The sequence below is a fragment of the Peromyscus leucopus genome, chromosome 1 (genome assembly GCF_004664715.2).
Source record: "Peromyscus leucopus breed LL Stock chromosome 1, UCI_PerLeu_2.1, whole genome shotgun sequence".
NCBI classification, from domain to species: Eukaryota; Metazoa; Chordata; class Mammalia; order Rodentia; family Cricetidae; genus Peromyscus; species Peromyscus leucopus.
This window is the reverse complement of record NC_051063.1, coordinates 124,867,916-125,007,767: the sequence shown is the minus strand read 5'-3', so window position 1 is coordinate 125,007,767 and position 139,852 is coordinate 124,867,916. Positions and strand designations below refer to the sequence as shown.

At 49.0% G+C, this 139,852-nt stretch overlaps 6 protein-coding genes across 13 annotated transcripts in view; 2 read left to right on the top strand and 4 right to left on the bottom strand.

Moving 5' to 3' along the window:
- The window catches only part of Ticrr (TOPBP1 interacting checkpoint and replication regulator), a 43,961-nt gene extending 14,293 nt beyond the window's left edge, over positions 1-29,668 (top strand). Inside the window, exons 6-22 of the mRNA XM_028873723.2 lie at positions 2,735-2,874; positions 4,083-4,301; positions 6,495-6,646; positions 8,394-8,494; positions 9,106-9,199; positions 9,287-9,366; positions 9,533-9,760; positions 10,430-10,526; positions 14,566-14,623; positions 15,964-16,125; positions 19,514-19,604; positions 21,180-21,238; positions 22,319-22,450; positions 23,331-23,488; positions 25,228-27,349; positions 27,474-27,599; positions 28,282-29,668. Of these exons, the coding sequence (XP_028729556.1) occupies positions 2,735-2,874; positions 4,083-4,301; positions 6,495-6,646; positions 8,394-8,494; positions 9,106-9,199; positions 9,287-9,366; positions 9,533-9,760; positions 10,430-10,526; positions 14,566-14,623; positions 15,964-16,125; positions 19,514-19,604; positions 21,180-21,238; positions 22,319-22,450; positions 23,331-23,488; positions 25,228-27,349; positions 27,474-27,599; positions 28,282-28,391 (4,129 nt within the window). The 3' untranslated portion in view covers positions 28,392-29,668. The remainder of the gene's footprint in view (positions 1-2,734; positions 2,875-4,082; positions 4,302-6,494; positions 6,647-8,393; positions 8,495-9,105; positions 9,200-9,286; positions 9,367-9,532; positions 9,761-10,429; positions 10,527-14,565; positions 14,624-15,963; positions 16,126-19,513; positions 19,605-21,179; positions 21,239-22,318; positions 22,451-23,330; positions 23,489-25,227; positions 27,350-27,473; positions 27,600-28,281) is intronic.
- An 84-nt stretch (positions 29,669-29,752) lies between these two features.
- On the bottom strand, positions 29,753-47,555 carry Kif7 (kinesin family member 7). 4 transcript variants are annotated; one of them, XM_037198137.1, is made up of 19 exons: positions 47,441-47,555; positions 45,639-45,990; positions 43,342-43,542; positions 42,657-43,050; positions 41,993-42,515; positions 41,298-41,414; positions 40,552-40,770; positions 39,619-39,791; positions 39,096-39,205; positions 38,820-38,972; positions 36,610-36,812; positions 34,365-34,562; positions 34,043-34,168; positions 33,686-33,892; positions 32,560-32,775; positions 31,786-31,992; positions 31,024-31,222; positions 30,797-30,943; positions 29,753-30,545 (listed from the first exon to the last, which is right to left on the bottom strand). In XM_037198137.1, exons 2-19 carry the CDS (start codon positions 45,964-45,966, stop codon positions 30,178-30,180), a joined length of 4,089 nt encoding a protein of 1,362 aa, XP_037054032.1. In that variant the 5' UTR covers positions 45,967-45,990; positions 47,441-47,555; the 3' UTR covers positions 29,753-30,177. The 4 variants fall into 4 exon arrangements, with proteins under 4 accessions (XP_037054032.1, XP_037054039.1, XP_037054034.1 ...); XM_037198144.1 differs by having other exon boundaries at positions 38,820-38,969; XM_037198139.1 differs by having other exon boundaries at positions 39,619-39,788; positions 47,441-47,554.
- Positions 47,556-52,720: 5,165 nt separating this feature from the next.
- On the bottom strand, positions 52,721-67,017 carry Plin1 (perilipin 1). 3 transcript variants are annotated; one of them, XM_028873709.2, is made up of 9 exons: positions 66,847-67,017; positions 65,898-65,956; positions 62,293-62,497; positions 60,406-60,488; positions 58,881-59,133; positions 58,178-58,350; positions 55,679-55,879; positions 54,789-55,034; positions 52,721-54,075 (listed from the first exon to the last, which is right to left on the bottom strand). In XM_028873709.2, exons 2-9 carry the CDS (start codon positions 65,940-65,942, stop codon positions 53,737-53,739), a joined length of 1,545 nt encoding a protein of 514 aa, XP_028729542.1. In that variant the 5' UTR covers positions 65,943-65,956; positions 66,847-67,017; the 3' UTR covers positions 52,721-53,736. The 3 variants fall into 3 exon arrangements, with proteins under 3 accessions (XP_028729542.1, XP_037054028.1, XP_037054022.1); XM_037198133.1 differs by lacking the exon at positions 66,847-67,017 and adding an exon at positions 66,704-66,840; XM_037198127.1 differs by lacking the exon at positions 66,847-67,017 and adding an exon at positions 66,614-66,701.
- A 3,822-nt stretch (positions 67,018-70,839) lies between these two features.
- Pex11a (peroxisomal biogenesis factor 11 alpha) lies at positions 70,840-76,445 on the bottom strand. The gene is made up of 3 exons (XM_028873726.2): positions 76,262-76,445; positions 73,831-73,946; positions 70,840-71,626 (listed from the first exon to the last, which is right to left on the bottom strand). Exons 1-3 carry the CDS (start codon positions 76,315-76,317, stop codon positions 71,058-71,060), a joined length of 741 nt encoding a protein of 246 aa, XP_028729559.1. The 5' UTR covers positions 76,318-76,445; the 3' UTR covers positions 70,840-71,057.
- A 49-nt stretch (positions 76,446-76,494) lies between these two features.
- Positions 76,495-128,761, top strand: Wdr93 (WD repeat domain 93). 3 transcript variants are annotated; one of them, XM_037198112.1, is made up of 18 exons: positions 76,495-76,598; positions 84,048-84,371; positions 84,924-85,116; positions 87,615-87,679; positions 93,704-93,803; positions 96,976-97,091; positions 99,369-99,407; positions 103,712-103,747; positions 104,881-104,965; positions 109,012-109,183; positions 111,248-111,315; positions 111,827-111,913; positions 113,063-113,182; positions 114,107-114,320; positions 115,875-115,938; positions 117,053-117,209; positions 117,551-117,755; positions 128,458-128,761. In XM_037198112.1, exons 2-18 carry the CDS (start codon positions 84,072-84,074, stop codon positions 128,555-128,557), a joined length of 2,121 nt encoding a protein of 706 aa, XP_037054007.1. In that variant the 5' UTR covers positions 76,495-76,598; positions 84,048-84,071; the 3' UTR covers positions 128,558-128,761. The 3 variants fall into 3 exon arrangements, with proteins under 3 accessions (XP_037054007.1, XP_037054009.1, XP_037054005.1); XM_037198114.1 differs by having other exon boundaries at positions 76,496-76,655; positions 117,631-117,755; XM_037198110.1 differs by having other exon boundaries at positions 76,497-76,655.
- Positions 128,762-133,659: 4,898 nt separating this feature from the next.
- On the bottom strand, positions 133,660-134,963 carry Mesp1 (mesoderm posterior bHLH transcription factor 1). Its single transcript, XM_028873711.2, has 2 exons — positions 134,289-134,963; positions 133,660-133,985 (listed from the first exon to the last, which is right to left on the bottom strand). The coding sequence occupies exons 1-2, from the start codon at positions 134,961-134,963 to the stop codon at positions 133,920-133,922; spliced, it is 741 nt and encodes a 246-aa protein (XP_028729544.1). The 3' UTR covers positions 133,660-133,919.
- Positions 134,964-139,852: the final 4,889 nt, after the last annotated feature.

The following is a 139,852-nucleotide window of genomic DNA, read 5'->3' as shown; positions in this document are numbered from 1 at the left end:
ATAGACCTTGTGTTTGAGTTTGCTCCTGGGAACCTGTGGAAAGGTGGAAGGAGAACTGACCCCACAAGTTGTAATCTGACCTCCACACTAATCATGCATCCATAACTGTGTACATGCACAAAGTAAATAAAAAAGAAAGAAAAGTCAAGTCAGCCTTAAGACTAGGCAGTTGAGCACTGGCTGCTCTTCCAGAGGTCCTGAGTTCAATTCCCAGCAACCACATGGTGGCTCACAGCCATTTATAATAAGATCATTGGTGACCTCTTCTGGCATGCAGGCGTACATGCAGACAGAACACTGTACATAATAAATAAATAAATCTTAAAAAAAGATGAGGTAATTGAAAAAGATAAAGGACACAAATACACAGTATTAGAAATGTAGAAGATATAGTAGAGATTCAAATTATTATTAAAAGGTAAAGTTTAGGGTTTTTTCTCTTACATAGTTATCCATTGGTTCCAGTATCATTTGCTAGAAGAATCCTAATTACTTTCCATCAGTTGACCACTGTTGTTCAGAAACCTTTCTAGACAGAACAGTCCAGAAGCTATGATTATACCACATTGTCTAAAATGTTGTACTACAATACCACATACTTTAGCTTTATAGTTTATCTCTCTAACGCAGATAGGGTAAGTATTCTCAACTTTGTTTTGTTTATTTTCTATTTGCTTTGAGTCTAGATTTCTTAACGTCTGTATAAGGTTTAGAGTCTGCCTATTGGGGCTGGGGAAATGGCTCAGTGGGTAAGAACACTTGCTATGAAAGCAAGAGAACCTGAGTTCAACTCCCCAGTACCACATAAAAGCCAGGAATGGCCACACATGAGACCCTGTCTTAAAATATAAGGTGGAGAGCGATAAAGATGCCCAGCATTCTCCTCTGGTCTCCATGTGCATGCATATATATACTCCACCTCTCTCTCTCTCTCTCTCTCTCTCTCTCTCTCTCTCTCTCTCTCTCTCTCTCTCTCTCTCACACACACACACACACACACACACACACACAGAATCTGCCTGTTAATTTCCTCAAAAGAAAAGCCTGTTGGAATTCTGACTGGGTATGTATAGACTCATAGCTAAATTGGGGGAAGAACTGGCATGTTTAGTCTTTGATCTGTAAACTTGGTACATCTATCTGTTTAGATCTTTAATTTCTTCTAGTGTTTTATAGTTTTCAGTTTAGAAATTTACTCTGAATTATTTCTGAAAAGTATCTTTAAGAATTGAATGTAACCGGGCGGTGGTGGCGCACGCCTTTAATCCCAGCACTGGGGAGGCAGAGCCAGGCGGATCTCTGTGAGTTCGAGGCCAGCCTGGTCTACAAAGCGAGTTCCAGGAAAGGCGCAAAGCTACACAGAGAAACCCTGTCTGGAAAAACAAAAACAAAAACAAAAAAAAAAGAATTGAATGTACAGTATCATCATAGAAAAATCCAAAAGATTCTACGGGTAAATGATTAAACTAAGAGAATACAGTGTGTTGCTACATACAAAATCAACGTATAAAGTTAATAGCATGCCTATAACAAACAGAAACTATCATTTATGAACTATAGAGTTGATCCCTTGAGACTATGGTCTTAAAAAGTATAATTTATAAGAAAAGAAAGTTTATGTTAACAAATCATTAAGAGGGCTTAGAGTATAGGTCACAGGTAAAGTACTTGCCCTGCCTTGGTTTTGACTCTTAACACTGGAAAACAATTAAGGTACTTAGGAATAAATGTAAGAGAGGATGGATAAAAATAAAAGTCTAATGCTGAGTGGTAGTGGCTCACGCCTTTAATCCCAGTATTTGGGAGGCAGAGGCAGGCGTATCTCTGTGAGTTTGAGGCCAGCCTGGTCTACAAAGCAAGTTCCAGGACAGCCAGGGCTACAAAGAAACCCTGTCACAACAAACAAACAAACAAACAAATGTAAGGTGAGAATAGAAGTTCCTCTTCTTGTGACATGCAGATTTTCTATAAAGCTACAGTACAGGCGGAATAATATTGGCTAGCCAAAAGATATAAATCAGATTTTAATTACTCAGAATATATAATAAATCTCTAGGAGATTAAAAAATAGGAGAAGCACTTTAGCCAGGCGGTGGTGGCGCACGCCTTTAATCCCAGCACTCGGGAGGCAGACGGATCTCTGAGTTCGAGGCCAGCCTGGTCTACAGAGTGAGTTCCAGGAAAGGTGCAAAGCTACACAGAGAAACCCTGTCTTAAAAAAGAAAACAAAAGAAAAGAAAATAAGAAGTCGTGTGTGTGTGTGTGTGTGTGTGTGTGTGTGTGTGTGTGTGCGTGTGCGCGCGCGTGCGTGTGCACATAAGATGCAAACAAACTTAAAAATACAGTAGTTGAGAAGATGGAGTGGAACTTTAACTATGTCAGCAATGCTTAATTTCTTTTAATAGTCTGCAGCAGCTATAAAATTATGTATTAAGATAAATATAAAATTATATACTAAGAATTTAATCTCTAACCTTGATGCTAGGTACACTCTTACCTTTTTATATTATATTCTCTGCTTTTCTGGTTGAAAAGTTTGTATGTTCAAATTAACAGCAAATATTTAAAAAGGGAAAAAGGGTGGGACAAACCTTCCCTACCATCCAGCTCTCATGGGACAGTCAGTCTGCTGAAGACTAGCATGCATGTATGCAGAAGACAGCCTGCACCTGTTCTGATTCTGGTGGTCTGGAAAGTTCGAATTTGGCCTTATACGATGCATCTTGTCTTATAGGTTATTACATGCTGCCTCACCTGATAATGAAGAGTCCTCTAAAACCGAAAGTGAGCTAACGCGCTGCCTCTCTGAACTCTACCAGAGAACATCTCATGAAGAATCTACTGTAGTTAATCAAGAACGCAGCAGAAAGAAACGTATGCACATAGAAAACCTGCTTCTTGAGGCAGTTTCTCTTTCCTTTTGAGATTACATTTTAAAACACTGTTACTCTTTCTAAAAATGAAAAAGGTTGATTAAGACTGAAACTGTAACTAAAGACAATTTTTATATTTCAAATTTGGAAATATTGTATTAGTTCAATATGGATTAAATCACTGATGTTCTTCCTAATGAATTGAACATCCTCATTTTGATTATAATAGAAATATCAGTACAGCTTTTTTTCCCTATTTATAAATATTTGCTCATTAGTTACTTTGCCTCCCCGAACCCCATGCTGGGAACTGAACCCAGGGCATCAGGCATGCTAGGCAGTGCTTTCCCCTAGAGCTACATCCCTGGCCAACTTTGCCTTTTTAATCTTTCTGCTTCACTCATGTTGTTGAACATGGAGATTGTTTTCAGTTTCTATCATTACAAATAATACTCTAGTATAGATCATGCATAAACTCTGAGATATTTCCTTAGCAGTTTCCAGAAATGAGTAAACTGTGTTTAAAGAGTATGAAAATTGGCTTTTGATGCAGATTGCTTAATTGTGTTTCAGAAAAGCCATGGACTTGCGTAGCATGCATGACCTATGGGCTCTATCCTTAGCACTGCCAAAAAGAAAAGTCTTATTACCACTGTCTCTTGGGCAACACCAAATTGAAGCGTGCTTGATATTTGCTTTGGGTAAAATCATTGAGATGGGTCTGGAGAGAGAGAGCAGTTAAGAGCACTTTTTCCTTTTGCAGAGGACCCAGGATTAGTCTCCAGCACTCTGTGGCAGCTCACAAACATCTGTAACTCCAGTTCCAGGGTATCCAGTACCCTCTTCTGATCTCCCTGGATACCAGACATGCACACGATACATTCACACACACACACACACACACACACACACACACACACACACACAGGCAAAAAAAAAGAATCATATACACATATGCAGGTAAAAACACTCATGCATGAAAATAATAATCATCATCATCTTAAAAAAATGATTGTTGCGATATTTAGTTCCTAAACTTCACTAAAAGGAGCCTGTTTATACTGTAGGTAGAAGCAGATAAAAGAACTCCCTGGTTCAGATAATTTCTGAAGGGAGATATTTCTTTCCAGTATTCTTTTTGACATAATACAGTTCTTGATTCCATAGAAGTGAAAGTTGACTTTTCTTCCCACGCTGATGTTTTGGCAGGTGGTATCCCCCGAACTCCAGTGAGACAGAAGATGAATACCATGTCCCGCTCCTTGAAGATGTTGAATGTGGCGAGGCTAAATGTAAAGGCTCAGAAGTTATATCCGGATGGTAGTCCGGACATGGCTGTGGAGAAGGGCCTCCCAAAAACAGCTGTCAGCAGAACAGGAGATAAATCAGAAGACAGAGGAAGAACATTAAGAAGTTCTAAACTTAAAGGTAGCCATTCGTTCTAGAGCGTTTGGTGTCTGTGTTGTTATATAGAGAGCTGGAGGCTGAGGAGTCCAGTCCAGCTGATAGAGTGCTTGCCTAGCATTCATGGAATCTTTGGGTTTGATTCCCCATATAAAACTGAGCATCATGGTGCACACATATAATCTCAGCACTGGGAGATAGAGGCTGGAGGATCAGAAGTTCGGTGTCCTCTCCATTCACCATGAGTTTGATCCTAGAGATCAACTCAGGTCATCAGGCTCGGCAGCAGGCCCGTTTTTTATTGAGTTTTAAGAGGTCTTTGCCTGTTTTAAATAATGAGCCTTTATCAGATGTCCTATGCAGATATTTTCTTCAAATCTATGGCTTACCTTTTACACTCTCATCAGTATGATGGTAGAACATTTAATTTATTTTTAGTTGATTGGCTTTTTATCTCTGTAGCCCAGGCTAAGCTCAAGCCTACTATGTGACAGCGTTTTGCCTTGAACTTCTGTTTCTTTTTCCTCCTAGATATCTAGATTTTATTTGTTATTTTCTAGCAATCTTAGACCTTTTATTTTCATATTGTGACTGACTCATTTTGAGTTAATCTTTGTGGAGGATAAAAGATTGTGTCTGCCGGGCGGTGGTGGCGCACGCCTTTAATCCCAGCACTCGGGAGGCAGAGGCAGGCGGATCTCTGTGAGTTCAAGGCCAGCCTGGGCTACCAAGTGAGTTCCAGGAAAGGCGCAAAGCTACGCAGAGAAACCCTGTCTCGAAAAACCAAAAAAAAAAAAAAAAAAAAAAAAAAAAGATTGTGTCTGAACTTAATCGTTCCCATTTGGATGTTCAGCTGTTTTACACCATTTATTGATCTTGCATCATTGTATCACTTTTGTTCTTTGTCACAGGTCAGTTGACTGTACTAATACTGAACTCTATTCTGTTCTATTGATCTTTTTGTATTTTGTTTTTCTGATACCACACATATAGTAAGTCTTAAAGTTGGGTGGTTTTTAGTCCTCTGCTTTTATCTCTTAGCATTGTATTGGCTTTTAGTCTCTGTATGAACTTTAAAATCAGATTGACTTGTTGAGGTCGTCAGTGGGTTGCATTGAATTTACATCTTGACAATGCAAAGCCTGCCTGTTTATGGACATAGGGATACTTCCACTTATTTGGTTCTTTGATTTCTTCCATGGTTTTATAGTTTTCCTCATATAGGTCTAACACATATTTTGTTAGATTTAATTTCTGAGTACTTCATTTTTTTTTGCATGTTAAAATAACTAATGAAGCCGGGCAGTGGTGGTGCACGCCTTTAATCCCAGCACTCAGGAGGCAGAGCCGGGCTGATCTCTGTGAGTTTGAGGCCAGCCTGGTCTACAGAGCGAGATCCAGAACAGGAACCAAAACTACACAGAGAAACCCTGTCTCGAAAAACAAAACAAACAGAAAAAACCTAATGGTGTGTGTGTGTGTGAGTTTAAAAAGATTAATTTATATTTTATGTTTATGTGTTAACCTGCATTTATGTATTTGTACCACACGTGTACCTGGTATCTACAGAGGTCAGAAGAGGGTGTCACATCCCCTAGAACTGAAGTTACAGGCAGTTGTGAACCACTGTGTGGGTGCTGGGCACCAAACCCAGGTCCTCTTCAAGAGCAGCAAGTGCTCTTAACCACTGAGCCTTATCTAGTCCCTGCTAATGTGGTTTTAGTTTCAAATCCACTTGTAAATTGCTAGTATTTACAGGTTTTTGTAGGTTAACTTTGTTTCATACAGCCTTCTGATAATCCCTCATTAATTCCAGGAGCTTTCTTGTTAGTTATTTCAATTTGCTACGTAGAAAATCTTGTCATCAATGAACAAAGACACTTTTAAAAATTTTTTTCTTGATCTTAAATTTTAATTTGTATATTTACAAAGCCTTAGAAATAGTCACTAATCTCTAGTCTTCCTTGATCTTGGAACTAGTGATATTTTGGATGAGCTATCCTTTTGTGTTGGCCTGTGCTAGACACTGTGGGATGTTTCACATCATTACCAGCCTCTGCACACTATCTAGTAAATAGTGTCTGTCATGGCAATCCAGACGTGGGTAGATTTCTCTTGGAAGACAAAAGTCTCTCTTCCCAATTGACAAACCCTTAAATAACACACAGAGTTGATCAGAATATGGTAACCAAATGTTCTTTTTTTCCCCCCCCACAGACTTTAAAAGTGAAGAGGAGCTACTGTCTTACATACATGAAGAATACCAAAAAACTGTGGCTACAGGAGAAATCACATCGTATTCATGTGCTCAGAATATGGTCTCAACCATTAAAGTGTTCTTAAAGTCGAAGGATGTCAAGGAATTAGAAGTAAGAAAGTCTAGATAATGCTGTCATAGATGTAGTTGATGGTTTAGTGCACATACTTTGAAGAATTTCCATTATGCTGTACATGATGAAAAATTATGAGTTGGCTGGAAAGCTGGCTCAGTGGTTAAGAGCACTGACGGATCTTCCAGAGGATCCAGGTTCAATTCCCAGCTGCTCACATTTGTAACTCCCAATCCAAGGGACCTGATGCCCTCTTCTGGCCTCTTTGGGTGCTGCATGCAGATGGTACATAGATGTATATGCAGTCAAAACGCTCATACATGTAAAATAAAATAAAGATAAATAATTTTTTTTAAATGATGAGTAAAGGATTGTATACAATTCCAGATTTTTGAATGTGAGTGAGCCTGATAAACTGGAAGGCCAGAAATCTAAGGGGACTTCTGTCCTAATGAAAGTGCTATAATTTGTATTAGCTACATGAATTGAACTAATGGTTTTAAACCTAACTGCTTTTCAGAATCACTTTGTTGTTGTTGTTTTGGTTTATTATTATTATTTATCTGTTTGTTTCTATTTTATGTATATGGGTCTTTTGTGTGAATGTATGTCTACATGCCCTGTACATCGGTTCCCTGGAACTGGAGTTACAGATGTTTGTTAGCTCTGTGTAGGTACTGGAAATCAGACCTGGGTTCTCTGGAAGAGCAGCCACTGCTCTTAATTGATGAGCTAGCTTTCCAAGCCTGTTCTATTTTTAATGCTAGTGTCTGGTCCTTCCAGACTAATGGACTAACTCCAGGTCTCTGTGTTGAGACTTGGACATCTATTTGTTTTTGTTTTTAAAAACAACTCCCTACATAACTTTAGCAGTGTTGCAAAGCACTGTTTTAGAATACCTCATTGCCTTTATTCATGTTTAATGGCCAAAGCAGGACTCTTTTCCCATAGCATACAAGAGCTGTTTATGGTACCACTGCTTTGTAGAACCTTCTTTTTTTTAAACTAAGTGTATAAGCCGGGCGGTGGTGGCACACGCCTTTAATCCCAGCACTCGGGAGGCAGAGGCAGGCGGATCTCTGTGAGTTCGAGGCCAGCCTGGTCTACAAAGCGAGTTCCAGGAAAGGCGCAAAGCTACACAGAGAAACCCTGTCTCGAAAAACCAAAAAAACAAACAAACAAACAAAAAAACTAAGTGTATATAGATGGGTGTGGTGGTACACTCCTTTAATTCCTGCATTTGAGAGGTCAGAGGTGAGTTCAAGGCCAGCCTGGTCTATGTGATAAGTTCTAGAACAAACAGGACTACATAGAGAAAACCTCTCAAAAAAGGGCTTGTGTGTGTGTGTGTGTGTGTGTGTGTGTGTATGTGTGTGTAGCAAGGTGTGTATGTAGTATATATGTGTGTGAGTGCAGGTGTGTTCAGAGTCCAGAAGAGGGTGTCAGATCCTCTAGAGCTGGAGTTACAGGTAGTTGTGAGCAGTCCAGCATAGGTGCTAAGAATCCTCTGCAAGAGCAATTTGTGCTCTTAATCCTAACTGTTGAACCATCTCTCCAGCCCAAAGAACCTTCCTTTAACAGTTGAAATCTAAAGGTTTGCTGTGTACTTGGTTACACAAAGTTTTTTTTTTGTTTGTTTGTTTGTTTTTTAAACCCTCGTTCTCTTTAAGACATCAAAGGAAAGCGTTCATTTCAGTGGTTTTCATTCAAATGAAAGAAGAGGGAAGTATATAAGGCATTAGGAATAAGTAACAGTTTCCTCCTACATAATAATTTGTATTTGCAGGTGACTTGCCTGAATCATTTGACCAGTAACCTCTTAAAAACCAGCAAAGTTCTCCGACAGAATCAAGGGGGGAAGCTGGATAAAGAAGACAAAGTCAGAGAGTAAGAAACCACTTTGTTTCATTTTACTACTCAAAAGCAGGGCTCAGGTTAGCTTGGGGCAGTCTAAAGTTGTCAACTGCTTGAGCATGCTTTGTTAGTGACCTTTATGATGTTCTGCGGGGCAGTTTGAGTCATCTGATCCCCTAACAAGCACACCAGTATTCAGAGAAAGCATGGATTCTTATTAGACTCCTTTCCCTCCATCCTGCCCTCCCTTCCTTCCTTTTTTTCTTAGAACCTGGCCTGGCCTCAAACTTGCTTTGTAACTGAGGCTAATCTTGAACTCTTCCTTCTCCCACTTCACCTCAAAAATATTGAGGTTGCAGGTGTACATCATCACACCCAGTTTACGGAGTGAATCAGGTGGAGGCCTCGGGCATGCCAGGCAAGCTCTCCACCAACCAGCTACACCCGGGTCTCCCCGCCCGTGCACTGCTTTTCAGTACTGGAGATGACTCCAGGGCTCTGTATGTGCTAGGCATGTGCTTCAGCACTGAGCTGCCTTCCCAGTTCTTGGTCTTGTTCCTTGTATAGTTAGATCTTTGCTCAGAGAAAGAGTTCTCAGTAAGTGACAGCTGAAGGAGAGGTGACAGAGCCTTTGTTCCCTCAAGGTGCCAGCTTCAGGTGTTTCTTCGTCTGGAGATGTGTCAGCAGTGCCCCTCAATACTGGAAAGTTCAGATGAGGTGGAGCAAGTAGTGGAGGAGGTGAGTCCGTGGCTGCCGCCCTGAGAGCATGCACTCCTGCTTCCACTTCCCGCAGAGACTATGGTGATTTTCTGTGACCTCTTTTAGGTGACAGATTTGCTCCGCATGGTGTGTCTCACTAAGGACTCGGCGTACCTGTCAGAGTTTCTGGAGGAGATTTTGAGATTGTAAGTTTAATGACTACTGGCTTTGTTTAAAATTGTTTTACCAAGGACTGACTACACATGGTGCTGTGTAGAGTTATAAGATTCCAAGGGCATTTTGTTAGGCTGGGTGGAGGGATAGAGAGGATGAGATGGTAACTGTTCCATATCTAACCACTACACTCCACAGGTATATTGACTCCATCCCAGGGACAGTTGGACAACTTTACCACAGCCTGGGGTTAAAGATTCCTCAGAAGCTGGCTGGAGTCCTTCCTACAGAATTTTTTAGTGATGATTCTATGACTCAAGAGAGCAAGTCGCCACCTCCCTCATCAAGTGCTCACAGATCGGTGTCGGGCATCACTGAGTCTGAGCAGCTGGAGGAGCTGCGGACCAGATCAGCCAAGAAGAGAAGGTACTGGAGCAGTTCCCTGGACTGTCGTTAAATTCAAAGAAGGGGCAAATCTGCAGACAGTCTTCTTTTGGCCCATCTAACGTACTGAGGTGGTAGTTGCCCTTGATTCCGAATCACAGACATCAACTCTCAGGAGTGGCATCTGACACTGTAGATTTGTCGCTCAGGGAATATGTTGTATTTGTTTTTTTGTTGTTGTTGTTGTTGTTGTTTTTGGTTTTTCGAGACAGGGTTTCTCTGTGTAGCTTTGCGCCTTTCCTGGGACTCACTCTGTAGCCCAGACTGGCCTCGAACTCACAGAGATTGGCCTGGCTCTGCCTCCCAAGTGCTGGGATTAAAGGCGTGTGCCACCGCCGCCCAGCGATATGTTGTATTTGTTTTGGTTTACAAAGCCCTTGTTTACTGTCTGTAGGGATATCTAAGAACTAGGAACCTCTTGTGAAGTGAGATCAGGGTCTCAGCTTATTTGTGCATTTCCCTTGTGCCTGTCACTCCATTAACTAGCCGAATCTGTAGTAGTTAGTTTTCATAATTCTGGACTTGTTATAAATACAGGCCAACCTCAAGTTAACTAACTAGCACTTACTTAAACAATGAATTTTAGATTCTTGTTTCTTGTAAGCCTCACTACATATTTCTTTTACTTGGTATGTTTTCTGTTTTTAAAAGGAAAAATGCACTAATAAGACACAAAAGCATTGCAGAGATTTCACAGACTCTTCGACAGATTGAAGTTCCCAAAGTGTCCAAGAGAAGTACGAGAAATGTGAGTAATTGCCATTGACAAGAGCTAATGGTTCCTCTGTGGCTGGGGTTGATGGTGAAGAGGAAAGGCAGTCTTTTTCCGGGTGGGAAGTCAGCTTTGGAGGGTCTTTATCTGAAATGATACTTCAGTGTTGGACTTTGGAGTATTTACAATCAAAACATTTTTTTTTTTAATCTTCGGGAGTTAGAGAGATGGCTTAATGGTTGAGTACCGCTGCTCTTCCAAAGGTCCTGAGTTCAATTCCCGGTACCCTCATTGGGCTCACAACCCATTGTAGCTATACTACTCTAGGGTCTGCTGCCCTCTTCTGGTGTGCAGACTTACGTGCAGACAAAACACTCATATACATAAATAAATCTTTTGGAGAGAAAAATCCTAGGATTTTAGCACAGTTCAGAGTTTGGACTTTTGAATTTAGGGATAATCAACTAATATTGACTATTTCTGTGAACATGTATTAAACTATAACCAAAGGAATAAAGAAATATAAGTTTAAAAAAAACAACCAAAACAAAACAAAGGCTAGTTCAGTAAAGTACTTGCAGCCTGAGTTCAGTCCCCACAACTGCTACACGTACACACACACACACACACACACACACACACACACACACACACACACACACACACACACACACACACACACACACACACACACACACACACACACACACACACACACGAGAGTGGGGGGGATAGAAGCTCAGTCCGTAAACTTCTTGCTTTAGCACGAGGAACTGAATTTGAGCTCTAGAACCCATGTTTAAAAAGTCCATCCAGTAGGGACTTAATCAGTGGTTAAGAGCACCGGCCGCTCTTCAAAGGACCCAGGTTCAGTTCCCACCTGGCAGCTCACAATAATCTGTAACTCCAGATCCAGGGGACTCGACGCCCCATGCAGACAAAACAGAGAGTGGGTACACCTTTAATTCCAGCACTCGGCAGGCAGGCCAGCCTGGTCTATAGAGTGAGTCCAAGACAGCCAGGGTTACACAGAGAGACCCTGTCTTGAAAAAAAAAAAAGGAAACAAAAACAGAGCCAGGGATTGGGGGCATGCTCAGTTGGTACAGTGCTTGCCACGCCAACCTGAGAACCTGAGTTAGTTTAGAACCCACCCATAAAATGGTGGCACATACTTGTGATCCACCACTGGGGAGGCAGAGACACAGATCCCTGGGTCTGCTAGACAGCTAGGCTAGGCTACTTGGCAAGTTTCAGGCCGGTCAAGACCCTATCTTTGTGACAAAAATGGAGTTAGTTCCTAAGGAAGGACACCCAGAGTTGTTGTTTGGCTTCCGCGTGTGCACATTCTGTGAACAAACATGAAGACGATGGTAGTTATAGGAGTTGGGGCTGGAGAGCTGGCTCAGTTAGAGCCCTTGCTTCTCTTCCAGAGGACTCGTTTGGTTTTTTCCAACCCACACTGGAGAGGCTCACCAGCACCAGGGCACCCTGTGCCTTAAAACTCCAAGGATACCTGCACATAACTGAAAAATAATAAAAATAGGTCTTAGCCAGGCATGGTAGTGCACGACTTTAATCATAACATTCAGGAGGTTGAGGTAGGTGGATGTCTGAGTTCGAAGCTAGCCTGGTCTACAGGACAGCTAGTTCCAGGACATCCAAGGCTGTTATACAGAGAAACCCTGTCTCAAAAAACTTAAGAATGAATGAATGAATGAACGAATGAATGACTAAATAGATAAACAAATCTTAAAAAAATGTTAGACAAGAATAAAAAAATTAGGCAAGAATAAATTCAAAGTCTTTACATAGCAAAATTTAGGAAACAGTGAAAATGTCATTGAAAAATAATGATAGTAATAGGTGTTTGATTATCTCCCAGAAAAGTCTTTTTCAGTATGTTACATTTCATTTCAATAGCAGTTGGGGGAGGGAGGGAGATGGCCACTGTCATGAAGCCTGGTGGGAACTGGTTTTTCTGTGGCAGCATAGTAAGGCTTTCAGGGAAACAAAGCAGTGTACCTAGTGTGACCTGCTTACTAGGTGGGTGGGCTTACCATCCTGCTGAGGAAGGAAGGAGGAATAAGGTGCAGTGATGCTGTGGAACTGTTTGAGGAGAGGCAAGTCGGTGAGAACTTGCTTCAGAAGCACCTCTACAGTAGTGGCTGTTCATTTCTAAACTGCCGTTTGCATAGGAGGCAGGGTTTCTTTTAGAAGTAAGCAGTATTCACTTTCTTCCCACACCTCTCCTGTGGAGAAGATCCCGGTCCCACAGGTCTTGCAGTCATAACTGAAGGGCAGGAAATCTAAAAGTGGATGGACAGAAGCCGGGAGAGCTCTGTTATCACTATAGACTGTTCAAGACAGCCATGGCTGGGCACGGTGGCTCGCACCTTTAGACTCAGCACTCAGGTGGGTCTAAAGTTCAAGGCTGGTCTGGCCTACATAGTGAGTTCCAGGACAGCCAACATTACAGAGTGTGACTGTTTCCTAAAATAAGCAACAACAAAGAACACCAGAGCAAACTTATGGAGATCAGGATTTGATACTGATTAAAGAATGTATTTCGTGCCAGTTGGTACCAAGATAGTGATAGGTGTTGAACTGAAGGATCAGATATTAAGTTTCTATATAAGAAATTTGAGTTTTTTGAAAGATCAATATAGTTAAGTTAGGAAGCAGTGAATTTGTAATAAAGTGTAGCATACGTTAATTATGTATATACATCACATTAGTGAATATTCATTCCTTTGCATATAATAATTCCTAGAGATTAGAAAGCTTGGGGAAAAAGTTTTTGACCTCACTCTAATACCTCCTTGATACAGTCTTAGTTTTCCCTTTTCCCCCTCATTTTTCTGCTTTAAAGATTTTTTTAAATTTAGTTTTATTATGTAAATATTTTGCCTTGTGTGTATGTAAATGTATCATGTGAATGCCTAGTGCCCATAGAGGCCAGAATAGGACATCAGATACCCTGATCTAGAATCCAGACAGAGCCATGCATTGTTCCAGTTCCAGAGGATCAGAGCCCTTTTTGGACCTCTGTGGCATGTACATAGCACACATACAAATAGGCAGACAAAACTCTCATACACACAAAGTAAAGTATTTAAAAAGAAAGAAATAACAAATGGAAAAATCTTGAAAAAGGATTCCCTTTTTTAGATGCGTCTGGAATTTAGAGTCTTGACTCCTTTACTAGAGTCACAAGCCAATAGAGGTTTGATGCAGAGGTGCTGTAAGAGTCCAGTGTCCTAATCTGTATGGCTTTCCCCTTTTTAGGTTACAGAAGGTGTTCATGGTCATCATTAAAAAGTATCTTTTCTCTATCCATTCTCCAAAAATTGTAATACCAGTTATAGTCTATTGTTTATAATCCTAGACCCTTTTCCGTATATACCTAAAACAGATATCAACAGTTTATGTTTGTTACCCACATATACATGAACCTTAAAAATAATTTCATCCATGGGCTGGAGAGATGGCTCAGTGGTTAAGAGCACTGGCTGGTCTTCCAGAGGACCCGGGTTCAATTCCCAGCACCCACATGGCAGCTCACAACTGTCTGTAACCCCAGTTCCAGGTGATCTGACACCTTCACACCAATGCATATAAAAATAAATTACTAATTAAAAAATCATAATTTCATTCTAGCTGAGCATGTGCACATCCCTGTAAACCTGATGTAAGACGCTGAAGCATGAGTATTGTTATGTAGCTAGACTGAACTGCATAGAGACTCTTGTTTTTAAAGAAACAAAGATTTAAGCTACCATACTGACTATGCTGAATTTAAAAGCCCTCCCCCATCACATATCTCTATGGTGGTATATACTAGTCTCCCATGTGCTCTCAATTCCTCATTGGTTGGGTGTGTGACTTCACTGTTTCAATCTTCATGTGTGTTCACAATGCTTCTTATTTTGGATTACTACTCTGTAGCAAGGATGTACATTAGTGCATTTTACTATTTCTGCTATAGATCTCTCTGAATTGCAAGTTTCAGGTAGAGCTCTTACTTTTTATCTTGAATGAATGCCTGTGTTGATCTTCTTCATTTCTCATTTCCAGGAGAACTCTCACCTTGCTCCTGCACAGCCAACTCTCCCAAGGAAAGACACGGTTCAAGGTGTGTGTGTGTGGGTTTTTCAACACCTATTCACTGGATTGACACATTTATTTTGATTGGATGTATTTAATGTAAGTTACAGCTCCTTACCAACACTGGTTAAAAAAATACATCCAAATTCCTTGTCTTGGGATTCCTTTGTTTGGGAATAAGATAGTTCATATAGCCTTAAATTAAAATATTGCATCATGCAAATTACTGACCTAAAATATTTTAAAATGTCATCATCATGGAATTCAAAATTAGAAAAAAGAAAAGAAAGAGAAAGAGAGAGAGGCAGTGGAACTGTTTAGACAAAAGGAGTTTAAACATGTTGGTCAAAGTGCACTCCATGGTCCTTTGCTATTGTTCCATAAATGTATGTGCAGCACAAACCTAAACATATAAACACACAAACTGCTCCATCTGTTTAGAGTTGCTCATGTGTGTATGATTTCAGGACTGACCACTTGGTATTAGATAACTAATTAGGGGCTCATTCCTGCGGAAGACTATTTCTCTCAAGTTAATGTGTTTTTTTGTTTGTGTTTTTGTTCTAAGACAGACTCTCACTATATAGTTCTGACTGCCTGGCACTTGATATGTAGACCAGCCTGACCCTGGAGCCACAGAGATCTGTCTGCCTCTATTCCCTAGTGCTAACAAATAGAAACACTTACTATATCTATAAGTAAAAATACTAAATTCAGACTGGAGAGATGGCTCAGAGGTTAAGAGCACTGGCTGTTCTTCTAGAGGTCCTGAGTTCAATTCCCAGCAACCACATGGTGGCTCACAACCATCTGTACTGAGATCTGGTGCCCTCTTCTGGCCTGCAGACATAGATGCAGACAGAACACTACGTATAATAAATAAATAAATAAATAAATAAATAAATAAATAAATAAATAAATAAATAAATAAAATCTTTTAAACTAAATTCATTATTAAATACTTCCCACAAAGAAATGTCGAAGATTAGATGATGGCTTCCCTGTTGAATTCTACCCAGCAATTAAAAATAAACACTCTAGCATGTATTATCTCAGTTGATAATTCTAGACAGTACGCTGAGGAATGGATTACCTCGAACAGATGAGGCTGAGATAACTATGTCCATGAGCAAAAGAAGGGTACTGGGCCTCTACCTCATTCAGAATTCTGTATAAGACTTTTGGAACCTGTAAGGTCAGTAGTTTTGGGGTTTCCCCAGAAGTATGCTATCCAGGGGAATCATTTTAATACATAAGGTTTCAGAGTGGCTTCCTTAAGCAGCTCTGTGTTTGGATCTGGCATCCTCAGTTAGTTGACCCACATAATGCCTTTTATCTCCTGTCTCCCTTTTCCCTCAATGCTTTTAGAAGTGACAAAAGTCCGAAGAAATCTCTTCAACCAGGAAATGCTTTCTCCTTCAAAGAGGGGGCTAAAGCGGGGACTGCCTCGAAGCCATTCTGTGTCAGCCTTGGACGGTCAGCACCACAGACAGGACAACTTCAAGAAGACCAAAAGCAGCACGTTTCAAGGTAACCTCAGGAAAAGCTTGTAACAAATTTGTGGTGGCATTGTTCCATTTTTATTCCAAATCGGCAATCTGAGTCTTCCTGCCTTTTTCTTGATGACTTTAGCTAAAAGTTTGCTACTTTTACTGATCTTTTGAAGAAACTTAGACTTTGCTTCATTGACTTTCTAGCCTCATGTTCTTTCCCACCACTTTGGTTTTAGTTTCTTGTTTTTTCTTTTTCTTTTTTTTAAAGTTTTGGTTGTTGGTTTTGTTCTGTAGGGTGTGGGCAATAAGATGTCTCATATGGATCTCTTTGGGTTCATCCTTGGAGTCCATTAAACTTGAGCGGTTAGGTTCGTGTCTTTCATCTGATTGAGGGCGTTTTTAAAATTTTTTCTTCAGAAAGGTTTTCTGCACCTTTGTCTTTTCACTATCTAGAAATCCCATGATGCATATGGTGATATCCATGATGGTACAGCGTACACAGGTGCCTCAGGCTTTCTTAATTTTTTCTTTCTTTTTTCTGGTCAGGCTGTTTAATTTTGGATGCCTTCTTTTTCAGTCACTGATTATTCTGCCTGCTAAGACATGTGGTTGAATCCCTTACAGTTTCCTGTTGCATCTGTATTTTTGTGTTTTGTTGTTGTTGTTGTTTTGTTGTTGTTTGGTTTTTCGAGACAGGGTTTCTCTGTGTAGCTTTGCGCCTTTCCTGGAACTCACTTGGTAGCCCAGGCTGGCCTCGAACTCACAGAGATCCGCCTGCCTCTGCCTCCCGAGTGCTGGGATTAAAGGCGTACATCATTTTTCTCCTCCCTTTCTTCCCTCCAGCTCCTCCCATGTTTCCCCCCCCCACTCCCTTTCAGATTCATGTCTCCTTTTTTATTATACATTATATGTATGTATGTAAGTATGAATGGATATATAAATATATATTCACATAAATATATAGATACAGCTTGCTGGGTCCCTTTAGTGTTGTTTGTTTATATAAGAGTTTATTTTAGTGCCCAACACTTGGTATTAGATAATCAACTCCGGGGCAGCTCCTTGGGGTAGACTCAACTCTCCCTCTCGGCAGTCATCATTGCCGTAGTTCTTTGTCTAGGCCTAGACAAAGGCCTGTGAGATTATGTTAACGTGTCTGTTGATGCCACTGTTCAGGTTTCCTTTAGTCACACATGTTGAAGTATCTTATTTATCTTCCTACCCCCTCTTTAGTGACTTTCCCCAAGCCTTAGGTATGGGATTTGTGTTGCAGATACACTGATTTGGGCAGAGTACCCCGCTATCAGTTGCTCTCAGCATTTTGGCCAGCTGTGGCTTTCTGTATTGGTCTTCATTAGCGTGAAGAGATGCCTCTTTGATAAGAGATGAGTGCTATACTTAGCTGTGGGTATCAAGACAGATGTTTGGAATGCAGGTAGGAATTATACTGGTTTGTAAAATAGTAGCCTCTCCTCTGAGACCCATGATCACACTAGCCCTAGATAATTGGCCAGGTTTCTGTTACCAAGCATGAGTGCCCTTCTGTTGACTGGGACTGGTGTCTAATTAGAGAGCTCTTGGTTACTGCCAAGATAGGTGCTGCTATTGCATCTTTAGGGATATTTTGCCAGGCTGTTCACTGTTTTCGTTTTTGTTTGTTTGTTTGTTTTTTGTTTTTTTGTTTTTGTTTTGTTTTGTTTTGTTTTGGTTTCTCTGTGTAGCTTTGGCACCTTTCCTAGAATTTACTCCATAGCCCAGGCTGGCCTCGAACTCAAAGAGATCCACCTGCCTCTGCTTCCCACGTGCTGGGATTAAAAGCGTGTGCCACCACCGCCCGGCCAGGCTGGTCACAGCTGGATAGGACCATTGATTACCTCCCTCCTTTGGTAGCTTCCATGGCAACTCGAGTGTGATAAAAATCGAGTCCTCAGAGTGGAGGCTTTGGGGTCAGTTCTAAGTCCTATGTCCAAAGTATCTGTCTAAGTGGCACAACTTCATATATATGCATATGTATGCACATACACTAATATTTTATATAATTTTAAGTAAATATAAAATATTATGATTTCTGTGGCTTTTTCAATCATCCTTAATGTTATTTATCCCTCCTCCCCCCTCTCCTGTATTGATCTCTCTCCTTCCCTCTCTCTCCGATTTTTTAATTTCTCTCTTTGTATCAGTTCTGTTGCTCCTGTTTCTCCCTCTAGAGCACTGGAATTGGATTGCTGTGCCGCTGTGCCTGGTTTTGTCTGGTGGTATTCAGTGGTGGTACACGCACTGAGTCCAGGGCCTCCTGTGTACTAGATAGAAACTCTTCCAATTGAGCTAGATCCCCAGCTGTACTTTTTAGCTGCAGAATTCCTTCTGATACTCTCTATTGCTTGCTGATAATTTTATGTTACTTATGTATTATTTCCTGGTTTCCTTAATTTTTGTAACCTGTGGGTTCATAAACTCATTGAGTGCATTGAAGACTCCAGGGTCTAGACTACTTTAGGGGTGGTTTCTGCCAAATTCTTGTTTCCTGTGATTGGGCCTTTACTGTTTCTTTGTACACCTTTTAATTTTTGTTGTTGTTACGAACTAGCTATTCAACAAATTGTAATGTAAAACATTTCTTATTATGTGTAAAACTGAAGTTTCTGTCTTTTATTTGTGTTCAGGCAATGACTTACCAAAGATTTTCATAAATGTCTGGATTGAAAAGGGATTGGGAAAAGCTATACCTTTCCCTTTAATCCACTGAGAGAGGGCTAGAGAGATGGCTCAGTGGTTTATAGCCAGCATTTCCTGCTTTTCCAGAGGACCTACATCCGTGTTGAGTGGCTTACTATCACCTTTAACCCCAGCTCCACAGAGAGCTGATGCCTCTGGCTGCCACCAGCAACTGCACTCACACTCACGCACACGCACACGCACGCACGCACGCACGCACGCACTTAAAATTTAACAAATAAAAATCAATCTATTGATGGATGCTGTGGAAGAAAGCCACTGCTGTTTGAGAGGGCTGTACTGACCCAATGTCTGCAGCTATCCCACAGGATTTGAATCTTACGTTGGCCTGTGTCTTCTTTTTTTTTCCCCTCTCTTTTTTGAAATAGAGTCTCACTGTTGTGTCCTTGGCCAGCCTGGACCTTGCTATGCAGACCAGGCTGGCCTCAAACTCACAAGAGATCCACCTGCCTCTGGCTCCTGAGGGCTGGGGCCAAAGGTCTGTATCAGGCCGGCTTGTGTCATTTTTAATCAGTGCTGATGCACTGCTCTATTCTGTTGAGCCCTGAAAGTATAGGATCTAGCTCAGAGTTTAGCATCCTCTCTAGCTAGGTAATAAGCCACATGTAAGTTCAGAATGCTCCCTTTCAATTGCTGCTGCTGGAGAGGGTTAAGTGAGATTTATAGCTGACACTGTTTTTGCATCTTAGGTTATCACAAACTGCTGACGAAGAGTGTGGCTGAAACCCCAGTCCATAAGCAAATCTCCAGGCGGCTGCTCCACAGACAGATCAAGGGCAGGTGAGTGACAGCCCAGTCCAGACCCTTCATACACCCACGCCACCTTCAGCACCATCTCATAGGCAGCTCTTTGCCTTCTCTTGACTTTCTTGGCTAATTCTTAACCCTATTGCTTATACTTTGCTGACAGTAGAACAATCTACATGATTCTACTCTGGCCTCTTTTGCTGGGTAAACTATTTTGAGATCTGTGCACATTGCTTGTATCAGTTCATCCCTTTTTATTACTAAGTAGTATTCCATTAAATGGATCTTCTGCATTCACCTATTGACATGGGAAAGGTGGGTCCTTTTTCCTGCCAGGCAAGCCTGGAGATCCGAGTTAGCCTGTGCTGACAGGTACAGCTGGGGCTTGTTCTTCTCTGTAGTCACTAGTTGAACTAGGGTAATTACTGCCCCTTTCCAGAAGAGAGGAGCTCTCTCTCGGGAGTAGATTTTGTCTCAGCCTTTTGGTATCTGTTGTCAGCTTCTCTAGCACCCAGTCTGAGATATGAGCAGCAGAAATAAAACCCAGGGAGCTCACTGCCCCTCCTTTTTCAGGTCCCCAGTTGACTGTCTTTCTCTCCACATCTCATTAAGAACAGGGGGAAAATGCATCTACTACATATTGTCACAAATCTGCCTGGACATTGTACAGATTCTCACACTTGTGAAAGTTGCAGGGTGATTGTGAGAAGTGAGAATGATGTCCTCGACAAGCTGACAGGCACTAAAGCTCTTCATAAGCATGCCTACTCTTTACTGTGACTATACAGTGTTTAGCTGAACTTTTTTTTATTCCCCAGAGCTGAGGACTGAACCCAGGGTCTTGCTCTACCACTGAGCTAAATCCCCAACCCCTCTGTACTTTTTTTTAATACATTGATGGAATAAAAACTCTTCTATTTTAAAGCTAATTTTGACATTATCAAAATACAGTAAAAGCATCCTAGGGGCTGGGAGATGTCTCAGTGGTTAAGAGTACATAGTCTGTTACAGAGGAACTAACTTCAATTCCCAGTTCCCAGCAACAATCTGTAACTCCAGCTCCGGGGAATCCAACAACTCCAGTCTCCGTGGACAATGCACACGTGCATAAACAGACAGACATATATATTTTTTAATATCTTAAAAGATTCTAGCCATTTCATTCTCCACAATAATAATTATATATAATAGAGAGAGTGTAGCTGATGGTGGTGTATATTAGCTTATGCAAGATTCATGCTTCAATCCTCAGCTCTCACAGGGATAATAATTGTGAATGAGAGTGCTTACCAATACTAATATTGTTAAACTCCAAGACTTTTGTAACTTTGTTGAGTGTTTTCTCTGTCTTTAATATGTTTTTGTTGTTGCATTCTACTTTAATTGTCTGTGTGTGTGTGTGTGTGTGTGTGTGTACTTGCATGACAGAGTGCATGTGGAGGTTGAGGACAGTTGTTTTTTTAGAGTTGGTCTGTCCTTCCACCGTGTAGTCCTGGGGATAGAACACAGGTTGCTGGGCTTGGCACCAGCCCCTTCCTGAGCAGCTTGCCCACCCTGGTTTTACTGGGTAAATCATGAATGCTGTCGACTGTGCTGTTGCTCTTCCAGGTCTTCTGATCCTGGTCCTGACATTCACGTAGTTGAAGAGTCTCCTGAAAAGCAGGATGGTGAGCTTGCTAGCTACTCTTTTTGCATTCTGTCTAGCTTCTACAAAAGCTTCCGGTAGTTTCCACTCAGCATATCTTCACATAGCTTCCGGAAATCGGGGTGGCTCTGGATCCAGCATACACATATGTGAATGTTACTTTACAGAAAATGTACTCAATTTCTGGGGAAGAAATAATTTTACATAATAGAAGTAGGTCTTGGTGTGAGGATTCAACTTCCATGTTACATGAAGTGCTATGACTTATTTAAAGTGTGTCTTAATAAGGGCAGTATTCAGTGTTCAAAATCTGCTTTCTTTTCTTTTGTTTTTGTTTTGTTTGGGGTAGTTTGTTTGTTGTTTTGTTTTGTTTTCATTTTTTTGCTACACAGGGTTTCTCTGTGTAGCCCTGGCTGTCCTGGAACTTGCTTTGTAGACCAGGCTGGCCTCAAACTCACATGCCTCTTCTGCCTCTCAAGTGCTGGGATTAAAGGTGTGGGCCACCACTGCCAGGCTCAAAGACTTTTCTTAAATTGTTTGATTAACTCATGTTTGTGGCAGAAAAATGGCTTAATAATTCCATCACTCAGAAATACTTTTAACATATTTTAGTGTGTATTCTTCCTAGACAAAAAAATATGTTTTGTACATATAGAAAACCTAGTTAAGCTGGGCATGGTGGTGCAAGCCTTTAATCCCAGCTCCACCGCTCTGTAGGCAGAGGCAGGTGGATCTCTGTGAGTGCAAGGCCATTCACAGAGTCTACATAGAGAGTTCCAGGGCAAGCAGAGGTACATAACAGAGAGACTCTGTCTCAAAAGACAAACAAACCTAGTTTTTGGTTTTGTTTTATGCAAAAGTCACACTATTTATATTTTTGTTCTTTCTGTCATGCTTAGAGGTGACAATTTATGGGACTTGTAAAGGAATAAGCTCATGGGTCAGTGTTTTCTCCTACCTTGGTGGGACCATGTGTCTCAGTCTCTTGTACATTTTTTCAGAGACATTTCAGATGGTGTCACAGAATGATGCCTGCGCAGACTATGGGAGATGCTAAGTCTGAAACCCCTCCTGTTTACCAGCTCTGCTTCTGGTTTTGCAGAAATAGGTTTGAGACGAAGTCCTCGAATCAAACAGTTGTCGTTTAGCAGAACAGATTCTGGTTCCTTCTATTCTGTGTCTCAGCCAAAGTCTCGAAGTGTGCAAAGAATCCACTCGTTCCAGCAGAAGTCAGGTAATGCGGGCACATCTGTCAAGTGAATGTTTTGGGGGAAGGAAGCATACAATTTGACATTTTCTCAATGTTTGAGAAATAACTAAGGTGATGGCTAGACAACGGTCCTTGGCCTGTAACCATTCCTCCCTTGGATTCCTACAGCTGGCCGTCCACACTGCTGTTTAGGTAACTCATTCACTCCTACACACAGTTGTCCAGGTAGAGGGCAGGCAGTATCAGTTTGTCTGTTCATTGTGTTATCCGTTTTTACCTTGGCTAATAGATATGTTTTACAATATATTAATACTTAAGGTAAGTTATTTCCGTTGCTTCCATTTCCTAAAATAAGGTTAAAATCCAGGAAGACAGGGCCTAGAGAGATAGCTTAGTGGTTAAGAACACCGGCTGCTCTTACAGAGGAGGGGGTTCCCAGTATCCACATGTGGCTAACAACTGTAACTCTAGTTCCAGAGGATCCAGTGCCCTCTCTGGCTGCCTTAGGCACTGCACACACCTGGTGCACACTTATATAGGCAAAACCCTATACACACGATAAAATAAAAATAAGTAAAATCTTTTCTTTAATCCAGGAAGGCAGCAATCATTGCGGTTATGCACATTGTCAGCTGGGATTTTGCACCCCAACTGCTCTGAAACGTTGTCTTTCTTGTTTAACAATGTGGGAAGCACCGGGCATGGTGGCGCACGCCTTTAACCCAGCACTGGGAGGCAGAGGCGGGCGGATCTCTGTGAGTTCAGGTTCAGCCTGGGCTACAGAGTGAGTTCTAGGACAGTGAGTGTTACATAGAGAGACCTTGTATGGGCCCCCCACCCCCCAGAACAAACATTGGGAGGGCAAGTCTTGAGGAAGAATCAAATGTTGTTTTTTTACTTGCAGACCAAAGAGAAAATTTTCCAGTCCAAGGTATTCGGTCTCCTAAAACACTCTTTTTTGGGGCACTATCTGAGATAACTGGCTCCTCCAAGAAGGGCTCAGCTGGAGTTAGGAAGTCCTCAAGAAGCATGCTGGATTCTGAGATATCTACAGCTTACCAGGTAGAAAATTTCTTTCAAGTTTAAAATGGTACTGTCTTGGGGAATATAGAGACATTGCTGAAAGAAGCAGGTGTCCAGTAGAAAAAAGAAAACTGGGGCTCTATAGAGAATAAAAGGTATGGGTGGGGTGGGCTGGCACGTGTCTTTAATACCAGCACTTGGGAGGCAGAGACAAGCAGATCTCTGAGTTTGAAGCTAATCTGGTCTGCATAGTGAGTTCCAGGACAACCAGGGCTGTGTAAAGAAACCTGTCTCAAAATAAACAGAAAAGTCTTGGTGGCTGGATTAAGCTGCATGAACGGTTACTGGAACATAGGAGTTTAAAGTAGCAGGTTTGGCTGAGGTCATGGCAGCGAGGAGATAGGGGTGCTGTTGGCTTCTCCTTTGGCTGTGTCTACCATGGTGTGATCACTTCAGAGGCTTTTCTAGGTTCTACCTTCTCCCATCCAGTCCCATTTGACTGCCCATCACTGTTCAAAACCTGGCAGTTGCTCTTCATGTATCTCAGGACGAAACCACTGAGCCAAGTCCTGCCTGTCTTAGTGCAGACATTTATGCTCACCCACCTCTCCTCCATCCTCCACAGTCAGTTCCACCTGGAATATTTTATTAGCCAGCCTCCATTTGGATCAAACTGGTCTTTCTGGAAGGTAGATCTGCCATCTGGCCTTGCTAAAGCAACGTTCCCTACATTTTCCTAAAGCAGAGCCTTGGCATTCAGAAATCATCATTTTGTTTGAAAATCACTGAAACTGCTTCATTGTTAGAGGATGCCACAGAGCTACATGAGCATGGCCAGTCTCCCCAGGGCAGTCTCGCGGGTTCTCGTGGGTACACCATGGGCTAGCCTGAGCCCTCTCCACTTGGTGCTGTTGCTGCTCAGCCTACCTAGAAAGCTACTGGTGTTCATATTTCTGCTTTTGTTTATATTGTTTTCTGTAAATAAAGTCCCCTCTGCCCCACTTTTCCAGTCTCTGCCTTCCCTTGCAGATACCCATTCTTTTTTTTCTATTAGTGTGTGTGTGTGTGTGTGTGTGTGTGTGTGTGTGTGTGTGTGTGTGTAAAGTGGTGTGCATATGCCATAGCACATGTATGAAGGTCAGAGGGAGCTCTGTGGAATTGGTTCTTTGTTCCTACCTTTACGAGGGATCCAGGGATCAAACTTAGGTTGCCAGGCTTGTATGGAAAGCATCTTTACCTACTGAGCCATCCTGTTGGCTCAGGCATCCATTCTTGAATACCTGCTTCCTAAGTCCTTCTTCCTTGTCCCGCAGCTGGGCTACACAGCCTCCTCTGTGCTTTTCTGCATGTCCCTGCCAACTCACTGAACATGGAAACTAGTTAGCCTGGGCTTCCCTTGAGACAGTCCAGTCATGTTATAGAAAGATGGGTATTTGACTGCCTCACCTTGTGGAGTTTTTTGTTTTTGTTAACAAGAAGGAAGGAAAGTTTGGTTTGGGCGTGGCCTCTCTGAGACATCACTGTTGCTATGCCCGTGTGTTTGTCTATTCTGCTGCCCTGCCACCTCCTGGTCCTAGGAAAAGCACACCAGTAAAGTCAGGAATGTCTGGGAGAGGGAGACGGGTCACTGTTTCTAATTTCCGATTTAAGATCATTCTTTTGGCGACTTTAAGTCTCCTCTTTGGTTTTCTAATGGTCTTAGAGATTACTAAGACAGTCTTTAGAGAATATAGATTATAATATTCAAGCTCTGAAATAAACATTTTTTTTCTTTTCAGACTCCCAAAAAGAGTAACCAAAAATCTCCAAGCTTTCCTAAAACTACACCAAGAAGGTTCCCTGGTACAGCACAGACCTCACTATGCACTCCAGAAAGACTACAAAACTCCCCTACAGAAATAACTCTGGCTGAGCAGGCCATTTCTGAGGCCTCCTTAAAAGACTCCTCCTCACATGGTTATAGCTCACCACTGGCATCAAAAGTCACTCCCCTAAAGAGAGCCTCCCCAGCCGAAGAGACCTCTCCTCTCCTCACAAAGCTGCCCAGAACACCCAGAAGACCAGACATCCAACCACCTCGATGCTTGTCAGACTGTGTGAATTCCAGTCCAGAAAGCCCTTATTGTCCAGCATCCCCAACTCCCTTGACTGCTAATTCCCAAAGTCAGTGTCGAAGCCCTGTAAGATACTCCTTCAGAACACCTCCCCGGATGGCCCTTGCTGGCACCCCTGAGCATCAGAAGCACCAACTGCTCCCTCTCCCCAGGGCCTCTCAGGCACAGGAACCTGCACAGAAACTTCAGGAGAGAGCTGTCAAAACCCCAACGAGGCCAGCAGACTCCATTACTTCTTCACCTTGTTCTCCAAAGGAGCACTTTACCTCTCCTGGATGTGACGTCTCCCGGCGTCCGCTTAGGAAATCTTTGTCAGCCTCCCCTCCTCCTGGAGAACTAAGTTGGAAAGCACACCGGACATCACCCAGCACAGCTACATCTTTCTCTTACCCTGTTCCCTCAACTCCTCCTAGAACCCCACGGAGAATGACCTCCCACCCCATACCCCCTTCTCCACCATCTAAGCTTGGGAGACTGTGGAGAAAGACCTCCAGCCCTCAAGACTTCCCAGAGTGCCAGCCGGGACCCTTTGCTGCCCCAGTGCTTGAAGCAGCTCCCAGCCCAGGGCCCATCACAGGCTCTAGAGGACCGCAATCCCAATCTTCTGAAGGGCAGGGCTACCAGGGCACTGGGCTCAGCAATGACTGGCAGGTATCTTCTCCTCTGCTCGTCGCAAGTGACACAGAGCACCTTCCTCTGACTGAAGCCCAACTCCATAGCCTGGAGAGCCATGAGGGGAAGAGTGGCATCTTGCCAGGGGAAGACGGTGAGGGGCCAGAGACCACTGTTGCTGCTGAGCCTCGCTCTGGGTCTGGCCCTGGGATTCCTCCACCCGTCCCTTCCTCTGTGTCCAGCTCCCCCGAGCTGCTGTCCTACCCCTGCCTGGCAGGCCGGAGGCAGGGCAAGGCTGCTGCTGCTCAGCCGGGGAGCATGCAGGCCCCGGAGGGCACTGGCAGCCCTCAGACCTATGAGGTTGAGCTGGAGATGCAAGCTTCCGGCCTTCCCAAGCTCCGAATTAAAAAGGTAGACCCTGGAGCTCTTCTGGAAGCTGAGGCCCTCGGAAAGGACAGCCCTCCAGGAGAGGAGGACACCCTCCCTGCTCTCGGCATGCCCAAGACCAGCAAGTCCTCCAGTAGGGTTGAGCACACCTATCTGTCACCCCCTTGCCTCCGGCCCTCACACAGCACACCTGGTAAGAGTGGGGGGCAAACCTTCATCTGCCAGTCTTGTACTCCCTCCCGCTGCCCACCCAGTACCCCGTCTCCATTTCAGGCAGATGTTGGGGTGTCTTGGACGCCGTCTCCCAAGCAAAGTGGGAAGACCACTCCTGAAAATATCAAAGACTGGCCCCGAAGGAAGAGGGCCGTGGACTGCAGTGCTGGTCCTGCTGGCAGAGGCGAGGCCAGTGCAGACTTCCCTGGGCCTCTGTCACTGCCTGAGCCTGGGCCTGGGCCTGGGCCTGAGGGAAAGGAGCATGGCCTTGAAAGTGGCCTCCCCAAGGTTCTTGTCTTGGAGGATTTTGAACTAGAGGGGGTGTGTCAATTGCCAGACCAGTCACCTCCTAAAGACAGTGTGTCTAAGGCTGAGGAAGCCTTCTCCTGGGGACAGTTTGGATTAGGCTCCAGAAAGAGACTCTTGTCTGCCAAGGAAGAAGCTGAATATGATGTCAAAAGGGTCTGTGATTCCCTCAGCGAAGAGCCCCAAGGCAGCAAGCATAGAGAGTGGTCTCCACCTTGGAATGCACCGCCACTCTGCTCAGTAGGGGAAGACGAGGTGTTTGCTTCTGGTGAGTTTATTTTTCAAGCCAACATGCGGTGTGTCTTCTCTTGGGCAGAGTGGTGAGGAGGTGTTTGGAGCTGTGGGTAGCCTGGAGTCTTGTGGGCCTACACTTACCTGTGGCATCTCCTTAGGCTCCACCCCACCCTCTGGCTGTATGGTACGGAGCTGCCTCTCTGCCAGTGGTCTGCAGGCCCTGACCCAGTCTCCACTGCTGTTCCAGGGAAAAACACCATCCTCTCACAGCAAGGACACCAGAGGTAATCTGCCTGTTACAGGTCCCAGATGCTCACCAGGGCTGAGCACTCCTGTGAGTGATTTGCAGAGTTCTCTTGGAAGTGCAGACTGTGGGTGGGAAGATGATTTTGACAGTGCAGTGTCCTGTGCCCTTCCCAGAGAGGCTTCATGGTAGAACTTGAGGCATCTGAAGAGAAACCTCTACAAAATCTTATCAAACTAATTCAGACGATGGGAGTGGTGTGCATGCCATGACATTGCTGGTCTGTAGTCTTGGGCAGTGAATGGCCCGGGTAGCACAAGTGACAGTGATCGGGGTCAGCCACTTCCTCACATCGGGTTCATGTCCACATTTCCTTTAGTTCACCACGAACAAGTTCTGTCGGCCTCTGCCATCAGGCCCTAGCTTTGCTCATCTTCTGGCCCTTACGTAAAAGCACAGGGTCTGGCTGCTCAGAACACTGGTTAGAAACATAAGCAGCATGGGACTTGGGTGGCTCTCTTCTCACAAAGTAACATAAACCCCCCAATCTGACCCAAAAGAAAGCCTTGTGTGTGGACACACATTCGGGTACTTTGCCTTTCCAGTGGCTTGTCGCTGTCTGCACATATCCCTTATAACAAGGGTAGGTGACACACCTGAGTCCACTCTTGTGAGACCCTCTGTGGTTAGAGCAGGCCTCACTGATCTCTGCTTTTCCCCAGATGAGGATATGGATGTGTTCCCCTCCACTACCGAAGAGTCTCCTTTCAGGCAAGCCTTCTCCCGGAAACGGCCTTTCAGAACCTACACGAGGAAGAAGCTTATTAGCTAGCCCTGGTGGAACACAGCTGGAGGACTCTGGAGGAACACTGCGAGCCTGGCCAGATCCCTTACATTCCTGGGGCGGTACTCCAGAGTAGCTTTCTCTGGATGTGGTAACAGTGCCAGGCTCATACCACCAATCCCAGCAATGTGCCCAGAACAGGAGTGGCCAGAACTTAACGGGACTGAGAAAGTTTACAAGTAAAGATGACGGCAGCTAGGTCCCTGTGGACTTAACGAAGTTGGGGGCTTTGCAGGGTGTGGTACCTGCCTGTGTGTGGTACCTGCCTGTAGTCCAGCACTTGGGAGGTGAGGACAGAGGCCCAGAAGCTTCTGACTGCATCATAGCAAGTACAAGGACGGCCTGGGCTGTGTGAGACCCTCTCCAAACCAACAACAAAAACGATCACGAACCCTGAGCTTTCCCCAGTCATTGTTCAGCCTACCCCTGGGATGCCTCATGGTCTCCCAGCTCCTCTCATGGACTTCACCTGAGGCCAGGCCCTGGCCCTTTTAGGGAAAGTTGGGAATCTGATGGGCAGCATGGTAGCTGGTACTGTGACTCAAGCAAGGATACCATTCCAGTGTCTCCATACCATGACCTTGGTGAAATGGAGACAAGAACCCTTGACGGCTCTTGCCATAGGCTTGAGTTCCATGACACAAGCGGTACTTCATAAACTAAGACCTGTATGTGAAAGACTACAGCAAGAAGCGAGTAACAGTCGGGTCACCCTGGCTACTTGGCGAGTGATTGTGACCGTGGTCCAGAGATCACTGCAGGGTCTGCCCTGAGAGCCGACCACCTCACGGCAGTCTTAGCCTGGTATGTGCTTGGCACCTGTGTCGACCTGTAATCAACTAAACTAAACCAACTCGCTGTGGCGTCTTGGCTGGAGCCTCATGTGCAGGGGGCTGATTTGGTGCCTTCTCAGTCTCCCCAGAAGGTTCAACCCTGTTGTGGCCTCAGGACTCTTTCTTCCTATTGTTGGATTCCAAGTGGAAACTACCATTTCTCCTGTCAAAGGTGTGTTCACTTTGTGTGGTTGACATGAACAACTAAAAACGAAGACAAGGCGGCCCTGGAGTGCCTGCCTGGATCGGTGTCAGTCCCACTGAGGAGTAAAGAAAAGGCTGCAAGTGGGCTCGGGCTCTCAGAGGTCCAAGTTCGTGGATGTCTGTCTGTCTCTGACTGGGGGCCTGTGCGCAAGCAGTGAGGCAACCAGGAAGTGGAGGGAGGGCAGGACTCCAGTGTCCCCTTCAAGGGTGCTTTCCAGTGACCTCCACTAGACCCCAACTCAGGCGCCACTGCCTCAGCTGAGGATCAGCTTTCAGGAGTCCTTGAGGACAGATTTAAGATGTGAACCATTATCAGATTATTCCTGTTTATTATTAAATGATATTTTAAAAAATTCTAAAAATGTTAACAACTTTCCTAGTCCCCCATCCGCATAAGACCGTTAAGCCTAACCCTCTCGCCACTGACCATTTTGTGACAAGCCTTGGAGGAGCTCCAGATTTGTCCCACAAATGAAAGGTGGCTATCAGGTCCTGCAGCTCACAGGAAGGGGAGTGGAAGTTTGCACGTATTTAAAAAATGCACAAGGTCCTGGGTTCCATCCCCTGTACCACAGTGGGAAAGGTCCAGTTCTTTTGGGCTATGGCCCACATTTGCTGACTCCACTTAGTGTAAAGATGGATTTACAGTGTGAGGTAAGAGCTGTCCTTCACAGAAGCAAAACAGGCAGCCTCTCCTCTCAGCAGGACTGAAATCCGAGGCAGGGCCTGACCAAGGCCTACAAGGGGTTTTTCCTGACATCGATCATCCATGGGCTGGTTCTCCGGGCTTCCCACCGGGGCTTAGGCAAGGGTCCAAAGTTCCAGGAGAGGCCCACTTCACCCACGGGTAGCACACGCCCTACTGGGGGTTCAGTTGTTTCCCGGGCCCTCAGCTCCTCCGAGGAGCCCTGCTCACTGCACAAGCTTGAGCGTTTCCATGTCAGGGGTAGTGGGGCATGGACCAAGTCCCGGGTCTCATCCCAGGCACGGGGTGCCCCCTCCAGAAGGGAGGGCTGCCAGGGAGCTTCAGGAGCTGCTGGGTGGAGCCCATCTTCATTCCCAAGGCCTTGTCTGGTCTCTAGGCAGAGGCTTCTCCTCTCTCCACCTGTCAGGGAACAGCATCTTTGTCAGACATGGAGGGAGGCACAGGTGACCCAAACCCAGTTTCCCCGTACCCCTGAACAAGCAACTTGAAAAGAGCCAACAGAAGGACACATGAGACATCTGGGTGGGGCAGAGGCCTGTGGGCCCAGGACCACAGCTCAAGATCATCTTTGGCTTTGTAGCAGTTGGAGGTCAACGTGTTCCTCCCTGACTCCCCCATGGGGCACACTCAAACCGGGCACCAGTGTTTACCCCGGCTCTGGCTGGCCGGATTTCCTGCGCTGAGCTTCTGCTTCAGCTCCTGGTTTATCCACATGTGTCGGCCCAGTTCCTTCTCCAGAGCCTGAATCCGGGCCTCATACTGTCTCTTGCTGTCTGCTAAGCCCTCGCCAAGGTGGTCTGGTGTGGAAAGAGAATCAATTAGTAAGGGGCTGTGGGCAGGGCACCGTGGGCTTGAGGCAGCACCCCCCAGCCCTCACCTCGACCCTGCTGGAGGAGCAGCTGCACATTGTGCTCATGCTCCTTCTGCTGCAGGGTCAGCTGGCGGTCCATCTCCAGGCGCTGCCGCTCCAGCGCCACCTCCAGCCAGTACACCAGCCGCTGCTGCTCCTCCAGCTGCATCTCCAGCTCCGAGAAGGCAATCTGTTGCTGGTGCTGCTCCTCTCGGAGGGTCACGACCTGTCCCGGGACCAGCCAGGCTCAGCCACCACACTTAGCCAGTTCGTAAACGCGGTCACAAGGCCTTTCCTGCCTCTTACACACTGTTCTAGACAGTGAACTCCCAGCAATCAGCTGGCTTTCTAGGTGGAACTTACCACAAACCTTTCCCCACCACACAGTACAGAGCTGCTAGACTGTGTAACTGCACCCAGACCCACATTTCTCAACCAAAGAATGCTAAGGCATTTGGGGCTGGGCAATTCCTGGTGTGGGGCCTGTTTATATTGAAGCATTTGGCAACATCCCTGGCCTCCCCTCGCCCCTAATGGCAACCAAAAATACCTCCAGACATATTCCTAGAGAGAAAAATCCATCAGTCCCTCTTGAAATCTCATTAATACTGGCCAGGACCTTCAGACCAGAAGGGAGAGGAGCCTGAGTCTTAGCTTCACTAAGATAGCTTCAAAAAGACGAGAGCGGAGGTGACCCTGACCCTGTCCCTTCATTTGGGAGCAAGGGACAAACTTCTTGCCCACAGCGAGCTAAAGGGAGCAGAGGCAAGGGCTTGTGTTGGTATCCACCTTGTCAAAATACTTGCACAGCAGGGCCCTGGTCTCCGAGGAGGAGAGGTAGCTGAGCTTGCCCATGAGATTCATCTCGCACTGGGACAGCAGGGAGGCCGAGGCCCGCAGCACCCTCTGGCGGCAGGTGATAGCCTCATTCTTGTACTCAATGGCAGCGTCCAGGGCCTCGATGGCTTCATCCAGCTGGAACAGCGTCCTCTCCTCCTGCAGGAACAGGTGCAGGCATGGAGGATGGGTATCAGACTTCCTGAACAGCAGAGTCCCGGGCAGGTACATAACAGCCAACACACAGACATAACTGGTCAGAGTCCCCTCGACCTGAGACTGTCTCCAACATACCGGAAGTGCCCCTCGCTGCAGCAGCAGCAGGGACACTGCCTGACACCATGAAAGACGCAATGTTCTCAAGGCTGTGTTCTCAAGGGAGTGAGCGCGGGGAGCTCCAGAAAGCTGAGCTGGAGCTGCCCAAGACCCCAGCCAGCCAGGGCTAAGCCTATGCAGTGCAGGCTTCTGCTGTTCAAAGGAAGAGCGCTTTGTATAGAGCACAGCCCAGGTGTCTAGCTCCGAAGTCCCTGGGGTCCCACACCCATCAAGGGGGCCCAAGGGACAATCTCACTCCACCTTGCGAGACTTAACACCCACTAGGGCACTTGTGTGTTAGTACAGAGAGAGGCGGGCAGGGGGCAGAGGGTGGCAGAAGGACAGGTGGACAAGGGAGCCATGAGAGCTGAAGCATGGGGACAGAGCCGGGTGGCCAGCCGGTGGCCATACCTCAGGGGACAGCAGGCTTCCTTGCCTCAGCTTGCTATCGATCTCCAGGCGCTGCTTCAGCAGGGAGTCCTTCTCCTGGCGCAGGGTGTCGATCTCCCCCCGGATCTGCTGCTGGTTCTGAGCGCTGCCTTGCCGCAGCTGCCCGCTCTTCTCAGAGAGCTCCTTCTCCAGGTGTTCGAGGCGGCTGGACACGCGCACGATGTCCTCATTTAGGGCCTGATCAGAGAAGGGGCAGGCGCTGTCCTCACAGAGGACCCAGAAAGGGCCCAGCTGGCTCACTGGATGCTAAGGAGGGTGTGGGTCCTTCCCTGGCCTGCCTGTAACCCACATGTTTGCTCAGGGATCAGGGCCCCTTAAAGGACCAGAACATCTGTGGAGGAGATGGCCCAGAGGATTGTGCAAGCAGAGAAAACAGGCTCTAATGTCAGGAAGCTGGTTTGCGGGAGGCTATCAGTGAGGTGACTTGGCTGGAGGGGATGGGACTATGGGAAACTGGCCCTTCCTAGAGGCTCATGGAAGGAAGCAAGGGTGCCTGTGAGCAGGGATATTATAGATCACCTCATGACCTCTAGGCCTCTCAGATCTCTTGTGTTCCATGATGGGATGACAGGAACCCTGGTCTGAGTGTCCACAACCCTTCAGGAATCTGGCTTTGACCCGAGCACCTGGACTAGAGCAGTCCTGGGTCTGGGTGTGACACAGCCCCACTAAATTCTCTTGGCCACATTCCGATCCCATCTGACAGAACAAGGTGGCTCAGCAGCTGGACTTTCTGGTAAAGAGGAGGTAACCCTGCCAGATGCAGATGGACCCACAGCCTCCCTCCCCCAAAGCTGGAATCTAGTTGGCCATACCACTTCCTACACCTGTTCCTCATTTCGCCCGTGTGGGTCCCAAAGTGGTGTTCGCAAAATGTGAAATGGACTAGGGGATGAGTACCAATGTCCCATACATTAGTTCCGTGTCATAAACAGCCTTGGGGTTCTTGGAAATCCGTAGGCTGCAGCCTAGAGGGCAAAGCTTCCCGGGTCTTACCTGGCAAGAACATCATCTGGAAGAACCTCCCCCAGCTACACCCTGCCCTGCAGGGCCTCACCTGGCCGGGCGTCCCGGGATGGGGCCTCACCTGGCCGGGAGTCCTGGGATGGGGGCTCACCTGGCTGGACCGCAGACGCTTGCTCTCTAGCCCCGTCTTCTCCTGCATCAGGGCCTCCTTCTTGGCCAGGATGACCTCCCGCTTGTGGAGCTCTTGTCCTAACTCCTCCAGCGCCCGCCGCTGCTGCAACACCTTCTCCATCTCCTGGTCCAGCCACTTCTTCTGCTCCTCAATCTTCTGAGGGACCGCGGGGGAGGGAGGGGGGCAGGGATCTCAGTACCCGCCTCGAGCTGGAGCCCCTCCCCGAGGTCCCACAGCACGTCCCCCGTGGACCCGTCACCCAGCCGCCGCCAGTCTCACGGGGCCACGGGCTCAGCCCGGCCGCACCTGCTGCTGCTCCAGGCTGACCACGGAGCCGTTGCTGCCGCTGCGCCTCTTCCTCTGGAAGGCTGCGATCTCTTCCGTCTTGATTTTCAGGATCTTCTGCTGCTGCTGCTGCTTCAGCTCCAGTTCCTGGGGGAGGAAGTCGGGGGCGGGGAGGGAAACGCGGTGGGGAGAAGAACTGGTGGGCGGGGCCGTGGCATGTGCCCCTAGCCTCAAGGTTCCCAGGAGCTCAGAGAACCTCCAGTGACCTGCTTCTCAGATCACGGGGCTGTGAGCCGCAGCGGGAACAAGACAGACCCCCTCACCCGGCCTGCCAGAGCCTAACCATGACCTGATGCTGCCGCTTGGTCATCTCCGTCTCCAGGCGCCGCTTCTGCTCCGTCTCCTCCCGGAGCCGCCTCTGCAGCTGGCCCTGCTGGCGCCGCATGAGCTGCACGTTCCTCTCCAGCTCCTGGAGCCGCATCTCACTTTGAGCCGACAGTGACACCAGCCGCTCCGTGGCCTGCTTCTTCTCCTTCAGTACCTGGGACCCACACAGCAGCCACGGGGTTTATAAGGAGCCTGGCACGCGGCTTGGCACTGGCCAAGGGTGAGCAGGGCCAACAGGTGGGTGGACAGGACACAAGGGAAGGGGCAGAGGGAGGTGGACGGTAGGCTAAGGACAGCAGCTACGACAACTTTTACTGGTCTTTGGGTGAATTGCGCTAGGTGCTCTGTACTAACAAACCCTATGAAAATGTCTGCCTACTGGGGGGGGAGGGGACTGGTTCAGTGAGTGGTGAAAGTGTTTCCTGCCAATGGCTGCCTTCAGCTTGATCCCTGAGACCTACAGAGTAGGAGAGAAACAACTCCCAAAAGGTGTCCTCTGACCTACACACACACACACACACACAGACACACACACACAGACACACACACACAGACACACACCACACACACACACCACACACACACACCACACACACACACACACCACACACACACACCACACACACACTCACACACACACACACACTCACACACACACACACCACACACACACACCACACACACACTCACACACACACACACCACACACACACACCACACACACACACACCACACACACACACACACACACCACACACACTAAGGAAAATGTAATGAAAAAGGTTAATATGACTATTATCCCCCGACTTGATCAATTAGGAGCCAGGCACGGAGAGGTTAGGGAAGTTGATCAAGAACCCACACCCAGGAGCTGGAGAGACGGCGCAGTGGTCAAGTGCATTTGCTGCTCTCTGCAGAGGACCTGGGTTGGGTCCCAGCACCTACATGGGCTCACAACCGTCAATAACTCCACTTCCAAAAGATCCGATGCCTTCTTCTGGCCTCCACAGGTACGTACAAGCACACATGCGTTGCACATACATTCATTCAGGCGAAACACTCATACACATAAAAATAAGTACATCTTAAGGGAAAAAAAAAGCTGGGCGTGGTGGCGCACGCCTTTAATCCCAGCACTCGGGAGGCAGAGCCAGGAGGATCTCTGTGAGTTCAAGGCCAGCCTGGGCTACCAAGTGAGTTCCAGGAAAGGCTCAAAGCTACACAGAGAAACCCTGTCTCAGAAAAAAAAAAAAAAAGGAGGAGGAGGAGGAGGAGGAGGAGAAGAAGAAGAAAAAATCACATTTCAGTACAAATAAAATATCACCATATTGGACAGGGCAACAGGCTGAACTGTCTTCCCGCACACTCTGATGTGACTGCACTCAGAGATGGAGCGCCCTTTAAAGAAGCCACTAAGTGTAGGCTTGAGGGCGACCCTAACCTGGTATACAGGCATCCTATAAAAGAGGGAAGGACAGAAGGCAGGCGCATAGGAAAGGCAGACACACATACACAGAGGACACAGCCATCCACAAGCCTCAGGAGGCCTCGGGGAAAGCCAGATCCATGGAAAAACCTTGACCTTGGCCGCCATCCCCCACTGTGAGGGGCTGCAGGCCTGCTTTGCCCCGCCCCCCTGTGGAACCCTGCTCCAGCAGCCCTGGCAAAGTAATGTGGACCGTGTGACCTGCTGGGGGAGGGGAGGTGTGGGAGATGGGCACCCCCAGGCACACAACAGTCACTTCAGAGAAGGCTAAGCCAGGCCTCAGGGACAGCGCTCAGTCTGGGCACTGTCCTACTATACTCAAGGCCTTAGGTTTCATTCCCAGAACAAAAAAGCAAGCAAGCTAAATTAATGAGGGGTCAAATGGACCCACACACTGATAAACAGGAAAGGAGGTGGGACGGAAGTCGGCGAAGGGCGGGCAGGCTGGGGCGGTGGGTGCATGCATGGAGGAAGGTGCTGTGGGCTGGAGGAGATGTCTTTAGACATCTCCCTTCCTTGGTCGGCAGGTAGCACCCACCTCTGTATTCCTGTTGTGCTGAAAGCTAAGCTGATTCCAGCTTACCTAGGACACCAGCCTAGAGGCCAGGAGGAGTGACTGCCACCAGCCAGGGCTGAACGGGAGGATCTGAGTACACACAGATGCCAGGTCCGCAATCCTGTTCCCAGAGACCCCAGCTAGGGAACCGGCACTGACCTGCACCTGGCTTTGGGCTGCAGCCACTCTCTTGCGGAATTCCTGAAGCCTGGACCGCTCGCTGGCATCCTGGGGTTCCCTGCCCTCCAGTTCACGAAGCTGCCGCTGCCCTTCGTACAGCTCTGCCCGCACACGCTCGGCCTCCTGCTCCAGCTCCTGGATGCGCTGGCTGTGCTGGCGGTTCAGGGCCTGGGCCGCCTTTCCTGGAAGACAGTGGGTCCACAATGGCACAGGCAGACCCCTTTCCCAGAATGTTGTTTTCCAGGCTGGGACACTACATGGGTTTCTTCAAGCCCTCACACCATCATCTTTCCTTGAATCCACTCACTCATTCACCCCCTTTCCTCACCCTGCTTCTAGTTCTGGCTGGCCAGAACTCATGATGTAGACCAGGCTGGCCTTGAACTCAGTTCTGCCTGCTTCTGCCTCCTGAGTGCTGGGATCAAATACGTGCACTACCACCCCCAGCCCCCCCCCCACTCACTTTTTAAATGAGTTTTGCCCACAGGAGCAACTCCAATTAGCAAGTTTTATCTTTACCAAACACATGACAAAAATCAATATATACCCTGAAGCTGCGTATATTTCCAACTTCAATCTGCAAGAGATATGAAGGGCAGAGGGAAAATTCAAACGCCACCGAAGGGAGTGAACGGACAGCCCTGGCAGGATGACTTCAGAGCTGGGAGCAGAGAGACCTCAGAAGCCTAGGATGCCAACTGAGCATGTGCAGGGCCCATGCATGGGAGGCTGACTCAAGCCAATGAGGCTAAACAACGCCGGTGGGTCACTTCGGGACAGGACCTCCGCTCTGGGTACTAAGAATCGGAGTTTCAACCCCGGCATGGGCACAAAACTGAACAAGCCAGGGTGTGCCTGTCATCCCAGCACTGAGGAAGTGGAGACAGGGTCAAGAGTTCGAGGACAGTGTTGGCTACACAGCACCTTTAAGGCCAGCCTGGGTTACATGAAACCATCTCAAAAACAAAAGACAAGACAAGGGCATGGCATGGTGGTTAGGCAGAAAAAGGTCCAAGTTTTTTGTTCTTTTTGTTTTTTAGGTTTTGGGTTTTTTTTGGAGAGGTCATTAGAAGTAGAAAAGTAAGAAGATATAGTAGCTAGGATTTGCTTCAAAATATATCTAGCAAAGAAATGGGCACAGAGATCAAGGTGGGCACGTTCAGAGACTGCTAATTCTGGATAAGGACCTCACACTGTTCTTTCTTCTTAACCGTCTATCCGAAAGTTTGAAGAATGGAGTTATAATAAATTCACAACTATTAAAGACATTCGAAGCCGGGCGGTGGTGGCACACACCTTTAATAAAAGTGTCTGTCACCAAGCCTAATACCCTAAGTTTGCTCCCTGGACCACAGGGTGGAAGGAGAGAATTGACTCCTCTAAGTTATCCTCTGACCTCCACAGGGGCACTGTGGCACATGCGCGCGCGCGCGCGCACACACACACACACAAAGGGGGGGATAAATAAAAATGTATTTAAAAAAAATTTTTTTGAAAAACTATCAAATGGTGCCACGTAGATCCTCAACTCATCACCAGTACCAGATGAGCACAGTCTGGGGATGGGGTTCTCATTTACACTGTGTGCCTAGGACTGAGAGTTACTGGTCCCATCACCTCCAACAGAGCAAGTCAGTAAATAAGAAGCTCTGTTGTGGGAATTCGCTCCGCCAATGACCTTGGGGTATCTAGCCCGATAGAGGAGTGTTTTTTTCTGGGAACGTGACTGCTTAAAACGGGGGAGGGGGAGGGTGTGCGCTCTTTCTCTCTTGGGGCTGTCAGAGACTGAACAGCTGGTTCCGTTCACCCCCGGGGCGGAGGACGGCGGCTGTTTACTTTGTTATGTATCCGTGAGTGTATTTCTCCCCATTTTATATCTTAATAAATCCTTGATGATGACCTTTAACAGACTCTCGTGGGTTCTCTTAACAGCGCTCTGTTTACTGAGGGCTATTCAAAGCAGGCCACCAGGAGGAACACATCTCACCTTCACAGCCATCCTACGCAACAGCTACAAGCATTATTCCCTCCAGACAAGAGAAAACCCAGGGGTTATTACACCTGCTGAAGGCCACGCAGCTAGAAGAGGCCTGTGCTGCTAAGCGGGGCAATGCTGAACCCTCTCCTGAGCGAGCAGGAGACCATGCCGAGGAGGAGCCCACCCCCCCCCAACGCCACCCACCACTCACCTGTGCGGACCAGCTCACCGATGAGCTCCTCCTTCATCCGGATGTTGATGGCCAGTTCCCGGATCTTCTGCTGGGCCTGGGCCAGTCGCCACTCAGAGGCCATGGCAGCTGGGTTCTGGCGGGTCTGAACCGGGACCTTGCTGCCACCAGCTGCTACGACACGCAGACTGTTAGGGTCAGCACCCTGACTGAGAGTGGAGGAGGCGGAGGAGTGGAAGGGCTCCCTGGGGGAGGAAGGAAGGCATGAGGACTCTCTCTGCTCTCCACCCACCTTACCTTGTGGTGCTGGGATGGTTGACTCTTCTGGGCAGACCTCTGGACCCTTCCTGTCAGGTGGGGTCTCCGGACGGACCCCGGCCCTCTGGCTCCCGTTGCTAATCCCATTTCTGGAAGGCAGAATCAGGAGTCAGAACCCTCTCCCGCCCCCTGACCCAGCCTAGCTACCTCTTACGTCTGGGGGGAAGAGAGGCCTCTGGACCCTCCAACCCTCAGGATCAGGATGGAGCAGAAGTCAGAAGCCAGGGCAGAGCTTAGAAGATGTCAAGAGGCTGCGGGTACCAGGGATCACCTAGGAAACTGAGCAGCAGGAGGCCTGGGCACTTCTTATCACAGGCACCCCAGTGAAACCTTGCCAACTAGAGCTCACAGTCCTCCAAGGGCTGGTGAGCATGAGACAGACAAGCGCCTTCTGACCCGTGAGGAGCCTTCACGCTACTGCTAGGAGAATGACCGGAAGTCTCCTACATCCTAAAGTAGTCCTGAGCTGATCCTGTGAGTCTCCACACTGGGTCTCCCTCACCTGCGAAGGTTTAAGGTCCGCCTGGGTGGCGCCTCCTCCTCCTCCTCCTCCTCCTCCTCCTCCTCCTCCTCCTCCTCCTCCTCCTCCTCCTCTGAGGTAGTGGAAGAGCCACTTCCCAGCTTGTCCACTTGGGCCAGCGCCTTTGTCTTGACCTCCCCGCCATTAGTCACCTGCTAGGCGAGCATTAGGGAGGGGCTCGGGATGAGAATATTCGCAGGGCATCCTCCGAGCCACTTCCCTCCCAAGGCTGTTGCTGGGGTGTGCCCTGCCATGCACACCCTCCTCTCCTCAACTTCCTCTACCCCATCTCCACCCTCAGGATCTGCCAAGGGACGCGCTGGCAAGAATTCTCACCCTCAAGGAAGGGTGTGATCCCCCTGGCATCTGGCTCTCCAGGGGTGGCAACCTGCCCTTTCTAGCAGGCAGCTCATGGGAACCTAAGTCCTTTCTCACCATGGACACCCTGCCAGAAGGATGGGTACATGGCACGCTCCCACCCAAGCCGAGCCCTCCGCAACTGCTGAGATGACCTGGAGTTCTGAAGCAGCACTGGACTGAACTTCGTCCAAAATGACCCCAAGCTGCAGAACCTACAGGCTGGGGACCAAGCCTTGGGGGAGACAGAGCAGAGCCTGGGGGAGAGTAAGCCTTACAGAGAGTCTCCCACAAACAGTATGTTAAGAGCTCCATCCTCAGGTGTACAGGGGTGCCACCTCGTCATCGCCAATATCCTCACTCCAAGCAATCTCCAGCCGTCTCAAGATGCTCACTGGCCCTGTCACTTCTAGGCGGCCCCACAGTCTCTCATATTCTGGCCCTTTCTCTAGGGACACTTGAATTGTACAACTCGCAGCTGGCCCCATGGAGGTATGAACAAGGGACACATGTCCCGGTGTGGTCCTGGCCCGGCTCCAAGCCTTGCCACCTCCTCACCTGCTCAGAGCTAACTTCTTCTGCAGGAAGACAAGTGGGGGGCACCATGCCCAGCATGCTAGTGTGGACACCCCCCAGGGGGGCTGTGTGAGGTCGAGGCACAAAGGACCCAGGAGGCAAGCCCTGCAGGAACCCCGGTGCGCCCCAGCCAGGCCGTGCCAGCTCTAGCCGGAGGCGAAGCTCCACCATCTCTTCCTGCTGCTCTCTCAGGCGGTCACTCTGCAAGACACAGTCCAGGCACTGCTGGGGACGTGGATGCCAAGGGATGTGTGCTGACCAGCCTAAGTACGGGAAACTGAAAAACTAATCAGAGCATCTCATCCTCTAGGATGAAACTCAGAAATCTGAGTACCACCGACCCTATCTGGATCTGGCTCAAGCTCTCTTCCTATCCCGTCCAATGCGCGTCACGGTCCCACCACATCTGCATACCACCTCCCACCCCTGAAACCAGAGAGCCCAGCATGATGCTGACCTGATCAGCAGACTCCCAGGTAGCATCCTGTTGCCCTCAGGCGGCAGCTCCCATCTGGCACGCAAGGCCGAGGTGCCAGGCTTGGCTGTCCGTGCACTGACTCCCTTCCCTGTTCTGTCCCTCACCTCCATGCTCCTGTTCATCGTCGGCACCCCACATCTCTTCATATCCCTTCACCAGCCACAACCCTCGCCCCGGTTCTCCATTCAAACGGAAACTCTCCCTCCCTCCTCCACAAAGCCGTCCTGATCTGCAGAAGGGGCCGTCCCACCTGCAGTTTGTACTGCTCCATGGCATCCTCCAAAGCTGCCAGGAAGTCTCGATTCTCCTCCTCCAGCCGCTCCACCTGCTTCTGCAAGCTCAGTAGCTGCTGGGCCCCCTCATCTCCCTACGGGGCAATCGAAAAAGCTTTAGGGGTGAGGCCTGGCAAGGTGCTGGGACACTCCACCTCTTTCTCTGCCCTGCCCCCACCTCACTCCGACCTACTCCCCACTTCGTTCCAAGATCTACCTTGCAATGAATGGGTGCTCCTGGCCTCGTCCAGCCTTAGGCTCTTTCTGCAAGCCATCTGGGCCATCTCCCGCCATTATTAATAACGCTTTAAGTTTTACTTATTATTAATAGTACTTTGGTTTTGAGTTAGGGTATTGCTATGTAGCCCAGGCTAGCCTGGAACTCATGATCATCGCGTTTCCTCCTTCACGGGGTTGGAATTAGAGATGTGGTCACTATTCCCACAGATCACGTTTTTATTAATGCTGTATTAAGAACACCTCGGTTTTTACCTGTGTGCTTAGCACCTATTACACCTTCCGTTCTTATAATATCCTTATTTAACAGATCCAGAGGCTAAACGACGTTAAGGAAGTGACCTTAGTCATCAGAAGCGACAAGGAAGCCCGAATATACTGTCAACAGGCACTGCCTGGCTAAGACCCTCTCCGCTCGATCCCATCCCTGAGCCACCTTTCTTCCGCTGTTTCCCTGCGCGGTCTGGTCTTCGGCCGGAGCGCTCTCGATGCCGCTGTCAGGCCCGGAGGCGGAGCTCAGGGCGCTGCGCTCGCCCTCCACGGCGCACAGCCAGTCCCGCACCTTGCGGGCAGCAGCGCCCGGCAGCCCCGGCTCTGCCTGCAGTTCTCGCAGGAGGCTGTAGGCGGCGCTGGTGCGGGCCCGGCAGCGCGCGCACTCGGCGGCGCCCAGGCCGGCGGCCGCCGCGGTGGAGCCCACGGCGGGGCCGGGCACGCGCCGGCCACGGTGGATGATGCGCGTCTCCGAGCGGTGTCGCGGAGGCCCGCGCGCGCCCGCCGCCTGTTCTTCCGGGGCGCGCTCGGCCTCGGGCCGCCAGTTGACTGTGGCGCGGTTGCGGATGTTCTGGGCGCGGCTGGCGTAGTTGAGGGTGTTGAGGGTTTCATCGAAGTCGGAGGAAGAGGGGCTGACGCAGGCGATCATCACCGTCTTGGCATTCCCTCCCAGGGAGTCTTTGAGGATCCTGCGGGCGAGAGGACGATGAGCGTCGGGGCGCCTTAGCCCTTGTGCAGACTCACCTGGGACCGCGGGGCCAGGTGACAAAGCCAGCCTTCCTGGAGGGCTCCACGACCCCAATCGCGCCCAGAGAGATGGGCCAGCTCACCGGGTGATCTTGGAGTCGCGGTAGGGGATGTGGCTGCCGCGCCGCTGAGGGTCCCCCAGAGCGCTGATGACATTGCCCAGCGCCAGCAGGGTGCTGTTAATCTGGATGCTCTCCTTGAGCCGTTCGCCCGTGCTGCCGGTCTTGAGAACCCTCTCGGAGCCTGCCAGGTCCACGAAGTGGAATTTGGAGACCAGCAGGTGGCCGGCGGCGGGTCGAGGCAAGCGGCTGGGAGCCCGGCCCCGCTGCTCTAGGGTCACAGTGAAGACGGTGTGTGAGCGGCTGGAGAAGCGGTTGAAGTGCGTGGCGCCTGTGTGCCGCGCAGCGTTGCCCATCTCCAGGAGGCTCAGCACCTCATCCAGGCCTTCCACGTCCACTTCTTTCACCCCACACAGCACTGTGGACATAGAAGACTGTGAGCGGCCCCCCTACAGCCAGCCGGAAGCACCCACTCGTGCCCAGGGTCCCAGCTTTCCCACACTTAACCTTAATGCTTCTCACTCTGGATACAGAAGCATATATTCAGCTCACTGGAGACAGGGAAAAAACCATCCAGGGACTGGATGGTTTTTCCCTTGATGGGATGTCTCTCCACACGGGTAAGCCACCCCGACTCTCAGAGTCGCCTGAGGCTTTCCTTGCTACAGGCCTCACTCCCAGGCATTAGAGGATTCCCAGGATTCCTCACCAACATTTCCCCGATCATCTTCCCGAAGCTGGATGTCCCGGCTGGCAGTGCCCACTTCTAGCAGGTCCCGGAACTCTTCCTTGTACACTTCCAGGTAGGACACGTGCACCAGGCAGTCCAGCAGGTCGTTCTCATCGATGAGCTTGAAGGTCTCAGCCATGGCCCTTGGGATGATGCCCTGTTCATCTTCATGCAGGGAGGCTAGGGAGACAGCGCAGCGTCTCCTGCTGCCATGTCCCAGCTAAACCTGGCCCGAGTACCCCACGCCCCACCGTCCGCTTGAGAAGGGGGCTGTAGCATGAAGAAGACAGTAACAGAGGCCAAGGAGAGGCAGCCTCCGCTAGGCAGTGCTCCAGGGTGGCTGAGCAGAATGAGGAATTCAAGCAACCTCTCACGGTCTCATCAACCACCTTCCTGATGCACCCCCTTTACTACATTTCCATAATCAGATACCCTGGGCTTGATTACTCCCTGGGACAGGTAAGTCACTACCATGGCCCACGCACAGCTAATTAAAGAGTCTCTGAATTTGCTTCAAGGAAGTATAGTGTTCATCCTAAGATACCATAGGAAGTTTGCTTAAATATATTCACAGCAGAATGCCAGGAAGTTACTAAATAAAAAGGAGATCGAAAGACTAGGGGTGTAGCTTAGTGGTAGAGCACTTGCCTAACATATGAGACCCTGAGTTCAATATACAGCAACACAGACACACAGGACTGAAGAATAATTAATGATAAATGTTCATCATCATACATATCATACATATGGTCTTTATCACTATCCCCAATTCAAAGCAGATGGTTCCACATCTGCTAAAATAATACTTTATGGCCAGAAAATTCAGATGCTGCCAGGTGTAGTACTTCATAAGCCATGAACATTTATCATTAAATATTCTTCATTTGTGTGGGGGTCCTGTGCGTAAGTGGTGTTGAGGATCAAACTCATGACCTCAAGTATGAGGTCTACCATACTTGAGTAGCTCTGCCAGTGAGGAACACACAACTTCAGCCCTATGGCATATTATAAAGAAAACAAAACAGGATAGAAAAGAGTAAGTATAAATAACATCACGTTTAGCTGAGCATTGTGGTACACGCCTTTGATCCCAACACTTAGAAGGAAGAGGCAGGTGGATCCCTGAGTTCAAGGCCAGCCTGGTCTACAGAGTGAGTTCCAGGGCAGCCAGGACTACACAGAGAAACCCCATATTGAAAGACAAAAACAAACAAAAAGATTTCATGTTTAAAGTATAATCATTTTCACAGAGAAGCTAGAATTCTCTGATTATCAAACATGCTATTTTGTGCATGTATTTTTCTGCATTTTCTTAAATTTCCATAATAAATGATTACACCTTTGTAATTGCTATGGTCTGCTTATGTCTCCCCAAAACTCATGTGTTGAAATCCTTCCCGACTATGATAATATTAGGAAGCAGGGTGACTAACTCATGAGTTGGAGCCCTCATGAATTAAATGAGTGTGTAAAAAATAAAAAAGTATGTGGCGCTGAGAGGTTGCCGAAGGCCATTTACTGCTTTTTCAGAAGACCGGGGTTTGGTTTCCAGCACCCACATAGTGGCTCACAACACCTGTTATTCTAGTTCCAGGGGACCTGATACCCTGTTCTGGCCTCTGAAGACACCAAGCATATGTGTAGTACACATACATACATACAGGCAAAACACTCATACACATAAAAAGAAATCTTAAAAAAAAAACAAAGTCTTGAGCCAGGTATGTAGTACATGTCTATAATTTCCTAGCACTTGAGAAACTGAGGCAAGAAAGTCTGAGGTCCACCTAGACGATGCAGTAAATTCCAGACCAGCCTCAGACACATCAAGACCCTGCCACAAGACAACAGAAAACAGTTCATGGTACTTAAAAGGAGGCAATTCCTTCCATTGGGATTGGCCCAAAGAGTCTTCCCCAGATGCAGAGGCTCCAATCTAACTACTCCAACTGGGACACAGATTCCTAGCCCTTGGCAGCATCCTGAGACAGGCCAACTCGCCTTGGCCTTCCTCTGCTACGATTCCCAAACCCATCTTGTCTCATCTTGAGAAAGCCACAACTGCCCCCCCACCCCCACCCCCACCCCCCACCCCCCCCTTCCTGCCTTTCCCAGCTGGCTGCTGACATGGCTGGACCCACTACGGAGTGCTGATCTAAGAAATCTGCACTCCCTCCTCAGTACCTCACCTTCGGGTGGTGGGTGGGGCAGGCGCAGAAATTCAGGAAGGCCTTGAGGCCCCTCAAAGTGGCAGGGGCACAATACGGGTCACTCACCCACGCTGGCCTCCCCCATGGTATACGTCTTCCCGGAGCCTGTCTGACCATAGGCAAAGACGGTGGCATTGAAGCCCTCGAAGAAAGCTTCCAGAAGGGGCTGGACGCAAGTCTGGTACACGGCCTCCTGTCCGGTGTCCTCTCCCAGTACCACATGGAAGCCAAAGTGGCGGTCACGCCCCAGGGTGACTCGACCGCGCTCCGGCTCCACCTGCAGGCAACTCTGATGACCATGGAGCAGCTCTTTGGGCAGCAGAGGGCGAACACGAAGGGCCACCCTCACTGGGGCTTCCTCAGCTCCCGACAGCCTCTGGGCCTCCAGTCCCATGTTGAAGGAGGGTAGCTCTTGGATCTGCAGAGAAAAGGAAAGGCCCTTGCCATCGGGCCAAACCACACGGCCGTAGACCTTGGGTAGACTCGGGGAGGGGTATTCAGAGTTGAGAGCGTCCACCCAACCTGGTACCCAAATGCCACACAAATCCTGATATCATCTCACACAGTAACTTCTCTCGACATCCTCCACTGGCGGAAAAAAAAAGTCCCCACCACTTCATACCCGGGGGGGATTAGTGTTCCAGTGTGGGCCCCTTTTTAGTGCTGCCCCCTTCCCCTGTGACCTTATCTAGAACCACACGCACAGGGCATCACACCAGGGAACTCTCACCCAGTAGGCCTCACACAGTCTCTGCCATTGTCCATCACTGGAACTGTGTGACGCCTGCCCATTTCTTCAAAGAAGCCAGCAGATCCATCTAGATCAAGTTCCCATCGCTAAATTCTGCCAATCCCATCTCCTAAAGATCTCTCTAGATTACCTGCTACTCCTCATCCTGTCGCCAAAGCCAGTCTTGCTACCGACATCCCGAAGGGATGACTTTTGTCAGCCTTGATTCACAGTCTCCCAGCCCTCTCCAACCCCACAGCCTGGGGCATCTTTCAAAGATGTGTTAGGACAATCTGCTTTTTATACACCCCCCAACAACAACAACAACAACAATAAAGGCAGCTTAGAACAGACACCCCACTGTTCCCATCTCCTGGACACCATGCCTTTCCTCATCTCTCAGGCCAGCAACCTCCGTGTTACCAAAGCATCTTCATCCACCCACGCTTGGGCTGGGCCCACCTTCCGCCCGCGGCCAGGGAAACTGCTCTGCTCCGTGCCCACCACCACCATAGACAGCCCTTTGTGCTGCCCACATCAGGCGGTGACCACGCAGATGCAACTGCCAGATTCACCTTCCAGATGGAAAGCAAGAACCCTCTTTGTCTGTTTTGAACCCTATCGCCAGTACCCAGCACACGGTACAACACTACTCAGTAATCCGTGATGACCCTCCGATCTCCATCCCCCTTCCTCATCACACTCCTCGGTCCCCGGTACCCCACACTGCACGTCTTTGGTTTGGTATTTACTGTGTAGCCTCTCTACACGTGTAACCGGGTCCAGGTTAGGTGCCGGGACCTGGGTACACAGAGGCAACACCGTCTGGCGGCACTCCAAACCCCAGGTAGACTCTGGAGCTTTGTGTAGCCCTGGTTTCTCCATCCCCACAATCAACGCCCCGAGCCTCAAAGGCGTGCTGACAACTCCACCCGCGCGATCGGCCACCGGGAACAGGCCCTCCCGGAAAGTTTGCAAAAGTGATGGCAAACGCGGACCCTCGCAGGCTGCTCCTTCTGGCCAGGCCCGCCCAGTGAGGAGCCTCCGGGCAAGCCGGGGAGCACGGCTAGGGGGCTGCCCAGGAGCCTCCCCGGTGCGCCCCCGCCTCGCCCTCCACCCACCCCTGACCCACACCCACCTGCCAGGGTGCCAGCGAAGTCCCGGGACCTGCAGTCGAGCTCGGCGCCCCGGCGCGGCGCGTTCCGATGCCGTCATCGGGACCCCCGCCCCCCCAAACATCCCTCCCTTCACCCGCAACTCCGCCTGCCCCGGCGCTCGGGGGCGGAGGCGCTTGCTGGGCGCCTCCAAGTCGGCCCGCAGACGGGGCGGGGCGGGCCCTCCGCTGGGGGAGGGGCGGGCCTAGGCCGGAGTGGGAGGGCCTGGGGGGGGGGGCAGCAGCCAGCGGCTGAAGTCTCCGAAATCCACAGCCTTTCTGCTCCCAGCGTCAAACCATCCTCCTCATTCAAAACAAACAAAACAAAACAAGAACAGCAAAAGCCCCCCTTCCTTCAATTCTAAAACTAACTGTCACATTATCGGATTTTTGAGACAAAAATGCATTTTACAGTCAAGGGACACTTTGTCATCGAGAGAGGTGATACAGGTGTGGCCCTCTCGGTGACCTCAGAGGGCTCATTCCCACCGGAAACACCATGCGCTGTTGAATTTTTAATCCGAATCTGGAATCCAAACCGGGATGGGTGGCACATGCCCTGTAATCCCAGCACTCTGCGGGATTCCTAGGGCAGGGGGACAGTGAGGAGTTCAATGCCAGCCTGGGGTACAGAGTGAGACTCTGTCTCAAACAAACACAAAAATAAAAAAATCTGGACACCGGACTTGGGAAGTAATAGGGCATTTATGTAGCACGAGAGAGGCCTGGGTTTCCATCCCAAGGACCACAAACCAACCACCACCACCATCTCAGAGTACCTATTTATCACTTAAAACAACACTAAAGAAAGCTCTAGTATAGCAGCAAATTTTAATGCAGTATGTACACAGAAGATTGCCTGATATAGACAGGCAGCGTAATTAAAGGCTTCAGAAATTGCCAGCCCTCCCAGATCTACATGAGAAAACCCTCAGCCTCAAAACAGTAGAAACACAGCCTGAAAAGACAAGAACAATAAGACCAGGTGGTGTCTCGGTGAGGGAGATAAAGCAGTTGGGAATTGCAGATGCAATGTAGAGTGTTCTCTCAATGCCATAGAGTTGAGCTGTCAGTCATAAATCTATCCTAACGCAGTTGGAGAACTGAGTAGAAATAGCCCCAAATGCATAGCAGCCTGCCACAGAAACAGCCAAAGAGATTCGTTCAGACTCTGAATGTGAAGAAGCCAGATGCTAAACGTGCATAAACATCGCAGAAGGTGATAGTGATTGATGAAACATCACATTTTTCCGAGGAGTTATGATTATAGTTATAATAGCAATTATAGTAATTAAGCTATAGAGAAGGTAACACTAAAGCCGTTAATGTTACGGTAAATTGTAGAATTCTGTGGTGATAGACATCACTGGAACTGTCAATCTGAATCCATGATTTACAAAGAAGTAACCTTTTCCTAACCCTTACCAGTGAGCAGGTAATGATTTCATGTCTACCACTAAAACCCACGTGGGACAATCCAGTGTGCCCTCCCCAAGGTCAAGCTGTGGCCTTTGGCATTGTCTCCAGTACAAAATAGATGGTCCCACATATTCGGTCAAGAGCTGGAATACAGTGTGTGTGTGTGTGTGTGTGTGTGGTCAGAAAATAGAGGTGTTGTTAGGTGTGGTGGTGCACACGTGCAGTCCCAGAGCTGGGAAGACGGAGGCAAAGGGGTCAGGAGTCTGAGGCCAGCCGCAGCTGAACATCAAGTTTGAGACCAGCCTGGCCTATGTAAGACCCAAGAAAGAAAGGGGGTGGAGGAGAGGGAAAAAGAGAGAGATGAGACAAAAGGGAAGGAAAGGAAGGAAGTAAGGGAGGGAGGGAGGAAGGAAGGAATTAAAGATCCAGATGGTGCCAGGCAATGGTGGCACACGCCTTTAATCCCAGCACTTGGGAGGCAGAGGCAGGGGATCTCTGTGAGTTCGAGGCTAGCCTGGTCTACCGAGTGAGTTCCAGGACAGCCAGGACTCTTACACAGAGAAACCCTGTCTTGAAAAATCAAAAAAAAAGAAAAAAAAATCCAGCTGCTTTGAAAGTTGTGATAGGCCCAAAAGACGGTAAGAATCTGGCCAGCTGGTTTTTATTACTTCTATGGAAATGCAAAGTGCAGGGAGTAGCAAGACCCTCCTGCCAAGGAGCAGATATAAAAACTGGAACCATTACGATTCAGCTAATCCCACAGAAATAGACTATACTAGAAGCTAGGCTTGTATAACAGGATGCCGGTCAGTGGCAGCAAGTCAGGCTGCATGAGGCATCAGACAGAACTCGGTTTGTTGACTCCAGCTAGGCGCCAGGCTACAATAGATCAGAAATTCCCAGCTGACCTCGGCCAAAGTCTCAATTCTCCTGTAGTATTCGGTTATAAAGAAATTTCAGGGTGAAGTGACTGGGAAACACACAGGCCTCCTGTCAGTCCTCCATGTGGACGGAAAAGCTGAATCCCCACTTAAATCATATTACAAAGTAATCAATGTATAAAACAACATTATGAAAATATTTGGAGAGATACAAGAGATAGTCTTGTGAGACATCCACCAGAGAAGATCACTCAGACACAGGTGCAAGCCAACAGAAAGTACTCATTAGTCAGCTGGGGACAATACTGGATGTTTTCGGGACCTGAGTGCAGTCTTGAACTGTTCTCAGAGTGGGCTTTTAAGCATGCTCACACACAAACACACACACACACACAGGCATGCATGCACGCACGTACACTGAAAAAAACTGCATCCTGGGTTGGCACACCTTAATTAGCCGTAGCAGTTAGCCCGAAGTGGAGCTACGAGCGTCAAACTGCAAGGTTGGCACATTCAGGGACTTTCCTAGAGCTACAGGATTTGAGGGGTTAGGTCTTTGATCTTGTTCTGACAGGTGTTGCTGCCTACACGCTGGATTCCAAGGCCTGCATGGCACGTCCATCATGGCATCAGTTGTGCTAAGGTCTAGGGCCTACTAAGTACCACATCATAACGACTTCGTGGTAAGGAATATTTGTAAAGCTGTAACTAAGAATTACAAACTATAAAATAAAAGAATGATAATTTGACTAAATTTAAATAAATCAAATTAAATCAATCAATCAGTGCTTAAGAGCACATATTGCCCTTTGCAGAGGACCCTGGTTTGGTTCCTAGTACCCACATCATGTAGTTCACAACCAATTATAACTCCAGGTCCATGGGATCAGATACCATCTTCTGGCTTCCCCGGGCACTGCACTCATGTGTACAAACCCACACACAGACACGTACTTATACACAAAATTCAAAATAAACCCTTTTTTATTTAGTAGTAGTAGTAGTAGTAGTAGTAGTAGTAGTTTTTTGAGACAGGGTTTCTTTGTGTAGCCCTGGCTGTCCTGGAACTCACTCTGTAGACCAGGCTGGCTTCAAACTTGGAGATCCATCTCCTTCTGCCTCCCAAGTGCTGGGATTAAAGGCATGTGCCACCATCACCAGGCCAAAATAAAACCTTTCTTTAAAAAATAACTACTCAGCCGGGCGGTGGTGGCGCACGCCTTTAATCCCAGCACTCGGGAGGCAAAGCCAGGTGGATCTCTGTGAGTTCGAGGCCAGCCTGGACTACCAAGTGAGCTCCAGGAAAGGCGCAAAGCTACGCAGAGAAACCCTGTCTCCAAAAAACAAAAAAACAAAACAAAACAAAAAAAAAAAACAACAAAAAAAAAGAACTACTCATTTAAAAACAATCATGAAGACAAAAAAATCAGTCATAAGTGAAAGGAAGATACATGAGTGATCACTCTCTGGGGAAATGTGCAGAACTCCCAAGCCTCGATGAGGAAAATAAATTACCAAGAGAAAAATACTTAAAAGTTTTGACAGCCACTTCGTGAAGGGGGAAATACAAACGTTCAAGAAATACAGTAGGACTTTTTGTGACTTGTTTTGCTTCATTGCAGTGCTGTGGGTGGAATCTTGGGGTGGGTGGGGCAGTCCAGCACAGATAGGGAGGCCAGGATGAGCTGGCGTTTCTCTGCACATCCAGGCCTGGTGTCACTTTCCAGGAGCGGCCTGTGTAGCTCTGCCAGAGATAAGCTGGGTTCTGTCTTCAGAGCCCTGCACACCAGTGGCTAAGGACCCCTCTTGCCGGATTCATACCCACTACAGTCCAAGGCGTTCCTGAATGTGCTCAGGGGAAGTGTACTAGTCACGCTGGCATTGCATGCCCTGTCCACTCTCCATCCCTATTTTTGGCATCCTCAAACTCCAAAACCATGGGTTAAGGTATAGAACTCACTACAATAAAGGTCTGCCAAAGACCAGGGTTCAACACACCACAAAGCAGGGGCCAAGGAGGTACTCATGGGTATGAGGGATTCTGATATGTTGCGTATGTGGATGTCTAGAAGGAATGACAGATGTGCCCTAATGATGTGTGTGAATTCATATAGCAGCAGATGACAATAACTGAATAAAATAGAGTTTCCTTTCAAAAGCTAGCAGAAATACCAGTATTTCAAATCACTTATTATTTCATCAAGAATATCATGGGTACAAATTACAATTTGTCCATGGATATATCCACATATATGCATGGGATTGTGTGTGTGTGTGTGTGTGTGTGTGTGTGTGTGTGTGTGTGTGTTGCTGGGAATCAAACCCGGGACTCTGCACATGTTAAGCATATGTTCTACCACTGAGTGTAGGGCAGAGAAAGGAAACAACCTAGAGGTTGATCATTTGGGAGCTAGCTACACCAAATTATCCACATTACTTTCATATTACAGATTACCATTCAAAAGAGCTCGTAGGCCTTCTGATCCTGGCACAAAAAGATGGATAAGATGTGTAGTTGAGGAGCTGGAGAGATGGCTCCGTGGTTAAGAGCGCTTGTTACTCTTTCAGAGGACCTGGGTTTTATTCCCAGCACTCCATGGCAGCTCACCACCTATAACTACAGTTCCGGGGGTCCAATGCCCTCGTCTAACCTCCGTGGGCACCAGGCACACACATGGTGCACAGACACATATATGCGAGAAAAACAGTCATACATGAAAAGTAAAAAAAAAAAAAAAAAAAAAAAAGTCTTTTCTTAAAAGCACAATAAGCATTTAAAATGATGTATTTACCACAGTGGGAAAAGCCTGGAGGGCACTGCCCACGGTTTAGGTAAACAAAGATAGGTGTTTATACACATGTGCTTGCCCAAACAGAGCCTGTAACTGGAAGGATCCATAAGAAACTGAACTGTGGCTGTTTTTATGAAAGAGAACTGAGAAATCCAGAAAAGAAAACACACACCTTGCAATGTCTGAATGTTACAAGTGTATTTATGAATGTTCTAGATTGACCAAATATTGACATTTCCAAAAATGGGATTTGGAATGAACAGTGGCTATGAATATGTGCTCTATATAATACACACTATCAGGCTTCAGGTGACCGTTGTTGGCTCCCAGCATCTGGGGTATCAACATTCGAGAGTGACCATATAGGCAGAAGGCAAGAATGATGGCATGGAAGTGTGGCTGTGAGGAAAAGTTGGTGCTGTAGAGGACGGACCTGAGGCTCCGCCTGTGTGGGGGAGAGACTCAAAAACTGGAACTGTTTTCTAAATAAACACACAGAGGCTTTGGCACCTCCTTGTTCTTTTTAAAGCAGTATGCGGAGAGCCAGGGTCTCAGAGGGTCTCAGAGCTCAGCGCTAAAAATGTACTGAGAATTCCTGACATTCAGAGGGAGCTGGCCGGAGTGTGCATCTCCTGGCACTGGAGATGAAACCAGCCTGGACTGCTTGGGAGAAGGAAGAAGTAAGAAGGAGGAGGAGAAAGGGGGGAGGAGGGGGAGAGGGAGAGGAAAGAGGAAGCAGGGGAAGGGTAGGGAAAGGGGAGGAGGAGAGAAAAAGAAAAGAAGAAAAGAAATTGATCAACTACTTTTTGGCAATAAATACATGTTCACAGAGAAGGGATATGAATTTTAGAACGGGTCAGGTGCCATTTGGCCACAAGTTTTTCTAAAGTGAGAAATCAAATCAAGCAATTGCTTTTTTAGTTAAAAAAAAAAAGAAAGAAAGAAAAGAAAGCCATGAAATGAGAATCGACCACTGCTCTGGTGCCCCTTAAAAACTGCCTGTGATGGGCAAGCCCCCAAAGGATGCTTCAGAAGTGATGGGTGCCTCAACAGCATCGTGGGGATGTGGCTCAGGTTCCCAAGGGGCCACCCTGAAGGAGAGACCCACTTAGAAGTATGATTTCTGTTTCCTTGGGGAGAAGCGACCCTCCTGCTGGGTGGCGCTGGGGCGAGCAGGGGCACAGACCGCTCAGCTCTTTTTGCGCAGCTGGTTGTACTGTGCGCGACCCAGGATGGGCTCCATGACGCTGGGCCGGAAGAAGCTGTCGCTGACTCGGCGTGCAGGCTTCTCCCGGGGCATGGCCAGGAATCCGGGACGCCCCGAAGTCTCCGCCTTGTCTTCCAGACCGGGGCAGGAGGGCATGCTGAGCCCCCGCGCGCTGCGCAAGCTGCCGCGGGGCTGGCCGGGACGCTGCGCGGACTCGGGACTGGCGGGCCGCGCTCCGGACCCCTTGAGCTCGGCCTCTGCAGGCAGGTTATCGATGTCTCTGAATTCGCTCTCCGGCTCCATCAGGGACAGCCTGGGAAGCTGACAGCCGGACACTCTTGTTAGGGATCCCTCTGCTAGGAGTCACCGCCCTTTCTATGGCGTTTAGCCTAGTTCCCCCGGGGGGCGGCCATCACAAGGGCACAGACTGGGGTGTAGGCTACCAGGATAGGGGCATCCGGGAGACCCCTGAGGTTCTAAGGACTCTGGTCGCCTCTGGTGGTGGGAGGAGTCCCCCTCCTTGAAGCATGCCACCCCTCCCAGTTTCAATGATTAACCTTTCTCCTGGCCAACCCTAGGGGCACCTCCTGTTTCATCAAGTTCTCCTTCAGCCTGCTCAACTTGTAACTTCCTTTGGAGAGAGTCTCAGGGATTCCCAAAAAGATGGCATGAGTCTTGGCTTTTTTTTTTTCGCCCTACTGTCCCTCGAAGGCACAGCCTATCGCTCAAGGTGCCCTGAAAGTTTATTGCCAGGCCCTTCCTCTAGGAGCTGAAGGGGGAGGGCTGAGCCACTAGGGACTCATGAACCAATGACTCCATCATCAAATGGGAGGCACAATGTAGGGGAGAGGTCTGAGGCCAGGGCTGGGAACATCTGCACTCTGGGAGGGGAAAGACCAGGGTGTAGGAAGAAGGTTTTGAGTACTGGAGATTGGAGAAGGGTCTCCATGGGCTGGAAAACAAGGGGGTGGGGTCCTAACATCTCCTTCAGTCAAATCTACCCTGGGAGAAGGTGGCCCTGGGGTGGGACTCACCGGCACATAGTGTACCACAGTGTCTACCACGTTATCAGTGACACCCTTCAGGGCGTCGGAGAGGGACATGGCCCTCCCTTTGGTGGAGGAGGCAGCCTGGGCTGGGGTGAGGTGCAGGATCCTTCCCACGGTGCCCAGCACGGCCGCAGGTGCCCACGTCACTGCTGAGATGGTGCTCCGGAGAGTCTTCTGCATGGTGTGTACCACGCCACCCAGCAGGCCTCTGGGGGTGGGCAGGGCTGTTACCTGTGGGCCAGAGAACCGTTAGCCCCTGTCCTGCATCCGCTCCTCTGACCCTTTCCCTAACCACCAGCCCAGAGCTGGAGGGGAAACGGGACACAAAATAGAGAGGGGGGAGGGGAGAAGGGGAAGGAGGGAGAGCTGGGGAGAGAGAAAAGAACAACGACAACAACAATAAATAAATAAACAAAAACTAACTAGGCCTGGGTCTGTCCCTAGCTGTGGGTAGTGTGGCCTTGGGCAAGTCATTTCTTCTCTCTGAACCCCAGTTTCTTCATCTGCAAAATGGAGCAGCAATCCCCACCCTGCCTCCTTTTGTGGGTGTCGTGGAGCCCGCTGACTGACACGGCGATCCTTAGTTGGCTGTGAATTTGGGGGTGACTGGGGACAGCGCTCCCAGTTTGTTTGTTTGTTTTTTCGAGACAAGGTTTCTTTGTGTAGTTTTAGAGCCTGTCCTGGGACTAGGCTCTGTAGCCCAGGCTGGCCTCGAACTCACAGAGATCCGCCTGGCTCTGCCTCCTGAGTGCTGGGATTAAAGGCGTGCGCCACCACCGCCCGGCTGGCACAGCGTTCTTTACTCTACCCCGCTCCTCTGCTTCTCACCCCCACCCGCGGGCTGCGAGGCCTTCGGCTCTCGCGAGCTTCGTCACCTCTCTGAGCATGCTCTCTTCAGCCTCTGATCCCTCCTCTTCCTCCTCGTCGTCCGTCTCCTCCCCCTCCGTGTCGGTCTGGTCCTCATGGCTTTCATCCTGGGAGGCGGCTAAGTTGTGCAGCCAGGGCACGCGCACCTCACTCTGCCGTCGGGACACCACCTGCATGGCCGCCGATGCACCCCACTGGGCCAGGCTGCTCTGAGGGAGGATGGCAGCAGACAGATGGCTCAGTGGACCCCTCTAGGCTGTAAGGCCCTTATCACAGGAGCAGGGGCCGCGGTGGAGAAGCAGGGCCTACCCCCACAGGGTTTGGGGTTTGTTTGTTTGTTTCTTTTTTCTTTCTTTATTTCATTTTATCAGTATGCATGGGCACCCACTGTGTGCCTGGTGCCCACAGGGGTCAGGAGAGAGCACCAGATTTCCTGGAACTGGAGTTAGGGGTGGCTGTGAGCCACCATGTGGGTGCTGGGAACTGAACCTGGGTCCTCTGCCAGAGCAACGAGTGTTCTTAACCACTGAGCCGTCCAGCCAGCCTCTCCCCCAGCGTTTTAATTAGTAATATCTTACCACTGAAGGCACACATCGTTAGCATAGAACGCTGTGGCTTTTTGTGAGCACACCCTATGTAACAATAGCAGATCAAGATAGAGACTATTTCAACACCCCAAGATTCTCATGACTCTCTTCCGTCTGTCTTCCCCAGTCTGGGACCCCCTTCTGACTTCACAGCCACACACTCATTTTGGCTGTTCTCTTTTCTCTTTAGTGTTGAGGTGGAATCGGGGCCCTTCCATATAAACGTTTAGCTTGTACCCCCAACCTCGGTGCTTGTTTATTTTTATTTATATTTATTTTTTGAGACAAGGTCTTACTATGTAGCCCTAGCCGGCAGGAACTCACTATGTAGACCAGGCTGGCCTTAAACTTGCAGCGATCCCCCACCACGCCCACTTCCACCGACCCCCATCTTGCTTCTCAAAACACTCAGCTCCTGAGGGTTGTCTTTTGACCTCAGCACAGGAGCTACCGTAGCACGCCTCCACCCCCAGCTCAGAAGGGGGGGGCACGGCACACAGAGTGATGATAGGTAAAGCCAAACTTTAAAAAGAGTACCACTTACTTCCCAGTGTGATGGGAAAAACTTGGAATCCTAACACTTGTGAGGTTGAGGGAGGAGAATTGCCACAAATTCAGGGCTAACCTGGGCTACAGAATGAAACCCTATCTCAAAAAAAAAAAATTAGTCAATTAAAGTTTAAAAAGTAGCTGGGCAGTGGTGTTGCACGACTTTAATCCCAGCACTCAGGAGGCAGAGCCAGGCAGATCTCTGTGAGTTCGAGGCCAGCCTGGGCTACAGAGTGAGATCCAGGGCAGGCACCAAAACTACACAGAAAAAACCCTGTCTCTAAAATAAAATAAAGTAAAAGGACCTGTCACATGACTGGAAAGCAGGCACTTCCTGCCGACTCCTGGGCTTTCTCTTCTTACAGCTCTGTGGGTGTGTGACCTCAGGTAAGCTAGGCAAGTGCTCCAGCACCAAGCTACAGCCCAGCCCAGACCCCACCTCCGTGTTCTAATTGTTTCATTTGTCTCTGTTTTCTGTTTTTGTTTTGTTTTTTTGTCTGTGGGTCTTTTGCTGTTGTCTTTTGAAATGGGGTCTCACCATATAGCTCTGGGTAGTCTGGGACTCACTCTATAGACAAGGCTGGTCTCAAACTTGAAGAAATCCTCCTGCCTCTGCCTCCTAAGTGTGGAGATTATTAGTATGTGCTTTTACATGCCTGACTTTAACTCGTCTTTCTTTCTTTCTTTCTTTCTTTCTTTCTTTCTTTCTTTCTTTCTTTCTTTCTTTCTTTCTTTCTTTCTTTCTTTCTTCCTTCCTTCCTTCCTTCCTTCCTTCCTTCCTTCCTTCCTTCCTTCCTTCCTTTCTTTCTTTCCTTTTTTCCCCCTCTTAGTTTCCACTAAGTTCCTTATTCTAAAAACCCCAGCCTGAGCCCAGCTCTCTGAAGGGCCCATTTAAAGACCCAGGTGAGAAGCAGCTTTGGCCTGGGTGTAATGAGAAAGTCAAGAGTCCTAGAAGGAAAGGCTGGGAAACTGCCCAGTCAGGGGCGAGGGCTAATGGGACTCCTGTCCACTGGACAGGATTTTTGTGATTCTTTGTTTTGTTTATTTGTTTATGGGGGACACTTCTACTGTTTTAATAGCAAATGGGGATGAGGAGTCCACCATAAGAGGTCTACTTAGGGTCATGAAGGCTGGGAGTCAGGGAGACTCTGAGGGAGGGTGGGGGAGACAGAAGAGGGTGGTGGGGCAGGACCACACCTCAGTTTGTGTTCTGTCCTTTGCCTTCTCCCATGGCCTGGGCAATTAGTCCACCATCCTCTTAAGACCCCTGTCTTTATGTCTAAAGTCCCAACCCAGCTTGAAGGCTGTTCCCAAGACAGAGGGACTGGGAAACCCCAGAGCAGGGCCAGGCAGAGCTCTGAGCAGACTCACCAAGGGTGCCACCCCCGGGATCCACATGGCCAGAGAGTGGCCCTGCTTTAGGGCCCAAGCAGTGGTCTGCATGGTGTGTCGAGAGAGAGTGTTGGCCAGGTTGCTGACCCTCCTCGCGAGGCTCGGTTTGACCTTGGGAGCCTTCTGGGTCCGCTGCCGTCCGGAACCAGGGGCTAGAAAAAAGATATGAAAGAAAAGAGATCAAAAGGGGTCTGAGGGGCCCGGAGAGACGGCTCAGAGGTTAATAGCACTTGCCACTCTTTAGAGAACTTGCATTCAATTCCCAGCATCAATATGGTAGGTAACGGCCATCTGTACCTCCAGTTCTGGGGGATCCAAAGTCCTTCTCTGGCTCTCACAGGCAGCATTCACACACATGGTGTACACCCATACATGCAGTCAAAACACTCAGACACATAAAATTTTGAAAGAGTAAATAAAATAGAAAATGGACTCAGGGTTGTGCCTTGGGCTGGAAAACAATCGCCTTCCTTCTACCACGCCCCCTCTGGTGATAGCCAATGCCGGATCTTCCCTCTGACATCTAGGGTGGAGGGACTAAGGACTGAGATCCTCTGGAGCTTCGCAGGGGCATTCCCTGTGCCAGGGCAAGGCCAATAAGACCTGTGGTCTCTCATTGATCCTCGGGTGCCGAGCGGCCAGCTGGCTCCCAGGGTGGCCAGCCAGTCTGAAGGGCAGTTACCTGACTCCTCTTTGGAAGGCGGCAGGAGGAACTCTACCACCTTCTCAATGCTGCCCAGAGCCAGATCAGCCCCTCCAGAGGCCAGTCGGCCAACTCGGGTGTTGGCAGCATATTCCGCTGTCTCTTTCGCCATCCCCAAGGCAAGCTCGCAGCTGGCCAGGACCTTGTCAGAAGTGCTTGCGATGGGCACGCTGATGCTGTTCCTGGCGCTTCGAAGGCGGGTAGAGATGGTGCCTTTCAGTTCAGAGGCAATCTGAGGAGGGTGGGGAGACAGTCAACTGTGTGAGTTTCCTCACAAGGTCCTGAGCCCAGCTCTCTGGAGGGCCCCATTTAAAGACCCAGGCACACCGGGCACGGGAGCACACACTTGTAATACAAGGGCTGGCGGCTGAGACAGAAGGATCACCATGGGTTTGGTGCTATCTTTGGCTACATAGTGAGTTCCAGACCAGCCTGGGCTACAGCATGATATTATCCTGTCTAAAATTAAAAAAAAAAAAAAAAAGACCGGGGACTGGCAAGACTATGTGAATATGTGGGAAAGAAAAAGGCCACCGCAGTCTCCTGGCTTCTCCACACTGTGTGAAGAAGCCTCAAAGCCTCCCTGGTGACACCAGTCCTGATACCCTCCTTCACATAAGGCACCCCCCTCTCCCAGAGCCCTATCCTCCCCCCTCTAGCTGTCCCTCGACACACTGTTCCCACTGATTGATCGGCATGACTGACCCTCCTACAGATTTAATGCTGGAGTAATTTGCCTTCTTCCTCCAGAGACCCTGGGAGCTCCTCCGTGACAAAGTTGACTTGGTCTGGAGCACTAGACAGGTGACCAGCCGACCCCTGGTGGTCTCCACCTCAGGCTGTGTTTACTCATCTGCACAGTGAGGGTAGCTGAGTCCCGTCACCAAGGATGACCCGAGAGGGCTCCATGAGACCCATGCTGCGGCCGTTGGCAAGGGCAGGGTGCAGGGTGCAGGGCTCAGGGGAGATTGGTAGGACAGACCGGTGGTTGGTCAGTAATACAGAGGAGGTCATAGGCCTTACTGAAGCCAGCACTGGATAAGGTAGTTAAAGGCTTGGCCAGGGAAAAGTGACTCGTTTAGTCTCATGGTCCCTAATGGGTTGGATCTCAAGGCCATGTATGCAGTCCTGAGATCCCAGTGAATGAGACCCAAGATCGAAGGTAGCTGTTATCACCACAGTCCTGTGCAAACCCACAGAATCCCAGACCCCACAGCCACAGTATCAGAAGGCTGTGCAATTATGGAGGGGCCATGTTGGGGTTAGCCCTTCCTTCCCCTTGAGGACCATGAAAGTGTCTGTCTGAGCTTATCTGAGGTGTGTACCTGCTGTCCCAGACACCCCGACTCTACCCAGCCCCACAGAAAGAGGAAGAGGGGTCTCCATTTGCCCAAGAGGGTGCTCACCTCATGAGCACACAAAGTCACACAGCCAGGGCATCAGCCGTTCTGAGAGGAGGTCAATAAGAGAGCGTAGGGAGCACTAGAGCAGAGGGAGGACTCACCTTTTCTGGAGGGTATTGAAGGGCCGGAATCTTTTCCTCCAGGTGGTCCAGGCCTCTGCAGGCCAACTCATTGGCAGCTGTGACTGAAAGGGAAGGGCTGGGTTGGGCGGATCCCTACTCCCCTCCCGAGGAATTAATAGTGGCCTCCATCTCAAAGGAGGTACATTGGGGCCCCCAGACCCCCAGATCCCAGCCCTGCTGTCCAGGGACCAGAGATCCTGCTATATTTAGCTCCCATGTACTTATGACTCCTTGAGGGCAGGGTCATTTTGGAATCTGTAAGACCTGCACCCAAAGCCTTGCACCTGCTCAGCACGTGGCTTTAGCAAGTCCCCTCTGTCTGAACACCAGGTTAGGCTCACACGGACCCTATTCTTTACCGCTAGGGCCCTGGGCAGTAGCTCTCTGCTGCCTCCTGCTGTCAGGAGCCGGAACCGTCAGCCTCTGTGTTTGTAAAGTGATGGCCGCCTCTATGAACCACCGCCAAATGCTGTTCTCTCCCCGCCCAACCTCCCTCCCTGTTCATTGTTCTGGAAGGGTGTGAGGAAGTGAGAGAACCCATGTGGGAGTGAGGCAGGTGGCACCAGGGCCTCGGCAGAGGCCTCGGGAGGAGGGGGGCAGGCCTAGGCTTGCTTAGTCCTGAAGATGACTGATTCACAGCCACAGCCAGAGCAGCTCCAGATTGACCCTGGAACCAGTTTTAACCCCCAGCGGTCAAGATGGCCGCAGCTGAAAGGAGCCACAGGGAAGAGAAAGAAGTTGCCCTTGAGGAGTGGGTAAGGCCCCCGGAGGATGCAGATGTTTCCAGGGGGAGACTGCCATGGTCTGCTGAGGATGCCGACTCTGTGGTCAAGGCCATGGAAGGCACAGGTTTAAAGGTTATTTATAGATGGCTCTTTCGTATTTCTTTAAAACAGCAAAGAGCCCAGATGACTCTGGCTGTCTTCTGATTGGACAGAATGAGGGCATTCTTGAGGGCTAGCCTAGGGCTTGTGGTATTTTTATTATTATTATCATTAACTGCATGTGTTTTTCTTGGACAACTTTATACGCATGCATAATGCATTTTTCTCACTCACGTCCCCACATGCATCTTCTCTTATCTGTCTCCCATCCTGGCCAGCCCCCATGTCTGTTTCTCACGTCCCTGTCATTTCGATTTGTTTTGTGACCCACTGAATTTAACCAGGGCCATCTATGCGCCCATGGATTTGAAATGGAGCCTTTAAGTCTTCCTTGCCTGGTTGCTGGGTGGAACTCTCACATCCCCAAAATCTATCAGGATGATAGAAGATGCTAGACTTCGCGGTGCTGCTGAGATTTCCCTCAAGCCTGTGAAGACCTGGTTCTTGGAGACCGTATTTTCTGTTGGAGGCAGAATAATGGAGACAGACTGACCCTTGTTTCTGCCCCCAGGACCCTGCCTGGGAGCTCTCGACTGCCCCACCTGCCCCACCGGTACCAGCAGCAGGGGGGTGAAGGAGCTTTCTCTTTCCTTGGTGCCCTTCTGCCCTGCTAGGCCGGCTGTCACTGAGACTCTGCTCCTTCTGCTGTATTTGGAGTCGGGGTGGCTCCACACTCACCACTGCTCCCTTAGATCTGCCCATCCTTCCCCCTGAAAACTCTTTGGCTGTCATTGTTAGCCGAAGATGCCCCAGCCTAGGCTACAGCTGAGGCATGTATAGACCCAAAGAGATCTGCGCCTGTTGTCCTCTATATCTGCAGATGAGAAGATCAGGAAGTTGGATATAGGCAAGTAAGGGAGGTGGTCGGGGAGGTGGACAAACAAGCCGTGAGATGGTCAGACAGACGGACAAGCAGACAGGCAGACATGCAATGAGGATCAGTGGGACAGGCAGGCTGCTGCCAAGTTCTGGGAGAACTCACACTGGGTGGACAGCCGGCGGACCACCGGCTCCATGCTCCAGGCAGCCAGATTGCTGGCACCCTGTACACCCTTCTCGTAGGCATTGCAAACAGAGGCCACCAGGGGGTGGGCCTCTTTGGTGCTGTTGTAGGTCTTCTGGAAGCACTCACAGGTGCCGCTCACCACAGGCAGTTGCAGGACTCTGTGCAGCACATTCTCCTGCTCCTGTCAGCAAAGAGAGAGTTAGATCCTCTCACCCCCACTCAAGCCCCCTGCAAGCTGACCCTAGCTAGGGGTCATGCATGCCGTTTGTGAGGCCAGCCCGAGTCTAAAGGAAACAAGGTGTCTCTGAATGGTCCAGTCACGGAAAAGGAGAGCCTGCCTGCCATGCGTTCCTGGTCACTGCCTAGGCTCTGGAGAACCTCTGAGGCGATCTGTGTTCTCTGGGGACCAAGCCAAATCCCATCCCCCTCCCTGGTCACTCCTCTTAAACTGACTGCCCAGAGCAAGTGAATGTACCTGTTGGGGCTTTTAGTTCACCTTCAACTTGGTGGCTTCATTTAAACACTTTCATGGTCTTTCTGGGATGCTGAGCCCATGTCTATAAATGCCGAACCACTGCCAAGTAGGCTCGCCTTCCCTCCCACATCCCTTTCTGCTTGGTAGAATATTATTCTCTCACTATCACCTCCTCTGTGAGACAGGGTCTCAAGTAGCCCTCGCTGGCCTTGAACTCACTACTTAGCTAAGGCTGACCTTGAACAACCAGTCCTACTGACTCCTCCTCCCGAGTGCTGGGATTATAAACAAGAGTCACCATGACCAGCTTTTGACTCTCCTCCATCATGGCTGCGTCTGTCCTTGGGTTGTCTCTACACCTGTCACTCTGCCGTGGTGATGGTTGTATTCCTCCCTTCTCCCGGCAGAATGTCCTCTACTTCCCCAGTACCTGTCTAAAAGCCTGACCCCGGAGAAATGAGCCATACATGGGGCTGTGCCTTGTAGAATGTGTAAGCTCTTCTTTTTTTAAACTTTGGGGGGTGGGCAGGGACAGGATTTCACTGTGTCGCCTTGGCTGTCCTGGATCTCGCTCTGTAGACCAGGCTGGCCTGGAACTCAAAGAGATCCGCCTGCCTCTGCCTCCCCAGTGCTGGGATTAAAGGTGTGCACCACCACCACCACCACCACCACCACCACCACCACCACCACCACCCATGGGCTCTTCTTAACTACGCAGAATAGCAGGATCTAGGCTTCTTGGGGCTCCTCAGCAAAAATCCTTTCCAGAAAGTCTCACTACACTTGTATTTGGATATCTCCTTGGGTGGGCTTGATGCCTTCACAGAGTGGCTGGATCCCTTGTTGGATAACTTTGCTGAGCTGAAGCCTGCCTCCACACACTGTCTCCACCCTACTGGAACAACCCTGAACAAATCTGCTTCACCTTTTGTATGTCACCCCATCCCATACTTCAAGTTAGGGGTGACTCTCTGCAAAGGTCCCTTCTCCATAGAAAATAAATACATTTCCTGTCTTAGTTTATGAATTGGTCACACAATGGGCTTGTGACCCTTTCCTCCTGACATTTGGGGGTTTGGCATAGCCTTTCTTAAAACACAACACTCCATTTTTAAGTTGGGACTCCAGTGAGTCTGAGCCTTTGGGGTGTACTGTGGTCATCTCTTCTTATTGGGAGGCCATACTCTGACCAAAGCATTTTGCTTTGTCAGCAGTTACGTAATTAAGCTTTAGAGAGTAGAAAAAGCCCAATCTTTGAGTGAAAGAATGATTCTGGTCATGTAGCAGGAAGCAACATTTACTAGAGGCCATTATGCGCCAGGACACCAGTTGAGGTGCCTTGATTTCAATCCTAACAGTAGTTCGCTGTTTGAAGTGTTTGAGATTCAGAGAGAAGATAGGATTTACCCAAGATTGAACAGACAGTGAATAGTAGATCTAGGACTTCAGTCAGGTTTGATTCGATTTTGTGTGTTTTTGAGATAGGGTCTCGCTGGGTATGGTGGCACATATCTTTAATCCCAGCATTTGGGAGGTGGAGGCAGGCAGATCTTTGTGAGTTCCAGGCCAGTCTGGTCTATAAAGTGAATTCTAGGACAGCCAGGACTGCAACACAGAGAACCCTTGTCTCAGAAAACAAAAACAAAATGAAAGATAGGGTCTCATCTAGTCCAGACTGGCCTTAAATTCACTATGTAACCAAGGCTGGCCTGCAGCACCTGATTCTCCTGCCTCTGCTTCCCGAGTCCTGAGTTTATGAGCATGTGTTACCATATTGGACTGTTTCCAAGTCAGGTTTGAAACGGAATATATGGAATTTGCTTCCAACTAAATTAAGATAAAATAAATGAATCATTGGGCAAGGATGAGGCAGATTGACCGTGGATTCTTGGCCTTTGGGATTAGTCAAAAATACCTGGGACTTGTATTCTTTTGCCTAGTCTTATGAACGTTAAGAATTGTCCATACAAAAAGTGTGAACCAGCTCTTCAGGGTTGCCCATCTGCTCCAGTTCTGTGTGACTGTAGATGCAGCCAGCCTGTGACATACTCTGCTTGCAGAAAGTCAAGTTAGCCACCAAGGAGACCCATTTGGGCTCCGGGACACAACAGCCACACTATTTTAGCTTTTCACCCTACAGGTGAGTCAGATATCAGAAGGAGAAAAGGATTTGGACTACATGAGGAAACATTCTCTTTCACATTTTGAACAGTGCTTTCAAGGGTTATTCTGGACAAAGCCAAAGGAGCAACGGGCTGGGAATGGAAGAAACCACCAACCGTTAAGAAGACGTAACATTTCTTGTGACCCATTCACACTCCTCTTACGATTTAGTATGGAACAAGGCAGTTATCCCTAGTACAGAGGTTCCTTTTTTTTTTTTTTTTTTTTGGTTTTTCGAGACAGGGTTTCTCTGTGTAGCTTTGCGCCTTTCCTGGAACTCACTTGGTAGACCAGGCTGGCCTCGAACTCACAGAGATCCGCCTGGCTCTGCCTCCCGAGTGCTGGGATTAAAGGCGTGCGCCACCACTGCCCGGCAGAGGTTCCTTAAAGCCTAATTTGGGATGAGTTTAGTTTCCTACAGGGTCATAGCTCTGAATTTCACTCTCTGAACTGTACCCACATCAGAGAGATCTTGGCAAAACATATCAAGGACATATAAAAATATCATAATTACTTAAAATCCTGGTGAAAACCAGGCCAGAGATAAATGCTGGACACACTGACTGTCCAGTTTATTCCCAGGCACGGCAGCATTGGCAGCACATTACAGGTTCTGGTCACAGGCTAAAGCCACAGAATACATGGGCTCCGTATGGCATGCATGTTCTTCTGGGTGGTGGACTTTTGCCTCTCCTTAGCCTCCAGCCAGCATTCCTACCCATTTCTCCAAAGCTCTTAGACCATCATAGGCATCATCTCTTTCTTCCAGTTCCCCCAAACACCCCTGTTAATGGTGGCAAGGGCAGTGATAATAAGATGGAGTCAGTGGATTCGGAACATAAGGTAGACATGTCTCGCCTGAGGTCCCCTGGCTCTCGCTCTCTCCTCATTCTTCCTCCCTTGGTTACCCATTCCCCATCCCAACTGAGCCCAGGTTACTTACAGGGAGGTCTCCGTCCACCAGGGTTGGGCCCTTGTTCATGGCCATCCTTCCTCTTCAGGCTGCAAAGCAGAGTCCCAGGTCCATCAGAAGCCCACAGACTTGCAATCCACAAAGTGGCCCCCTACCTCTCACAGCCACCCCACCAACCACCTGGGAGCTCAGCTGTCCTAGGGTGGAGGTTGAATGCCACATACAAGATGCCACTCCTTGGAGTCCCAACACAATGAGTCTCCTAGTCTGCTCAAAATGAGCTCCATAGTCCGCTCAAAATTGATGTTTTTTTTTTTTTTTAAAGGACTCAAGATAAAAGAAAATGTAGGTAATTAGCCAAAGATAATGAACTAATGAAAGAAAAGCTTTAGGGCCGGGCGTTGGTGGCGCACACCTTTAATCCCAGCACTGGGGAGGCAGAGGCAGGCGGATCTTTGTGAGTTTGAGGCCAGCCTGGTCTACAGAGGGAGATCCAGGAAAGGCGCAAAGCTATACAGAGAAACCCTGTCTTGAGAAACCAAAAAAAAAAAGAAAGAAAGAAAAAGAAAGAAAGAAAGAAAGAAAGAAAGAAAGAAAGAAAGAAAGAAAGAAAGAAAGAAAGAAAGAAAGAAAGAAAAGCTTTAGGATGACATCTGGGACTCTTAAATCAGAGTCCAAGAGAGACGAAAGAATGAGTGCTGGGTAGAGTTTAATTTTTTTTTCATGACAAAAGTCTAGTTAATTACAATTTCCCTCTATTGCCAGCCGGATAAGCCTTCTCCCAGAGAACTGTCCCAGGATCCACCAGTGGCCACTCTGTGGGCTGGTCTTTCCACCTGTGTCTTTTCCTCAGTGGTCTCCCTGCAGAGCTCCGTGTCCCTTGGTAATGTCCCCATCTGCCCTTGCTCTCAGCCCCTTCCCTTTTAACACTCAGAAAGCAGCCAGGTAAGGCCGAGACGCCCGAGGACCCCACACTCACTGCAGCCGACAGCCACCTCAGTCTCAGAAAACCCAGCTGCAGGACGTCTCCTCCACAGAAGCAGCTCCAGCCACTCCAGGGAATCTTGGGCAATGCCTCACAGACCTCCCAGCTGGAGGAGGGCAAAGAGGAAGAGAAAGCTGGGCCGGCCCTTTACCATGGCCGTCTGGCCCAGGATGTCCCCTGGACTCATCCTAGCTCCTATGGGGGATGCTTAGCCAATGACGAGGCGGCCCACAGAGCTGAAGGAGTCCTGTGCCAGACCCCTGAGACAATAGTTCCAGAATATTCCTGGCTTTCAATTGACAAAAATTGCTTTCCATGAAGAAGGTACTAGTATTTATGTCATTTAACTCTTAAGATCAAAGTTCCATGCAATTCTGTCATCTTTGATTCCTTTCCCCCAAAGTTTCTATGGAACAGTACTCCATAGACTGTCTCCCATCCTTTGTCTGCTAGCGAGGATGACTATTGAACAGCATGATTCAAACCCACACAGGGATGGGGTTCAGCTTACTGTATTAGTCTATGACTATCAAGAGAAATTACCCACCTGCAAAGAAGACAAGATAGAGTCCTTAGTAATTTGGGCTCTGGGAGAATGGTTTTAACCTTTGTACACCTCCAAAGTTAAAGAAAATATGTTGAAGCTGGTTGTGGTAGCATGGACCAGTAATCCCAGCACTCAGGATGCCGAGGCAGGATGGATGGGCAACCCGAGCTACATAGAAAAATCATGTCTCAAAAAGCTAGGGGCTGAGGCAGGGCTGAGGCAGAGCTCAGTGGCAGAGTGCTTGCCTAGCTAGCTTTGAAGGCCCTGGATTTGATCTTCAGCATTGAGGAAAGAAACAGTTTGGGGATGGGTGTGAAACTTTACCTAGCCTAAGATACTTCCAGAACAGGAAGAAGGAGAATCACTGGGCTTTGTTCACCTAAGTCTGGAAAAGTCATGGTATTGATGAGTTTTGATTTTTTTTTTTTCCAACCAGTATCACCCAGACAGCCAAGAACTATTAGCATGTGACATTCATTCCTCAACAGGGACTCAAGCCCAAGCTCAAATTTTAGTTCTTGATTAAAGTAGATGGAACACTGTGGTCCCAACCTGTGTCTTCAGACCACCCAGAAAGGGCCTCGGCAATCAAAATGGAGGAGAGGACAACACAAACTATTAGCTCCTAGTTAGCAGATCTGCATGTTGTTGACTCTGCTACATTGTCAGTGTGGGTAACAGAATAGAAAGGCACTGGGTGGTAGGATCATCTGCCCACTACCTCACTCTAAACTCTCCAATCCCACACACATTCACAGATGCAAGAGTCGATTTTTGTGTAGAAATTTATTAGACATAACTGACGTGTTACCGTACAAATAGTTATTTACCCATATTTGTCTGGTTTTAGCCACTTTAGTTTCTCTCAGAATGGCCCAGCAGGTCCAGGTGCTTGCCACCAAGCCTGACCGCCTGAGTTCAATCCCTGGGACCCACATGGCAGAGGGAGAGAATTGACTCTGGCAAGATGTCCTCTGACCTACACACACACACACACACACACACACACACACTACCTAAGTGTAATAAAAAATAATAAGGATGTGAGAAACAGATACAGATAGACCCCTAGGAGTAAATTTTATCCTCAGTATAACAAAACAGGGAACAAGATGTCAGGAAAGGGAGGAGGTGGAGCAGGGAGCTTCCAAAAGAGGTAATGCGTAAGCGAAGCATTTGATACTGATTAATCTTGGTCTGAGCTTTTTAGCGTAAGACAGCTGTGAAGAAGGAGGGAAGCGTGTAAAGAGACCTCTGCTCTCATTTCAAGGTCCAGGACAAATGATCCGGAAGGCTCACATCTGGACGCAGCCCAGGCGAAAGGGCAGTCTGCCTTCTCAGGCGGTGGCTTTGGGCCAGAGGGGCCAGAGGCTCCGTGCCTAAAATCTCTGCTGACAAAGCTGGTCCTTTGGCTGCTTGCACCGGGGTTCTAGAATGTGGGTGAGAGGTGAAAGAGCCAGGCAGATCCAAGGGGGCGGGGTGGGGGGTGGAGAGGCAGTTCTCCAACAGTACCCGGCGATGAGGCGGGGCGAGCTATCTCATGCCGCTCCCTTCCCTCCATGACAGGAGAGCGGAGATCATGGCCATTCTGTCTGTGCACAGGTGGGTCCCCAAACCAAACAGGACAGCAGACACCTCCTGAGTCAGCCCTCCGCAGCAACTTTTAACTGTGAATGCGCCGGTCTGTGCAGCTCCTCGGGACTTTTTAGTTTTTGAAATCCCTCGTGAACGTGGACCCAGGAAGAGAGGGTTAGTTGAGGAGAAAAATACAAGGATGAGGTAGCAGGGCCCCACTGCGTTTATAGACTCTAGAAGATGGCCGGTTCCAACCCTCCCATCACCCTCTCTAATGTCTAAGACCCAAGGACCAACATGGACATCTGCAAAACGCTGCCGTGAGCTCGAGGCAGGCTTCTCCAGGAAGAAGCCAGCCAGCCATGGCCAGGCACTGGAGGGCACCTCGGCAGGGGTGGTTTATACAGATCTCTAAGGGAACCTTTCAACCAAGAGTCCTGACACAGTCCCTGTGCCTTTCCTCCCAGCCTGCACCTGGGCAGCTCTGAGCTTCCTCAGACGGGATCTTCTGCTCACTGCCTCACTCTAAACTCTCCAATCCCACACACATTCACAGATGCAAGAGTAGATTTTTGTGTAGAAATTTATTAGACATAACTGACGTGTTACCGTACAAACAGTTATTTACGCATATTTGTCTGGTTTTAGCCACTTTAGTTTCTCTCAGAATGGCCCAAAGTTTTCTCAGATCACATACCACTTTACAAAGAGTGCCAAGGACCGGAGTCCGTCTCAAGAACTTCCATCACATTTATGGGAAGCAGTTAATCAGTGCACAGTTCTCATTTCCACCTAAATGATATATATGGCTTTACAGGTGCGGACTGGCCCCTCCCCCGCGCCACACACCTCACACTCACCAAGCTCCAACAGGAACAGAAATGGGAAGAGCAAGCACAGACAAATGCCACTGACTCGGTCCAACCGCTCTTCCCGATCCCTCCTGCTGCCCTGAGTAAACCTGATCCACCACAGAAAACTGACATTGTTACATTCATAGACAGGAACACTTTAATTCTCTTGTCTTGATGCAAATTATTGTGGAATTGTCCAAACTGTTATGTAGCTTTAGATAAAATCAACCTGGGTTAAGTCTAGATTGTTTTGATCTTCACAGACTAGAACAGGAACCATCAATTAAAGTTCCGGGCCTGGTGTGGGAGAGTGTTAGGGGGCAAAAAGGCAAAGGTCATGAGATGGTACAGAGGAGTCATCTTGGAGAGACTCAGCCTGTCCCTGACCTCAGCTTGGTTAGCATCAATTTCCTTATCGGCCGTGGACTGGAGTGACAGGCACCACAGTGACCTCTCACCCGCATTCACCCTTGCTTACTCACAGTATCACAGAGGCTTCCACCCAGACGCAACTTACACCACAGAGGTGCTGATGCTCTCTGAGCAACCCCTGGGCACAGTAAGGACCCGCTGCGGCAACAGCCAGGGTCAACACGTGAGGAGGCTCTCAGCCCAGCTCCCCTCTGGCCCACCACTGTGGGGATGGGGCATAAGAACCACCGACGGGAGAGAAGGGGGGCCTTAACCAGAGCCAGGAACGCTGTGCTCCAGCTCGGATGTACTGGCTGAAATCCAGGACCCACACACACAACCCCATCCACAATTCCAGTTTCTCTGGGTCTTTTGTGATTTCTTTCCTTTCCATTTTTATCACTCAGCAAACACTAAGCGCTGACTATGGCTATAAAAAATACCCAGTAATGTTAGCTGAAGGGAAAATAATCAGAAATTCAGAAGTCACTGCAGCATTTAAAAAACATTATCAGCTGGGCGGTGGTGGCGCACGCCTTTAATCCCAGCACTTGGGAGGCAGAGCCAGGCGGATCTCTGTGAGTTCGAGGCCAGCCTGGGCTACAGAGCGAGATCCAGGACAGGCACCAAAACTACACAGAGAAACCCTGTCTTGGAAAAAAAAAAAATTATCAGTGTGCATGATCCATTATTGGTCCCACTTCTCACATTACAAGTTGGTAAGATACTCACATGATTAAAAACTTAAGCTTAGTAAGACCCTGTGACAAAACCCGATGCTCATTCCACTAAGCTGTCAGCTTTAAAGCCTCCAAAGACTATCGGGTCTTCAGTTTCAGCTGAGGATACACTACAGTGATGAGGCCGGCCACAGAGGACACGAGACCTCCAAGTCCTACGATGCCAAGATTGGACTTGTAGATCCCGAGCTGGTTCAAAGGGATGAGGATGTCACAGAAGTTCTTCACCGTGTCTAGGAGCAAGGGAGGATGCCGCTTCAGGGATCGGAATAAGAGCAGGAGAAAGGACTGGAGCCATTCGGTTTCTTCGTCGACCACACTGTGCCCAGGAGGGGCCCGGGATGACTTCTCCCTCTTGGCCCTGTCCCGGGCAACCCGATCCATCTGCAGCAAGATCTCATACAGATCCCGGACCAGGCTCAGCAGGAGGAAGTAGTAGTAGTGGCGGGTCGCCCACGTTTGCCATTTCTCCCTGTTGACTCCAGAGGTAAGACCCACACTCTTCACCCAGAGGACAGTGTCACAGACGTAATAAATCACACGGTTCAGATTGGCTAGCGTAAGGCAGACGCGGGGCACGAGGTCTGTGACTCGGATGCTCTGTTCAGTTGCCTGGATGGCGTGGACCACGTTGCCTAGTCTGAACCCTGTAAAAAGGAGCCACAGAATCAGCACTTGAGTAGTACCCAACGGGAGGCAGAAGCCCTGTGACAAGACTTCAGAACGGAGCAGCTGATGTCAGTTGAGGCTCACAGTCTTAGCTGACGAAAGAAGGAGCCTTACAGTGATCCTGCAAAGCCCAAAAGGTAGCGACCTTTACAATTTATCACCCCCATTCCAAGGCGTGCCTTAACGTTCATTTCCAGTATACTGCAGACAAGGTTAATCATGGGTGTGTGTTGTTATGAGTGTTAACCTCTACACTTCAGACGCAAGAGCACTTAACACGAGCTCAGGTTCAGCATTCTTATATAATTGATTTCCCATTTGTGGTAGTTTAAAGAAGAATGCCCCCCCAATACAGGTTCATAGTTGAATGCTTAGTCACCAGGGAGATAACTCTTTGGTAGGATTAGAAGGATCAGGAGGTGTAGCCTTGTTGGAAGAAGTGCATCACTAGAGATGGGCGTTGAGGTTTCAAACGCCCAGCCCAGGCCGTCTCATAGTCTCTCCGAGTCTCTCTCCCCCCCCCCTTTCACCCGTCTCTCTCTTGGCCTATGGATCAAGATGTAGCTCTTAGCTACTTCTCCAGGACTACACTTGCCTGCCGCCATGCTCCCAGCCACAGTGATCATGGACTATGTCTCTGAAACGGTAAGCCAGCCCCCAATTAAACCGCTTCCTGTCTGAGAGCTGGCTTGGTCCTGGTGTCTCTTCACAGCAACAGAACAGTGACTGAGGCACCATCAAAAGGCTGCCTTTGGAACAGCAGCATTATCATTTGATTATCATTCTAGCCAATCTTCCTCTGGCTAACTACGGGAGAAGAACACCGAGAAACGGCAGCTGAGGGGCTATGGAGATCACCAGTCACGTGGAGCTTCTGGAGGAATTCATCAACCACTGCGATGCGTACCCTTACATAAGCACGCAGTCAGTCACCTGGGGTCATCCATGCATACGTATTTACCGGGCACCCAGAGATGGGTTGTTTGACTTAGTAACTGCCCAGAAGCAGCTACTCTCCAAACAGTCTCAGAAGAGCACTTGACATTATTTTACCACGAACTAATACAGAGCAGTATATGAAATGATCCCTTCAAAACTGGAGTTTCAAGTTCTCATTCCAGCTTGGGCCAGTTGGCTGAATGACGCTGGAAAAGTACCTTCTGGACTTTCAAGACCAGTGAAACCCTAAAGGACACTTTAGCAATTGACATTCTAGAGAATTTATGACAGAATTTCTAATCTTGGCCTTCAAAGACGTCCAGAAATCTTACCCAACCTTCCCCAGCCCTCTTGTTGACTATTGAAGTCTGCTCTCTCTGCCAAAGCAGTTTTTTGGTTTGACACGGATCCTCCAGGACCACGGTTTGCATCTACAAGTCTTGAGCCTCTGCTAGGGGAAACCTCCCTTTCAGAATACTGTCTTTCTCCAGACACAGCTTAAATCTTCAAAATACTTTTCCCCTCTACTCCAGGCATCATATAGGGCACTAAATATTTATAACATGTTATTTTATCTCTCTCATAAAGCTGAGGAAAGCTCCTTTATGAAGTAGGTACTCAAAAATAACTCATCAATTTGGGGTGAACTACATCCCACTCTAATATAGCAGATCTACTTTTGAAACATCTGCTTTTCGTCAAACAATGGAATCCGGCACGCAACTGTTATGAGAAGTATGGGACTCCCCAGGAAGACTGGCATGAAAGTGTATCCATCAGTGAAAACTGCTGCCATCGTGCTTTGCCTCTCACACGAAACTACCAGGCAAACTGTCTCAGAAAATGTATTCATTCAGATCCTCCACTAATCCTCAACAGATGAGGAGGAAGGGCACAGGCTCCAGGATATGGCTATCCTGTTCTACAGAACTGAAGGGCTTCTGCTAGACTGAAGCTCAGGGTGGGCATTGCCAAGACGTTCCTGGAACTGAAGTGAACTAGCACACCGTGTACCCCCCCCCCCCCCCGGGTATGATTATGCTGGAGGAACGGGTATGGTACCAAATCTGACCAAAGGGAGACATCTGTGAATGGTCCACAGTGAAACACTGGACCTCTTTCGGTTACTGTCAGCGTCACCGGGTGAGTAGAAATGAAGACCCGGAGAGCAGGTTGTAGATTCCAGGGACTGAGGCTAAGGACTTTAAAGCAGAAGCCACTGTCCCCCGAGACGGGTACTTACATTTACGGCCAGTGCTCACACTGGACTCCAGACTCTTGAGTTTCAGTACCACCGCCTCTTTGCCAGCTTTAGACTCTAACAGATATCTAAGCAACATGCATGCGTGCTGAGTGGCTCTGTAATGGAAAAAAAAATGAGGAAAATGGTTTACAGACCAAATAAAATTTGATTCATGAAGGGAAGGAGAAGCATAGGCTTTAAAAGCAAAGAGAAACAAGGTGCTGAGGCAGGATTTCTGGGGAGGTCTCTCATGTTGAAGCTCTTACAAAAGCGACATTCTGCAACAGTCCTTGCACAGGAGGGCCAAAGGGTGAGCAGGCAATGGAAATGCAACACAAAGGTTAGGCGAGGACTCTGCAGCTATGCCGGGCATAGCTCCCCCAGAGCCCTTTGCTGGCACAGGAAGACGATGTAGTCAAAGGAAGAAACGCACAGGGATGTCTCTCGGGTCCACAAAGGTCCACGTGTGCTATTTGCCCCTGTGCAGAAAGATTTTCAGATTTCCTAGATGGACTTTTCTGCCACATAGTTTAAACTTACTATTTAAGTGACAGGAAACAAACTCAAAACCCAGGTGAAAAGTCCAGTCTCAATATTTAGTTTTTAAGACTAAAGGACCAAATACACACCGATATACAAATTAGCAGGTACGGTGCTTGTCCTTCAAACCAATTAGTATTTTATATAAAACTGCTTAGTAATACCATACATTCAATAGTGATCATTATCGCACCAGCAATGGTGACAATATCATGGCAATAAATAAATTAGAATCCCAAACATCCAAATGTATCTGCAGTCTACTTAGTAAAAGCATGTTCTAGGCCAGGTGTGGTAATGCACACCTTGATTCTCAGCACTCAGGAGGCAGAGGAAGGTAATCAGGGCCAGCCTGGTCTACATAGAGAATTCCAGGCCAGCCAGGGTTATATAGTGCAACTCTGTCTCATATAAGACAAAAGACCAACAACAAACAAACAAAAACCAGGAGGTGCTGGTCCCTACTGTCTTAGAGCTGCATTGGAGTCCCTGTATGATGCAGACATTCTTCTCAGGAAAACTAGGGGCACAGGGCTGGTGGCTCATGCCTACAATCCCAGCACTCAGAAGGCCGAGACAAGGAGACTGTGGTGGCAGTCTGGGCTACAGAGTAAGATTTTCTCAGAATAAACAAATAAACCCTCTCCAAAGTGGTACATTTTCCACAATGATGAGCTAGTTCCGGGTAATAAAGCAAAATGAGGAGGCGCAGAAGACAGAATCGACTTTCTGGCCAAAGGGCTCCAACTGCTCATATCAGAACACCCTCCTCTCTCAGATTTGGTCTAACAGGAGTAGGTCTGAAAACAAGGCACTATTTTAGGAATACTAGTTTGTTTATGGTTATTCAGATCTTAAAAGAGTTGGGAAATAAAATTTTGCTGAACACCTATATCCTAAATTACTATTTCCTTAAAAGACATTGCAGGGTACATTCTGGGCACACTAGAATGATATGATCTGATTTTTAATGGGGGCATGTGTATTTTCAACAGAAGGCAGAATGACTAAGTTCAGAGGTGGGCGCTGGAGTCAACTGTGTGGACTTGCATCTCTTGGCTCTGCACATTAGTTCTTTTCAGCGTCCTGCTTCAGTTTCCCTATATGTGAAACTGGGGTACTAAAGAATCTCCTCCACAGACTGCAATGAAGTCTGTACAGTTGCTCTCCTGACGTCTCATTACTAGGATTTTTCTGACTTACATGTTTAGTTTATATTAATAGTTGAACACAAACACCTGGAAGAGAAGAGTTGTTAAATATATTTTTTTTTCCTTTCCTTTTCTTTTAAATGATCATTGAGCAACACTCAGGCAAATTTCTCTTTTAAAATAAGTGGAGGATTAGTTTCAAACACTCACTGGTGCTTTTCAAAAAAGTACACCGTGTACTTTGGAGGTATCGTTCAAACACTTTTTCCATTGTACTTTTTACAGTTTACAAGGCTTTTTAACACTCAGTATCTCCAAGACACAGACTGAGCCAAAATGTAAGATCAAGAAGATAAAACTGTCTTTCCGTGAGGACTTCATCTGGCGCTCCAAGCCACGGGTGTCCTGCTTCCTTAGGTACAAAAGAAATCCAAAGTTTCTCTCCAAAAGAAATCTCTAGGAAAGAAGTTGAGCGTTGGGGACTCAGTTTCCCTCTTTGGGGGAAAGTTAGGAGACAAGGCGGGCTCACAGACTGCTGTCACATCCAGAGGCACCGAGGTGGCTGGCGCGCACAGCCCCATTGAATTGGGGGGCGGGGAGGGGCTCGGGTCCCCACCCCCAGTGGGAGCTGGCCGCGTCCTCGTGCCTCGATTTCCCGGACTGCTGCCTCCTTCTCCGAGGGGAGGAAATACTGGGTCCGGACACGGGACAGGGCTGGAGGCCGACGGCACCTGGCTCACCTGAAAAGCCGGTCCCGGCCCTGGCTCTGGTTGGCGAAGCGGATGAAGGCGTCCATGGCTCGCACCCACAGCCATGCGTCGAACCCGGTCACTCGTGGGTCCTCCGGGGCGCCGCGGGTCCCCAGGGGGCGGTCGGGATCAGGGTAGCCGCGGGGTGGGTGGGACCGGGTTTCTCCGCCCACACGGGGGTGGACACGCCTTCGGAAGCACGGCCTGTCAGGGTTCCGGTCGGGACCGGAAGTACTAGTTGCTAAAGCGACGCCAAGCCGCACGTCGGGTGTGAGCCGAGCTGCGTCCCGCAAGTTCGGCTGTAGTGGCCTTCCCGCCTCGTTCCCAGGTGGGGGCACCGAGTGGGTCAGCCCCCTCCCCGCCCCAGGCGTCCCGGTGTGCTCAGGTACCCACGACCCCCACCTGGAAAGCTAAACGTTCTTCTCCTGCCCAGGACCCCGCCCCCCCCCCACTCTTCTTTTGGAGACCACAGGCTGCATCATCTCCCTGTGCCAGGCCTGATGATGCAGGCCACGGGGCTAAGCCAGTCCTGGAGTGTGTTTCCTAGCTGGAGAGAGGGGTAAAGTGGGAGGATTTTTCTATTAGGATTATTGAAAACCAAATGATTTTTACCCCCTGTGTAAATCCTAAAAGGCTCGACATGAACCAAGTACAGGCAAGGGAGATCGTAGCGACATTGCTCTGCCGGTCACTGGTTCTGTGGAGCTTGAAGATGGAGCCTTACTTGTAATTTTCTCCTTCTCACCGTCGCTCCCTACCTTCTGCCTCTTCCTCCGTCCCTATTTTTCTGTTCAATTCTCTCATCTGCCTTTATTTCCCCCCATCCCTGACTCTGATGGCCAGGGTGGGAGTATTCTCTCCAAACACAGCCTCAATCATGTCACCCTACTTTCTTAGGGGATTCCCCTAGAGGCGCTTTTCTAAGGATGGGGTCGTGTGTGCGTTGCCAGTCTTCTCTGAAAACCTCTCTGCCAGGACCTCTCAGCGACCCTTCTCCAGCCAGCTGTGCTACACACTTCACTGATCTCCGCAGGGACCTGGGCCACCTCCACTGTACACTGTACGCCGTATACAGCCCTCCCTTCTCTGGCGCTCTTCCTAATGCTCTACGTGTTACCAGGGACATCAAGGCTCCCTTTTGTGAGTTAGTGAAAGAGTTTAGAAACAGACTCAGAAGTAAGCTGGAAGGCAGTTTTATCGAGCGTTGGAAAGAAAAACAAGGCAGGCAAAGTGTAAATCTCAGTAGATTCCAGTATAGAGAGATGAAGAGAGAGAAAGAGAAAGCCATGCTTTTTTGCAGTGGACACTGGCAGGCAGCACCATGGTGAAGGAGGATGGGACTGGAGCTTCAGAGAATGAGCGAGGACGCCCAGAGCCCCTGGCTGAAGCTCTGCAAGCAGCCGCTTGCAAGTAATTTTATAAGATGCTCTCAGCAGGCACGAAGTAAGGTCTCCCCCGTTTCTCGTCTTTATTCCCTGCATGGGACCTGCAAGCAGCCGCTTGCAAGTAATTTTATAAGATGCTCTCAGTAGGCACGAAGTAAGGTCTCCCCGGTTTCTCGTCTTTGTTCTCTGCACGGGACCTATCCCTAACACTTGCAGGCGTGGGGTAAAAGTATACTCCAGACCTGAGTACTCTATGTTTAGATATTTGAAAGTTGTACAGGTAACAAACCATTAAGTGTGTTCTGTTTCTTGGGTTGTCATACACTCTCACAATAACGTGGAAAGCCAGGCTGACTTTTAGAATTCTAAGGCTCCTTGAAATATCCGCAAACACAGCTGGGATGTAGAAATGTATCGAGAAACGACTCCCAGACTTTTCCCGATCCTCCTCTGATCTCTTGCTCTCACCTACACTGCTAAAAGGGAATGTGTGGATACTCCAAACTGCATTTGAATTCTGTCCTATACCTCCACAGACAGCTGTGCTGTAGGCAGCCTTGAGGTCTACTTGTGCTCATGTTAACATCTGGCTCTCCCTCCAGGAGAAAGTAGGAAAGGCTTAATGCAGACTCTGGTGTCATTTGGGCAGTGATTTCCATGGACTTGGCTGGAAGAGGGAAATAAGGTGTTAGGTAAGAATATCCACTTGGCTCCATGAATTACAAATCCTTTCCAGAAGAAAGTGCCATTGGGAAAAAGAGCCATCCTCTCTAAGAGCATGGCTCAGGCCTTACCCTTCTCTCATCCTCCTTCCCCTCTCCTCTTCCCATCAACTGCCCATCCTACTTTCCTGTCTTTTTTTTTTTTTTTTGCAGGGGCGGGGTTTGCTTTATGGCCTCCTGGGTTTAACCAGGCTCCTTTGAGCATGGCTGTAGAGCAAACAGTAAGACTTTGTTGAGTACTGGCTCGGCACCAATTACTCTGCTAGGCTCACTGCCCAGGAACCACAATAAACTGATAAGTACAGCATGTTGATCTGGCAGATGACAGAACACGGACACAGGTGCTGTTCCTTCCACAGAGGTGTTAGGTTTGGATCACCCGTTTTCTGTGTATTCCTGCATTTTCAGCAATATCACAGAAATGTCATCATAGCATGTATGTTTTTTTATTCTGATTTCTTCCACTTACCATAATGCCCTTGAGATTCATTCATGTTGTACATATCAGAACTTGGTAATTTTTTTAGTTATCCATTCACCCACTGAAGTACACTTGTGTGGTCTCTGGTTTGGGGCATAAAAATGGCTGTATTTAAGTACAGATTTTCATATGAACCTTAATTTTTTTTGTTTTTCTTGTGTAAATGCATAGGAAAGTGATTGCTGAACCATCCAGAAGATTTAGCTTTGTAAGAAACTACCAAGCCATGTTCCATCCTAGCCACATTCTTTTATTTTCCCACTGGGAGTGTGGGCGTTTATCTGCTTGCCGAGCCCTAAATGGTTTCTAATGGTTTCCCCTTTGGTGCTCCTAGAAATAATGTGGTCATTGTGCATAAGGCTTTCAAGTGTTTTTATTTCCACTCCTAGAACTGGAATGACTGGACTGCAGATATGTTTAACTTTTTAAGAAGACACCAAACTCTTTTAAGAATTGTTTATTCTTTGACAATGTCATACACATGTGTAATTCGTCCTGGTCACACCCATCCATCTCCCTCTTTCCCCTCCCACCAGCACCCCCCCCCCACACACACACACTTTCATGTCTTTTTATTTTGTTTTGTTCTGTGACATATAACTAGGGCTACCCTGTGGGTATGGGTGTAGATGTAACCAACCGTCTTATTAAATAAGAAACACAGAACCAATTCAAAGAAAAAAGCCAAGAGATCAGAGCTGAGAGCCTTACCTGTCTGCTGCAGCTCGCCTCTTGAGCAAAGAGAGACCTACTTCCTGAGTGTTTGTCTTTATATAAACTTTCTGTTCTGCCTTCTCATTGGTTGTAAACCCAACCACATGACCGATTCGTCACTGCCTGTCTGTACAGACTTCCAGGTCTTCTATGGCTGGTATTGAGATTAAAGGCATGTGTCTCCAATGCTGGCTGTATCCTTGAACACACAGAGATCTACCTAGCTCTGCTTACCAAGTGCTGGGATTAAAGGTGTGCGCCACGAACGCCCAGCTCTGCTATTAGCTCTGACCCCCAGGCAACTTTATTTATTAACATAAAAATAAAATCACATTTCAGTACAAATAAAATATCACCATACATGGATGTGAAGCTATTCCCTGGACCACAAGTAACTTGCCGGCCCATGACTACATCCTGGACGACAATGACTTCCTCCCCCAGTCAGCCCTTAATTTTCCTGGCGAGGCAGGGTGGGGCCTCACGAGAGCCCCCTCCATCTGTGACTTAGTGTTTAAGGAGTCTTGTGCAGACTCTCTGCAGGTAACTGCAGCTGCTTTGAGTGCGCATGCCCCAGCCACGCCATGCTCCTGAGACACACTTTCACAGTACAGCAGCCCTCCTGCCTCCACCACCTGGCCCTTGTATTCTTCCCACTCCATCCTTTGAAAAGTTCCCTGAGCATTGGAGAGGGGGATGTGGCTGTCCCGTTCCAGGCTGAGCATTTAGCAATCACTCGTCCTCAGCGCCTTACCAGCCACAAACCTTTGCATTAACCACAATTCACTGCAGAGAAGCTTCTTTGAGCAAGGCCGAGGACAGCACTAGTCTACGGGTATAAATATAAAGACTTAGGAGGCAGTTTGACAACATATCCACTTAGCAAAACAAGAGTAGTGGTTTTCTGCTAGTGTCTCTGGTCTTCCTGATCCCCAGGCTTTGGCCAGGTCCACAGTACCCCTCCTAGAGAGTGTGGGCCTCTGATCCCGTCAGAAACCAGAAATGGTTATCCCATAATAATCATGCCATCATTGCACCAGTAAGCAAAGTACTCATTGGCTAATACATTGGTATTATGGCATTCAAGGTCCAGGTCACCACTGCTGACTCCTCTGCTTCCGAGATCAACATCATCAACCACCTCAAAATGAATAAAATCTTTTTTAAATTATATTTTTATTTTATTTTTTTATTTTTTTATTTTTTTGGTTTTTCGAGACAGGGTTTCTCTGTGTAGCTTTGCGCCTTTCCTGGAACTCACTTGGTAGCCCAGGCTGGCCTCGAACTCACAGAGATCCTCCTGGCTCTGCCTCCCGAGTGCTGGGATTAAAGGCGTGCACCACCACCACCCGGCTTAAATTATATTTTTAATAGCTTATCAAGTAGAAGATCCATGCGCCTTTCTTCAGATGTTGTTAGTTTTGGTTCATCCTTTCCTTGTCCTCCATCTCCCCATCCACCCCTGCTGGAAGCTTGTCACTCTCGTATCCCTTCCAAGGTCCCATGTGTCCTATGGTCCCCACCTCCTTAAAGCCCCCCCCCCCATGGCCCTTTTGTCAATTCCAGGTCTCTACAGGCATTCCAAGTTAGACCAACAAACCTAAAAAGTCAAAACCATGAGCCGCATCTGAGAGAGAACATGGGACATTGAACTCTGAGCCCGGGTTACTTCACTCAGTATAGTGTTTTTCAGTTCCAGCCATTTTCCAGCAAATTTCAAAATTAACTTTTCATTACAGCTGACTAAAATTCCACTGTGTCTATGTAGCACGTCATCCTCATCCATTGATCAGCTGGTAGACATCTGGGCCTAGCAGCGATGACCATGGGTGAGCAGGTATCCGTGTGTTAGCCTAGAGTCCCTTGAATATGTGTGACAATAATGAACTGTAAGCCAGCCTCAGTGAAATGTTTTCCTTTGTAAGAGTTGCTGTGGCCATGGTGTCTCTTCACAGCAATAGAAACCCTAACTAAGACAAAGACCATACCTCCTAATCCTTCCTAAACAGTTCCCCCAATTGGTAATGAAGCATTCAAATATATAAGTTTATGGGGCCATTCTCATTCAAACCACGATAGTACTGTGTCCTTATTAATTGTTCTGTCCCTTTAATCTACAAATAGAGCAGAATGCATTGGAATCTTTGGCTCTGATTGTTAAGGTTTTTTATTTGTTTGTTTGTTTTGCTTTGTTTTGTTTTGAGACAGGTTCTCACTATGAGAACTGAGAGATCTGCATGCCTTTGCCTCCCTAATGCTGGGATTAAAGGTCTGCACCAGGGGCTGGAGAGATAGCTCGTTAAGATCACTTGTTGCTCTTCCGGAGGACCTAGGTTTTGTTTTTAGCACCTACATGGTATCTTACAACCATCCAAAACTCCAGTTCCAGGGGATTTGATGCCATCTTCTGACTTATACAGGCACCAGGCATGCATGTGATGTACATACATACATATATGCAGGCAAAACATACACACATATAAAATAAGAAGAAATAAATCTTTAAAAGTATATACATCCACGTCTGGCATGCTAACTCGGATATCTGCAACAGTTCTGAGTTGGGTTCAATTCTTTGATATTTCTCTTTATTATGGCTTATATTCACTGTCCATATGGTAGGTCACTTTTATTGTGTCCCAAACATTGCTAATTTCACATCATTGGATGCCTGGTTTTTCAATCTTTCCATTAGCATATATTAAAGATGCTGGATTTTTTTATTTATTTTTAATTCATAATCATAAACTCACCTCTGCAATCCAGCTAGGGCATGGAGGGGAATAAAGATAACATGGAGCCAGGCAGTGGTAGCACAAGCCTTTGATTCCAGCACTCATGGAGATCTGCCTGCCTCTGCCTCCCGAGTGCTGGATTTAAAGGCATGCGCCACCACCTCCGGGCTTCATTAAATGCTTTTTAAAGCTTTAACACTATGACAGCGGCTGGTGAGATGGCGCAGTGGGTAAAGGCACTTGCCTCCAAGCCTAATGACCTGAGTTCAATTTCTAGGACTCACATGATGGAAGGAGAGAACCAACTCCTGAAGGTTGTCCCCTGAACCCCACATGTCTCTGGGTTTTTGTTGCTGTAAAGAGACACCATGACCATGGCAACTCTTTTATTTATTTATTTATTTTCTCTTTTCAAGACAGGGTTTCTCTGTGTAGCTTTGGAGCCTGTCCTGGATCTCACTTTGTAGACCAGGCTGGCCTCGAACTCACAGAGATCCTCCTGGCTCTGCCTCCCAAGTGCTAGGATTAAAGGCATGTGCCACCACTCCCCGGCAGCAACTCTTATAAAGGAAAACATTTAATTGGGTTTACAGTTTCAGAGGTTTAGTCCATTATCATCATGGCGGGACATGGCAGACGTGGAGAAGGAGCTGAGAATTCTACATTTTGATCTGCAGGCAGCAGAAGAAGAGATTGTGTACTGGGCATAGTTTGAGCCTATATGATATCTCAAAGCCCATCTCCACAATGACACACTTCCTCTAACAAAGCCACACCTACTCCAACAAGACCACACCTCCTAACAATGCCACTCCCTATGGGCCAAGCCTTCAAACACTCGAGTCTATGGACCCATACCTATTCAAACCACCACACCACACATGCACTATAGCACACGTGTGTGTGCATGTGTGAGCGCGCACGCGCGCGCGCACACACACACACACACACACACAAATAAATAGAAAAATGTAATTAAAAGGATGACATTTGAAATCTCTTACACAGGATTGTATACAACTTTGAAGCTTTTGAAATACAGATTATTTATTCCCTTCCTGTAAGCTTGTATTTATGTAGACATATAGAGGAGAGCTGCTAAGTTATAACTACTTTAGAAACATCTAATTATTCTGATTCTTCAGGCTTTTAGTCAGTAGTCTTTCAATGTCTCAGACATTTCTGTAGACTCTTAAAGAATCTCACAGACGCAGGACTCAGAGCATGGCGGGGGTGGGTGGGGTGTTGCGTGGGGGGGGGTTTGGGGGTGGCAGGCACCAATGAGATTGATAAGGGAATAGATTACACCACAAAGATTGGAAGTGCCGAGCTGCACCTGATTGGGCCTGAGGAAAGAGAAAGAGGGCCCTCTTTCTGGTGGCTTGACCCGAGCCATTTACAAAGGCAGACAACCGGGCAGAGGGATCAGCTGTAAGTGGGTTCCGTTGGAACAAAAACTAAGTTACTTATTCTATCTGGAGGGGAAGAAAGACAACAAAATGCCAGATTTTTCCATCACAATGCACATCATCTTGGGTTAGCCTCGGGGTACCTGTCCCTTCGGGTACCTTTGTCAATATGAAGACCGTATCCCAGGAATGTGGTAGCAATCCTATGTGTAAGGAAGTCCAGTCTGAGACAGACGGTCCCACAGGATGCTGTGCTAGAGAAGGCTAGCTCTTGTTTACCTTTCTTTCAAAGTCTCTTTGCTCACTTTGCTTCTCAACTTTGAATTCCCAGAAGCCCTCGGTGCCACCTGCTGTCATGCCATCCTTCAAAGGAAGTCGGGCTCGGAAGCCAAGGTTGTCTGTGATTAGCAAAGGACCACTGGAGATCCCGTCTCCAACAGAGGCAGACTGGCCTAAGGATGATGAAAAGGGTTTTGCCTTCCGGGACCTGGGTCAAGACCCGGACGACCTGCCTCAGCCTTACCGAATGATCAACAAGCTGGTGAATCATCTGTTCGACTGCGCCTGGGAAGTTATTGAAGAGAGAGAAGCTTTACGGGAAATCGAGAAAAGCCGGATCGTGCCCACCATCTACCCTCCAGTTGCAGAAATCCAGGTGTGAACAAGAGTTCCTGTTTTTCATTTGATTTCGTTTGAATGTTAATGAAAATGCCTGGTTCAGGGAAGGAAGGAATTCCTACTGAACTCTCCATCAAAAACATAGGTGCATTTTTGATAGTAGGCATGCTGCTGTTGGCAGTTGCCTGTGGGAAGTGGGGGGTTATGGTTAGTTGACGATTACACAAAGGCCCTTTCTGCTGTGTAATTGACACTGAGAAGCTTCATTGATGTATTAGCCCCCTCCGGGCTTGGCAGTTGAGAAGTGTCAGCGACTCGGCTGTTGTTCTTCCCACAGGACACTAGATTTAATAATAAAGCTCAGGACCGGCAGTCATGCTTCCGTTCAGACTATACATCTAGTCTCAGCTTCTGTTTTCTCTGGCTACTTTCCCCCAAAGTGAAATGCTTACGGCAGGCATTTTCAACAGGCCCCCAGGTTTGGCAATAACATCTAGAAAGAGCCCGCTTTGAAAAGTTAGCTCAGATTGTTTGATGGCCTTGACAGCTGAAAAGAATCAGTTTTGTCCTTTTGTGTCTGTTTCCCCAGCTCAACAAAATGCCTGGTGGTATGGCTGTCTCCCAGGAGTATCTGTTTATTGGAGGAGTCAAAGGATTCTCGATCTATAATCTGCACAGTTCCAAAAGAATGTACGTCTGGGAGAAGTTTAAGGTTGATGTTTCTTCCATCTGGGCCACAGATTTGGGGAATGAAGTCCTTATTATTCCCGTGGATGAGCTAGGTATATGTTTTTCTTCATTTTTAGATTTATTTATAAGTACCTGTACACTGGCATTCAGTTTGATCTCTTTCCCAAGTATGGGCGGAGTCAGGCACGGCGAGTTCTCTCTGCTCATGGAGCTGTAACAGCCATCTCTCTGCGTAAGGGGATGCCAGGCCCAGTCCAGCCTTTCTCATGTGGTAGCCCATTTGGTTCTTCGCCTGCCCAAGGGAAGTACAGTTTGTCACCGTCCTGTTGGAAGAGACATCTTGAGGCATAGAGGTTAAATAATTGAGGTAAATAGAAGTAAGTGGCACACAGGCATTTCAAAGCAGGGTCGCTCCAACGTTCATACTCTCCCAACACAGAGCCCTGCTACCCAGCTGCCCCTGCTGCCCAGCTGCCCCTGCTTCACCGACACAAGTACACTGCGCGCGCACACGCACAGGATAGGGAGTGGGGCTGTGTAGGAAGGACTGCTGTTTTCATTTAAGAGAGAAATTTCAAAGGTCTGAGCCAGGACACAGGCTGATAAAAGAAAAGGAGAATTGTACTGTGATGGCCCAAGATATGAATTTAGCCAAAGTGAGGCAGAAGATACAGGGAATTTTTGGTTCTGTTTTTGCCCTTTTCCTCTAAGTATAAAATGAGTTCCAAACAAGAAGCTTAAAAATGAAACAAGAGGCTGGGCGGTGGTGGCGCACACCTTTAATTCCAGCACTCAGGAAGCAGAGGCAGGCGGATCTCTGTGAGTTCGAGGCCAGCCTGGGCTACAGAGTGAGTTCCAGGACAGGCAATAAAGCTACACAGAGAAACCCTGTCTGGGGGGGGGGGGGATTGAAACGAGAGGGCTGGCAGGATTGCGTAGTGGGGTAGAAAGGCTTGCTCGCTATCATGCTTTGGTTCGGTCCCCAGGACTCACGAGGTGGAAGGAGGGAACTGACTCCTGCAGGTTGTCCTCTGACTGCCGCATGCCTGAATGGCACAAGTGCCCCCCAATAATAAATACATTGTAATAAAACTCTCTTTAGCTGGAAAGGGGAATACAATAGACACAATGGCGAGTCGCAGCTCACACATGCCACCCTGCCCTTGCAAGGCAGAAGCAAGAAGATCAGGGAATCAAGGGTAACCTCAGCTACATAGGTTTTCGAGGCCATCCTGACTTATGTGAGAGCCTGTCTCATGTAGCGGTAACGCCCGCATTACCGATACCCGTTCACCATGTCCAAGCGAAGAGCTGCGGATTAAAAAATAGAGACAAGAGACAGCGAGTCATTCGCCACGACTGGATGTCGAATGCCGTTTATTGAAAGAGGGAAGAAACCTTAAATACAGGCTTACAGCACAAATGGAGGAACCCCCGGAGGGCAGAAGTTCGCTACCAATGGTCTACATTCCAGACCCAATGTTCTACATTCTTGCATCTAAGTTGTTAACGCCCAAAATGCAGGATACACAAACAAGGAACTTCCCTTAAGCATTCAGAAGGGTGGATACCGGCAGGGAATCTGAATAGGGAGGACATCTGATCGAGGTCAGCAAGCAAGGCCGCAGCCACTCCCAGTCGGGGGCCAGGGCCCATGGCGCCCACAGTCTCAGTTACCCTGTCTACCAAAAAGACTTAATGATAAGACCTGTTTGTGGTGAGGGAGGCGTGCTGGGCAGCACAGGCAGTGATGTGTCCTTTGTGATGGACGCCCGGGTGGACGACAGTGCCATTCCTTGACGACCGTGATAGGAGAATAAAGAAGATCTGTGTAGGACACAGGGACTTTGGGCTAAAGAAAAAGCCATATTCATTACGATCCATTCTACAGGTGGTCCCATGTCTGTTACCTTCTTTTGATGAATTTGAAGGGACACTGCCTTGCTGTCCCTTGTGCAGTGTCATGGAATACTATCCCATGAATCTTTATTAGGATGGATTAGAATTTCACCCACCGTGGGCCAAACACCTCTATGTGGTCTGTTTATATCACGAGTGCAAAGGCAGGTTATAAGGAACTGGGAGGCCCTAAAGAAAGGTAAGAAGTCATGGCAGGTGACAATTGCATCCTGAAGTCAGCAGAATTCATTGGACGAGGAGCCTGGGGGTAAAGGCACATGGAAAGGCGAGGGAGAATCCTTTGTCTCAAAGGAGCTTATGAATGCAGCTCATTTGGGTGCCTGTGTGAAGACGTGTGTGATGATGGCCAGAGTAGAGGCTGGGGTTTCAGGATGGACTGCTGTGGCTGCTTTGCTTACAGCAGACTTCCAGGAAATGTGGGTTACACTAGCCAAGTAGGAGGGGCTGGGAGGGAGAGCAAACTGAGTATTTGAAAGTCAGGTGGAGGAAGGCTGGGGGACCAAGAGCAGCAGAGGCCACGTGGGGCAGCAAAGCAGGGATGGGACGGTGAGTCTAGAGTCACCATCCCCTCCTGGTGTCCCTTGTACAGTGTCACGGAACACTATCTCATGAGTATGTCCTGACCCTTCCCGGCTCCCTGGTCTCACAGTCTGTTATTTTTCTGTTTCAGGTATTGTTCGATTGTTTTACCTGTATAAAGACAGTCTTTTTCTCATCAAAGCCATCAATGAAACGGTGAGTTCCTCTTCTTACACCTTTACCTGGGGAACACCAAGTAGGTAACACAAAGCACATTCCTGATAAAAGACTTGTACCCAGGATGTGTGGAGCAGCAGCAAATCAGAAGCACACTAAAAACAATCGGGGCTGAGATGGCTCAGCGGTGAGGGTGCTTGCTGCAAAGCCTGGTACCCCGTGACCTGCATTCATTTCCTAGGGCCTACATGGTGGAAGGAGAGAACAGACTCCCAAAAGTTGACTTCTGACCTCAGTTCTCACACTGTGACACACACACGCACACACAATTATAAAATGGCTTTGTTCCAGCATCAACGTTTTTATTCATGTGAATTGTTTTAATTTAATTTAATTTAATGGGCATCTACTTGTCAAGTGAGGGTGGGAGAGGAAGGCAGGGCAGGGCAAGGGAAAGAAGTTCCCCCCTTTTCGTAATAAAGCTCCGGTTCATCCCATCATGGATTTTGTAATCTCCAAAGACATGGTCTTTAAAGATTGTGTCCCACATTGCCATTTCATAATTGGTTACTACAACTAGCACAGTGGAGACCATGGCAGCAAAAGTAGCTACGACAGTTAGTTAATCTTCCATTCTATTGGGCATGATAAATTTAATTCAATAGTTATATACATTTCAATTGGCTTTGAAAGTTATAAATTTATAAACTCAAGTTCCATTTGCTTTTGGGATACCATCTTACAAAGACTCCAATTTACAGCAAGGCTCGTTAAGGAAGGGAATGGCTCAGTTGCCTTTAGCCTGCTGGCTATGGTGGGTTAGGACCTCTGTTGGTCTTTTCTATGTCGAACACACAGATTGCAAGCCCAGTGCCACTTTGAGATCTTTGGCAACAGTTAACTCTGCAGCTCACACACGATTGAGCCTGCATGATAATGAGTATTCAGAGATGGGTAATGCTTGGGGGGCACTCACCAACCTAAGACAGAGCACCTGTGTAGCCTGGGCAGGCGTCTCCATGATGGGTAAAGTGACCTGCTGACGTTTCACGCAACCTAAGTCAGAAGCTCATTTTTTAGTAAATGAGGGCCCTGACCCCTGTTTTGGGTAACTGTTGCCTTGCTTGCTGACCTTGACCTTGATATCTTCCCTATGCTAATTCCCTGCTGGGTTCCACCCTCCTGAATGCGTAAGGGAAGTTCCTTGTCTGTGTATCCTGCATAATGGGTGTTAACAGTTTAGATGCAAGATTGTAAAACATGGGTAGTGAACTTCTGCCCTCTGGGGTTCTCCCATTGTGCTGTAAGTCTGTATTTAAGACCTCCTCCCTCCTTCAATAAATGGCATTAGGCATTCAAAAAAAAATAAAATAAAGTGGTATCTGTTTGTCTGGTTATCTCAGGGATACTAACATCTGGTTCTGAGACCAAGAAGGTCATGACGAGCTGGTGTCAGACATAATTCTTTAACATGCAATCATGGGACTGAAAGGCTCAGGAGGATAAAGGCATTTGCTGCCAAGCCTGCCGACCTGAGTTCCACCCACATGGTATAAGGGGAGAAATACATACCTACCATAAGTTGTCCTCTGATCTCCACACACACACATACAATGTAATAAAAAGTTTTAAATCTGAAAAAAAAAAGATTGTGTCCCATTTTTAAAGAGCGATCTTGCTCCAGTGGACGACAGTTTGGGCTGCTGCCAGTTTCCTCCAGGCCCAGAAGCTGTCCCTCTTCTACATGACCTGTACTTCCTTTCCCAGGCGTCGTTGGAAATCACCTCCATCACTGCGCCTAGAAAATCTTCTCAAACCTGCGGGTGCCACAGCCTCTAGTAATGTCTAAGTTATTTTCATAATGACTATCTGTCCTAGTCCTAGTTTTTCAAAAATGTCTTCCTTCTACCTGGCTTTCTAGTCCAGGCAGTAAGATGGGCGCTGCCACAGAGCACAGTGTAGAAATGGCAGTGACTGACCCAGAACTGCTCGAGGATGAAGAAACAGAGCAGAGTCTTTGGAGGGACAGGAAAATGAACCCCGTGCCAAGAAAGACTCCACGGAAGCTCTAACTGTTCTACAGGCGCCGTAGATTCTTGCCTGGAAAACACCAGCTGCTGTGGCAACTGAGCAGTCAGCTGATGCTTGCAAGGCTCTGTGAGGCTCCTGGAGATTCACAAGTCAATGAGACTGGATGAAAATGTCCGTCTAGGGACATATATGTAAGGCAAGATCCACCTCTCTCTAAGGGATGCGATGGTATGTCAACAGCTTCCAGAGAGCCTTAGAACTGGGTCACAAAAATGCCCAAGGCACAGCAGGAGTTGAAGGATGCAAATTCAGGGGCTGGAGAGATGGATGTCTCAGCCGGGAAGAGTGCCTCCCGCTCTTCCCAGTATCCACATCAGGCAGCTCATAGCTGCCCGTAACTCCAGCCCCAAGGTATGCGATACCTTCTAGACTCACCCACAGCACACATGGCATATACTCTTACAGACACACACATTAACATATATATGTCTATGCACACATATACATATAGTCATGGAATGGAAAAGAGCAGAAGTTGATTGTGTATGTGTGCATGTGTGGGGTGTGTGTGTGTGTGTGTGTGTGTGTGTGTGTGTGTGTGAGAGAGAGAGAGAGAGAGAGAGAGAGAGAGAGAGAGAGAGAGAGAGAGAGAGAGAGAGTGTCTCTGCACACATGTGGAGGTCAGAGGATAACTTTTAGGAGTTATCTCCACTGTGGGATTCAGAAAAGACTATATTTCTCAGTATTTTTTTAATTAATGAGTTCTCAAAACTATAGTAATGCAAGTTTTTAAGGTTTTTAATTGCAGTGTGTGTTTATGTGTACACGTATATGCAGATGGACATGCATCTATGCGGAAGCCAGAGAACAACTTCTGGTGTCTTCCTCAATCATTCTCCACCTTAATTTGGCACAGGATCTCACTAAATCTGTGTATAGCTCATTGATTGACTGGAGAAGCAAGCTCAGGGGCTTCCTTTCTCCAACTCCCCAGCACATGGATTACAGGCACAACATGCTACAGCCATTTAACAACATCATCATCATCATCATCATCATCATCATCACCACCACCACCATTAAATGTATGTTTTGACAGTTTATACCCAACTTTTTACATGAATGCTGGGGATCCAAACTCAGGTCCTCATGCTTGTGTGCCAAGGGCTTTGCCAACTAAGCCATCTTTCCCGCCCCATGGACTTTGGGGTTTTGTTGTTGTTGTTTTTGTCTTTTGAAACAGAGTCTCTCTGTGTTGCCCTGCCTGGCTATATAGGCCAGGCCAGCTTTGAACTTGTAGAGGTCTGCTGGACTCTGGGTTAAAGGTGTGCACCACGGGCCGGGCAGTGGTGATGCACGCCTTTGATCCCAGCACTCAGGAGGCAGAGCCAGGCAGATCTCCATGAGTTCGAGGCCAGCCTGGGCTACAGAGTGAGTTCCAGGAAAAGCACAAAGCTACACAGAGAAACCCTGTCTGGGGGGCGGGGGGGTGTGTGCACCACAATTCCTGTTGGGCTTCGTTTTGATTGTGATGTGAACGTAGCAATTGTGAAAGATACTAATATCCTCTTTGAGGCAATTGAGGGAACTGAAACAGCCTAGTTATTAGTTTTATTTAAGAATTCATGCCGGGCGGTGGTGGCGCCCGCCTTTAATCCCAGTGGTTGGGAGACAGAGCCAGGCAGATCTCTGTGAGTTCAAGGCCAGCCTGGTCTACAGAGCGAGATCCAGGACAGGCTCCAAAACCACACAAAGAAACCCGGTCTCGGGAGAAAAAAAAAGAAAAAAAGTTGGAAAAAAAAAAAAAAGAATTCATAATGTGGGCTTAAATAAAAATTAGCAATTTATTGGGTTTGGAAGGTAATAAATACACTAAAATTGTGATGCCACAATGCAACATCGTGGTGAAACATGGAACTTCTTGTTGTGACAGTGGAGTAGTGATGCTACACTGCATCAATACTGCGGCGCTGTGTGGTTTGTAGACTCGCTATGCAATATTGTTACAGTGCAGTAGAGTGGTGTCATATAGTGATGTCAGAGTGTATCACTGTGATGTTCCAGTGCAGTATGGTGATGTCCCAGTGCATCATTATAATGTTACAGTGCATTAACAGTGGTGTCCCAATGCATCACTGTGATGTTACACTGCAGTATAGTGATGTCAGAATGCATCACTATGATGTTACACTGCAGTATAGTGATGTCCCAATGCATCACTGTGATGTTCCAGAACAGTATAGTGATGTCCCAATGCATCACTGTGATGTTCCAGAACAGTATAGTGATGTCCCAATGCATCACTGTGATGTTCCAGAACAGTATAGTGATGTCCCAATGCATCACTGTGATGTTCCAGAACAGTATAGTGATGTCCCAATGCATCACTGTGATGTTCCAGAACAGTATAGTGATGTCCCAATGCATCACTGTGATGTTCCAGTGCAGTATAGTGATGTCCCAATGCATCACTGTGATGTTCCAGAACAGTATAGTGATGTCCCAATGCATCACTGTGATGTTCCAGAACAGTATAGTGATGTCCCAATGCATCACTGTGATGTTCCAGAACAGTATAGTGATGTCCCAATGCATCACTGTGATGTTCCAGTGCAGTATAGTGATGTCCCAATGCATCACTGTGATGTTCCAGAACAGTATAGTGATGTCCCAATGCATCACTGTGATGTTCCAGAACAGTATAGTCATGTCCCAATGCATCACTGTGATGTTACACTGCAGTATAGTGATGTCCCAATGCATCACTGTGGTGTTATAGTGCAGTATAGTGATGTCCCAATGCATCACTGTGATGGTTCAGAGAAGCTTTTTATTGTACCTTACAATGATGGCACAATCACAAATTTTTCCAATGTAACATTGTCACAGCATGTTGTTAATCAATGTGACATCATTTGCGGCCAATGTGATTTCACAGTGGAGTCTATGACATCACAGTGCAGCATTGTTGTGACAAAGTTGAACATTGTAATGATACAATGTAGAATTATGACGTCTAAATGCAAGATTGGGATGGCACAGTAGACCATTATAGTGACACAAAGCAGTATTGTCGTCACAGAATGAAGCGTTATGATGCCATGGTGTGGCATTCTGATGACACAGTGTAGCACTGGGATGTCTCAGTGAACCATTCCGATGACACAACAGAACATTATCTTGTCACAGTCCAGCACTGTGGTGTCACAGCACAATATATGCCGGCACAATGGAGCATTGTGACATCACAAACAGCATTGAGAGTGTAGAATGGAGAGCTGTGACGTCACAGGCAGCACTGTGATGTCACCGTGAAGCATTGTGTTGGCCCAAGTCGGCATACTGAGGCAATAGTGCTGCACTGTGATGCCACAGTTGAGCGTTTTTTTTATGTCACAGTGGAGCTATGCTAGAGCATGATGGGGCCTTGGGCTGGCACAGTGGAGCACCATGATGGCCGACACATGGGCACTGATTATGCCACTTTTTTTGTATGTTTGAATCTCTGTAGTACATTGATAGGCATTGAGATCTATAATTAAAATTGTTTGCTCTTTAAACAAATTAGGGAGCTTACCGATATCACTAGTCTAGCCACCTTATTTTGTTAGTAGCCCTCCAGCTTCTTCCAGGTAGCATACCCATCCCCCAGCCTCTCTCAGTTGGCCCCAAATCGCAGGAGCTTTATTCCAGGGTAACCCCCAGCTCCTGCCGTCGTCCAGCTAGAGGCTTTGTCCGACAGGCACCCGTCTTCAGTGTCACATAGAACTTACTTCGACTTTAGGGTTTGCAAATCACATCTGATGGCGTCCCGTGACCCATGAGGAACTACGTCTAAAGCAAGTTCCGTGTCTTCACATGCTGTCTTGTCCAATTCCTGTACAAAGATGGGAAACTCGGAGTGATGTGAGGCGTCTTGCCATCGCAAACTTCTGGGAGCCCCCTGTCCTGGTGTGACTTACAGCCACCCCTGCCACATGCCCCTCCTCCTTAGCTCCCAGCACCCACTCTGTTGGCATCTCTTCTTTTTAGGTCGGCATCTCTTCTTTTCAGGACGACACCAGCAAGCAAAGCACCTGTGTGAAGATGGAACTCTCTCAGAGCGGGGACTACGCAGCGTTCCTCTTCCAAGGCAAGCTCACCCAAAAGCTGTGTGTGTGTGTGGGGGGGGGGGTGTTCTGATTTGTGTCTCTTCCAGACTGTCACTGTCGGCATTTTATTTAGGAATAACTTTAGATTCCGATACATGTGGTGATGCACACAACCTATAATCTTGGCACCAGGGAGGCTCAGGTAGAAGGATCATGAGTGTGAGGCTCACACAAAAACCAAGCACAAACAAAAGAAATAACTTTCAATTTAAAAACAGCAAGGGCTGGAGGGATGGCTCAACAGTTAAGAACACTGGCTGCTCTTCCAGAGGGCCAGGGTTTGATTCCCAGCAGCCCCAGGACAGCTCACAAGCGTCTGTAACTCCAGGTCTAGGAGATCTGACACCCTCTCCAGGGCACTGCACACAGGTGGTATGCAGACCTACATGGAGAGGAAACATTCATGCACAGGAAATAAATAAAAGCCAGGAGAGGAGCAAAGCCGTTCCTCGGTGTTCTTGACTAGTGCCTACCTTTTCCCTACGGTGCGGGTGTAGAAACAAGGGCAGCAACAGTGGACTGGACCAGACTTCCATCACTTCATCTGTTGTTTTCTTGCTGTTTTTTCCTCCCTGCTTTAGGCAAGGATACAATATCGCATTGAGTCACATGTCCCCCCAGTGCACCCCTGCGACAGCTTCTTGGTCATTGTATGGTTTCCGTTATCTTGACATTTTTCAGGAGAATCAACCAGACAGCTGGTGGGGTGCCCTTCTCTTCCGTGTGCCTGCCTTTCTTCTCGTGACTCAGCCAAGGCTGAGGATTTCGGGGGAGCTAGTACAGGACCAGGCACTGTCTCGGGAGCTGTATGGTCCCGGGTTGACTCACTTTTGCTGGTGTTAGCCAGATCACAGCTTCCTCCAGGCTGCCTCCAAAATCCTGTGCTCAAGCAATCCTCCTGCCTCAACCTCCAAAGTAGTCATCACTCCAGGTCTACACTACCATGCCTGGCTTACTTTTTTCTTTTTTATCCTCTGTAAGGAGCAAGTTATTAAGTCCAGCTAGCACTCAGAGGAAGGTGATTCAGATGTCTCCCAGAGGCAGGAGAATCAAAGATTGTTTGGACATATGTTAAAACCACTACTGTGATTATCAAACATTTGGGGAGCTACTCTGAGAAGATAAACATCTTTTTTGTATTGTTTCTTTCTTTCTTTTTTAAAATTCTTCTGTCATATGTTACATCCTGGCCAGTTCCCTTCCTCACCATCTCCCCTCTCCCCCAGATCCTCTTCTCTTCCATTTCCCTTCAGAAAGAGACAGGCCTCCCAGGGATATCAACCAAACAAGTATATCAAGTTGCAGGAAGACTGGGCACCTCCATAGGGAATAGGTTCCAAAAAGCCAGCTCATGTGCCAGGGACAGGTCCTGGTCCAACTGCTAGGGTCCCCACAAACAGACCAAGCTACCGAACTGTCATCCACATGCAGAGAGCCTAGGTCGGTCCCATGCAGGCTCCCTTAGCTGTTGGTCTCAGAGTCAGTGAGCTCAGCCTTGATGCAGGGAGGAGGAGCTTAGTCCTGCCTCAACTTGATATGCCATGAGTTGTTGGCTCCCATAGGAGGCCTTACCCTTTCTGAGGAGTGGATGGGGGCGGGGGATGGTAGAAGGGAGGTTGGGTGAGGGAACAGGAGGAGAGGAGGGAGGGGAAACTGTGGTTGGTATGTAAAATAATTCAAAAATTAATTAAAAAAAGGTTAGGCACCTATGCTCATATTAAGGCTGGATGAGGCAGCCCAGTACGAGGGAAAGGGTCCCAGAAGCAGGCAAAAACGTCAGAGGTGGCCCCGGTTCCCACTGTTAGGAGTCCCACAAGAACACTAACAACTATAACGTATGCAGAGGGTGTTAAGATTGGTGGGTAAAACTTTTTTTGTTTTATTTTTGTTTTCAAAGACAGGGTTTCTCTGTGTAGCCTTGGCTATCCTGGAATTCTCTCTGTAGACCAGGCTGGCCTCAAACTCAGAGATCAGGCAGGTAAAATCTGAAGAGAATGAAGATACAGTGTTACCTGCCCATCTTAGCCCCATTATCCTGTCTGCTGGGGGCAGTTAGGCCTGTGTCAACAGAACATATTTTATTCACATTTTTGGTAGTTTGATTTGCAGCTTTTAAATATTTGAACATATATTATGTGAGTCTGGATATATACTTTTTCCCCCCAAAGGGCCCTCAAATGCTAAAGGCTTGAGGAAGGTAGAGATTTTATAGTACTTTTTGTATCAAAGGACATGTTAGTGGCTGGAGAGACAGCTCAGCAGTTAAAAGCACTGAGTACTCTTCTGGAGGATGCAGGTTGGCCCCCAGTATTGATATGGCAGCTAAAAACTGTGTGTGACTCTACCTCCAAGGGATCTGACACCTCTTTCGGCCTCTGCAGGTACCAGGCACATACATGATGTACAAACATACATGCAGGCAAAACACTCATGTATTTGTGTTCTTGGGCTGTCATAACAAAGAACCACAAAGTGGATAGCTTAGAATGATAGGCATTTATTTCCTCATAGTTCTGGAAACCAGAAGTGTGAAATTAAAGTGTCCAGACTATTATATTATATGGAACATTGAGGCAGGATCCCAGTCCATGGGAGAGCAACCTTTCCCAACTGCGTCAGTATTCAGACCAGGTACCCAGCCTGTTCTTGTGATGGGAGAAGATCCAACTGCCTCCCATAGATCACCTCAAATGTTGGCCAGAAGAATTCTTTGGGGTCTGTCCCCATTCCAACTCTTCCCTTGCTCCAAGACTCTTACTGTGCTTCCATGTGCCACCTTCCTTCCCTAGGTGGCAATGTCAACCCTAGGGCAGAATGTCAGTAGAACTGACTATGGGCACCGTAGAAAATGGGGCTTGGCAAAGAAGACAGTTTGATTAAAAATGCAGACTAAAAATCAGTGTTGTGGGAGAAGCCCTGACTCTGTTAGACAGCGGTGGCATAAGGGGTCAACTCTCCACGCAAACGTCGATGGGTGCGTGAGGGCTTGCCATAACCACTGCCTCCGTTTACGAAAGCCCCTCTTCTGTGGATGCCTACTGCAAAGGTTCTGGGTCTCCGGGCCAGCACTTCTGAGAAAACCGACACTCTTGAGCCGAAACGTGTTGCCTTCTAGCAGTTACTAAATGCTTGCTTACGTGGTTTCCCATGCAGGAGCTGGGGATGTCTGGCTGGAAGTGTACAAACTGCCCAAGGAGACTTGGCTTAAGGAAGTGGAGCATCCACCGTCTGCTGTAAATCCAAAGAAAAAAACCAAGCAGCTGCAGCTGGTAGGAAACATCTCTTTCAATCACTGTTTTCTCTCCGCCCCAGCCCAAGGCTAGCCTAAATTCTCCATGGAACTAGCAAGACCACCGAAGGTTTGATGGATGACGATAGGAAAGTGAACTGTCTCCGAACTTGATTTACTTTAGATAAAGTATTTGTAAGCAGAGGAGCCCAAGGGTCAGGGTCTCTGCTGACTTGAGCTTACTAACCCTGAGACTGCACACAAGCATTTCTTTTGTGTGTGTGTGTGTGGGGGGGTGAACGGGGTGGGGTGGGGTGGGGGGTCTTTGTTCTGATTCCTGCCCCACAGATAACTTTCCCTCTCCTGGTCTGAATCGATCCTTGAAGGTTTCAAGTTCAGTTAAGTCTCCCAGAGTGTAATAATGGTGGTTTTTGTTTGTTTGTTTGTTTGGTTTGGTTTTTCCAGACAAGGTATCTCTGTATAGCCCTGGCTGTCCTGGAATTCACTCTGTAGACCAGAGATCCTCCTGCTTCTGCTGGGATTAGAGGTGTGCACCACCACCGCCTGGCTTTTGTTGTTGTTGTTTTTCAAGACAGGTTTTTGGTTTTTTTCTGCATAGCCCTGACTGTCCTCGAATTCTCTCTATAGAACAGGCTGGCCTAGAACTCAGAGATCCTGAGTGCTGGGATTAAAGGTGTGTGCCACCACCGCCTGGCTATTCATTTGTTTTTCTATACACCAAGAATCAACCAGCATGCAACAGTGAGTGATCTTTCACTGTAAATTATAGAGTTAGTTAAACGTAAACTGTTTTCATCATCACTATATTTTCCAAATCAGAAATATTTACTTTAGGAACACAACACAAGCTGCTGGGCATAGGGGCGCACACCTTTAATCCCAGCACTCTGGAGGCAGAGGCAGGTGGATCACCGTGAGTTCAAGGCCAGCCAGGACTATAGAGTGAGTTCCAGGACAGGCAGTGCTACATAGTAAGACCAGTCTGGGGGCGGGGGGCACACAACACAGTAAGTATATCCATGTGCAGGAACATCACATGGTGCTCTATACACATAGTCAATTTTAAAGAGAAAAGGGGGCCCTGGAGATTGCTCAGTGGGTAAAGAAACACACTGCCAAGTTGGACAACCTGAGTTTGACCCCTGAGACCCGCATGGCAGAAGATAACTGACTCCTACAGGTCATCCTCTGATTTCCACAAGCAAACCAATGTACACACAAAGCTTCCTCTCACAAATAAATAAAAGTAAATTAATTATTAAATTAACTTATTTAATTAAATATTAATTTTTAAATCAACTGTTTAAATATTAAAATTTAATTTATTAAAATATAAAATAAAATAATTAAAAATATAATAAAAATAAAAGAAATACTCATTTCAAGTTCTCCAACATTGATTTTTCTTTTTTTCTTTTTGAGACAGGGTTTCTCTGTGTAGTTTTGGTGCCTGTCCTGGATCTCACTCTGTAGACCAGGCTGGCCTCAAACTCACAGAGATCCGCCTGGCTCTGCCTCCCAAGTGTTGGGATTAAAGGCATGCTCCACCACCCCCGGGCTCCAGACATTGATTTTTTTTAAATTTTATAATTTTATGTATCAGCCACGGATTCCCTTGTTCCCCCCCCCCCGCCGCCCTCCCTGCCGCTGCCCCCCCACCGCATTCCCCCCATCCCACCCCCCATTCCCATCTTCTCCTGGGCAAAGACTCCCCTGGGGATTGAGTTCAATCTGGTAGATTCAGTCCAGGCAGGTCCAGTCCCCTCCTCCTAGGCTGAGCCAAGCGTCCCTGCATAAGCCCCAGGTTCCAACCAGACATGGATTTTTGTAATGGTGTCTTAACGGATCCACTCACCCCACACTCACAGTCCTTAAGTACTTCATCTTTCTCCAGCTGCAGTTGAAGGGCTTGAAGAACGAGGACTGTGTCTTGAAACCCTGCAGGCTGGAGGACTGCCCAGATGTTGGGCCTCCGTGTGTGCTCCATGCATTCACTTCTTTTTGCTATTGCTGTTTGTTGTTTTGTTTTGTTTTTCGAGACAGGGTTCCTCTGGGTAACAGTTCTGGATCTCACTCTGTAGCCCAGGCTGGCCTCGAACTCACTGAGATCCACCTGCCTCTGCCTCCTGAGTGCTGGGATCAAAAGGTGTGCACCACCACACCCAGCCCATGAATTCCCTTCTTAAAAGAGGAAGTGGGTCCAGGGGAGAAAGAACATCTCTGTAGACAGCAGGGAGTCAGGAACATACATTGTACCTACTGTGAATTCATTTCCATTGCTTTTGTCCCTCCGCAGAGCACTCCTGACCCTGTGGTTCCGGAAACTGTAGAACCGGTAAGAAACTTTAAAGACCATCCTTAGAGAGACTTAAGTTACGTTTGAAAGGGTCATGCTTGTGAGGGAAAAGCACATCAACTGTCAAGTATACTGACTGCACAATGCCATGCTGGGGCCCTGCTCCCAACTTCTCTGGATCTTAATCTTACAGTCACTGAAGATAGCCTCGAACCACGTGACCGGAGGCTAAGGGAACGTAACTCCAGCCCCACCACTTACAAAGCCCCTTCCAAGGCCATGGCAGCCGCCCTCATCATGTAGCTACATCATCTTTGATTTTTATAAAATTTGCAAATATGTTGTTGATCGACATCACTTGAGACCGATTTCCCTCTGCTGTATTCTCCTTTATGTTGAGCAGCGTTAGAATGACTGTGGGCATTTTGGGTTCATAACTTCATGGGTATTTGTTTTTGAGGCAGGGGGGTCCATGTAGCCCACACTGGCCTGGAACTAACAGTTTTTCACTGCCTTCCAGTGCTGAGATTCCAGACACACACTGCTTTGCCTTGATTTTGTTCTTTCCCTTAAAGAGGACCCCATAAAACCTGGACTTGCCCCTGCTGCCGTAACAGTGCGGTATACCAAGACTAGTGAACTGAAGACTAGTGAACTGTGGAGTTCCTTTTCATCTTGGAATGTTCTGGGAGACAGTGCAGACTTCCTGTTCTGTAGTACATGGAACTTTCTTAAGTTTTAGCAGAGGACCCACAAACATCTGAAATGGGGTCTCTTGCTGGAGGTTCCTTCTACTTTTTAAGTTATACTTTGTCTCAAACTACATAAACAACACATGGCAACATCACTCTGGAAGAAGTTAGCTCTCCCAGCGGACAGTGAGGCATATGCTCATCCAGCACTTGAGAGGCCTACCTAGGAGGGTCAGGTGTTCAGGGTCACCCTTGACTATGGAGCAAGTATGAGGCCAGCCTGCGGTATAAGAAATTCTGTCTCGTGCTGGGCGGTGGTGGTGCATGCTTTTAATCCCAGCACTCAGGAGGCTGAGCTAGGCAGATCTCTGTGAGTTTGAGGCCAGCCTGGGCTACAGAGCGAGATCCAGGACAGGAACCAAAACTACGCAGAGAATCCTGTCTTGGAACAAACAAACAAACAAACAACAACAAAAAAAAGAAATTCTGTCTCAAAGAAACATTGTTCAAGACGTAAACAATGGTTGAGTCTCCTCCAGATAGAAATGTTTAGGGCTGGGGAATCGGAAAAAAAAGACAAGAAGCCAGGCATGGTGGTGCACAACTTTAATCTCAAGACTTAAGAAGCCGAGGCAGGAGGATCTCTGCAAATTCAAGGTCAGCCTAAGTCTACATAGTGAGGTCCAGGGCAGGACCACCACATGGGTTCGTATTTAACTTACTGATTTTTTGTTTTGTTTTGGTCTGGTTTGTTTTTTTCGAGACAGGGTTTCTCTGTGTAGCTTTGCGCCTTTCCTGGGACTCACTTGGTAGCCCAGGCTGGCCTCAAACTCACAGAGATCCGCCTGGCTCTGCCTCCCGAGTGCTGGGATTAAAGGCGTGCACCACCACCGCCCGGCTTAACTTACTGATTTTTGTATGTTGCTTAGAATGAAGGTACAGAATTTAAAGAGATACTCTCAGAAAGGAAAAGGGTGGCTGGAGAGATGGAGAGATGGCTCAGTGATTAAGAGCACTTGATGCTCTTACAGAAAGTCTAGGTTTGGTTCTAAGAACCTACATCAGGAGACTCGCAGCTGTCTGTAACTCCAGCTCCCGGGAATTTGATGTCCTCTGTTGACCTCTTCAGGCACCTGCGCTTACATGCACACCCCTCCACCCAAACACGTGATTTCAAAAATGAATCTACTAAAGGGGAGAGACGCTCGGGTGCAGAGTTAACACATCAGAACGAGCGCCTCTGTGAGTCCCCCACACTGTCCCATGCTGTGAGCCTCTTGTTTTCTTCTCCCTTCCATCCTGGCACTGTGGGCCTCTTTACCCAACTTCTTATCTCTCCTCATGGCTTGCTGTTCAGTGACTTTGTATCTCCTAGACAGATACCCCCAGCTATAAATTCTGAAAATCTCTTCTTTTTCCTGTTTTTGCTCTACTATATTTTCCAGGGTCTCTAATAAAAACGCCGAAGACCAGCAGTAAATAGCCTTTATCAAACTGAACATGTGTCCCTCTAGCCTCAACTTGCTAGGAGTTTTGTTTTATTTAAATCAAGAATGGGATTGACTTTTATCCAAGTTTTTCTCCTCATTAAAAGAAATGAACTCTGTGTATATTTAAGGTACATAACATGATGCTGTGGGATCCATATAGATTTTTAAAAGAGGTTTCCATAGTGAAGCAAATGAACGGACCCATCTCTGCACACCCGTCTGTTTGTTGCCGCTGTGTAAGAGCGGCTAACCTCCCGTTCAGCACCATCTCATAACAGCACCGTTTCGTTAGGCTGCCTCGAGTCCAGTAGTCTTTGGAGTGCTCATCCTGCCACCTGCTTCATAACCTCCCGTCTCACTACCTTTTCCGCCCCCGTGCCACGGCAACAACCGGCTTTTCTATCTCTGTATGTTCCATCCTTGGCTGAGGGTTGTGTCCCGGAGTCCACCACAACTGAAGACTCGGTCCCTAGGCTGGTAGAATTGGGAAATGCTATGGAACCTTTAGGGGAGGGAGCCTAGTAGTCGTTCTTGTGTTCTCTCTTGGATCCTCACAAGAGGGAGCAAGCCTGGCCCTTCCTTTTCTCTCTAATGCAGGCTACTACTTGGCTTGCATCTGCACCCGCTCCCGTCCGTCATTCCTGTGCATGCCATGAGGTGACGGAACTGAGACATGGCTACTTGTATTAGTTTGTTCTTTGCTGCTAAGATAAATACCAAAGCAACTTGAGGAGGAAAGTGTTTATTCCGTCTTATGCTTCCATGTCACAGTCCACCATGAGGGGAAGCCAGGACACAAGCTCAAGTCAGGGACCTGGGGCAAAGGCCGTGGAGGAAAGCTGCTTAGTGGCTTACTCCCCCTGGCTTGCTAAGCTACCTTTTTATGCAACCCAGAACCACCTGCCCAGGGGTGGCACCACCCACAGTGGCCTGGACCCTCTCACATCAATCATTATGCTCCACACGCTTGCATCCAGACCAGTCAGATAGAGGTAAATTCTCAGCTGAAGGTCTCTCTTCCCGGATGACTCCTAGCCTGTGTCAAATTGACAAAACAAAACCAAATAAATAAAAACACCTAACTGGCACAGGCCAGCTACATATCCTGTGCTGTGCTGTTGGGTAGTGTTCTGTTTGGGTGATCTTCTCCACAGACAAACATAGACTCACACACATACACACGTGTGCACACACACGATAATCCTAGGTTCACAGGTATTTTCAAATTTAGATATAAGATGTGAGTCTGGCTTTATTGTCTTTTTGTGCGAATCTGTCTGGATGGCTTTCTGGTCAGCTTCTGGTGTCAGGATATGCTAGCCTTCCTTGTAAGGTAAGGTGTCTGTCCTCCTCTTAGGTGAGTCTTGAGGTCTTACTTAGCAGCAAAAATTTTTGTTATGTTTTCAACTTCTATGCTGTTCAGTCCATTATTTTTTTAATGTTTTGAGTCAGTTTCAGTAATAATTCATTTTGTTTAGGCATTCTATTTTATAAAGATATGTGGATCTTTATAAAATAGAATATAAAGAGGGGGATCTGTGGGTGGTATGTGGAGTGAGTAGAAAATTTCTTCTTCTCCTTCTTCTTCTTCTTCTTCTTCTTCTTCTTCTTCTTCTTCTTCTTCTTCTTCTTCTTCTTCTTCTTCTTCTTCTTCTTCTTCTTCTTCTTCTTCTTCTTCTTTTGGTTTTTCAAGTCAAGGTTTCTCTGTGTAGCTTTGCACCTTTTCCTGGAGCTCACTTGGTAGTCCAGGCTGGCCTCAAACTCACAGAGATCTGCCTGGCTCTGCCTCCCGAGTGCAGCTGCCACCGCCCGGCAGAAAATTTCTTAATAAAGAAAAATGGAAAAAAAAAAAAAAGATATGTGTGTGAAGCTGAGTGTAGTCCACGCCTTTAATTCCAGCACTCAGGAGGCAGAGGCAGGGGGATCTCTATGAGTTTGAGGCCAGAGCGTGATCTACATAGTGAGTTCCAGGACAGCCAGGTCTGTTACACAGAGAAACCCTGTCTCAAAACACACACACACACACACACACACACACACACACACACACACACACAAGATATGTATGTGAATGTTTCCTTTGTAGTTTTTTCTTTTGTCTATTTCTCTTTCTTGATCATAACATTACTTATTTATTTGTGTGTTTTGTTTTTTTTTCCAGAGTTTGGGACCAAATCAAAGCCCTAATGCAATCCAGGTAAATACCTATCACCAAGCCCACTCCCTAGCCCCTGGGCTACTCTGTTTTTAAGATCATCTCTTCACAGATCTAGCTTGCTTGTTTCAGTTCGCTAATGATATTTGATTGAATTTTTTGCAATGTGACACCTTTCAAGTCTATTGAGATTTGTTTTATGCCAAAAATATGGTTTACATTGTTAAATACATTTGAAAAGATGGTAAATTCTGCTTGTTTGGGCCCAATTATTCAAGTCCTCTGCATCCTTCATTGCGTTTCTTCCTATGTCCGTTCTGCATTTTATTCACATTTCAGTGTGCTTGATCCCGCCGTCCTTTGAAGAGGAGTCCCGAAGCCTGTGTTTGTTCTCTCACGTCCATGGGGTTTTTCTTTGTGTATTGTGAAACCCTGTCGTTAGATGCCTAACAGTCTGGGAGCTGTGTTTTCTGATAAACTGACATTTTAACATTGCTTGTGTACTCTTTGGTCCTGTTACTACCTGGTCTTTGTTCTGATTGCCTCTAAGTCAGACATCAGTATTAGCCACCCCAGCTTTCTTTCAACTACTTTGAGTTGATATATACCACCAGCTTTAATACTTTTATTTTTAACATGTTTATTTATATTTAAACTGAGAATTAAAGTAGGGTCTCTCTCTCTCTCTCTCTGTGTGTGTGTTTGATATACCATCTCTCTGTGTAGCTAAAGCTGATTTTAGACTTGCCCTTTAGCCCAGGCTGGCCTCAAACTCACAATCCTGCTGCCTCGGCCTTCCAAGTGCTGACTTAAATGAAGTTTCTTTTTGACATCATATAGTTGAAATTTGTCTCTTTATTCGATGTGTCTTTGTTATTTTGTGCTGGTGCATTATGCATATTCAGTAATATTGATAACACAGGGATATAAGAATGAATGAAATCCACCTAGCAATCAGAACTGATGTATCTGCCTTTTAAGTGTAGTATTGAGGCCATTTACATTTAATGTTGTCAGTGGCAAATTCGAGTTTAAGTCTACCATCTTTCTATTCCATTTCTGCTTGTCTTGTTCATTCTTCTTCTTTTTCTTGACATCCTTACGAATTTTTATTTTTAATGATTCCATATAATCTCCTTTGCTAGCTTATTGGCTGTGCCTTTCCCTTATTTTAGGACTTAAACATTTGTTTTAAAAGTGACCTTAAGTTGAGTCCTCCAGTTTTCGTAATGAAGATTAAACCCCCTAAGCCCATAGCAGGTGAGTAAGAGGTAGCTCTCGTTTCCTTGGCTGTTGATTTCCCCATTGTATCCCTCCCTAGCCCTGCTCCACATTCCTGTTTTCCTACTTATTAGCAGTAATGTCAACTTAATGCATAATTTTAACTCTGAGGCTCTAGGACTAGTAGCCAAAAGGATACACAAATATTATAAGAATTCAGTTAGTAGAATTAGGAGATCAAAGAGAGGCATCATTTATGATTGCGAGGCAGAATTAATTCATTCCCATATTTCTGTGTAAGTCATTATCACTCTTTTGCTTAGTGTTTGCAACCAAGCATGGAGATCATTCTAAGAATCTGAAGGTCTTCCAAGAGAGAGTGGAAGGAAACCACAGTACAGTATTTTAAGTACAGTAATTGGAAACATGTAGGACCATGAAAACAGAAAGGAATGTCTAGCTCTGCCTAGGGATAAACAAAGGCTTTATCAAAGAAAGGGATATTGGAGCAAGGTTTAGAAGGCCAATAGTTGGCCCGAAAGAGGAGAGCAGTTAGCTGTTGTAAGCAGAGAATATAGAGTATCTTGGCACTCACATGGTCTCAAAGACACCAATAAAATGTTTACCCACACCCGTAGGCTACATAGCATTATTTACAAGGGCAGCAGACTGGTTAGATAACATCTAGTATATTTTTTTATTTTTATTATTAAGAAATTCTCTATTCATTTTACATACCAACCACAGATTCCCCTCTCCTCCCTCCTCCCCCACCAGATTTTCCCCCCAACCCACCCCCCAATTCCCACCTCCTCCAAGGCAAGGTCTCTCATGAGGAGTCAGCAGAGCCTGGTACATTCAGTTGAGGCAGGCCCAAGCCCCTCCCCCCTGTATCAAGGCTGCACAAGGTGTCTCACTATAGGCACTGGGTTCCAAAAAGCCCGCCCATGAACCAGGGACAGATCCCAATCCCACTGCCTGGGGGCTCCCTAAACAGTTCAAGCTAAACAACTGTCTCGCCTATCCAGATAGCCTCATCTAGTATATTTATACAAAGGAATTCTTTGTAGCCATTAAAAATCAGAAGGGGCTGGAGAGATGGTTCAGTGGTTTAAGAGCACTGACTGCTCTTCCAGAGGACCTGGGTTCAATTCCCAGCACCCACATGGCAGCTCACAACTGTCTGTAACTCCAGTCCAGGGGATCTGACACCCTCACACAGACATATATGCAGGCAAAACACCAATGTACATGAAATAAAAATAAATAAATTATTTTTTAAAAATCAGAGAGAAATGCAAAGGGCCAAGAATAGCCATTAACTTAAAAAAGACGCTGGAGATGTGGCTCAGCAGTTAAGAACATGTGTTGTTCTAACAGAGGACCTGAGTTCAGTTCCTAGCACCCACACGGTAGCTCACAACCTCTGGAACCCTAGTTCTAGTGGGACTCAATACTTTCATCTAACCTCTGTGGTTACCAGGGGCATGCACATGATGCACAGAAATACATGCAATCAAAACATGCACATAAAATAAATCAATTAAAAATTTTAATGCTTTATTTAAAAAAGACAGAAGAGCTGGGCAGTGGTAGCACACACCTTTAGCCCCAGCACTTGGGAGGCAGAGGCAGGCAGTTCTCTGTGAGTTCAAGGCCAGCCTGGTCTACAAAGCGAGTTCCAGGACAGCCAGGGCTACACAGAGAAACCATGTCTCATGTCTCAAAACAAACAAAACAAGCAAAAAAATATGAATCTGTAATCCTAGCATTTAGGGAGTCAGAGGCAAGAGGATCATGAGTTCAGAGTCATTGTCTGTCACATCTTGAGGACAACCTGAGCTACATGAGATGCTGTCTCAAAAAACAAAAGATGAGTGAGTGAATAACAGAGACATCAATGAAATATAGAAATACAGGTAGATAGAAATAGTTATCAATCAGAAAAGTGGGCAAATGAAACAGGATAAATACCTGAATATAAATCAATGGCCCAGGCCTATTGGAAGTCACATTAGAAGAACTGTCATTTCAGAAAATTGTGCTGGTTGTCCATGGTGAGACACAGCCTGAGCCCTGCCTCATACCATATGTAAAACTAATTCCAGGTGAATTTGCAGAAGTCAGGATGAAAGACAAAACAAGCAAACCTAGAAAATTTAATTTCTAGGTAGGGAAAGACTCTTTTAAAAGAAAGACTTACTTTAAATTAACTGTATACGTGTGTGTCTATATGTGGTTATGTGCATTGGTGGGTGCAGGTACCCAAGGAATCCAGAGGAATTGAAGCCTCTGGAGCTGAAGTTATAGGCATGTGTAAGCTGCCTAGCATGGATGTCCTCTACAAAAGCAGTATGTGATCTTAACCTCTGAGCCATCTCTCTAGTCCTAGAAAAGATTTCTCTCCCTCTCCCTCTCCCTCTCCCTCTCCCTCTCCCTCCCTGCCTCCCTCCCCCCCCCTCTCTCTCACACACACACACACACACACCACGCCACACCACACACATACATACCACACCACAACACTATACACACACCACACGCACACATACACACCATACCATATACACATATACCACACCACACCATACACACATACACACACACACCACATCACACACACACAACACTTTAAAAGGAAAACACACAAATACAGTAAAAGGAAAGTCTGGAAGTTTAATTACATTAAAATTAAACACTTCTAAGTTGAGCGGGTGGTTCTATGACCCAGCCCTCATGATGCAACCTCTACTTTGAGGCCAGACTATGCTACAAAGTGAATCCACGGACAGCCTGGGCTATGTACATCAAACAACAACAACGATAACAACAGTAAAGCACAAAACCAAACAAAAAGTCCAGAGAGCATCTGTATGTCTAGGTGTATCATAAAAAGCATGGAAGAAGGCCTAAAGATGTGGCCTAGTTGGTAGAGGCCTGCCCAGCCTAGGATCCAACATTTATACTCATTTGTGGAGTGACCATCCATATCTGTTTGCCCAGCTAAAGACCTGAGCAGTTTCCTGGGATGTGGAAATCTCTAAGGAAGCTTCCAGAGAAAACTGGGATGGATGGATGGATGGATGGATGGATGGATGGATGGATGGATATTGAGAGAGAGAGAGAGAGAGAGAGAGAGAGAGAGAGAGAGAGAGAGAGAGAGAGAGTTGTAAGCAAATGTATGCCGAGAAACGTGTAAGCATGGCGGTAGGTCTGGGATATAACTCAGTAAGTAAAGTGTGCCTGCTGCTTAAGTCTGATGATCTGAGTTCAGATCCCCAGAACCCACATCAAAAGTGAGGTATGGTGGTGTGTGCCTTGTAACCCCAGTACTGGGAGGGAATGAGGGCAGATAGATGGATTCCTGAAGCTCCTTGTCCATTCAGTCTAGCTTAATCAATGAACTTCAAATTTAGTGAGAGACCCTGTCTCAAAAAATAAAGCTAGAGAATAATCAAGGAAAGACCCCTACATCTACCTCTACATACTTACAGTAACAAGTACATAGATCACACACACACACACACACACACACACACACACACACACACACACAGAATGGCAGTAGTGGACAGGGGTGTACTTAATGGTACGGTAATTGCCTACTGTGCTTGAGATCTGCGTTTTATTCCTAGCTCTAGAAAGCAGAGGAGGGTGGGTTGGGGGATGCAAGGTTACCAGGAAGAATGACAGGGAAGGAAGAGTCCTGTAGGGGAGACGTGAGGGGAAGCCACGGAGACTGCATAGGAAGGGGGTCTTCAGCAATAGCAGGGAGTCATTGCCAGGCTGGGGCCTTACTTTGGTGGAGAGACAGCAACACAGGCCCTGGCACCATGGGCGTTTCCTTGACCTTTGCAGAAAGCCTGGGATGCTGGGTTGCAGCGGTAGAGAGGGAGAACAGCTGCCCCCCCCCCCGGGCCCTCTGAGCCTGTGCATTAAGGGAGAGGATGGCCAGGGCTGGATCCCGGGCTCACAGACCCACCGTGGACCAAAAGTGGGTTTCTGGGGTGAGTCTTCTGAAGGAAGCAGGGGAACCAGCCAAGGGAAGTGGGGTTGCATTGAGTCCTGGGATCTCTTCAATCCAGGTACCACATTTAAAAGCCCCTTGGAGATTATTTCAAAGACAGAGGACTACTTTGGGCTAGGCTCTGGGCAGAATCACTTCATCAAGGATGTGCAGTGGCAACAACACAGGGAGATCTTCTATGCCTCCCACAAGAAGTACCTGGAAGGGGAGTGGGAGGAGGAGCCACTCAGGTGAGTCTGAGGGAGGAGGCCCACTCAGGTGAGCTGAGGGAGGAGGAGCCACTCAGGTGAGTCTGAGGGAGGAGGAGCCACTCAGGTGAGTCTGAGGGAGGAGGCCCACTCAGGTGAGTCTGAGGGAGGAGGCCCACTCAGGTGAGTCTGAGGGAGGAGGCCCACTCAGGTGAGTCTGAGGGAGGAGGTTGCTGGGCCCTGCTTCCTACACAGCCACAGAGCTGCTGCTGGCTCTGTACTCGCTGGACCAAAACAAGGATCCCCTCTAAAACCTCTTTCTGGCTTGGGAGAACTTTAACAGATTCTTTTTTAAAATGTATTTTAATTTTACTTAATTAACTTTTAAAATTTTGTGTGTGTGTTTTGCCTACATGTATGTCTGTGTCCCGTGTGCATGCAGTGCCTGTGGAGATCAGAAGAGGGCCTCATCCCCTGGAACTGGAGTTACAGACAGTTGTAAGCCATCGTGTGGGTGCTAAGAATCTACGCGCTCTAGAAGAGCAGCCAGTGCTCATACCACCGAGCGATCTGTCCGGCCCCAGCAGACTCTGGCAAAATGTCCTGTGGGACTGGTTTAAATACAACTAGAAAGAAGACTGGGAACTAGGGTTTTCAAGAAGGAATAGCTGTATGGCGCAGTTGAACACTGTCTAGTATGCCCAAAGCCTGGGTTCAAAGCCTGGCACCCCAGACAAGGGGAAAGAAGCAGGAGCATGTACCTATGGAGATGAGAAACAGTTACTTTAGACTCATGTGTGACCTCTTTTCTAGTTCTCCCTGCTTTTCAAAAAGGAGAAAGCACACAGAGAGAAGGTAACAAAAAGGGAAATAAGTTATCACCATTGTGGACATTTCCTGCCATTTCCTCTTGCTGTTTTACAGCGCTGGGATCTACAGGGCCTGTGTGTGCCAGGCAGGATCTCTGCTGCTGAGCGCCACCCAGCCTTCCCGTGTCTTTCTAAGTGTGACGTCATATGATCCACTGTTATCACAGTGTGGTAGCAGTGACGCGTGCTGACACCTCGGGCAGCAGGCAAGCCTCAGTGCCCACGCCCTGGTGGTAAGAATAGCCCAGTGTCTGGAGCAGCCGTGGTTTTAAGAGCCGGCTTGTTTTCACATGACAAGTGAGACCTCTCCTCTGGCTGGCAAGTGGACCTTGAATGTCTTTACATCAGGACATGGTTCTGAAGGCTGAGCCTTAATGGCAGCCTTTTCTTGTGAACTGAGACCCTCACCTGGCTTGATGGTGCCCACTTAGTTCCTGCTGCCCAGCAAGATATTTAGGGATCACATTAATTATCCACTGTGGGAATACCATGAGAATCTGCAGACACTCCAAATAAGGGCCAGTTTATCAGTACACTTTGAGTTTTGAGACCCCCTGGTGAGAAAGCATTTATGGAATGTCACCCTTGTCTGGTCTTTATTTATTTTTTGTTTTGTTTTGTTTTTTTGAGACAGGGTTTCTCTGTGTTGTTTTGGTATCTGTCCTGGATCTCGCTCTTTAGACCACGCTGGCCTCGAACTCATAGAGATCCGCCTTGCTCTGACTCCCGAGTGTTGGGATTAAAGGTGTGCAGCACCACTGCTGGCCCCCTTGTCTGGTCTTTAAGAATCTCCTTTGATGATAGAAGTAGCCTTCTAGGGGGCTGGAGAGATGGCTCAGTGGTTAAGAACACTGGCTGCTCTTCCAGAGGACCTGGGTTCAATTCCCAGCACCCACATGGCAGCACCCACATGGCAGCTCACAACTGTCTGTAACTCCAGTTCCAGAAGATCTAACACCCTCCACACAGCCATTAAAAAAAAAAAAAAAAAAAAAAAAGAAGTGGCCTTCTAAAAGCGGGGCAGGGGGCCCTCCTTTGGCTGGAGCTCCAACCTGTGCCCTGCTGGCTTATGAGTGACCCACAACTTCATCTGTTTCCAAGGTCTGTGTGGCCCCTCAGCCGCAGCATGGGGCTGTCATGGGGCTCTGGGAGGCTCATTCTCAGAAATTCTGGTCTTAGTTACATATTGTGCCAGATTTCTTCTTGCCAAGTTCTGACTCCTATCTGTCTTTCCTAGTAAGGCCACATTCCACTTCTTCACTAACGCCATAGCCCCAGCGCCAATGGAGATCAAGAGCTCATCAGGTAAACGGGAGTGGGACAGCAGTTGTCTGGGCACAGGGCTCTCCTGGAGATGTGCCACATGGCAGACCTTGCATGGTGGGAAGGGGTGAAGTGGAACCCAGGCTGCCAGCTGGCTCTTGGCGGTGTCTGTCTGGATGTGTCCCTGAGCCCAACTTCCCTAAAATGGAAGCCACGGGACTTCAGGGAGGGACCGCACTAGGAGGGTGTGTGAATGTTGACTGTCATGCCGCTTCTGGTCATTAACACACAACAATCGGACAGGACTCTGACATGCAAGTAGATGTCTTTCTAGAAGATGTAAAATAGCCTCCCTAGGAACAGCCTCTCTAGGAACAGCCTCCCTAGGAACAGCCTCCATGGAGGGACCAAACTGTTCTTCCTGCGAAGTCCGCCTTCCTGCTGAGTGGAACCTACTAGAACAAATCACTCCGGACTTCACAGGCTTACATGCCACACTAACTAGAGACTGCCTCTTGTCTAATAATGCCCTTTCTTCTCTCCCCATCTCCAGGAGCAGCCTGTATCCTCGGCATACACTGGACTGGAAGTCATAATTTCTTCCTCTATTCACTGAACAAAATTCTGAAGGATAAAACTGGTACTTTTTATTTATTTATTTATTTGGTTGGTTTGTTTTTCGAGACAGGGCTTCTCTGTGTAGCTTTGTGCCTTTCCTGGAACTCACTCTGTACCAGGCTGGCCTTGAACTCACAGAGATCCACCTGCCTGACTCCTGAGTGCTGGGATTAAAGGTGTGCACCACCACTGCCCGGCTTAAAACTGGTGCTTTAACCGCTAAGACTGAGACAGTGCCTTAGCCCAGGGCTCTGAGAACTCGTGCTTCTCCAGCTAAGCTGTGAGATTGCGGCCTGGGGGAAGCAGAGCTATGCAGGCGGAAATGGGTGCTCGAGGCCTGTCCCTGGCTGTCACGGTTCTTGTCCGCGGTGACAGTGTGCAGAGTCCAGTGCGCAGGCCCGGCAGAATGTAATGGGAAAGGAGAATGGGCCTGGCTTCAGAAGGCCGGTGCTTGGCCCAGCCCGGTGTACGGGAAAGGTGCCGTTTCAGGGTGTTGCTTCGGGTCCCAACACAACGAAGTCATTATACGTCACTGTGTGCTGAGTGTGTTGGCCGTGAATAGCAAACTCCAGAGGGTTTGATACAGGAAAGCCTTTGAAGTTGTAACGCAGGTAGTGATTGTTGCCGGGCACATCACGGGCACAGCCAGCCCTACGTGCAGTCCACTCAGGACAAGGCCTTGAGTGGCACCTGCCTTTTCCTGTCAGGCTGTGCTTTAGAAGTCACCTTAAGTATGCACGCAGAAGGATTTGCCTTCCTCTCCGACCCTCTCCCAAGCAGCCTGGTTTCCGACCCCACCCCTACCCCCACTTCCCCACCCTCCCACCCCGCTTGTCTCCTGACTGGCTCTGGCCTTGCTCAAGCCACTTACCGCTCAGTCTTACCTATGAAATGGGGTTCTAACAGGACCTGCTGTTAGAACTCTCGGAAAATTCAATGAAATGCTACCTGCAACTTGGAACAAGCCTAACCGTGTCCTGTGAGTGCCCGCAAATGGCCACTAAACGTTAGCTGTGACTTAGTTTACTCTGGGAAGGGAGAGCACTGAAGAGAGATGTGGAGAGTCTAGACAGGGGCCTCCCGGTGGCTTGGGCAGACCAGTCTGGACCTCGGATTCCCGGGTGGAGGCACGGGGCAGGGCAGGGCCTGACAGGTGGCCTCTTCCCTCTAGACTGTGACAACGTGTGGCCCTGCGCTGCGCCCATTACAGTCTCCCAGACCAGCAGCTCCTCCTCCTACCTGGCCCTGGCCTGTGAGGATGGTGTGCTCCTTCTGTGGGACATGGCCCAAGGTGAGTGCCCCACCTCAGCCCTCGACTGGGCACCTGATGGGTCTCCTCGGCGAGACTCCAGGAGCTTGGGGATTCCGTCAGTCACTTTACGTTCCCAGCCCTCCTGGGGCGGCTGGGCCTGCTTTCTCGTCTTCGCTCCTGGGACACACTACTGAGCGTCTGTTGCCCAGGTCCTCGCTGAGAGCTTGCTCTGTGCCCAGCAGTGCACCCGGTCCTGAGGTGCACGTTCCGTGTTACACTGTAGAGAAGATATGTCTCCCAGCACAGCCTGAGAGGCCCTGCAGCCTCCGCCCGCCTCCCCCTTCTTCCACGCTCTTCCCGCCAGTCAGCAGGAACTCTGAGGGACCTAGAAGGTGGTCAGAGCAAGACCAGCAGCGGTTCCGTGGGCAGCACCACGGTGGGGGCCCAGGTTCCTGGCCCAGCTTGGCAGATGCAGAGATGGTGACATCTGAAAGGATCCACTAGCCAGGCCTCAGCAGGGATGGCGGGTTAACAGTGACTCACAGTCCCTTAGCCAGCAGCTTGTTTCCCTCTAGACTGTGACACACACATACACATACACACACACACACACACACACACACACACACACACACACACACGCAGTTTCTAAAGCCCGTCTGTATGCTGTGCATCGTCCCTGGGCAGCTGTAGGACAGCTGGGCTGCACCCACCTCCATTCTGTTGCTCTCCTCCCCTTCCTCCTCAGCCTTGGTCCCCCGTCCCCGAACTCCTCTCTAGGCATGCGACTCTCCATGGTTCTGCAACGGGCATGGGTTTTCCCCTTGCAGAGGCTGCGTGCGCATTGCTTGACTTGGTCCTTACCCCACACATGGCCCTCACACACTTCCTGGTCACAGAACTGGAACCCATGGCTGCTACCTCATCTTTTTCTGACCAGCTAGAGTAATCTTTTCTCCCCAGGATTTCTCTTTGGGGTCCTTGCTCTGCCCGAGGGGTGTTTCTGCGAGAGCATTCACTTCCTAAGATTCTTCCTGGTGCATGAAGGACGGAACATATATCCCGAAGGCCCGGTGAAGTCTGAAATGATGTGTGTGGTGCTGTGCACCAACGCTTCCCTCCACCTGGTGACAGCCAGCGGGACCAGGGGACCCACCAGCAAGGTGCTTCTTGAGAGGTCAGTGGCTTAGGGACAGGACAAGGTGATACCCTGCCAGACAGATGGCGCTGTCCCATAGGAAAGACTGGCAGCCTCTGAGAGAGTCCATGGCCACAGCCACCACTCTCCACTCTCCTGGCCGGAGCACAGTGGTGTGTGGGTAAGGTACAGTTCTCTAGAAAAACTATCCCTTCCCTATGCCATATGACCGCAGAGAGGCTCAGTTCTCCCAAAATTACTTTCCCCAGTTTCCCCAGAGATCTTTAAGAGAAAAATCGTTTAAATAAGGCCAGGCATAGTGGCAGACACCTTTAATCTTAGCACCCGGGAAGCAAAGGAGCTTGGGCTACATAGTGAGTCTTAGCCCCCCAGGGCTCCATAGTGAGTCTCAGCCCCCCAGGGCTGCATAGTGAGTCTCAGCCCCCCAGGGCTGCATAGTGAGTCTCAGCCCCCCAGGGCTGCATAGTGAGTCTCAGCCCCCCAGGGCTACATAGTGAGTCTCAGCCCCCCAGGGCTACATAGTGAGACCCTGTCTCAATTTTTTTTAAATATTATATGCATGCAAATAAATCCATACAGTGTGTGTGTGTGTGTGTGTGTGTGTGTGTGTGTGTGTGTGTGTGTGTAAGGATGATGAGATAAACTCGCTCTGTAGACCAGGCTGGCCTCAAACTCACTGAGATCTGCCTGCCTCTGCCTCCCAAGTACTGGGATGAAAGGCGTGTGTTACCATTGCCTCTCTCTGTCTCTCTATCTCTCTGTCTCTCTGTCTCTTTGTCTCTCTCTCTCTCTTGGTTTTTTGAGACAAGGTTTCTCTGTGTAGTTTTGGTGCCTGTCCTGGATCTCGCTCTGTAGACCAGGCTGGCCTTGAACTCACAGAGATCCACCTGCCTCTGCCTCCTGAGTGCTGGGATTAAAGGACTGTGCCACCATCACCTGGCTTATCATTCCTTCCATTTAAGAATTTACCACCTATGTATGATTTTGCCTCTAAACAGTGCATTTATTAAGTTGTGTGTATTTAGGAAACTTATGCCTGGAACTGTATTCTATGACCCTCCAATTGGCTTTCTATTTCTGTTTATTCTGACTTGCTTTGTGACATGGATCACGAGAGCTCTGCATGTTGGTACATGTAGCTCCAGTTTCCATTGCTTAAGCCGTTTCCTGCTGGTGAGTTCCCACGCTCTTCCTGCTTTTGTTTGTTTGTTTGTCTGTTTGTTTTGCTACTATGAACGATCTCTCCACATATCTACTGGTCTACATCAACAGTATCTCTGGAGGCTGGAGAGATGGTTCAGTCGTTAAGAGCACTGACTGCTCTTCCAGAGGTCCTGAGTTCAGTTCCCAGCACCCACATGGTGGCTCCCAACCATCTGTGATAGGATCTGATGCCCTCTTCTGGTGTGCATTTGTGTATATGCAGACAGAGCACTCATATACAAAATAGGCATAAATGAAACCCCAAAAGGAAATTTTAAAAAAAAGTTTCCCTAGGATAAATACCTAGGAGAAGATGGTAAAAGTCTGAAACCTTTACAGCAAGAGAATGCCCCTTTTTGTGCCCCATAGGTCTGTGACGCACCCGGAAGAAGACATCTGTACAGTGGCCCCAGTCCCAGCTTTGCCTGGCATGGTAGGTTCTCAGGCCCTTGACCTCTCCCGTGAATGTGTTCATCATCCCTTCCAGCCCCGTGTGTGCTAGACTTTGGGTTTGCTTTGGGGTATGTGGACATGAAAGAGAGACTCTAAAGCTGGGTGGCAGGTCATGCTCAGCAGTAGAGCAAATGTTAGCAGGCCCTGGATTCAATCCTAAGCACCAAATAAATACTAACACACCAAAGAGAAGGTCCTCTGACGCGGCTCACATTTCATCAGGATACAAATCACCAAACAGCTGCCTTGGAACACAAGAAAGACTGACATCGTTTGTAATGTAACAGAGTAGGGACCACCTAACGCAGAAGTTGCAGAGGGGAGGGTAGTGTGGCAGGAGGGGACAGCAGAGCCAGAGAAGTTGAGACAGCATCAGAAGGTACTACCCACAGTTCAGGTTTGGAGGTATGAAGAGGGAAGAGGTTGGGTGTGGGGCAGAGGGACCAGCCTTTGTATGCTGGCAGAGGATGCAGACATACCTCCTATCGATGAGATCCACAGCATGGAGAGGTGGGAACAGGGAACATCATCTTCTAAGCGGGTCTAGACCCCACATGCTGACCTGCCTCTGGATGCAGCTGAAGGAGAAAAAGTCATCTTGGCTGGTCCTGCCACCTTCTGCTGATTCCCTGATCCTTTCAGGGTCTATGATGGAGACACAGGCTAGCAAGAAAGTCCGTGATTTCTGGTATGGCTTGGCAGAGGATGAGGCCCTATAGGGCCCAGGGAGGCTCTTAGAACACAAGTCTACAAATGTCCTTTCTGTGTCCACCAGCAGCTAGTCAGCGTCAAAGCTAGTGTACTGTTGGGTCCCTATAGTCCCCAGGAGATGAGTGGACCTGACAAGACCAGGAGAATGGGTTCGTAAGTGACAGAGAGGGACCCCAGGGGCACGCAGGAAGGGCCCTGAATAAGGGAATGAGAGCAGCACCCTGGACTGAGAACCAGATTTTTCCTTGTGGCAGCGAGTGTCTGAAGTGGGACAGATGCCAGGAGGTGAGAAGAGGAGTCCTGAAGCAGGGTCCCAGGGTGGCCTCGGCCCTCTGCCTTTCTGTGAGAGCCAAGTCTGAGAGTCCTTTCCCTTGCTTTCCCAGGTGCTCATCTTTTCCAAGAACTGCTCTATAAGCCTCCTGGATGTGGCCAAGGCCCAAATCATCTGTGCCTTTGCAGCCCCTCTGCAACGCCAGCAGGAGGTGCCCTGGAAGCCGTTGTTTGTCATCTCTCCACACCATCCATATTTTCTGCTTCATGGTATGGAAGGGACTGTGTGTATTTAGGAAACTTATGCCTGGAACTGGCAGCTACCCGGTGCTGGGGCCTCCTACACTCTTCCCTGGCCTCCCACAAAAGCTTGGCCACAGTTACTCAGTTGCCTCCTCAGCCCCCTCTGCCCCAGGCCAAAAGAGGGCCTGGTTCCCACAAGGGTCTTTGATAAAATGCTGGCAGGTCTTTGTTCTGCCTAATTAAGTAATTCCCTCCCAACCCCAGCCAGGTAAGCCGCTCCATACACAGAGGACAGACCCACACCCCGAAGAACCTAGCCCCATGGAGAAGGCAATTCCACTGAACACGGTGCTCTCCTTTCCTAACAGGAGCTTGCCCAGATGGTAACACCACACCTACCGATGATGCCAAGGACATCACAGATTCTGTTTTCTGTTTTAAATTTGAGGACTATCCCCTCCTGAAGGATATCTCCAAAAATTGCACCATTTCTCAAAAGGACTTGGAAGAAGACCAGGCCTTCTCCCAGGTGCTGCCACTGGAGAAAAGATGTGAGCAGTTCCTCCAGAAGAGGTAAGGGCCTGCCCAGCTGTGGGGTTGAGTCTGGTGAGCCATCACTGGGTGTGGTGGTTAAGAGCCTTTCCACACTTAATTACTGCTAACTGAAGGGTTTTCACCATGTGAGCCAACCTGTCCTACTCTGTGAGCTCTAGGCCTGTTTTTTTTTTTTTTTTTTTTTTTTTTTTTTTTTTTTTTTTTTCTTCCCCGAGACAGGGTTTCTCTGTGCAGTTTTGGTGCCTGTCCTAGATCTCACTCAGTAGACCAGGCTGGTCTCGAACTCGAACTCACAGAGATCCACCTGGCTCTGCCTCCCGAGTGCTGGGATTAAAGGCATGCACCACCACCACCCGGCTCTAGGCTTGTTCTTAAGAGAAGTAACTGCTCTTCTAGAGGACCCAGGTTCTATTCCCATCACTTACATGGTAGCTCGCAACCATCCTGAAACTTACCCCTTTCAGTCTCCACTGGTCCCAGGCATGTACTGGTGCACAGACATGCAGGCAAAATATGTTGGGGGTAGAGACCCAAAGACCAATCAGCAGAACCAAAGTCTGAATTGAGAGTCTGTATTAAGCTGAGAGAACACTTCTCATAAAGCAGCCTCAACTGTATTCTACAGGAGATTTTAAAGGCAGTGAACACAGAAAAATTACATCCTGATTGGCAGTTGCAGGGGGAAGAGAAGCAAGCCAGCAGTTTAACAGAAGCCCAAAACATGCAGTTAACTGGAGCATTTCCACCCCAACTTTCTAGAACAGGGTTTGGTACTTTCCCATGGGGCTTTTAACAGCAAGGGGCCGGGGAGAGGGGGATCTGCTTCCGGTTAAACCAAAGATGGCTCCCACTTTAGACAAGATGAAGAAACACTTGACCTGTCACACTACACACATAAAATAAAACAATTTTCTCTTTAAAATAAACAAGGTAATGTCTCTTGAAGAGCATGCATCCATGCCCTGTAGGAACACAGGGACAGAGGGAAGGAGTGCTTTATTCAGGTTTCCTGCCGTGACTCTTCTTTTTTGTTCATTCATTCATCATAACGGGTTCAGCCAACTGTAGCCATTGGGCCGCACCAGCACACTTACTCGTTTTGAAAATTACAATGTTTTGTTGGGTCCAGGGATGTGTGTGTTGGTCAAGTGCCCTGGCCCTGAGCCACACTCCCGCCTCCTATTATATTATAAGAATTGGGTTTTTTATTCTTTGAGAATTTCATAGATATACACAGTATATTTTCATCATTTCCATCCTTTCCTGCCTTTCTGCACCCCCTCTCAGCCCTCACTACACACCCCTTCCCAACTTTGTGTGTACTCTGTTGTTGGTTTTTTTAAACCTCTGAGTCCGGGTAGTGCTTCCCATGTGCACATTGGTGTGGAGCCGTCCATTAGAGCATGGGCAACCGAACCGGCTCCACCCTGAAGAAAAATGGCTTCCCCTCCCACAGTACTCATCAACTGCCAGTAGCTTCTCTGATGAGGGTGGGACTTCCTGAACCCTTCCTCGTCCACACTGTAGTGCTGACTGGCTTGCTCTGTGTAGTTCTTGTGCAGGCAACCACAGCTGGGTGAGTACATGGGGCCATGGTTCCGTCATGCTCAGAAGACCTTCTTTACAGTGACCTCTGGTTCCTGCAAACGGTGTGCTACTTCTTCCTTGACGTTCCCTCCGCCTGGGTGGGAAGGGGGTGACAGAGATGTCAGCTTAGGGCTGAGCACTCTGCATCCACTTAATCTCTGCACTTGGACCAGTTGTGAATCTCTGTAGTGACTGCAAAAGAAACTTATTTACGAAGGCTGAGAGGTGCACTGATAATGTGGGTATAAAGATGAGTATTTAGAAAACAGTTTAATACTATGTCCATTTAGCAAAATACCGTAGTAGTAAGTTCTCCCTTAGGGCCTATGACCTCCCCAGGGATGGGTCTCTGGTGAGGTTTACAGTACCAGGTATGAGCTCCCTTCTGTGGAGCGGGCCTCCAAGCCAATTTTAACCATGGTTGGTTACCCCCATACCTTCATGCCACTGTCACACTAATAGACACATCCTGACAAGCTGGTCATTACTGTAGCTCTCAGGGTTCACGGCCGGGTAAGACTGTTAATGACTTTTCTCCCCAGCACTCCCCAGCAGTGCTCCCCAGAGCACTCTCTGGTACTAGAGCTACTAGCCAGCAGGGAGGAAACTTCCAATCCAGTACCAGCTTGATTTCTCCATATGCTATGATCAAAGTGTATGGTGTCTTCAAAGATGGTGTCTGACCATCAAGTTCCAGTGGGCAGCTGAGAACCGTGGCAGTGTCCTGTCGTGCTGAGGGGCAGGTACCTGGTACTCCCCGACACACAGCTCCCAAGGACATGTCCCACATCTAGCACTGGGCTTCTGCCAGGAGCGTTCTCTCTCTGTGCAGGGCCCACTCGCTTTAGGTCAAGTCTTATCGGAACACAACTTTGCAGATAGCCTGTGGCTGCTTGTGTGCTACCATGGCCGAGGTGAGTAGTTGCCATGGAAACCACATGACTCTTGAGGTCTGAATTGTTTGTCCTTTGGCCATTTCTAGGAAATGTTTGTCTACCGCTGACCTTTGACCTCCTTTTCTCCATCCTAGACGGTTATTATGGGCGAATTTCTCCTCTTTTATTTATTTCCACTTTCTCCAATCCTTTTGCTAGCTTTCCTTTCTGCTCAAAAAGCCCAGTAAATAGCGCTCAGACTTCTGGGAGGAACAGGAGTCTCTTCCAACCCATCTCACAGGACATTTTAGGGACGTAATGGTTCCTATGGCAGTCGGGCCACTTCTTTTAGGTGGGATGGGGTCATTGGTGGGTCTCTGGAGCCTCAGCCCCGGCCTGACATTCCAGAGCTGTGTGACTCACAGGCCCATTCCCTTCCAAGACCTCTCTGTCCTCATAAAAAGCGGCCTGTGAGCTTCAGCGGTTTCTTCAGGCGAGTCCATCAGACTGTCTCCCCGTTCTTCATTTAGACCCCTCCCCCAGGAAGTACAATGACCAAGCTGTAGAGATTTGAGGCCAGACGGGTCTGGGCTTGAATTCTGACTCTCCCAGTTACCAGCTATGAGACCTGACTGGTCACCTTTCAGAGCCTGTCTCCCTGCTCACTTAAAGTACAGGTACAGAGCACCTACCACCTGCCAGGCCATGCCATGGACATTTTGACTAGGTCTAACTTCTGGGGCTTGTAGGTGAGCTAGTACATACAAAAGCCAGGCAGTTCTTAGCCACCGTTCCATTGCTGTGAAGGACACCAAGACCAGGACAACTCTTTTTTTTTTTTTTTTTTTTTTTTTTTTTTTTTTTTTTTGGTGGTGGTGGCGCACGCCTTTAATCCCAGCACAGGAAGCAGAGACAAGTGGATCTCTATGAGTTTAAGGCCAGCCTGGTCTACATAGGAGTTCCAAGCCAGCCAGGGCTCCATAATGACACTGTGTTTAAAAAAGAAAAAAGCAAAGCAGAGCAAATAAGGACACCCTGGAATACAATGTCTAAAGCCTTCATCTTGGGCTTTATTCTGTCACATGACCCTCTCTAGAAAAAACAGAGGTGGGTAAGGAGCAAGGTCTGCAAATGTAGCTTGGTGGATGAGTATTAGTATGCACCAAGTCCTAAGTTGACCCTCAGCACCACATAAACCTGGTAGGGCAACTCTTATAAAGGAAAACATTTAACTGGGGCTTTTTTACAGTTTCAGAGGTTTAGTCCGTTATCATGGGGAGAACATGGAGGGGAGGCATAGTTGAAGAAGCAGCTGAGAGCTACAGCTTGATCCCCAAAGGGAGGGAGAAAAAAGACTTCTGAAACCTCCAAGCCCACCCCCAGTGACACACTTCTTCCAACAAGGCCACGCCTCCCGATCCTTCTAATCCTTTCAAATAGTGCCACTCCCTGGTGACTAAGCGTTCAGTATGAGCCTATGGGGCTACTCTCATTTAAACTACCACAGGTTGTTTCCTCCAGAAATAGCAGGTATGATGTGCCCGCCCGTTAGAATCAGCATGCCTCAGGGCTGGAGAGATGAGTAGGAGGTTAAGAGAGCTTTGCTCCTCCTGCAAAGGACTGGAGTTTGATTCCCAGCGTCCACATGATAGCTCACAACTGCCTGTAACCCAAGTTCCAGAGGCTGTGACATCATCTTCTGTCCTCCGAGGGTACTGCATGCATGTAGTGCACACACATATATGCAGGCAAAACACTCACACACATAAAATAAATCTAAAAGAATTTTTAAAAACTCAGAATGCCTGGGGGAAAACCTGAATATGACCACTAGGTGGCAGCACAGCTCCCCTCTGCTTTCTCTCTCGCACATCTACACTTTCCTCCCACTTTTCTAGAAAGGAAGAGCGGGTCTTTGCCTGCCGGGCTGGCTACCACCACTGAGCTGTGCTCCAGCCTCTTTCCTGCTTCGCCTTACGTGGCTTACGTGGCTCTCCGTATCTCATGGGAGGAAGTGTGCCCCTTGATGAAGAAAGAAGCACGGTCTGGTCTCGTAGTCTCGGAGGAGGAGGGGACTGTGGGAGAGGGGGCTGTTTGTCAACACCGCGGGTTAGAGGTTTCGCAGCCGTACTCAGGAGCTCTCGTTCTGAACCCTGGGGACCTGCTCTTCAGATGAATTTAGGGCAAAGTATCATGCTGTCTACACCGTACTTCTAAACTAGCCAGGGAAGTATTTATAGAGACAGAAAGGGAGAGTGATGAGCGATGATGAAATCGGGGGAAATGTTTAGAGTGCCAGGGAGCGAACGCTAAGGACGGCGAGTGTGGGTGAAGTTCACTGTGCTGTTGGCCCCCTTTGCACGGGCTTGAGGGTTTTCCAAAGGAAAGACGGGGTGACACACTGCGGTTGACAGCGCCGTCCTGGTGTGGGGTCGGGAAGATGGGGAGCGCGCACTTGAACGAGCACTGGTGACAGTGGGTGATGAGCAGGTGTGCTGGTTTTCTTTGCGTTTTCCCTCTCTGCAACTTTCCTACAAAAGGCCTCCGCTGCTTCAGCCAACAGACTGAAACAGTCGGGGAGGGGTGTCTCCAGCATGAGAACAGGCTGTGGCAGCGGGCTGGTGCTTGCCGGGGCGTGGCCTGGAGCTGCTGGTGCTCCAGGGCCGGTCCGGTGCTCTGTGAACTCCCAGCGCAATGAGCTTGCTTCCTTCCATTTCTGTCTATTCTTAACCAACCCCCTCCCTTTAGTGATTAGAAAGGGTGACATTTCCCACTTTACCCAAAGGCCAGTAGACACCCACCTGTGGGTCCCGGCTGGAGTCTGGATAACTCACTTCCCTCTGGCCACAGACTGACATTGCTAACCAAGTGACCCTTAACCAGGTGATCTTGTCACAGATATCTGCCGAGCCCAACTTCAGCCCCGGAAAGTTGCCTTAAGAGTAGAACTATGGCTTAATAGAATCAGTTCCCACTGTTACAAAATGAACTTGGAAGCCAGGCATAGCAGCACATGTCTGTAACCTCAACGCTTGAGGGGCTGAGGCAGAAAGGTGGGAATCTGAGACCACCCTGGGCTACTTAGGGAAACCCTGTTCTAAAATCAGAAAGAAAATAAGAAGTGTGTGTGTGTGTGTGTGTGTGTGTGTGTGTGTGTGTGTACATACTTGTAGAAATTTGAAAGACATGAATATGCAAAAAAGAAACTTAAATAACCCATAACCTACCACCCAGATCATCAGCACTACCACTAACGTCTCCTTCCTGGTCACTCCGCTCGGCATGCTCACCAAGTGAAGGTCATGTTGCTTGCTCACTCTCTTGTCTGAGTTTCTGTTGCTCCAGAATATAACTTTCCGTGAACGTGTGCGTGTATGTGGATGTTCATCTGAGGATATGCATGCACATGTGTGGGGTGCCTGTAGAAGCCAGCGACACAGGTGTTCTCCTCCTTACTCCATAGACACCATTCACCTTGGGTATCTATCTCTGGTTGGTTGGTGTAGTTTTTCAGGTTTGTTTTTATTGTACCGGTGTGTGTCTGTGTGTGTGGGTGTGTACACAAGAGTTCAGGTGCCCTAGGAGACCAGAGGTGTTGGATCCCTTGGAGCTGGAGTCACAGGCAGTTGCTAGCCACCGGACGTGGGTGCTGGGTATGAAACTGCCCAGAGGAGTACTTGCTCCTAACCACTGAGCCATCTCTCCAACACCGTGCCTTCATTGGTTTGTTTTTTGAGACAGAGCCTTTCCCTGGCGTGGGGCTTGCCCACTAGGCGAGGCTGGCTAAGCTCCGAGCCCCAGGGCTCTGTTGGTCTCCCCCTTCCCAGCACTGGGATCACAAGTGTGCACCACCGCTCCTGGGGTCGAACTTGGGTCTCCGTGGCTGCACAGCAAGCCCTGTGCAGATGGACCGCTCTCCCAGCCCCTCTTTCCAGAGGCAGCTTTATTGTCCTGTCAGCTTCCCGCGGCGGCACTGTAATCAGACGCCTGAGATTGGCTTGCAGTTCCGCAGATGTCAGCCCGCGGTCATTGGACGGTTGCTGGGAGTCTGTGGTGAGGCGGCACAGTGAGGAGCATGGGGCGGATAAGACTGCACCCCGTGACACTCCAAGCAAAAGGAGGAGGAGGAGAGGCTGGGGTCCCACAATCCCCTCAAGGCACACCCCCCATAACCAGACCCCCACTGAGCCCACCTCTTAATGTGTCCCCACTTCCCATAGCACCACACTGGGGACAGCCTGTATCACACGGACCTCTAGGGCCGCTCGGCACCCAAGCCACAGCATTTGTAAATGTGGTTCCCATGACCATTTTCCATGGGATGGATGTGTGGGGCTTACTTCCTGCCTCTGTGATTCGGCTGCTTGGATAAGGAGGAAGACCGTTCTTTCTGCCCTGCCCTCTATCTCTGGAACGCTGAGGCCATCCTGAACCCCAGCAGGAATGGAAGGGACTCTTGGTTCCTGCCTCCCTCCCTTCAGCACAGTTAGCTCCTGGGTTCCAGCCCAGCCTCTCCCTGGAAAGGCCCCAGCAGCTGGCCGGAGTGCAGAGGGCCAAATGGCCAGGGACCTTTTACAGAGAAGAGGGCCGCCATCAGCAGGGCGGACCAGCATGGCATTGTGGGCCAGAGACTGGGCTTGGGCCTCACGGCAGTGCGAATGCTGAAGAACGTGTGGGAGCTGGAGGGGGCACAGTGTGCTGGGGGCAGGCCAGCTCCCCGCTTACCTGAGGGTCAGACTTGCCGGAGCCTTTACCGGGCTCTGAGCTCGGTATTTGAGGCACATGCTTTGGTCATGTCACACACAGCCTGTTTTGCTTGCTTTGAGACATAACATCCAGGGCTGCAGAGGGTAACCCCACAATGCTGGGCGGGGAGGGTCCTCTGACATGCGGGGTGTTGGAGCACACACATGTTCACACCTTTATGCTGTCCCTAGCTGTCCGGTCACCTCTACACACACACACACACACACACACACACACACACACACACACATACACACACATACACAGAGCTTTTGTTTCCCTCCTGTCTGTCTCTATTATCTTTTCTGCTTATTCCTTATATCTGAAGTTAATTGTCACTCAACCCAAATCGAGGTGAAGCAGGGCTGGAGGGTTGGCTCAGTGGTTAGCGCACCACTGCTCTTCCCGAAGAACCCGAGTTTGGTTCCCAGCACCCACATGCCTGTAACTCCAGTTTCAGGGGATCTGATGCCCTCTTCTGGCCTCTGTGGCACCAGGCACACATGTGGTGCACATACATGCATGGAGGCAGAACGTGCACACAAATCTCTAACAACCTGGGTGACACAGTGAGAGCCCACGTGGTGACGGATTCAGGTCTCAGACTTGCAGTAGTTTGTCCAGATCTCTTTCACAGAGCTTCAGCGGGACTTCTGCAAACAGCCAGCATGACCCGAGCCTGCCTTTAGAGCCCGGCAAGGAGGCCAGGTCACACTGACCGTGCTCCCCTCCCGGCAGGCCACTGTTCTTGGCAGGCAGGCTCCTAGGTCACCATTTCCACAGCCCTGGACTCCCTGTCTGTTTTGGCGTCCCCATCTCTAGCCAGGACAAACTTTTGGTTAGCTTGGAGAATGCCAGAAACCAGACAGGAGCAAAAGCTTCGTCCTCTTTCCTGTCAAATACCAGCCCGGCAAGACCCAGGCTGTGCCGCTGGCTGCCAGGGCTGGGCTTCTGGGTGGCCCAGGGTCTCCACCCCAATAACCCTTCATCTGCGAACTCACTGGTGGGCTAACCCACTGTCGAATTAGCTCCCTGGTGATCCATCCGGTCACCCGATAGTAGCACCACTAACTGGGGGCCAAGCTTTTGACACATGAACCTTGGGGGATGCTTTGATCTGAACGGCTTGCTACCACACACCTGTTGTGTCTTGCCCCCAGACAATGAGGAACAATTGAAGTTCTCCCATCGTGAAGAGAGGACCCCTGTGTGGGGGTGATGGAGAGGAAGGGTGTCACTCCTGGAGAGCCTTGTGGGGTTCTCTTGCCAGGTAGTAGCAGCCTGTATGAACGAGGCTGCCTCCCCCTTCTTCCTCAAGGAATCGCACTGTAGGTGGCGGTGGCCACTCTGGATGACCCAGCTGCCTCTACTCTGGGGCTCCCATAGTCTCTGCCTTAGCTCGTCCCTTGCTGCCTTCTCGGGGTCCCCAAAGTCACCCCCTCTGCTCTCCACGATTCTTGACTCAGACACAGAAGCCTGCTCACGCCCCAGGCTGAGAGCTGCCCCTCAGTCTCAGGCCCCAGTACACCTTCTTCCCGAAGCTGCTTGGCTAAGTGGGCCGGCCTTCCTGCAGGCCAGCTTCTCAGAGGTGAAACTTTAGGGTTTGGTGACAGACACGTCTGAGTCCCCTGGCCTTCCCCTCTCCCACACAGACTGCAGGAACAGAGTCAGAAATGCAGAGTGTAGTCTGTGTGGCTTTAATCTGGAACTGAGGAGCGAAACCCCACTGCCAGGATTGCGCTTCTCTCCTGTTGTGAAACTTGGCCAGCATCTTTTCAACTTTGTCTGTCGATTGGAAGAGTTCTTTGTCAGCCAGGCATGTCGGCACATGCCTGTAATATCAGCACTCAGGGGACAGAGGCAAGTGAGGCCAGCCTGGTTTACATAGCAAGTGTCAGCCCAGCCAGGGCTACATAGTGAGATCCTTTCTGGGAACACACACACACACACACACACACACACACACACACACACACACACACACACCTCTCCCTGTTTTGTCTTTGGGGAAACCAGGAACCTGGAAACACCTCACCTAGACCCTAAGCTACCATACATGTCTCAGAGCCAGCTTTGCCTCGTGTCTCCCTTGGGTTTGGTTTGTCCCCTGTCCTTAATAAAGACTTTCCACATCCAACTCGGTCTGAAATGCAGCTGTGGCCAGTGAGCCAGGAGGGACAGTGTGGGAGTCTGACTCTGGCGCCTACTAGCGGTCACTATGGTAAACCTCAGAGACCTTTGAAAACGGACTGAGGTGTATAAAGAAAGCATGGGTGGCAGGGCCTTTAATCTTGGGTAGAGGCAGACAGGTCTGTGAGTTCAAGGCCAGCCTGGTTTATGGAGTGAGTTCCAGGACAACCAGAGCTACACAGAGACCCTGTCTTGAAAAATGATTAAAAAACAGTAACAAAACAAAGCACAGTCTCTGTTTGTTGCCAGGTCCAGAGAGAAAGCCAATGAGGCATCCTGAGCATGCACTAATCTTATAAATCTTAACAAAGACTATTTTTTAGAGCCAGGCATGGTGACACAAACCTTAATCCAAGCACTTTGGAGGTAGAGGCAGAGGCAGGTGGATCTCTATGAGTTCAAAGTTAGCCTGGTCTACATAGTGAGTTCCAGGACAGCCAACTGTATATACTGGTTTTTAAATTTTGTTGATTTGTTTTGAAAGAGGGCCTTGGGAATGCTGGGCAGGTGCTCTGTTGCTGAGCCAAATCACCAGCCCTTGATAGTCCTTGGTATTTCCTGTTAGCTCTCTTTAAAAAGGAAATTTTATAAATTGTGTGCATGTGTGTGCTCTTGTCTACGTATGTACCACAAGCATATATGTGTCTGTGAGGGCCACGTCCCCAGAACTGGTGTTGTAGGTGATTGTGAGCTGTCTCATGTGGGTGCCGGGAGCCAGACCTGGGTCCTCTGTGGAGCAGTGAGCACTCATAACCTCTGAGCCACCTCTCCAGCCCCTGAATTCTCGTTTCTAAAAGTCTGGCCTTAGACCTCAGACCTCTCCAGATGTGAGTCACAGTGTGTACTTAGGTCTGGTTTCTGCCACTCAGTGTTTGCCTTGCTGTAGCGCGCATGATCGCCTTCCTTTAGAAGGCTGGATGATTCCCGTGGGTATCCCGCGTGTGCACGGGCTCCTGGGTGCCCATCTTAGAAGGCAGAGTGATTCCCGTGGGTGTCCCGCGTGTGCACAGGCTCCTGGGTGCCCATCTTAGAAGGCAGAGTGATTCCCGTGGGTGTCCCGCGTGTGCCCCGGCTCCTGGGTGCCCATCTTAGAAGGCAGAGTGATTCCCGTGGGTGTCCCATCTTCATCGCCTGCGCCGGAGAGCAGCAGGCCTGACGTTCTCAGTAACTGTCTTCCTGTGGCACGTCAGGCTGAGAGGACAGAGGTGAAGCCAGTGTGCCACCTTCCAGAGTTTCCCCGCCCAAACACTCAGGACAGCCAGGGGACCAGGGGACCGGGTGGCTGGGGCGGCAGCCCTCATTGCTGGTTGTGTGGCCCTCAGCTTCCAAAAGCTGTCCAAGACCCAGGCGAGAGGTTATGAGCCATGGATGCGGCTGCGGAGGTACTCCATTATGCTCCACAAAGAAAACTTAAAGAAGTGACCACGCTGTGACGCCAAGGGAGTCTCCACCCCGACAGCCACTCCCCAGGACACCAGGAAGGCAAAAAGACGGTGACAAAGAGCCACACGCAAAGCTTGGTACTTCCGCGGGGCCAGCGGGGCCAGCGGACTTTGAGGACCCTGGAATACTGAGTGCCTCGTGGAGGTTGAGCTGTATCACTCAAATAAACAGTCTGTCAACTGCTGTGCGTGTGCCTCATCACTGCCCCCAGCCCTGCCTCCGCCGGGCCCGGCTCCTGGATCCCCCAAGTCTAGTGAGGACCCCTAGGTACGAGCCACTCCCCTGAAGCAAGCCAGCCAGCCTGGCAGCTACGGGGTGGCCCTTTTCTGTCCCCCTGGAAGCAATTCTTCACAGACTCTCTGGAGGGCCGGTGTGTGGCACTGTGGGGAAGGAGGCGTTTAGCATGACCAAGGTGCCCCCGGAGGAAGAAAACCAAGGGGGGGCAGAAGAGTGGAGGTGAGCGGTGGGATAACCTTCGGTCACACAGATTTGGGAGGCAGGGTCAGAGAGTCGGGACCTGGTGGGAGATGGGCCACCGGGTGTCCTGGGGAAGTGAGGGGATAGAGAGGCGGCTGGCTCTTTTTCAGAACTGCTCTTCCGAGGAGAACGCCACTCTCCCCGTGGCTCAGGGAAATAAATGTCTGTCTCTCCGAGGACACCGTGTGGTCATGTTGAGAACTGCAGGACGCTACCTCCCAGCCCGGCCCTAGGCTTGCCCAGGGGCTCCCTTCGGGACTTGACCGACCTTGTGGGTCCCCGACCTTGTGGGTCCGTGCTGCTGCTTCGTGGTGCCCCCTCCCTCCTCTCCTGGCCACATGTCTTGCTCTGGTTGGCACTGATACTGACCGTCCAAATGTCCCCGGTAACACTGAGCTCTGTCCTCTCTCTCAATAGAAATGAGAGCTCAGCACACGGTCCCTGCCTTCCTCCTGCTTCCTTTCCCCTTCCCCCTACTCCTCTCTCTCTGAAAGATCAAAGAAGCAGAGCAAGCCACAGCCACCACCCCTCACCTCACCAACTCCTCAACCTGCAAGAGCCCGAGTTCCTGTCTCCTCCCGCCATATATTCCTTTCTCTGCCCAGCCATATCACTTCCTGTCTCAACCTTCCCAGTGCTGGGATTAAAGGTCCACCACTGCCTGCCTCTGTTTCTCTTTTAGACTGGATTAATCTTGTGTAGCCCAGTGTGGCCTTGAACTCACAGAGATCCAGATGGATCTCTGCCTCAGCCTCCCCAGTGCTAAGATTTAAGGTGTGGGCCACCACTGCCTGACCTCTATGGCTAACTCTGTGGCTGGCTCTGGCCTCTGATCTTCAGGCAAGCTTTATTTCCTAGATTACAAACAATTTATCACCACACTCCCCCTCCCTTTTTCCTCTCCCCCTCTTCCCTCCTTCCCTCCCCCTCTCTCCCTCTCCATCACCTTCTCTTCTTCTCTCCTTTCCTCTCCCTCCCTTTACCCTTTCCTCCCTCCCCCTTCCCCTCCTTCCCTCCCTCCCTCCCCCACCTCTCTCCCTCTCTCCCTTCTCTTCCCTGACAGCACTTCCTTGAAATGAGGTGGCAGCCTTTGGGACTTTAGTCTTAACTTAGTACAGCACCCACGTGCTCAGAGCCAGGCTTCAGGAGGGGCGTGTGTGCCTCACACTTCAGCCCTTCATCACTGTCCTTGGCTCACGGTGTGTGTGTGTGTGTGTGTGTGTGTGTGTGTGTGTGTGTGTGTCTGTCTGTCTGTCTGTCTGTCGCAGACCCCAGTTACATTGGCTGGAACAACCTCCAACAGTCTGATCGACTTTCCCACAAGCCAGACGCCGCAGTCAAAGGGGCTCGGCTGGCGGAAGGAGGAACCAGGCAGGAGGTAGCATGTGAGTTTCCCTCGTCTCCCCCAGCCCCACTCCCTTTCAGCCAGGCTCTCAGCTGGGGCGAGCACCCGTGGGTGGCACACACAGTACCCAGGCACAAACAGCATCCATGGCACCCAGGGTACAAAAATGGCCTGGGGAAGGATACACACAGCACACGCTGCTCATGTCTCTTTTTGTGGCTCCAGCGGAGTCCCCAGCCTGCCTCCCCTTGGCCTGGATGTGGTTATATGATGATGTAGGTGACACAGGTCTATGGTACAAGTCTGTCCCTGGAGGGACGATAGAGCTCTGTGTCCCCCAGACTTCAAACTGCCCAGGGAGGGAGAGCTGTGTGAGGAAGGGTAAATGGAAGGGATCCTGAGCAGTGTCCTGCTAGCTGTGACTACCGTCATGTCTGCCCGTGGCACGTCCTCTTTACTTCCTGTGTGTAGAATGAACGGAGTAGGGAGCCTGAAATTCCAAGGACTTAGGTCTGGCATCCATAATGAGGACTGGAGAAAAGGAGCCAGACCTGGTAAAGCCCTCTCCAGGCTCTGAGGGTTCAAGACACTGTCTAGGGGTCAGGGTGCCATCACGGAGGAGGAAGCCGGTGGTTCCAAGAGAGCTGCTTCCCCTGGACGACAGAGGCCCCAAGGAACATCGAGAGCCGAGCAGTGCTCAGGTGATGCACACAGCACCCAGGTACAAAACTCAATGTAGCATCCCCTCTCAGTGGGACCCGCCCCAGAGGGAAGGTATGGATAAAGCCTTCAGGCCTGGCCCCAGAACAAACAGGGCTTTGTGGTTAGATGAGGCTAACCCTTAGCTCTCCAGGTCTCTGGGTTTCACAAGCCCGCTGTGAAAGTAAGTGGACTTTATTCACCATGTGTGACCAGAAAATCTGATCTCGCCCACATGCAGCTAGTCTCATTGGCCACTTTCTCATTCTCTCTGAGGACCCCATCCACCCCGTTTCTCTTCTACCTGGTGCTAAGCCAAACGCTCCAGCCTGCTCAGGGACCATCCATGCCGGGTTGATGAGGACACTGTTGCCCGACACCCCTCTTCCTCTGCCCCGCCTTCAGATGGCACCCTTATGTCCTCAGATGACAATGGCTTAAGTACCAGTTTATTCTTCCTGTGCATGGGTGTCCCAGTGCCCCAAAACCATGCCTGGTGCCAACAGAGGCCAGAAGAGGGCGCCAGACTCTAGTTACAGGCTGAGGTCACAGGCAGCTGGGAGCTCCCATGTGGGCACTGGGAATCGAACCTAGTTCTCTGGAAGAGCAGCCAGTGCTCTTAATCAGATCAGATGGAGAAAGCAGCTCCCTCACTGGAAGGAAGGCGCTGGGGCCAGCAGGGGTCAGAGGGGGCTGTCTCGGGCTGGTAGCCATGTCCTTGTGTCCAGCTTCCTGGCCTGACTCTTGACCCCTCCAGACCCTGCAAAGGACTGGAAATTGAGGTGCTGTCTGCTCCAGACTCAATCCCAGTGCAGACTTTGGCAGTCTGTAGGGCCTGTGAGCCTCATCCTTTCTTATATCTGCCCATCATTAAGATGAGTCTTTAATTGGGATACCTCTTAGGTTGGCTGAGAACCGGGCGACAGGCTCCCCCACCATCTGGCTTGGGGGTGCCCGCCGGGGCTGTTGTCCTCATTATGGACTGGCACTTGGAGTCTGCTCTAGGTGCTGATTGGGTCAGGAAGGAGGGATGGGGCCTGGGGGCAGTGGGAGGTGACCCTTTTCTATCGACAATCCTGCGTCTCAGCCACTATTAGCAGGGACCTGTTAATGAAAATTCACACCCAGGTGCTAATAAACAGTGGGCTGCTCCCAGGCCCCTCAGAGGAGAGGCCCTCTGCAGGGAAGGGGCTGGCCCATGAGCTCCACTTATCTGTGAAAAGACTTGCTAATAACTTTAATTCCCCATCCTAAAACACTGGGCCTTTGCCTGCTGAGCGCCGGGATCAAAGGTGTACCTCCACATCTGGCCAGGAGCTTCTTTTTGGAGGTGATAAAAATACTCCAAAATTAATGAAACTAGCCGCACAACTCTTATGAATATGCCAAAATCATCGAGTTGTGCTTTTTTAAACAAACATGAGCCTCTTGTGGGGGCACATATCTGTCACCACAGCACTCCTGGGGATCTGGAGTTGAAGCTGAATGACACTCTATCTCAAAACAAACAAAACCAAGAAACAAAATCTGAGCTTTGTGATATATCTCAATAAAATGCTTATTTAAAAAAACAAACAAATACCAAGTCCCGACTTTCTGACAGTTGAGGGGGAGGGAGAGCTGTTGCCCCTAAGAGTGGGCCCTTGGGAGAGGCTACTGTGAGTTGAGTGCCCCCACGGGGCTGTTCTCTGCAGCCCACTGGTCGGCTGATGCCAGTCTCTCAAGTGCGTGTCTTCTCGGCTGCTTATTCCCGATCTGAATTCCACCAGCCCAGGTCAGCAGTCAACAAGTCCTTCACCTCACCCTAGCCAGGCCTCCAAGGGGCCATGATCACATCAACTCAGCTCTCCTACAAATGTTCTCTCGGGGTTGGGGATTTAGCTCAGTGGTAGAGCACTTGCTAGGCAAGCCCAAGGCCCTGGCTTCGGTCCTCAGCTCCGGGGCGGGAATGTTATCTCTTTCTCCAAGCCACATGGGAGAATCAGGTCCGGGGACAGTGTCCCTGGTGCCGCAGCCCAGCCGCCCAGAACGAAGACATGGCACTATCCTCCCGTGGCTGAGCACTCCAGTGCCCAAGTCCTACATGGGTCGGAAGGCTTACTTGACCTTTATGCTTCTGTAAAATATATGGAAAGGTCACCAAGGCACAATTCACACTAATGGAGTTGGATTTTCTACAGAAGTATTCTGCGTTTATCCAGTTCCTAAGGTTGGAAAAAGATGAACTACCTCCTGCCACCTTCTCTCAGGAAGCCTCACCCACTCCACCCTGCCCCGCCCCTCCCAGACTGACCCACAGATAGCGGTGGACCAGGATAGGGGTAGAAGAAGACGGGGCTCCGGGCCTGTGTTTCCAGGCTGAAGACGAAAGACTCCCTCTCAGCAACCCCATGCTAGCTTTCCTGCTGTGTACCAGAACTTTCAGCAAGATATGTGGGCTCGTGCATATAATCCCAGCAGGAGTTTGGGCCAGCCTGGGCCTTACAGCGTGAGTTCCTGGAGGAGGAACGGAAGGAAGGACACGGGACGGGGGCGGACGGGACACACAAACACCAAATGACACCAGCACAAACGGTTTATTCACAAATAAATAAATACACACCAAGCAGCGTCTTGTGCCTGCTTCAGTTTCAGAGCGTTTACCCTATGAGTCTCTCCTTCCCAAGGAGGCTTGGGAAGGTACGGTCTAGATGAGGCTCCCACCCCGGGAATGCCCCCGTTGGTATCGCTGGTGCCTCTTCCAGGAAATACTCGCGGAGGCAAAAGGGAAAGTCTCTGTGCTCAGATCGGGTGCGGATCATCCATAGTCCCTTTGACGCTTCAGGCTGGCGGCCACTCCTGCGGCGTCCAGGTTTCTAGCAGAGCCAGCACGTCGCTGCTGAAAAGCTGCAGAAAGAGTGAACAGCGCCGCAGTCAGTACCTGCCCCAGTGCCAGATCCGCGCGCTCATCTGCTCCACGCTCCAGGTGCCTCGAGCGAGCAAAGTGACCTCAATCCCTGCCGGTTCCCCCGACCCCACCCCACCCCGTTTGGGCACACAGGGAACGAGGGGATGCTCGATAGGGAGATCGGGTGAGGTCAGCTGCCCTCCGAGGTGCCGCAATGAGGATGGTCCCCGCCGTGAGGCTGTAGGTCGCCGCCCCGACAGCTGGGGGCGCCACCCAGACGGCGCGGGGAAGGGGCTACTAACCGGAGACGAGTCGCTGGGCTCCATCTCCTGCCTTTCCAAGGACGCTGCCTCTGTCTCGGCGTACAGGAACGATGGGTCCCAGGGCTCTGCGACGACTCGGGGTCCAGGGCAGGCGGGCGGGGACCCCCACGACACCCCGCTGCAGGCAGCGGGGCTCCGATGCAGACCGAGCGCCTGCGCCTGCGCGGGGCCGCCGTCGGGGCACAGCGGGCAACCACGAGGTGACGCCGCGCCGGCGTGCCGCTGTCGCCGGAGGCTGTCCTCGCTGAGGCCCAGCACGGCCGACAGGTGGCCGATGTAGCGGATGGCCAGGCGCAGCGTCTCGATCTTGGTCAGGCTCTGGCCGGCGGGCGCCACGGACGGCGGCAGGAAGCGGCGCAGCTCGTGCAGCGCGCGGGCGAGCGTGCGCATGCGCAGCTTCTCGCGCTCGCTGGCGCTCTGCCGCTGGCCGCTCCCCAGGCGGCTGCCGTGCGTCCCGCGCCTGCCGGGGGTCCCAGCGCGCCGGGCCGGCCGGGCGCAGGGTGGCGCGGGGCTTCGGGCCTGGGCACCGTCCCACGAGTCCGAATACCAGGCCGGGGAGCAGACGCTGTCCCCGTCGGAAGGCACCAGCGGGGGACGACGAGCGGGGCCCGGGATCCAGGACTGGGCGAGCGGCGCGCACAGGGGCTGGGCCATGGCAGCGGAGGCCGGTCCATTGCGCCCGCGGCAGCTTTATCCCGAGCCCAAGGTGTGAAGTGGCCCTTTCCAGGACTCATCAGCACATCAAAGCCGGCTCGAGCCAGGAGTGGGGGCAGGGCCTTACGCTTTGAACCAAGAGCCGGGGGCTCTAAGGTGCAGGACCCTTGGTTCAGTCGACCATGCTGGGTCATATTTGGGGCCTCACAAAGACAGGAACCTATGACCTGCGGTGCCCAGGGCGTTGAACCAGCCTTGCATGTTGGAAGAACCATGCTCAAAGAACTGAAGTCCAAGTCCTAGGTGTAGGGTATTCCTTCATCGATTAGGGACCCTACGCCATTTCCCCCCATCATTTTAATTTACAAGTTGTATGACGAGATTCCTGGATGGCACTGGCCAGCTGTGGACTAGGGTAGGAACCTCTAGACACCCAGCGAACTGTAGCCCATTCCTCCTCAGAAGCTTGGTGGTAGCCTGTAGCCCTGCCCTGATGCCCAGGCTGGGGGAGGCACAATGAAGAAACTATCCCAACTGGTGAGGCTGCTGGGTTGTCTGGGCGGGGGGTGGGGGGGTGGGGGGGGTGGGGGGGGGACCTGCCTCCATACACTACAAGTCACTCTACTCTTGGGAACTTGGTCCATTTTCCCAGCTCTCCTGTGACTGGTGTTTGACAAAACTCAACAGCCCTGAGCTGGGTGTGGTGGCACACTTGGGAGGCAGAGGCAGGGGGATCAGTGCCAGTCCTGGCTATATGTAGCTAACTTGGGCTACACGAGATCCTGTCTCAAACAAACAAAAAGCAGAAATCTTCCCCTGTCCCACAGCAGTCTTGTAATCTCTCTATTTCATAGGATGCTACCTGTTAGGTTCTTGTAGGCGCCTTTTATTTTATCTAAGGTTTTTTTTTAAATTTATTTTTATTTTACGTGCATTGGTGTTTTGTCTGCATGTATGTCTCTGTGAGGGTGTCAGATCCCTTGGAACTTGAGTTAAAGACAGTTGTGAGCTGTCATGTGGGTGCTGGGAATTGAACCCAGGTCCTCTGGAAGAGCAGTCAGTTCTCTTAACTGCTAAGCCATCTCTTCAGCCCCCTAAGGTTTATTTTTATTGTGTATATGTGTGTATGTGTGCACCCATCTGTGCCAGTGCCCACACAGGCCAGAGGCGTCACATTCCTCAGGACCTGGAGTTAGTTACAGGCAGTGGTGAGCTGACTGAGGTGGCTTCTGGGAATCGAACCTTTCATCGTCGTCAAGAGCAACATGTGCTCTTCTTAGCTGCTGCGGTGCCATCTAGTGCCCTGTCCCCCTTACCCCCTGCCCTCCCCCAGCCCTGCCTTGAAACAGGGTCTCATGTAGCCCAGGCTAGTCTTGAACTTACTATAACCGTCCTTGAACTCCTGATCCTCCTGCCTCAGCTGAGTGCTGGAATTGCAGTTGTGAGCTGCCAGGCCGGGCTATTGAGGATGGCTGCTCTCACCACACCTGTTTAGTGTTGTGCTGGATGGAGAGTCTGGGTTGGAAAAAATAAAGAGAAATAAATACAAGTTGAAGAGAAATAAGAAAAATTGTCCCCACTTACATGCAGCATGTTTATTCACATAGTCTCAAGGAGTTGGGTGTATGACATGTGCTTGTAATTCCAGCACTTAGGACATGAAGACAAGAGGATCCGGAATTTGGGCCAGCCTTGGCTACAAAGTGAATTGGAAGCTATTCTGGGCCACACAACTGTCTCAAAAACACCTCTTAGAGGGCTGGGTGTGTGGCTGAGCTGGAAGATGTTTGCCTGGCCGGTAGGAAAGCCTGGGGTAGCACTGGCTTGTGACTCCGCTGGGGGAGGTAAAGACAGAAAGACCAGGCAGATCAAGTCCATCTTCCACCTAGATACAAGGTTCAGTAGTTAAGTGTACTGGCTGCTCAGCTGGCCAGTGGTGGCGCACACCTTTAATCCCTTTCATCCTGGCACTCGGGAGGCAGAGGCAGACAGATCTCTGTGAGTTGCAGGACAGCCTGGGCTACACAGAGAAAAACCTGTCTCCAAAAAACCAAATGAATGAATGAACGAATAAATAAATAAGAATAGCACTGGCCGCTCTTCTGGAAGACCCAGGTTTGATTCCCAGCCCCCACACGGTGGCTCACAGCTGTCTGTAACACAGTTCCAGGGGATTGCACTTTTCTGGCTTGTAGCTAGAGAATTTCTCTCCAGCTCCTGCCAAGTCCCACCAGTCCCAGAGCCCACTTATAAAATAAACACACAGACGCTTACATTATTTAAACTGCTTGGCCATTAGCTCAGGCCTATCATTGTCTAGCTCTTACTCTTATATTTAGCCCATTTCTATTAATCTATATTTTGCCATGTGGCTCGTGGCTTACTGGTACCTTACATCTTCCTTGTCCTGGCGGCGGGTGCAGGCAGTCTCCTCCTCTCCTTTTTGTTCCCTTAATTCTCCTTTCTGTTAGTCCTGCCTATACTTCTTGTCTGGCTACTGGCCAATCAGTGTTTTATTTATTAATATATTTGTCATACAGAGCACCCCACAGCACTGGCCTCTGGACACTACACGTGCATGTAGTACATAATATACACACAGGTGCTCATACACACAGAAAATTGAAAAACATCCTCATCTACATAGTGAGTTTGAGGGCATATCTCAGAACCAAGCCCCTGAGCCTGATGGGCAGATCTTGGATCTGTCTGCCACAAAGTCCGGCTAGGCTACAGAGTAAGTTGGAGGCCAGCATGGATAACTTAGTAACTCTCTGTCTCAAAATAGCCATAGGGCTGGCAGAGTACTTGCTTAGCATGCACCAGGCAGAGTATCTGGTTTGCCTGTCCAGGCCCACAGGCCTGAGTTTATGCCATTGACCTGGTACATACTTTATGGCTGCCTTTTCTTCAGTCAGGCCACGAAGTGCCTGGTGTCTGGCATTACATCTGTATCCCTTCTTCAGAGGAGTGGCACCTCAGGTCTCCCAGGGTCTGAATTTTGTACCCCATATGTCTTCTAGATGGGTGACGGTTTGTAGTAGTGAAGGCCCCTTGGATTGGTACCCAGTTCTCTGGGCATCTCTACCTTCTCACATCCCTTCATCTCTTGCCTCCTCACTTCCCCATCCTTCCCTCTGCCTTCTATCAGAAGGTACAAGCCCGCAGTCCTACCCAGAGAAGCAGTACTCTCCTGCCCTGGGGAGTGGAGGAGTGCAGCCCATGCCGTGAACTTGCTTTTGTGCCTGGCCCCCGAAGGTCCCTTCTCAGCCTGCAGCTGTCCACAGGCTCTGCCCCTCCTGACCTGTGGCAAATGGATGCCTCCCTCCAGCTCCCGATCTGAACAAGAACCTCGAGTTCCAGATTGGTGCTTCTTGGTTGACACCAGACAAGCAGCTGGGGATGTGCTGTATGCTGCGGCAAGGTGGGAGTGTATGCAGTAGGCCCCCACGGGCCGGAGGGGTGAGGTCTCAACTCGGAGAACACCTGAGTGTCCCAAACACCCTCCAAATTCCCGTGTGGCCACGATTTCGTAGTATAGCCAGAAACTGAGAAAATTCACTGAGAGGCCTTGTGTCTTATTTTGAGAATACAGTAGGTGCACATGGTTTAAAAAGAAAAGGTGTCCGGGTCCAGAGGGCATAGCCAATCCTCTGATGAGCCTGCGTCTGGAGCTTCCTTCTATCTGCCTGCTCCAGACCAGACTGGCACTGCTCATCGCTTGCTTCTCGTTAAGGGTGTTCTGAAGTGTATTTCATTAAGTACAAAGTTAAGTCGGGATAAGATGGTGTCAGAGATGAGGGAAAGTTTAAAAGGCCCAGAGTTAGTGAGGAGGTGAAAGCTTCACAAGGACCGCATGAGAGGCAGGCGGATGGCAGGTCCGGTCTCCAAGCCCAGTGACTAAGTCACTGAAGCGCCTCGTGGAGTCCCTCCCTCCCCTGTCCCCCATTGTCCCTGCGGTCTCTGGGAAACCTCGGGGACCCAGCTGGTGCAAGGGCAGGCCCAGCCTCAGCTTCCCTCCGCCCGCCCGCCCCTTTGATCTCCTTATCTGGCCACTGTCTTCAGTGGGTTCTTCGGGACCTGCTTTGAGTTAATGAGTTCTCCAGGTTGCACTGGCCCATACAGCCTCCCTGCTGGGCCAAGGCCTTCACACTTTTGGGGCCTATGTTTTGACAAGTGCCAGAGCCAGTGGCTTCTGCTCCCCTGGCCCGAGCCTCCCCTGGTTGCCAATGTGTAAGGCTGGGAAATGAGGCCTTGCCACCACCCCACCAAAACAGAGGTGAAAGTTCAAGCCTCAGCCAGATAGGGGGCAGGCAGAATGGGGAGGGGAGTGGGTTGGGGGACGGACGGGGTGGGGGACACGAGATGACTTTCAGGCTCAGGATCCAACCTCAGCCTTCATGCTGGAGCCTGAGCATCACACTCCCAGCCATTCTCCAGCCTCAGCGCCCTCACTTCCCAGCCAGTTCCTCTGACATAGCCTTGCTAATCAAGGGAGCTATGTAAAATTGCCTTGCAGCCCCGAATCCCCGGGGGACCCTTAAATCCCCAGCAGACCTTATTTCACATCTTAGAGCCCCCAGGAGACATGGAAAGAAAGAGGTTTCCAGGCCCCAGCCTGGACCGTGTGGGCCAGTTCTGCAGGATGGAGCCTGAGAATCCAGGAACATAAAATCCAGGCCCATGAGATGGCTCGCTGGGTAAGGCCACTTGCTTCCAAGCCAGGCAGCTGGAGCTCATTCCTCAATCCTCAGGACGCTCAAGTTGTCCTTGACTGCCAGTGGTGCACCTGCAAGTGTGTGTGTGTGTGTGTGTGTGTGTGTGTGTGTGTGTGTGTGTGTGTGCGCACAACACTGCATACATACAATAATGGTAAATATTTTTAAAAT

Bases quoted from the DNA above. Each gene is read 5' to 3' on its own strand.
- Plin1 (XM_028873709.2), bottom strand. From the start codon at position 65,942: ATGGCCATGAACAAGGGCCCAACCCTGGTGGACGGAGACCTCCCT. The intron at 62,498-65,897 runs GTAAGTAACCTG...CTTTGCTGACAG, and splicing joins TGGTGGACGGAGACCTCCCT to GAGCAGGAGAATGTGCTGCA. The intron at 58,351-58,880 runs GTAACTGCCCTT...TCTTTTTTCTAG, and splicing joins GCCTTCCAAAGAGGAGTCAG to CCCCTGGTTCCGGACGGCAG.
- Mesp1 (XM_028873711.2), bottom strand. From the start codon at position 134,963: ATGGCCCAGCCCCTGTGCGCGCCGCTCGCCCAGTCCTGGATCCCGGGC. The intron at 133,986-134,288 runs GTTAGTAGCCCC...CTCTTTCTGCAG, and splicing joins AGCCCAGCGACTCGTCTCCG to CTTTTCAGCAGCGACGTGCT.
- Pex11a (XM_028873726.2), bottom strand. From the start codon at position 76,317: ATGGACGCCTTCATCCGCTTCGCCAACCAGAGCCAGGGCCGGGACCGG. The intron at 73,947-76,261 runs GTGAGCCAGGTG...TTTCCATTACAG, and splicing joins GGCCGGGACCGGCTTTTCAG to AGCCACTCAGCACGCATGCA. The intron at 71,627-73,830 runs GTAAGTACCCGT...TCCTTTTTACAG, and splicing joins TGTGAGCACTGGCCGTAAAT to GGTTCAGACTAGGCAACGTG.
- Kif7 (XM_037198137.1), bottom strand. From the start codon at position 45,966: ATGGGACTGGAGGCCCAGAGGCTGTCGGGAGCTGAGGAAGCCCCAGTG. The intron at 33,893-34,042 runs GTGCGGCCGGGC...GCGGTCCCTCAG, and splicing joins TCAGCCTGGAGCAGCAGCAG to AAGATTGAGGAGCAGAAGAA. The intron at 31,223-31,785 runs GTGGATACCAAC...GTCCCGGGACAG, and splicing joins TGTGCAAGTATTTTGACAAG to GTCGTGACCCTCCGAGAGGA.
- Wdr93 (XM_037198112.1), top strand. From the start codon at position 84,072: ATGCCATCCTTCAAAGGAAGTCGGGCTCGGAAGCCAAGGTTGTCTGTG. The intron at 84,372-84,923 runs GTGTGAACAAGA...CTGTTTCCCCAG, and splicing joins CTCCAGTTGCAGAAATCCAG to CTCAACAAAATGCCTGGTGG. The intron at 87,680-93,703 runs GTGAGTTCCTCT...TCTTCTTTTTAG, and splicing joins TCAAAGCCATCAATGAAACG to GTCGGCATCTCTTCTTTTCA.